The 108,322-nt window shown below is 39.6% G+C and overlaps 5 protein-coding genes across 6 annotated transcripts; 2 read left to right on the forward strand and 3 right to left on the reverse strand.

Moving 5' to 3' along the window:
* Positions 1 to 2,384: 2,384 nt before the first annotated feature.
* Positions 2,385 to 26,461, reverse strand: LOC141901746 (sorting nexin-32-like). Its single transcript, XM_074789188.1, has 12 exons — positions 26,391 to 26,461; positions 25,308 to 25,475; positions 24,685 to 24,786; positions 23,863 to 23,993; positions 22,994 to 23,069; positions 22,631 to 22,714; positions 22,386 to 22,491; positions 21,235 to 21,362; positions 20,793 to 20,879; positions 20,608 to 20,697; positions 3,901 to 3,966; positions 2,385 to 3,343 (listed from the first exon to the last, which is right to left on the reverse strand). The coding sequence occupies exons 1-12, from the start codon at positions 26,433 to 26,435 to the stop codon at positions 3,209 to 3,211; spliced, it is 1,218 nt and encodes a 405-aa protein (XP_074645289.1). The 5' UTR covers positions 26,436 to 26,461; the 3' UTR covers positions 2,385 to 3,208.
* Positions 26,462 to 39,937: 13,476 nt separating this feature from the next.
* LOC141901203 (cytochrome P450 1A1-like) lies at positions 39,938 to 42,226 on the reverse strand. Its single transcript, XM_074788313.1, has one exon. It carries the CDS (start codon positions 42,214 to 42,216, stop codon positions 40,708 to 40,710), a length of 1,509 nt encoding a protein of 502 aa, XP_074644414.1. The 5' UTR covers positions 42,217 to 42,226; the 3' UTR covers positions 39,938 to 40,707.
* A 4,774-nt stretch (positions 42,227 to 47,000) lies between these two features.
* On the forward strand, positions 47,001 to 60,459 carry LOC141901204 (inositol-pentakisphosphate 2-kinase-like). 2 transcript variants are annotated; one of them, XM_074788314.1, is made up of 14 exons: positions 47,001 to 47,362; positions 47,538 to 48,118; positions 49,111 to 49,194; positions 49,891 to 49,989; positions 51,006 to 51,072; positions 54,454 to 54,569; positions 55,581 to 55,679; positions 55,825 to 55,883; positions 56,338 to 56,410; positions 56,989 to 57,101; positions 57,786 to 58,079; positions 58,773 to 58,848; positions 58,996 to 59,069; positions 59,352 to 60,459. In XM_074788314.1, the coding sequence occupies exons 2-14, from the start codon at positions 48,041 to 48,043 to the stop codon at positions 59,527 to 59,529; spliced, it is 1,410 nt and encodes a 469-aa protein (XP_074644415.1). In that variant the 5' UTR covers positions 47,001 to 47,362; positions 47,538 to 48,040; the 3' UTR covers positions 59,530 to 60,459. The 2 variants fall into 2 exon arrangements, with proteins under 2 accessions (XP_074644415.1, XP_074644416.1); XM_074788315.1 differs by having other exon boundaries at positions 47,002 to 47,107; positions 48,004 to 48,118.
* Positions 60,460 to 61,239: 780 nt separating this feature from the next.
* On the reverse strand, positions 61,240 to 68,029 carry LOC141902283 (lamina-associated polypeptide 2, isoforms beta/delta/epsilon/gamma-like). The gene is made up of 6 exons (XM_074789939.1): positions 67,658 to 68,029; positions 66,485 to 66,608; positions 65,000 to 65,143; positions 64,465 to 64,522; positions 64,274 to 64,381; positions 61,240 to 64,008 (listed from the first exon to the last, which is right to left on the reverse strand). Exons 1-6 carry the CDS (start codon positions 67,928 to 67,930, stop codon positions 63,762 to 63,764), a joined length of 954 nt encoding a protein of 317 aa, XP_074646040.1. The 5' UTR covers positions 67,931 to 68,029; the 3' UTR covers positions 61,240 to 63,761.
* Positions 68,030 to 68,384: 355 nt separating this feature from the next.
* On the forward strand, positions 68,385 to 98,016 carry LOC141901977 (DNA-(apurinic or apyrimidinic site) endonuclease 2-like). The gene is made up of 5 exons (XM_074789587.1): positions 68,385 to 68,514; positions 72,320 to 72,593; positions 78,489 to 78,632; positions 91,016 to 91,088; positions 92,384 to 98,016. Exons 1-5 carry the CDS (start codon positions 68,400 to 68,402, stop codon positions 93,689 to 93,691), a joined length of 1,914 nt encoding a protein of 637 aa, XP_074645688.1. The 5' UTR covers positions 68,385 to 68,399; the 3' UTR covers positions 93,692 to 98,016.
* Positions 98,017 to 108,322: the final 10,306 nt, after the last annotated feature.

Raw genomic sequence — 108,322 nt, forward strand, 5'->3', positions numbered from 1 at the left:
ACTGGTATCTCATCAATCACGGGTTCATGTGTTTGAATCCTGGTGGTAGCAGTCAGTCAGTCTTTCACTGGTATCTCATCAATCCAGGATTCATGTGTTTGAATCCTGGTGGTAGCAGTCAGTCAGTCAGTCTTTCACTGGTCTCTCATCAATCACGGGTTCATGTGTTTGAATCCTGGCGGTAGTAGGTCAGTTCTTCACTGGTCAGTGGTTACAGTCAGTCAGTCTTTCACTGGTATCTCATCAATCCAGGATTCATGTGTTTGAATCCTGGTGGTAGCAGTCAGTCAGTCAGTCTTTCACTGGTATCTCATCAATCACGGGTTCATGTGTTTGAATCCTGGTGGTAGCAGTCAGTCAGTCTTTCACTGGTATCTCATCAATCACGGGTTCATGTGTTTGAATCCTGGTGGTAGCAGTCAGTCAGTCTTTCACTGGTATCTCATCAATCCAGGATTCATGTGTTTGAATCCTGGTGGTAGCAGTCAGTCTTTCACTGGTATCTCATCAATCAAGGGTTCATGTTTGAATCCTGATCGTAGCGATCAGTTTTTCACTGGTCTGTGTTAGCAGTGAGTCGGTCTTTTATGGCCTCTCCATCAATCCAGGGTTCATGTGTTTGAATCCTGGTGGTAGCAGTCAGTCAGTCTTTCACTGGTCTCTATCAATCCAGGATTCATGTGTTTGAATCCTGGCGGTAGCAGTCAGTCAGTCAGTCTTTAACTGGTCTCTCATCAATCAAGGGTTCGAATCCTGGTGGTAGAGTTTCGTTCAAATGTTACAAGGGCTAATCCTCAAGCGTTATAAGAAAAGAACAGATAACGTATTTGGTGAAAATATTGAAAATCCGTACGAATTTTTGTTTTATTCATATTTTGATCATTGATTGGCATTTTGACAACAAACTGAACTCACACATATACCAGAGGAATGTACGAATAACATAATAATAATAATCATAATAATAATAATAATAATGTAAATAATAAGAATTTTATGTATATATATACATATACACGGGTGGGGTCTATATTGACTGAGACTAAATCATAAAATAGAATTAACTCTTTAAAAATGTTAGAATCGCTGAGAATTCTCCACGCAAAATTTTTGATCGCAAAAGTTTTTGATCGACAATCAACTCAACTGACTGACTTTAATCAAACAGTGAAACTTCATTTCATAACAAACTCTGTTGGTAGGAAATTCTGACCCAAAATTCTGTACTACCGAGGTATGTACATACAGTGGAAACTCCGTAGAAAAAATAATTCATCAGATTAGACAAAACTAGAATTTTGAGTCCCAAGTTTGGGACAATTCGAGTGAACTATCGGTTTTAACCAACAGATTTTCTGGTCTCATGAAGTTCTCGGCTTCCACCGTTTGCAAATTCCGACGCAACTTTGATCCAGGAGTTCAACTCTTTCATGAAACTGGACCCGCAGTATTAGCCTGACCGAATGAACGAGCATCTCACAATTTATCAATTGATTCGAGCAGGACAAAAAAAAAATATGTTCGCGAAGTACAAACAAATATATCACAATTTAATAAAGCATTTACGATTATGACGAAATTACGATTTTTAAGTACACAACAAAAAACGCAAGAAGATCTCAACACTCAAAATTTCTACTTTATGTAGACTAATAATAATACAGCAACGGATATTGATATAATATAACGTAGAGGATTATTGATTTCTTCCTTAATCTATCGTTTAATAAACCGACGTAGGTCAACCTCGCGACTGCCAACGACTCTCTGCGACGAGACGACCGATCTGCCATTCTACTTTCCGCGGCCGCTAGTCGCCTAGCTACGAAATAGAAAAGTCGCCCATTCTGCACCACGCATGCGACAGACAAGAGACTGGTCGTCACTGACCATCGTATCACAGACAACCTATGCAGCCATTTGTGACAACACACAGATCGGGGTCACAAACAAGCAGTCACAATTTGACCTACTCCCGCCTTTTATTAACTAATATTGAGTATTATAGTATTTTTCATCAAACTTGTTTCTCCAATTACAGGCAGATGTAATACATGCGATACATGCACATGTGCATTATATGTCAACATATACATATACATATACATATACATATACATATACATATACATATACATATACATATACATATACATATACATATACATATATATATATATATATATATATATATATATATATATCTACATTATTATTCCATAGAGAATATATATCCATGATTAAAGCACCACCAGTGGCAATCACGGGATTATATTAAAATCACAATGATATGTCATTGCCCGATTACGATTTGATTACACAATTGATTATATTCCACTACAAAAACAAAATCAAAATATATAATTCATGAAATTAAATTTTCATTTTCATATTTGCCACATTTTCCGCAATCACAATTCATTCCTATGTTTGTTTTTTCTCTTTTCAAGTCGGTTTCATAGACAGAAAGCACTTTATACGTTCCTTAGAACTTTAATACCTGGGGCTGGTTTCATCGTCTGGTATTTCCTTTAACTCGGGGGTAACTTAATTGAAAATGAATTGAGTCAGCCCGCAGGTTAAAGGTATTACCGGTCTGTAAAACTGGCCCCTGGTCTATGAAAATGGGGCTGCAGGTTAAGGATTCATCCCTAGGTTTATCGTTAATACCTGGGGCCGGTTTTATAGACTGGTATTACCTTTAACCCGGGGGCTAACTCAATTGATTACCAATTGAATTAGCCCGCGGGTTAAAGGTAATACCAGTCTTAAAAAACCGTGCCCTTGACTATAAAACTGGGGCTGCAGGTTAATGATTCATCCACAGGTTTAATTTTAATACCAGGGTCCAGTTCCACAGTTGGGAGTTTTGACTCAGAGTTAACTCATTGAAAATGAACTAACTTTAACTCAGAGTTAACTCTAACTCACAACTGTGGAACTGGGTCCCGGACTATAAAACTGGGGCTGCAGGTGGTTAAGGATTCATCCCTAGGTTTAATCTTAATACCTGGACTATAAAACCGGGGCTATAAAACTGGCCCCTGGTCTATGAAACCGGGGCTGCAGGTTAAGGATTCATCCCTAGGTTTAACTCTTTATACCTATGAATCACCCCTAGGGCCGGGCAATCACCTATGAAACCGACGAAAATAAATGCTTCAAATACAGAAGTTGATTATGTCTATGTCGCGTTGCCGTATAATATTCACAACTGTTTGATTGCGGTGAGCGTTTTCGCCAGTAACGCATAGGTGTCTCTAGCGGTCTTGATTTTTGCGTCTGCGTATTGCACAATACCGTCCTGTAAGGCGAACAAGCGCTGTTGATGAAACGCCTTTAACTGAAAGAAAAGATAATAATCGTAAATTTTACACCTCGCGGAACGTCTCCCTAGAGACTAATAGCAAAACGCAGTCTTTGACTTTCAACACCTTTCAATATCCAAATTTTCATAGCTACACTATTAAAATGAGCTAAATGATACCAAATTCCCTACGCTACCATAAGTTGATTCTGTTCAACGCATGACAAATGCAATAACCATAGGATAGAATAAGAAACTAATTAAAGGAACCACATTTCCATAGCTTTTCGATAGCTTCAGACACAAAACCTACATAATTTCCGAGCCTTGAAAAAATAGTTCCTAATTTCAATAACTTTTCCAGGATTATCAGCACTAGGACAAACCCTGCAGAACGTAGTCACTCTTGATTTCTTATCTAAACTATCTATACACATTTTTTTTTCGATCTTTAAATTTGTATATAGTGGTTTTTAAATCTATCATCAATTCTCCAAGTTTGAGTATGGTTATCATACTACATTTGATGTCATTTTCTTCGTAATTTAGCCATTCATCATTTATTGCGGAAATGCGACAGTTTTCAATTATACCTCTGATCTTGCCCGGTCTGAACATTGTTCGTAAACCTTCTCGGCAATCTGTTTCGCTTCTTCAGCCTGAAAAATATAACAAACAAAAAACGTGAAACAAAGAAAAACTAGAAATGTGTATAAAGGACATCGCTACCTTCTGCGAAACTGATTAAATCGTCTTCACAGCAGTTCAGAGAAATAGTCTGCTGTATTTTACAAACTCTTACTCAGTATTTGACACCAACTCGAGGTCTCTGGTTCCATAGACAGTGCTTAGACTTAAGACCGGTCAAAAACAAACTTAGTTCTATAGCCGATCTAACAACTTAAGACCAGTCTTAAGATGTAAGACCACTTTTGGTCTTAGGTCTTGACTATGGAACTGGCCCCTGTATTTCTGAAACTCTTACTCAGTATTTGACACCAACTCTGAGTAGATTTTCACCAGTATCAACTTCACTGCATTTAGAGACTGTGTCTACTGTCTTTGACAAACTCTTACTCAGTATTTGACATCAACTCAGGGTAGAATTTTACCAGTCTCAACTTTAAGAGACAGTCTACTGGGTCAGGTTCCTTAGACAGTGTTTAGACTTAAGACCGGTCAAAGAAAAACTTAGTTCTATAGCCAATCTAACAACTTGAGACCAGTCTTAAGATGTAAGACCACTTTTGGTCTTAAGTCTTGACTATGGAACTGGCCCCTGTATTTCTGTTTGAAACTCTTACTCAGTATTTGACACCAACTCGGGGTAGAATTTCACCAGTCTCAACTTTACCACAGTAAGAGACTAAGAGTCAACTGTATTCCTACTGCATTTCTCAAACTTTTACTCAGTATTTGACTCAATGTAGAATTCTCAGTGTCTCCTGCATTTACGAAACCCTTATTTTGTATTCAATACTAACTCGCAGTAGAATTTACAACTCAATACTACCGCCAGTCATCTCTTATCTCTTTTACCCCGAATCAGCAGTATCTTAGCAATCAGAACTTCAGATATACCAATTCCTCAGATTCTTATTCAGTATTTCGTCTATTCGCTAAAAATGTACGCATCTTAAAACCGAAATGAAGACGGAGACAGATTGCGGAGATATCGCAACCAACACGAGCAGCGAGCGAGCGGGCGTCGTGTCTGATTAAACACTGGTTTAATAAACCGGCTGAGATCATCAGGCACCACCACGCACGCATACGACTGATTCAATAAATATTGACATTGTCTCTATCAACAATCGGGGATATGTTTTTCGACGCTGCGACAACTCCGCCGACCTTGAGAAGCTTGCTCGAGTTCGGAACGGCCAATGGTTGGTTAACCGGAAAACATACATATCATAACTAAAAGAAATGTACATCAACTATCAAACTTTGGATACCGCGATGACATTCTCATTTGGATGTTTTGTGTCTCGAAATGCAGAACCTAGTCAACGCAAACAGCGTACTGGACTAATACAACATTATCTACTCTGGAAATAATTCAGACACGCAGATAAAGACCAAGAACATACAATAAAAGGACAGTATATTGTAACCCCTTATAGCTATTTCCAAACCACGGGATGTATTGACTTAGGCAGACAACAAAAATTAACGCCAATCGCAGTTGCTTGCTGGTTCCAGGGACGGATCCAAGGAGGGCCGAAGTGACCTGCACCCCATTTTTGTCGAGATAACATTTTCACAACCTGACTTAAGAAAGTTACGCATACAGTGGAAAATCATCGCTGGTCATTTCGTTCTAGAATCGATCTAGTCTGGATGCTCTTTCAAAATGTTCTCGGGGAAGGACCCCCTGACGCAAGAGGCTTTACACCTATGGTGTTCGCAGTCATGTACCTTGTTGTACGTGTAAAAAACTAGGCCTCGGATGATTTGCCCCATCGCCCCTCCTATTCAAAATTCCTGCATCAGCTCCTGGGTTCAGCTTGGATGGAGCTAGCTTTAGGAAAACCCTGTTCTCTCAAACCCAATACGACCATCTCAGTAAACTGTCGGAGATCACAGATATAGATCGGAACCGATAGAATCCCGCTACTGAGCGCCGAGACGAGAAGTCTCAGATTGGTCTGATTTCCGATAACGTAGTCTTATACGCTGATAATCCCTGTTCGGACGAACGAAAAATTGATCGCCTAAAAAAACTGCTATCATCCGCATATTTTTCGACGTCGACACGATACATAATAACAGGGTTAGAATAACAGCTATCATTAGAGAATTTCGAAGAGTTTTTGACTAGCGCTCAATGAGAAAATATCAGAATTCTAAGAGAGGATAACATCGAGTTAAATTTTCTCATTGTTTGGATATTCTCCGCATAGAATCTTGTAAGGAGTACAGAAGGAATTTGAAAGGAGTGAAAACTGTGATGATGGAAGAAACGAACAAAACCAACAAATCATTAGATCATAAATTAAGGCGAAAATATCAAGAATAAATTTTTTATAAAAAAAAAAAAAACATGATAAAATCACAGATTGAGGACAAAAAATTATCTAATCAAACGTTTCTGGTGTAAATCTGATGAACAATCGCGAAAAAATGTTTCCTTGTAGCTTTTTTAGTAGTTTTTTATTTGATTTTCGAATACACACAAAATCGCGAAAAAATTCTAAGGATAAATTGACAAGAAAGCAACACGCGCAAAATATGAGATATTTTTCATGTCAAGAAATTCAGTATCAAGTAACAGATGCCGTGTACACACTTTAATATTGTCGACAGTCTCTTGATATTTCTACGCGCAAAACACACATGTCACCAATGAGCAATAGTGGTTTATATTTCATTTATACACTGACAACTACAGGAAATAGAAAATCTGAGAATCAGTAAGTAAACTTTCCAAGCCAGTGCCTGGTCTTAGCTCTTTTTCTTTTGGTTCTATGAAATCATCTCATTTTGGTTTTACAGCAAATCTAACAATTTAAGACAAATCTAAGCTCATTTTGGTTCTATTGCCAATTTAACAACTTAAGACCAGCCTAAGCTCATATTGGTTCTATAGCCAATCTAACAACTTAAGACCAGTCTAAGCTCATTTTGGTTCTATAACCAATCTTACAACTTAAACCCAGTCTAAGCTCATTCTGTTCTATAGCCAATCTAACAACTCAAGACCAGCCTTAACTCATACAGGTTCTAGTCAAATGAACATTAACATTTGATGGGCCCAAAACGATCTTAACAGCGCATTTGACTCAGTAGCATTGGGACTATAAATGTCGCAGTAAATCACTGGCAAATAGACCAACAGAATCTACACCAGTAAATTTCATCGACCCAGTACCGAGTAATATGGAGTCGATATTATCGAACTCCATGCATGCGTTTATCTAGAAATGACTTTAAGATTCGCGTCGTCGTGTAGCTAGATACCCGCTGTCTATTGTCAGGGTAAGATAATGACAGAACGCCGCGATGACCTCGGGAAACGACGAGATATCTTACTAGACGAATGGCAATAAATACCGTTAAATAGAGGCGGATTTAGGAAAAGATGAAGAGGCATTACTCAGATAAAACAGCCACGCCGGAGACTGTGAGTGGGGTTTCACAGGGTGGCCACTTTCCGCCAATTTACAAATTCTCCGAGATTTCCATGATTTTTCCATGTCATAACACAAAATTGCCAGAGTAAATCTGAGGAATTTCTAGGTTTGAAATTTCACAATTCATTCATTTTTTATGAATCATGTACTGATAAAGAAACGCATGGTCAATAGCATTATCTGCATTTCCTGAGTTTTCCATGTGTTGGCAAAATGTTTCAAATTCCGTGAAGTTTCCCCCATTCCTTTTAGATTTCTCAGATTTCCTGAGTTTTCCAGGTCAGTGACCAACCTGTTCCACCATCGGCGTTAGAAGATCTTCGAAGATATCGATGGGAAAAGATATGATTTTCGACCGTCATTTCATAGGTCTGTGCAGTTGCGACCAGGAAGGGAGGGCTCCCTGAAACCGCACCCTCGATGCGTGCCTGTATGGATAGATGTATGGATGAGACGCTGCGACTAACGACAAATGACACCGAAGTAAATGAACTTCTGTTCTACGAATTATCTGTCACTCCCTCAGCCGACGCGCCGACTAATAACAACAACGCCCCGGTAATTGTCACATTTCGTTTATTCTCTTCGTAAGATCGAGACATTCCATTATCAGCCGTGTCTGTCTGGGCAGTGCCTGGGACGAAGTAGATGGATGACCAGGGCACTAAGCCCATCGTATTCGGCAAGGAAAAAACTCGCATGGAAAAAATTTTTTTTCTCGATTTTTTCCGCCATGAAAAAACATTTTCGTCAAAACGGAAAACGATGAACAGAAAAACATTGTGTTGTCGAGTACCTTTGTTTAGCTGTGTTTGTGTTCTGTTTTTCGCAAAACGTCCACAGCTGAATAACCAATCAGAATCAGGGGCATCACTGTATTGCATGATACAAAGATGATGTGAATAACTGAATGAATTGTTGCACCATAGACCATGTTTTATCGTATGCCGGTAGAATTTTTACTCAAAAACGTTTCGTGAACATTTTTTTGACAAAGGTTTTGCTTAGCGAAAACCAAAGCTACTGATGAAGCATCGGTATGTCACGTAGCGAGTTTGTTCCGGTACGTTTCTTGTTTCGCAGTGCGGTAAAGCGGACGAATCGAATCATCCGAACGCGTAAAAACATAAACCTGTTTCATCCGTCGAGACTCTACCTGATATCCCTAATTGTGGTAGTTTTCATCCAAAATGAGAGTAATTTCACATCAAAAATAGTGGTTCAATTGAGAATGAACTAGAAATTATTCTGATTTTTAGAGTACTTGGGAAAAGTTGTGCTTTTTAAGAGTAGAAACAACTCTCAATTACTAGTTATAGTCAGGTCTGTATCATATTTCGAGGTTTTTCTTGTTGTGAGTGTGCTAAGCTTCAAATAGCCAGAATTCATCACTCAACTCATTGCTAGGCGGCTTGATGTGGCTAAAATCAACATTCGCCTCGATTCGCTGAAATCGCGGTCGAGATAAATCAGTGGATACGACAGAGGACCTTAACGCGTGTATTTACACAGTCCATCTGAACGAAATGATCATTCTCTACGCTCTCGCTTCGTGGATCAGTTATCTGCGAACGACGACGTAGCGCGTCGTCGATCTAACGCACCGCACAGTCGCGAGCCCCGATAATTACGACAGATAATAAAGGACCGCGATTAAATTCAATCATCTACAGCCAGTAACTGATATTATACTGACAGACGCTGATGAAGGTAATTACCGCGTATTGAAAATGACTTCCTTATATTCGAATCCAATTAAATATGACGTTGTCCCTGCCTTGTAATACCATCCTCCCTCTGCAGGGACTCGAACCTGATGGCATCGCTAAACTCAGCCACGGCACAAACCCCTGCATCAGTAGACCGGGTGCGCAGGTACATGCGCAGCTTTCCGAATGAAAACTGGCGGCACCAATCAGATTGCTCGTTGTATAATCGTTGAGGCAAATTTCAAGGAAGAACTATAAAACCCGGGCAAAAATAAAATGGGATTTCTGATTGGCTAAAAATCGCATCATCTGAACTGTGCATGTATCTGCGCACACGGTCGATTATGGCAGGGTTTCGTGCCGTGGCAATCTCGATGCCATCAGGTTCGAATCCCTGCCGGGGGAGGATGTGTAATACCGAAGCCACTGATCCTGCCCTACACATGTTAACCCCCTAGCAACACCCATATATCGCCGGTCTTTCATTATCAATTTCAGTACGGATCAAATTATTCCCTGTGAATTTATTTTCACCATTTTCATTATAAGTTTACTTCTTTACTATAAAGTACAATGCAAAAATACAGTCAACGCTATAGCATAGAAGGACAAGTTAGAGGAAGCACTTCTACATCGTAAAACGTTGGAAAGAAAAAGGACAAAAAGGACTGATGGCCTGGATCAGGTTCGGGTTCAATACTATCAGGTTCAATAGGTGCCTCACCTCGCTTGCCACAGCATTGCTTTGGTATCATTTCAGTAACGAGTGAGTGATATACGCGTGAACACGCTCTCTCTAACGGGATACCGGCAACACCAGATGGCGCAACAAATCACTGGGTTACTCGTAGTGAAAATCAGTTTCTTTTTCAATGAAATTTGAACATTATTTTTAGGCTTCCGAAATCCGGAAATTATCAAACGAGTCATCGGATAGATTTCCTTTCTCACTCAGTGTGTGGTATTGATTTCACTGAAAATCGATTTACTGATCAGAAAATTTGACTCAAAGTTTATTGAAATGTAGAAGAAATTAAAAGCCCGGTAACCCGGTGCCACTAGCGAACCTGGCGGATTATCGCTGAATCCTCGCTTCCCTCAGTAGCCCTCGGTATCCCATCAGACACAGGCCAAATTTGACTTAGGTCTGGTTCGGACCATTGTGACCTGGGCCAAATCTTCTCTAGTGCGATCGTGACGTGAAGGGATCGAAACGCGCTCAGCCCGGTCTTATCTCGATTGTCGCGGAACACGGAGCTGTCTCAACGAGTTTGACGAATAGCGAACGCGACTAGAAGAAAAGAGAATATGGATTCCGAAGAGATACGAATGATGGCAGACGGCGTTTGTCTTCGTCGATGTCAAGATGAATGTAAAATCGAGTGGATTTTTCGTTACCGCGCATTTCACCGTTAGACAACTGCCTCGCTCGCCGCCAATTCAAATTCGACAGTAACCAAATACTTAAACGTGACAAGCAACGTAGATGTAGTTGACATCGGAATTCGCAATAAAAAATAAGTTTGACATAACTAGTTGAAAGCTCATTACAACAAACTTCAGGAGACCAGAAAATCTGTTCGTTATAACTGATAGTTCACTGTTATATCCAATATGAAATTACAAGAGAACCTCGTTACAAAGAACTTCAGGAGAACAGAAAATCTGTTCGTTATAACTGATAGTTCACTGTTATATCCAGTATGAAATTACAGTAGAACCTCGTTACAACGAACTTCAGGAGACCAGAAAATCTGTTCGTTATGACCGATAGTTGACTGTTATATCCAGAAAGAAATTACAGCGGAACCTCGTTACAACGAACTTCAGGAGACCAGAAAATCTGTTCGTTATTACTGATAGTTCACTGTTATATCCAGTATGAAATAACAGTGGAACCTCGTTACAACGAACTTCAGGAGACCAGAAAATCTGTTCGTTATAACTGATAGTTCACTGTTATATCCAATATGAAATTACAAGAGAACCTCCTTACAAAGAACTTCAGGAGAACAGAAATCTGTTCGTTATAACCGATAGTATACCGAATATAGAGGGCGAACACGTCGCGATTTGATAAAACGTGTTTACATCAAATATTAATGATACACAACGCACGGCGCGACCAATCAATACGACTCTACCTGGCATTAAATAATAGTTTACTGTCGGTAGATTGAGACCTAACGACGAAGCCCGCAGCGAGCTGGTGAAAGAGCGAGAGCGAGAGAAGACAGTTCTCGCTTAGTTTCTACGGTAACAGTGACAATAATAATTGCGGAATCGCGACTAGGGCGTAGTATTTAGCGTTGCGGCTACGGAGACGTTGGAACTCGCCGAGTGAACGCAGCTTGAAGCGTTCACACATACACACATGATTCATTCCAGCGAGCAGACGTCAGTCGCACTACTAGAGATTTCGGCCGCGCGTACGTTCGGTATCGAAGCGAATGTATCTAGATACCGATGATAGTGCGTAAACAGTCATTAGTGGCGTGTATCCGGATAAACCATTCTCACGAAGGTAATTGATATGTAATATTCCGATAATTGAATTAGTAAATAATACGTGGTAATTTCGAGGTGAATTCTTGCTGTAGATGGAAAATGATGAATTATTCAGAGGTTTTTTTTCTATACATGTATCACTAAAATTCCTTGTTTGAAATTTCCCTTGAATTCAATCACGAGACTCAGCGGTGACTGTTTCTTTTCACTCTCCGAGCCAGTCTGACGATCTTGGCCCTATTTTCTGAAAAACTTGACTTTCATTTTCAACGATTTTCGAACATCCTCCATTTTCATGCAAAAGGTTCTATCCTAAATCGGCCGAGTTTGAATTGTTGTCCTCGCAGAGTAATCAACAGCAAAATTTTTTGTTTAACCCTTTCCGTGCTGACTAATTAATACCCTATAGTGCTGGAGATAATTTGAAAATTTTTGAAAGTTCCACCCTAGTGTGTTGAATAACGGGAATACCACTAAAGTGCGTTGTGTATCGTTAGTTACTAATATTTCACTATGTTTGACATGTGCTGCCATCTTTCAATAGAAATAATTACTAATTACTAATTACACCAATACACCGCAGTACGGTGTACTAGCAAAATCTATCACTGATTAATACACCGCACTGCGGTGTAGACGCACTGAAAGGGTTAACATTATCATTGCATTAGAGCTTTTCACGATTCTGCGACTTGTCGAAAGTTCAGCAGTGGTCTTGGTCATAACCCATAATAGCACTCAGTCAGTACGTGTCCATTACTCCTCAGAAAATTCAAGGGAAAATCCACATTTCAGTTACGGAGTAGCTAATTTGAGCCACCAAAATCATGACCTGCCCCACCCCCCCGAAATTCACCGGTGAATTTACTTGGTGAGTGTTCGAATCTGTCATGTCCATATCTCCAAATAATCGAAAATTTCAAATAGGAAGATGTTGATTTCAGTACAGAATTTTGACATCTTGGGTGGTGTCTAGTTTACCCTAAGCTAATGGGTTCTAACCCCACTGTAAGTGCTAATAGGCAAGGCAGATGCAGGCAGTTTGAGGGGTAATAGGCAAGGCAGATGCGGGCAGTTTGAATGCTAAAATCGATAAATTTCGGCTTGAATTTTCAATCGAAAAATTTGCGTCGTGATAAAAAGCAGTTTTTTTTTCGATAATCCGGCCGTTGAAATAAAGATACTGATCACAGCGCTCCGAACTCTCGAAGATATCGAAAATATTCTCGCGCCGAGACACGACGACATCAATCATTCAGAAATGATGAGACCCGAGGCTCGTTCGCCGCACACAGATTAACTATGAATATTTAAAAGCGAAATGTTGTCTAACGTTTCACCGATGATGACGACGACGAGAAGGAAGAGGAGGAGATCAATGTGCGCTTAAATCCCATCTATAAATACTAGGAGAACGGATGGAATCATCTCTACTGAACGTGAGATATCGTTATCCAGGGTCTCCGCCTCCCGTCTAACGTTCTCACCCACATTGCTCCCGCGCAGAGAATAGAACCTGATGGCATCATGAGACTATGATAGAGTCTCATTAGGAGTCTCATAATGTCATCAGGTTCAAACCCCTACGAGGGAGGAACATGGCAGAGTCTCATGATGCCATCAAGTTCAAACCCCTGCAAGAGAGGAACGTGACTGAGTCTCACAATGCCATCAGATTCAAATCCCTGCAAGAGAGGAACATGGCTGAGTCTCATGATGCCATCAAGTTCAAACCCCTGCAAGAGAGGAACATGGCAGAGTCTCGTGATGCCATCAAGTTCAAACCCCTGCAAGAGAGGAACGTGACTGAGTCTCACGATGCCATTAGATTCAAATCCCTGCAAGGGAGGAACATGGCAGAGTCTCATGATGCCATCAAGTTCAACCCCCTGCAAGGGAGATCCCATGGCAGAGTCTCATGATGCCATCAGGTTCAACCCCCTGCAAGGGAGATCCCATGGCAGAGTCCCATGATGCCATCAGGTTCAAATCCCTGCAAGGGAGGAACATGGCAGAGTCTCATGATGCCATCAGATTCAAATCCCTGCAAGGGAGATCCCATGGCAGAGTCTCGTGATGCCATCAGATTTGAATCCCCGCTAGGGAGGAACGTGGAAGTCTCAAAATGGGATCAGGTTCGTGAATAACAGCCAGGAGAAGATAGGTACAGAGTGAAACACAGGGAGGGCGATGTTAAAAATTGAGGAGGTAGAGTCAGCATTTTGCACACAAGTTTCGGACAAACACTCGTCGTCTGAAAGGCCCTAATAGTATCTCGGGAGGTAATTCTTCACTTCGCGAAATCTACCCAACATGAACCGAATTAGCGAATAGATTGAATAATGTTCACGGTTTAACTCGGTTGTCGATGCTGAATCGAGCAGCCGGGTTTTACGAGACCCCCCCGCGGGAATCGACTGCCGGATTAACGGAGTTAAGAGTTTCGATGATATTGAGTTAACTTCGTCGTTCGATCGTCTGTCGTTGTTGATTGTCGACTGTCGCACGAACTCGAGATTATCTGTTAGAGAAAGTGAATTCAAATTCGATTAACCCTTTCAGTGCTGACTAATCAATACCATATAGTGATGGAGATAATTTTAAAATTTTGAAAAATTTCACCCTAGTGTGTTGAATAACGGGAATAAACTTTAGTGCGTCTACACCGCGGTGCGGTGCATCGTTAGTTACTAATATTTCACTATGTTTGACAAGTGCTGCCATCTTTCAAGAGAGATAATTACTGATTACTTATTACATCAATACACCACAGTGCGGTGTACTGGCAAAATCCATCACCGATTCATACACCGCGCCGCGGTGTAGACGCACTGAAAGGGTTAAGAGTAGTGTTCCCAGTTCCCAGATCACTTACTGCATACAGCCCAGGGCCGTACATAGTGGGGGCGGTCGCCCTGAAATTTTGGAAAAGTGCCTTTTTTGCAAATATTACTGTCATATCCAATACAAATTTAATGTAGAATCCTTCACTTCGGTATGACAAGCATTTTATTATAGGCCTAACAGAGTTTTTGTTCGGGCCACTAACAAGAATCGTTATTGGTCTTTATTACTTTAAGTAACTGCCATTTTTCGGGTTTCACTGCCCCCAGCATTTAAATGCTAGGTGCAGCCCTACAGCCACTTTTGGATCTGTATTGGGATGGATATTTCCATCAGACCATCATTTTACCGTGTCACAGTACGCGAGGCTTTGAGCAGCGAAAGTAAGCACTTTTTTAGAGTAAAAGCACTTTTTTAAGGTACGTTAAAGTGCCACTTTTCTGACCACATTCTTGGAGAACTCCTCATAACTGCAACGGGCCAACAGCGACCAGTAGAATCACTACTGTTCGCAGCGCCCCCCCCTGGGGCAAGCGCACAGCCATAATTGGTTCTCGGTGAACCCGAACCAACACTCAGGGGACCAGCCATAATAAACAGCTGATTCTTAACAAAGCTTTTAACAGTGTAATCTAAACATTGATTAGTGCTATTTTTACATTATTACATCCCCAGCTCCCCCTCAACTGCCCCCCCCCCTCCGGTCGGATCTATAAATTCAATCATATTCCTCCCAGCCGTATCATCGTAATATTCAATATCATAAGCCTCGAATATCTCCAAAATTAGAAAGACCGATATCATCACCGGCGGTTTATATCATCACTATTCTATAAATACCGTCGTTGTCGTACCGCGAGTGAGTGAGTGGCTCTCTCACTGGTTTCTATTTACGGTAACTCACAAGTGGCTATTTCTGGCTAATGACGTTAATGCAATTAATTGATTTTAATTAAAACGCCCATACGCGCACGCATACGCAGCAGTATCGAATACTGGAGCTGTCAAAAACAGCGTCGGGGCAGTCACTGATGGGGCAGCCATTCTAGGAGGGTTCATATCGTCAGTTTAAAACTAAAATACAAAATCAAAACAAAACAAATCAAAACAAATCAGATCAAACCTTCCAAGCAGATAAATAACAGGGACAATCCCCATTTTAGATTTAAGAAGAAAAAAACAAAATACAACCACAACCACAAGCGAGATTGTGCAATAGTCACGTTCATAATGTGTCAGCCTAATTAGAACATTCTAAAGCTAAGTCTGTTTCAATTTCGAAAGGACCGAGAGTTCACGCTAGCGAAGAGTCTGTTCGAAATTCAGTCAGTCCCATTTTAGAATGGACCATTTCTATATGTGCGTGAATAGAAACTATGATTCTATTTCCGATCAATCGCAGTCGTGCGTCTAGCCGGACCAGCGATAACAGCTTAATATAAAAACATGCGCGGACACGCAGCATTTACTCAGTCCATTTCGGTGCGTTCCAGGTACAAACAAGAACGGCCTAATTAACGGTGGCGTGAATGCTTACGACATCGATGATTAGTAAATGGAAAATGCTTACAAATGAAGCTTACGTAGAACTTACATTAGGCTCGAGTTATTCAGTTTTATTGATGTTTAATCGTACTGCTGAACTCAATGGAGTGGAGCTGGTTATATCGCGGGGTGATGGGGCAAAATGAGAACGTAGGTCACGTAGGTCCATTAAAAACATGTGTTTTTATATCGATCGGCAGTTCCTCGTCCCCGTTATCTCGCACGCCGATCAAACTGTATTAGTCATCATCGGTGAGTAAATATAGTGGGTACCTCACATCACCTCGTCAAAACGCTGAAACGGGAGAGGCAGTGTTCACGACAACTAAGAGGGGCGACCACCCCTTTCATTTTTACGTCCACCCCTCGGAAAGTCAGCCACCCCATATGAAATATCTGGTGCCTCCACCAGAGTGGATGTCAATATTCTATCAACTCTGATAATTGCTTTGAAATATATTGAACGAATGTTAAAAATAGAAGATGTACTGTACTTTTGGGGGGGATTGAAAGCCTTGCTACTTCAGCAGCTACGATGTCATTACTTAACAAAATTCCAACATATATGGAGAAAACTGAGGGGGAGTGAGAGGAGCTAAATTTTCCTGGTCTCGGCTGATTGGGTACCAGCCGGGCGACTCTTGATTCTCATTTCGGGATATTCTAGCATTGGGATAAATATGCAAAAATTATGGTGGAGTAAGACTTCTGTTAAATTGAATCCATTCGAGTTGAATTATCACGACACAAGGAAGGATACACAGCTTGCATGCATGAAAGATACCTTTAAGTTGATTCAGTGATAATTGAAATTCAGAAGATTATTGAACCATGCAACTACTTTTAATCAACCTGGGGAATCCTTATTGCTGCAGTAGTTGATGTCCTACTACACAGCAGCGACACCCATTGGATCCTCACTTGCCACAATCGTATATTGATACAGGAGATGATGTCCTACTGCACAGCAGCGACACCTAGTGCATCCACGCTTGCCACAATCGTATATTGCTGCAGTAGTTAATGTCCTATTGCACACTAGTGACACCTGATGGAACCTCTATTGCCACAGTAGTTAATATCCTACTGAACCCTAGCGACACCTCATGGAACCTCTATTGCCACAGTAGTTGATATCCTATTGAACACTAGCGACACCTGTTGGATCCTATATTGACTTAATGATCAACTTTCTGCTTTATTTTCAGACCGACTAAGACTGCCTGTCGGAGGATAAACAACAAAATGCCTTCACCGAATTCGAATAAAAACGCAACAACAATGACCACACTCGCCGCTGTCGTCAACGACGACGTGCAGGCACGACCGAAAATTCTACCGAATATGATGCTCGGAATACGAGTCGACCATCTATCGTACATATTGTTGGGCGTCGCCGTGGTAGCGCCGTTGATCTTCATCGCGTTGGTCGTCGTGAGCATGCGCTGCTACAAGAGGCGCAAACGTAAAAAACTCGACGACTACCGGCGAAGCTACGAGCAGACGCGGTCGGCAGACGACCCGCACGGCAGACGACAAGCGAACCCCGCGAGCAGACGCTGGAATAAACACGACACGGTCGTCTACGGAAATCCGGTTCTAGTTTCGAACGAAGAATTCGAACGAAATGACGCGGAGCTTAAAGACGGCAGCACCGTCATAGCAAACACGGCTGCAACCGAGGACGAGGAGGCCGGACGACAAAAAGATCATCAGCGTCCTCATCATCCGGAAACTAGAGGACAAATTTACAGCAAAACGAACCCGAACGTTTATTTCACGGTAACGAACATACCCGATATTCCTGTGACGTCGAATCCCGATTCGAAACGCGATTTTTCGTCCGACGCAAAATATCCGCCGTCGCCGTCGGGAAATTCGGACGTTAACGGGAACGATATCGATTCCTCGCGGACACCGGCGGTCGTCTCGTTCGGTGGCTCGCTTCCTCGTAACGTCGACGGTCGACGTCCGCGAATCGGCGACAACGTCGACGCGGAAATATTCCTATGCGTTCCGATGACGTCCGTCCCGCTGCATCGAAACGCGACGCTCGATCGCGGCGTCGTCGCCGACTTCAACAACGCGTTAAACGACGATAATTTGAGTTTTAACGACTATCTGAGCGGGAACGAGGAACGCGAACGCCTCGTCGCGACGAACAACAACGACGACGAATCGACGCCGAGAAACAATCCGTCGCCGCCGTCCGACGATAAACGAACGACCGAATCGAAAACACCGATTTCGTGGCTTTACGGTTCGTTTTTGAACAAAAGTTTTTCGTAAACGGAGCATTTAAAACGAAGTGACGATCAATGAATGACACGTTGAGAAGATCGCAGTTCGACGGACGAAGAAATCTTGCTCAAAAATACGAGACGAATGAACTTGTATAAGACTGCAGTCTTGTCAGATTAGCCATAGACCCCAGGCACGGTTCTAGGGGGTCTTTTACAGGTCTTCTGGAATACTCTCAGAATTTTTAAGTTCCCTCAAAAAATCTTGCTTGCTAGCAAAACAATTTCATGACTCAGAATACAGGAAATGGCTTCAAATTAATGCTGGAATCTCAAAATTTTTCGGGGGGGGGGGGGGGGGGGGGCCTCAGACCCCCCGAAGGGCTTTGCGCTCGGTGTGTTATCAGTATGTTGCCTTTTTCTTTTAGGTGTACCCCTAGATTTCTGAGAAGACCCTCAGATTTAACCCCTAGATCCACGCCTGGACCCGATCCTAGCATGAGGGGGGAGGGGGGAAATTGAGGGGGTGTATTTATCGAACATTCGTGACCGTATATACGTGTTATTTCTAATATCTGTTACCTTTATCCGTTTGTCAATAAAAACCAATACAGTAATAATAAACAAAAAACTAGCTTCACCGGGACTCTAGTTTTTAAGTAACGTTATTCATTAATTTATATACGACGATCGAAGGCATATTCAGCTCTAAACAACCATAGAAGCGAACGTTTTCGGGATCATATCCCCTCATCAGGTGAAATACAAGTGAAACAAATGATTAAACTACAGGTTTATATACAACATAAGTTACAAAATTACAAGTGCTAAATTCTAAGCTAATTACAAACCAAGTATTAATTACAAACTAATTATTTGAATACATTTAGGATAAAGGATGAGCCGTTTTGGAATAATTGTTGATTTAAAGAGGGTCGTTGCGCTTTAATAAACAGGGCCGAAAACGTTCGTGTTAATAAACTGTATTTACTCATTAGAAAATGAGGTTTTTAATGTTATCGCTTCTATGGTTATTCGGATATTTGAACTCTCTTCCTAAGATATATATTCAGCTCTCCCCGATGTGAATGATTTTCAGCGAACATCCCTCACAAAGCATCGCGAGAAGAAACGTTAGAGATATTTCGGATAGGCCTATATGAAACCGAACCCACGGTCAAAAGAAAAACAGAGAGTATAACATAGGGCCAGCATGTATCATTTAACTGATATTGTGGGTGAAATGCTCGCGTCAATCATGAGGGTTTGACGTATGTCCAAATGTGGTCTTAAATCTTAAGACTGGTGTGATGTTATTAGGATCGCGATAGATTGAGATCCTCGGTTCTTGACTGTTCTAAGATCTACGCGTTAACCGCAAAACTGGCCTCCCGAGTATTCATTTGAACAATGGGTTATCAAATCACAGTTAGTTATATAGCAAGTAAATATTCTAGTTTTCTGTCTTATGATTGCGGCTCCGGTTTCATAGAAGGACACAAGAGACAAAATTGAAAAAGCGTGATATATTTCTGTTGAAGGACGGGAGCGCGCCGAGTGTCCTTGATGGTTCGTTAGCTCTTCCCACACTCATCGCAGGAGACACTCGCCGACTCCTACCCGTAATTCCGGATCTGATTCTGATTACGGTTCGATGACGTCAACGTCTCCGCACGGGGGAGTGATCGCTTTAATAACAACTAGGTAATTACCGCACCGATGCTAATTAGCTAATAACGAGATAATTAACTACTGCCGATGAAAGCATCGGTCTTCTATTTCAGTCATTATTTCGTAAAATACCCAGCATCCTCCCTCGAACTGGATCACATCATTAGACTCTGCCACAGCACTAAACCAACCCCTGGCCGAATAAGCATGTACTTACGCATTACAGGGACAACACTTTCCAACCATTTAAAAATACCCTTTTTTTCATGCGATGAATCAGAGTTCCATGGGTGGATCAGAGAAATTTCCGAATACTTAGATACATCACTTTGAATAAGATAAAAAGTTTTAGAGGCTAAATCTTAAGAATTTAAGGGGGCATCTGAGCCAAAGGGTAGAATTCAGAATTCAAGGGTTTTTGTGGGACCATTCAAAGGTAATGCCACACGCTATAGAGGCGGCCATTGCTTATAAATGGGTTTTTATACAGCGCAATTATGTCATCGTAGACATTCTCAAGGGTTGAATCGAAATCCACGATTTTGAAGGCACAGTATCAAAATTACGTAAAACTAACAGACGCAAAACATACACCAATCAGCCATCTATCTGTCGAATAAGGAACTACAGAGAAATTCACTACTTACTGCGGCACGTTTTTGTGGCTTTGCCTTTTCACAAGCTTTTATCGCGTCTTCATATTCGGTCATTAAACACAAGCGTTTGAATTGCATCTCCTGAAATACGAATTCAACAACGAAATAAACGCTTGCTGTCGACAATTCATTAGAGAATGACACCCCGTTGTAATAGCAAAACAATTCATCTCTACCTTTTCCGAATCCAAATATCTCGCGTACAAGTCCAACTGAAAACCGAGCGTATTGTCCTCGTTGATATAGTCGACTTCTAAACCTTGCTGTAACGTATCGAAAATACATGTAAATGTAAATTTGTAGTCGTGGGTACTTGACTCGCAACCAACAGTCGGTGGGTTCAAACCCCAGTGTACCCGCGTGCTATATATTTCAGTGTTCTCCAACTTACTAACTTAATAATTAAACACCGCAACCCTTCAGTACGTCTACACCGCATGATGGTGTATAAATTGTTTTATGTAACTAGTAATGAGATAATGGCAGTAAAACATAAGGAAATATTAGTAACTAATGATACACCGCACCGCAGTGTAGATGCGCTATAGCGATATGACGGCGATACAAAACACGCTGGGCTGGAACTTTTTGAAATCATTATCAATGGTTAACACTGACCTTCATGTCTTCGTAGGCCTCGCCGAGTTTAGCGCAAAGCTTATTGATGAACGCAGAATTCTCGTCGGCATAAGAAGATGCTCCTAGACTCATAGCAGTCGCTAGGTGTGAATAGGCTATCGATAATCCTGCGAAAACAACAAAAATATCGAATGTCAGAAAACAATCATTTAAACATCGCGAGCCATTGAACCGGGATGTGGCCTGTCAGTGAAATATATTTTCAGCAGTCTCAACGCTACCGAGTTCCCTGATTCTCAACTCAGTGAAATATTTACGGCAGTCCCAATGCTACCGAGTTCCCTGATTCTCAACTCAGTGAAATATTTACAGCAGTCTCAACGCTACCGAGTTCCCTGATTCTCAACTCAGTGAAATATTTACGGCAGTCCCAATGCTACCAAGTTTCATGATTCTCAACTCAGTGAAATATTCACGGCAGTCCCAATGCTACCGAGTTTCATGATTCTCAACTCAGTGAAATATTTACAGCAGTCCCAATGCTACCGAGTTTCATGATTCTCAACTCAGTGAAATATTTACGGCAGTCCCAATGCTACCGAGTTCCCTGATTCTCAACTCAGTGAAATATTTACGGCAGTCCCAATGCTACCAAGTTTCATGATTCTCAACTCAGTGAAATATTCACGGCAGTCCCAATGCTACCGAGTTTCATGATTCTCAACTCAGTGAAATATTTACAGCAGTCCCAATGCTACCGAGTTTCATGATTCTCAACTCAGTGAAATATTTACGGCAGTCCCAATGCTACCGAGTTCCCTGATTCTCAACTCAGTGAAATATTTACGGCAGTCCCAATGCTACCAAGTTTCATGATTCTCAACTCAGTGAAATATTTACAGCAGTCTCAACGCTACCGAGTTCCCTGATTCTCAACTCAGTGAAATATTTACGGCAGTCCCAATGCTACCAAGTTTCATGATTCTCAACTCAGTGAAATATTTACAGCAGTCCCAATGCGACTGTGTTAGTTAAGTTGGGTCAAATTTAAATTGAGCGGTACTTGTTTCTAAAATCCAGGATCGAGTTCCATAGCTGTGAGTTACCAGAAGATTTAAGGTTAGTCTATTTTTTCAATGAGTTTTCTCATTTAATAGAACCACGGAACTTGGTCCAGATATTACACTTACTTAACGTTGCATAGACATTTTTATTGAAGTTTCTTGAGGCCTCGTGTAAGTATTGCGAGTAAGTAGCTAACCAATCACGCTCTTTCTGGAAGTAATCGTCGATATCCTGAAAAAAAAAACCCGAAAAAATATTCTTTAAATTTCCAAGGGCAATGATTTAAACCTCTTAAAACCTTTTAAGTCGAATGTGAATTTCAAAACCGTAGGAACTGGCTTTCAAAGAGCATGTTTCTTCTAATTCTTACCTTACGGGAGAATTTTCGCGCTTGATCAATTGACGAAGTCAACCGACCAAATATACCCTTCTTAACTTTAGCCGTATTCAATGACTGAAAACATATCAACAGTTGGTAGCTCATTATTAAACTTTCAGCGCATCTACACCTCAAAGCGGTGTATAAATCGATGAGCAACTTTGCTTTTACACCGCACCACAGTGTATTGATATAGAATTCGTTTTTATTTCTAATGAATGCCTGCTGTTATAAAATGCACTGGGTAGGTATTTTCTGAATTGAATTGCTTATTATCATTCAAAATGGTGTATGGAAAATTAAACCATTACTGTAGATAACGATCTTTACAGGTGGAACAATTGAATACGGTACCTCTGTACAAGTGAGGAAGTCGTCTAAAGTTTTATCTTTCCCAAATGCCCAATGCGTTATGACTAACTTCAAATATCTAAAAAAGAAAAACTCAATTTTGAACATCGGACAAATATCAGGCACCGCTTTGACTTACTCTGATTTTATTTTTGCCCAAATAATTGATGAATTATTATAAATTAAGGAATTCTAATTCATGACAAAACGATGTAGACTAAAACCGGAGACTAAAACCAGACAGAGGTGAATTCGCAAGGTTGATGTCAGGACCACATTCTGCAGGGGAGGTAAAATTCTTCTAAAATATCAAATATTACAATAAGGACATCCTATGTTGGAATCTTTGATTAAAATTAATTGCGCAACTGTGGAACCGCGTGCTGAAAGCCTGACAGCGAGTTCAATTCAAAAGCCATTTTGAAAGATATGAGAAAATGTGATGAAATTCATCTATCAAAAGTACTGGTAACAGGGTGGCTTCTTTCTGCTCAAAATTCCCTGATTTTTCAATGTTATAACACAAAATTCCCCGACTGAATAAGAGAAATTTCTTGGCGCAAAATGTTATAATCTAATCACTTTTCATATCATATCTAAATTCCAGGTTTTCTGCAAAATGTATCAAACTTCCTAAATTTTCCATAGTATTTCTTAAACATTTTTCTGGTTAGCTCGGTTTTCCGGGTCAGTGGTCACCATGCGGTAAGCAATTATCATCGCTTTCAATATTTCAACTAAAAAGCAAGCACTAATCAGGGCTTATCCAAAATTCTTCGAAAAGCAAGCGCCTTTTCAGACTTTCCGTCAGACTCATTACGAACCCTTCGAAAAAGCGACCAAATCTTCGACTCCAGAAAAATGACTCTTACTTTTCTAAATTTCGACAATCTTTCATGTAGTCGTCGGCTTTAACGAGACGACTCGTCGTACCGAGTTGTTCGCGCGATTGACGCTCAGCAGTTTTAGGTTCGACGATCGGTTTCGGAGGCAAAGGCGGCGCCTACGCGGAAAAAATACAACGACAAAACATAAACAAATTTCTTTTTTTTTCGAGAGAAAATCGATATAATTGACTCAAAACGAGAATAAGTTCGAGTATTCCCAAATAGATGATCCCAGGACCGGTTTCCGCAGTCAAGATTTAAGATAAAATCCTGGGGCCGGTTTTACAGACTGGTATTACCTTTAACCAGGGGGCTAAACTTGATTCATTATTTACATAGTAAAACACCCCCACACTCTCAATATCGCCACACTCTATACTGCCACACTCTCTATACCACCACACTCTCTATACCACCACACTCTCTATACCGCCACACTCTCTATACCACCACACTCTCTATACCACCACACTCTCTATATCGCCACACTCTCTATACCACTCTATACCGCCACTCTCTATACCACCACATTCTCTATACCACCACACTCTATATACCGCCATAATCTCTATACCACTCTATACCGCCACACTCTATACCCCCATACTCTCTATACCGCCACACTCTCTATACCGCCACACTCTACCCCCATACTCCCTTTACCGCCACACTCCCTATACCGCCAAAATCGTTCTGCTCCGAAGTAGGTGGTATATCGGGGGTTGACTTTATATCAATAAAAGATTAAAAACCCTTCGAGGTTTTATACTTTTTCAGGAGACAGGGTCCATTTCGGCGACTACTCACTATTATTCCATACGTATTGTTGTGTGTTAATATACAGTGACTCAACCATTCGAAATCTTCATATTGTCGAATAACGTCGTATTTCTGACCACCTCCACTTGTCTGAAAAAAAAGAAGACATCAATCTTTAGTTACCAGCAATATCATTCGTTCATATCACGTTTGGAGCCTGTAATTCATAGGAATCGAGAGCCATTTTGTGAAACTGGATAAGGATTTGGTAGGGTTTACTGACCAAGCTCAGGATATAAGAGTATACTATAGTAGTATGAGAGACCCAGAATCTAGGATCGGGGTCAGTTTTGGGTAAATATCTGGGTATACTAAGGATTGGAACAACTAAGGATTGGAACAGTAAGATAGACCCAGAAATGGGTACCGGTAGTCTAGGATTCTAAGGGGTCAGTTTAGGGTAAATTTCAGGGTGTACTAATGATTGGAATCCCGTGCACCAAAATTCAAAACATATTTCCTAGCAAATAGAAAGAAAAGAAAGAGAGAGATTGAGAAAAGATAAGGAGAGAAATGAAAGAAAAGAGAACAAGAAGAGAAGAAAATGGGCGAGAAGGAAAGAAAACATAGAAAGCGAGAAGAATAAGAAGAAAGAAAGAAACGATTCATACCCGGTTACAGGTCACGCTGTATTTGACGACGTCGCCATCTTTTGTCGCGTCGCAGACGCAAACGTTCGTGAACGCCGGCTCGAACGGTTCAACAATCGGCGACGAGGAAAACGGCGACGGATTCGACGCGACGACATTCCCGTTATCCTTTACGTCATCCTTCTCATCCTACACGACAAAAACAAATTAAAATATAACAAGGTAGATTAAAGGTTTTTTTTTTCAGCTGCATTACAGTGAATAAACTAACGCCGATGAATTGTAAACAACAAAAAGAAAGTGAAAAATCAATGTTTATTTGTAAAGAACGTAAAAATCATACTTTACAAACTGATGCCCAATAATCTGGTAGATCTACTGAGTAATAAGGAAATAATGGAACAAAATATCTAACAGAGGGGCTCGACGTGAGTGGACATGACAGTAGATTTAAGCCTAAAGGACCATCTTTGATCTACCGCATATAAAACAAAAATTAGGACCGGTCTTGATTTATAGTCTTACAGCTTTTGTGCTTAACCCTGTCAGTTTGCCTACACCGCAGAGCGATGTATTATTTAATCAGTGATGGACTTTTCTAGTACATTGCATCACGGTATATTGATGTTATATGTATTTAGTTATCTCTATTGAAAGATGGCAGCACCTGTCAAACATTGTAAAATATTAGAAACTAATGATACACCGCACTGCAGTGTAGATGCAATACAGCGGTTTGCCTGCTATTCAACACCACCAGCAGACCGAGGCCGGGGATTGAATTTTCAAAAATTTCAGATAATCTCCAGCAGGCACGTTAGCTTTGGGGTAATCAATTATTAGAAGCTAGCACTGTAAGGGTTAATTCACGACTGCACAACTGGCGTCTGTCCCAATACCAGATGACATTTGTCGACAAAAGCGCAGGGGAGAGCAGAGGAGAGGGTTAAAAATACATATTCTGGAACTGAAAAAGAACCTTTTTGTCACCGGTTAACAGCATTAATTCAATCAATCAACGATAATCAGTTAATCAAAATGATCATCAGACCTAATTAAGAAGAGTTTAAACCAACGAACAAATGATAAAAGGGATCTAATTACCGGTTTTTTTAATTCGGAGGGGGCCGTGTTTTCTGTGTCAGACATACTTCCGCGTTCAGTGCTCCACACTGCCCTGATGTCGCGCGCTACAGAATCAGAATTCACCTGTGGCAAAGGATGATGGTATCTAGAACGGACCCGACGCAGGGTGCCTCCGAGATTATGGTTATTTTAGATGCCGACCATTGCAGGGCTCATGAGTTGCACAGTCGTAACTTAAGTCCAAAGGTATAGTGTTAAATATTTCAACTGGGTAGGTCTAGGTATTTGAATTGGTTAATTTTCCTCAGCTTGAAAGACATTAATTACTAAATAGGATTATTTGCAGCGGCGGGCCATTATAAAAAATAAACCTCAATGAAGCCGGTCACACATGAGCAAGAGGACGATGGCCTCGGGCCCTCGGGTTGGGTTTGTGAAATATGGTAGCAAAAACTTTCTTCTACTGCAAGTTAATTAGTACATTGAAAAAGAAAATGGAAAATGGAAAAGACTCATCACCCGCTGCCGGCGTCAGGTTCAACACACTGAGTCCAGTCTCGCGGGAGGACGACACACTCACTGAGCCGGGGAACGGCCCTATTAAAAAACGTCGCCGTAGTCACGCCAAACTCGACTGATCAGTAGGCCTGGTTCACGCGAGCTCTCAGTATACGGAGCGGCGCGAACCGGCCATTCTCCGGGACTGGTGAACCCATGCCCTCCGGATCCGCCCTGATTTGATACGATTTAATACGGTGCACTCACAATTTTTTTTCTCGAAAAACAGATGAAATGGTCAAAACTAAAAGAGAAACTGAACACTCATAGGAAATTTTAAAATTCGGGGGGCGCAGTATTTTCTTTCAGCCGTTTGGAACAAGTCGTCAAATTCGATCCTGTTGTGCAAATCTTATTTGATTAGAGTTACACGTGACTCAAATGAATGATCAGGAAAATCAAATCTGATGTGATACTAAGATAAATTCGCCTAAGTGTCGGGCATGCCTGTCGGCCCGGCTAAAAAATTGAAGATAGGGACCGGTAACCAGTCTCTGTCAGAAGCAGGTTTGCCAACCAATTTAGACATTTAATTAAATTGACAAAACAAAACATTGAAAAATATGGCCCTAGCAATGCCCCTAGCAACTGAACGCTACTCTATGACTGGATTCCTCAATCTTCAGATGTTTGGCGGTATCGGAGTCTGTGTTGGCGGCGTCCGGGTCTAAGTCACTGCTCCGTTTAAAAGGTTTATTTAATTCTGTGTTTATTATTTGATTGTAACCATTTAAATCGAACTCGGTTTCATGTTTTTGTCATTTCAGCAGGCTAATTAGGACCAGACGAACGATCAACTAACGCCCGAAGAGTGTAGCAGTATAAAAACCGACCGGAGCAGACCGGAACAGACTGAAAAAACCAGGCGGCGCTAAATTCGAGAAACGCGCTGTTGAGAATCAACTAATTTATTTTATATGGCCTTAAAGTTCCACGATATTGTTCAGCTGGCTACTGGCGTGTATTCAACCCGGCAGTAGAACCTTCTATAAGCTCTCAATTGAAATTGAATTCAACAATAGAGACACAATTGCGGTTTTTCAGAGTTGTTGATATTATTCTGACACGCGCTATTGAATACGTCACCGGCTGACCACGGTGTACACAAGCATAGGCCATTCACCTCGGCTAACTCACACTGTGAACATGCTACCGTGGATTCTCCTCCTGGCGATCTTCGCTGCGCTACCGCTCCCGCTCCTGCTTCCTGAGGAACGACGTCTTTATGTTTTATGTGTTACTGTTTATCTCCGTACTGTCCTGTACTGTTCCGTGTTAATTAATCCGTTCTTTTTTCTAGGTTCTTACCCGTTTTATTTTTCAGGGCCGATTTCTCTGTCGAATTTCAACGTTTGCTGGAACAAAACTAATGTCCGAAAGCATCGGCTCTCCTTCGCCGGTCACGTGTCGAGGATGTCAGACAAAGTGTCGGTCAGGAAATGGCTGCCCTCTACTCGCCCTCATTCGGAACACGAAAACCAGGATGACGAGGCCTCACTGCCCCCACCTATCTACAAAGTGTGCTGAGTGATGTCAATGACCGGCATATCTGCGGGATTGCGCGGGATACAAATGGAGCGGTTATACTGGATTGTCACGCTACTAGCATTCATTGTGTCCTTGTGACCGCCCGGATGAGGGATGATTCTACTGTCACGCTCTTTGTTTCTGGTATTCTGAGTCGGCTGAGGGATGATTCTACTGTCACGCTCTTTGATTTCTAGTTTGAGTGCTAGTTTTCATTGTGTCCTTGTGATAACCCCGGTCAGTGGATGAAGTCTCTTGTCGGCTTGTGAGTGCTAGTTTCATTGTGTCCTTGTGACAACCTCGGTCAGTGGATGAAGTCTCTTGTCACGCTTTTGAGTGCTAGTTGAGATCCTGAATCTCAACCCGGTCAAGCTGGTTGTACTGCGCTATTTGTGTTTCGTGCAATTTTACAGGTTTGTCAGTTACTGACGTCGCCCAGTACATCTTGCAGTTAGATGGGGAATGTGAGGCGTTGTCATTCTGGTTTTCGCGTTCTGTGTGAGGGCGTGTAGAGGGCAGTATATTCCTGGCTGGCTCATTGTCTGGTGTTCTCGGCATGTGACCGGCGACGGAGAGCTGAAAAGCTTTCGAACATTAGTTTTGTTCCGTACCAAGTTTTCATCGCTCTTCTCTTTTTTTTAATTTCAGGACTCCCAAGAAGTTGAAGAAGATGCTGAAGGTGACTACAACGAAGACGATGCCAAAAAAGAACACTGAACTCAGCAATATTGAAAGTTAAGTTGATACACATGTAAATTACGATGCGTGATACGGAAAGGATTGTGTAACTACAGAATATCGTTCTTTTACTCATTTCAGGTTAATCCAGAAAGGCCCATCTAAAATCTGCCCACAAAAGACTCCACCTTGAAGTACCACCAAACACCGAAAGACCCGCCGCAACCGAACCTGGCAGTCTTGACCTCATCCTGTATGGCAACAGGAATACATACATACATAAAGCTAAGTCGATTTTTCATATCTGGGGTAGAATGCATAGGCACTGGAGAGGATAGAGTCGCTGATCAAGCTCACCATCTCCGCACTACTTTATTGAAGCTCTGTGGCCGGTAGTAAATTGAAATATAGCTAGGCAATGATTGCTTGAATATTTACAATATTGGACGAAATGAGTGAGGTCCTTTAAATATTCTTTGGTCTGATAATTAAAATGTAGATTGGTCAGTTATTGATTAAAAGATTTTGTAAGTACGTACAATTAAGGTAAATTCAATATCTTATGTGACATTTGAAATTATTCGAATGTACCGTAGATATTTCAGGCCTCATATGACTATTGTTTAACTGACAATCAAGATCTAGATAGGACAATTTTTACTAAAAGATATATCAATTAAACTTTATCGTTGGTTGATAGATATTTCTTTACAAATAATATATTGATAAATTTATTAAGATTGAGGCCATACTTTACAATATATACTGTGTGCTGCCTCACACAACAGTTATGAATTTCATAAGATAGTGTCTAGGGCTCTATCGAGGTCTGGTGTTATATGGGGAAAACTATGGACTACAGGTCTTTATGAAACAGTGATTTGGTCTCAACACTGATAAATCCAGAATAAACCAAAGCTTTAATTGATTTAATTCATTCCTGAAACACTGCGTCTTGTTTTGGCTGATGTATGATAATTGTTGTTTGACTGACAATAAGCATACAGCCAGGAAAAATGGCTTAGATATTCACAATTAAGATGAATTCAATATTTGATGTTAGATCAAAAACTTTTTATATCATAAATAGCCTATTTATTGAAATATAGCTGAAATATATAATATATTTGAGCACATCTATAAGTGAATCAGTCTCATTGACTGATCAGTTCTGTAACGCCAACTGCCGCGCTTACGACGACTACCCATGCTTTTCATTATTGGCAAAATTTACTCAAACCTAACTGATTCAATTAATATCTAAAAGCCATACTGTGTGTCAAGTGACGCATATTAGATATAGTTTAACTGAAAATTAGAATCTAAGATAAATTACTCATTAACGTATTACTTAGATCGATTAAGGTTAATTCAATTGTTATGTGAAATTATTTCTAATTCCATGGACATTTAAAATGTAGCTGATACATGTGTATCTGAGCACATTTATTTATCTGTATCTAAGTGAACCTATGGTGTCTTCACACAGCTGTATTAGTTTTGATACATATTGCCAAAATCATATTGCCAAAAACGCAGATTTACTTCCGATCGAATCTGTGCACAAATACATTCCTGGATTTGGAAGGGGGAATATTTCAATTTCACTGTTTATATCAGATTGAAAGCCTTATTGTGACAGGATATCCTAAACTTAGGTCTTATTCCTCTTGCTAATAGCTCTCTTTTACTAACCCCTCTGCTTCAAACTATTTTCTAGCATCATGACTCGCACCGCACCAGGGAGGTCCGGTCATAACAAGGTCTTTTGGTCCTTATACACAGTGAACTATATAATAGCCATTCGGCTAAGGGAATTTCTAATTTACCACTAAAAATATGCTTTTTTATCTTTAATTTCTGATGAATTCAAATAGTGACGAATTCACCACAACTGAAATTCTACTCATGTAGATTTTCAGGCTCCATATAAATATTGTTCAACTGACTATTAAAATATAGCTAGTATGATTACTAATTAATGGTTCGCTTAGATACCTAGAATTTAATTAAAATTAATTCAATGTAATGAATATAAGTGAAACTTATTCAAAATTGCACAGTGGATGAGACGACTGTATCGCGCAATGTCATCTGCGTCTAACTGGGCCACATGTGTATGTGGGATCTGTTGAATCAGTTAGGTTTTGGGGGATTCTGGGTTAGTTAAGCTAGGTATCAAAAGCTCTGATGCAAAATTAGCAGTTCAAATAGTGATTAATTCAAATTCGTACCGGATCTGAAATTCTTCTCGTGTAGAAATTTCAAGCCCCATATAAAATATTGTCCGAGACAATTTCAATTATAGCTAGGGCATTATCAATTAACTTATAGATTAGGTATCTAATTCAGCATCTTCATATAAGGTAAAAGTGCTCAAATCTAAACCATAGGGGTTGATAAGTATAATTCAATATTGGTTGATATATAAAGAATACTGGGTATGTTTTAACTCTGTCTCTTGTGCGTGGGATTTATTGAATCTTTAAGGCTTTGCAGAAATCTGGATTTGTCGAGTTGTGGGAATGATTCAAGGTTTCTTAAATCTGTAGAACCATGTTACTTATAGGATCAGTGTGCTCGATGCTGGCAGCGCACTCACTCTTCAGTTAGTTATATTATCATAATTACAAAATCATTGTATATATTAGGAGCAATATTTAGAATTAATGAAATGGATTAGAATACCATTCACTGGGTACAGATGTCGCCATCTGTGGGTAGAAAACATCTCTTAAGTTTATTAACTGACGATGAAGTAAATTTGATAATACGAACATGGTTTAGCTGACAATCGAAATATATATAGGCCAATATTACTAGCAGGTTTGCACTGTATGATGGGCCTGGGTTTCAATAAAAGACACATCAAGAAGATAGAAGAGAAAACAGTTCAAAAACGATTTGATAAGATTGATTATGCGTTACTAAATTTGTTGTAACTCTGGTATTCCTAGAGATGACTATAGATGCTTTAGTTGAATTGTTGTTAAACTATAATAATCAACCATTGCTTAGATATTTAGAATATAGATGAATTACTATATGAGTTGAATTTTATAAATATCATTTAAGACTATTATTAAAATCTACGTATCGATCCACATTGCAGATCTTATATATGAATTGACATGATAATTATGATCAGTGATATTCGAAAGGATTTTCTGCTCAAAAGGTTCTGCTCTTTTCTTCAGCTTGCCGTTTCAGACTGATTGGAAGATAGTTTGAATGAACCGGAATCGAATTTCCCAATTATTTACTTCGATTTCAGACATACTCGAGAAAAACTACAATAAACTTTAAAAAATTTGACAAATTTAAACGGTGAAAATGACAAAAAGATTAACGTTAGACAAAATTCTCCCACCTTGTAAACTTTCGGACTAGTTTCATGAAAATAAGACCAAATATTGTAAAATATAGTTATTTCCAAAATCTCGATGTATCAAATTAGGCAGAAAAAAATAGATAAAATTATTCAACCTTGTAAACTTTCGGACTAGTTACATGAAAAAAAGACCAAATATTGTAAAATATAGTTATTTCCAAAATTTCCATGTATTAAATTAGGCAGAAAAAAATAGATAAAATTATTCAACCTTGTAAACTTTCGGACTAGTTACATAAAAACAAGACCAAATATTGTAAAATATAGTTATTTCCTAAATCTCGATGTATTAAATTAGGCAGAAAAAAAATAGATAAAATTATTCAACCTTGTAAACTTTCGGACTAGTTACATAAAAACAAGACCAAATATTGTAAAATATAGTTATTTCCAAAATCTCGATGTATTAAATTAGGCAGAAAAAAAATAGATAAAATTATTCAACCTTGTAAATTTTCGGACTAGTTACATGAAAAAAAGACAAAATATTGTAAAATATAGTTATTTCCAAAGTCTCCATGTATTAAATTAGGCAGAAAAAAAAATAGATAAAATTATTCAACCTTGTAAACTTTCGGACTAGTTACATAAAAACAAGACCAAATATTGTAAAATATAGTTATTTCCAAAATCTCCATGTATTAAAATAGGCAGAAAAAAATAGATAAAATTATTCAACCTTGTAAACTTTCGGACTAGTTACATGAAAAAGACCAAATATTGTAAAATATAGTTATTTCCAAAATCTCCATGTATTAAATTAGGCAGAAAAAAAAATAGATAAAATTATTCAACCTTGTAAACTTTCGGACTAGTTACATAAAAACAAGACCAAATATTGTAAAATATAGTTATTTCCAAAATCTCGATGTATTAAATATGGCAGAAAAAAAATAGATAAAATTATTCAACCTTGTAAACTTTCGGACTAGTTACATGAAAAAAAGACAAAATATTGTAAAATATAGTTATTTCCAAAGTCTCCATGTATTAAATTAGGCAGAAAAAAAAATAGATAAAATTATTCAACCTTGTAAACTTTCGGACTAGTTACATAAAAACAAGACCAAATATTGTAAAATATAGTTATTTCCAAAATCTCCATGTATTAAAATAGGCAGAAAAAAAATAGATAAAATTATTCAACCTTGTAAACTTTCGGACTAGTTACATGAAAAAAAGACCAAATATTGTAAAATATAGTTATTTCCAAAATCTCCATGTATTAAATTAGGCAGAAAAAAATAGATAAAATTATTCAACCTTGTAAACTTTCGGACTAGTTACATAAAAACAAGACCAAATATTGTAAAATATAGTTATTTCCAAAATCTCGATGTATTAAATTAGGCAGAAAAAAAAATAGATAAAATTATTCAACCTTGTAAACTTTCGGACTAGTTACATGAAAAAAGACAAAATATTGTAAAATATAGTTATTTTCAAAGTCTCCATGTATTAAATTAGGCAGAAAAAAGTTAACCCCAATCAGTCACTTAATATGTGCTTCGACTATTTAAACGGTGAAAACGACCAAAAAAATTGAAGTTAGACAAAATTATTAAACGTTGTAAACTTTCGGACTAGTTACATAAAAATAGACCAAATATTGTAAAATTATCTTCAAACTTGTAATATAGTTATTTCCAAAATCAGAATTAGGCAGAATAAAAGATTGTTTGAATGAACCGGAACCGAATTACCAATTATGTTCTTGGACTTAAAAAAAACGACCGCCGATCACGCAACTATATCTGTACTTCGATTTCCGATTTTGAAAAAAACGCCGTTTTGCTCCCGGCAGGTGTGGTAGGTTTGTAAGGGACACCTACTCAAACGAGAGCTTGAGGTCAACAAATCATCAGAAATCTGCCGATTAGAGAACAGCGCACAGAAGGGGCCGATTCGAATGAAACTCAAGAACCAACCAACTTAGGAGATCCGATAATGAACACAGCAATGATGGAAGGTACAACTTGAATTGAACTCATCAACTACCACGGAAGAGTCCAATGAATTTAACTCATGAACCAACTAAGACAATCCTTGCCGATACTCGGCAATCTTGAAAGGTAAGTTGATTCACATGGAAATTATTATGATTAATGTTATATGAAATATTGTGTGAATACAGGATATTGTCTTTAACTCTTTTCAGCTGAATCACATCTATGAGAAAAAGCCCATACTAAGATCAACTAACCATCTAGAATCTACTGATTAATACAGTCAGCAGAATGAATCCAACTTGAATTTAACTGCTGAAGTCTAGATAGGAAATTCAGCCAGCATCGGTTTATCGCTCAATGATGGATTTCTTCTACAATTGGTGGAGCAGAGACATTGCGTCTCTCATTACAATTATTCAGGAGCAGCAGAGACAATGCGTATCTTATAAACACTTATTCAGGAGCAGCAGAGACATTGCGTATCTTATAAACACTTATTCAGGAGCAGCAACGACAGTAGAATATGTGAAGTATTGATTTATTTTACGTATCACCTTTTTACAAATCAGTCTGTGAAAAACATGAGTAACATGAGTTTACAAAATTCACTGTCTATTTGAAGGGGCGGAATAAACTAAAGAATAGTTGATTAGTTGTTGAAATGTTGATTATTAAAATTAGGTAATTTGGGCCTGAGAAGGAACTTTTCATGTTTGAATATTTCAATAAAATGGCATCCTCCTCATTCTTTATACTGATTAGGCAAACTGTTTAGATTTGTTAAACAGATGGGTCATTTAAGTCCTTAAAGTTCCTTCTTGGAGTCTCATAAAATTAACGCTCCATTAATTCATGGTATTGATCGCGTTCAGCGTCTCGGTTTGACTCGTAGGTCGGTTGAAATACACGTAAATTGAGATATAATATCGACAGGATAGTTCAGATAAGCTTCATACTTTAGTTAAACATAGCTTTGCTTAATTTGTAATAATCATATAGTTCATAGAATGAATAACTCTCTTAGTCTTTATTCGATTATTAATATTAGAAATAGTGATTCATTTTATATTTTATTGAGTGAAAATGATTTGCATAGCCTAAATGTTCAAAAGGGAGAGCGTAGTCAGTTAAACAGATGCAACTTTTAAACGCAATAAAGGATGTTGGAACGTTATTAGTTTGAACTCTTGAACTTGATTTTGATCGTTTTAATTTTGTTTGTTGCTGTTTTAACTTCTTTCATTGTCATCCATATCATAAGGATGAGTGGCTTTCATACTAATCGGAGTGTTTTATAATAAACTATTATTTAGGTGCAGCAGTGAATTTGTAGCACTTTTTTTAAGTGAGCCCATAATTTCACCGATAAAAAATTCCTGATGATGTAGATTGTAATAAATAGTACAAAATACATAGAACATAATTAAGAAAAATACATAAAAAAAACAATTAATAAAAAAATACATAACAAAAAAAACAAATTGAATTATAAGTAATACAAATAAACGAAACCAACAAACAATTAGTAAATACTCTATATAGGGCCTTCATCATCGGGCATTTTTTCTAATCAACTTAATCCAATTATTAAAGGTTCTTCTTTCATAGAACAACCTTCTCTGTGTTTCCCAACCTCTTGAGATCTTTTCTGTTGTTGTTTTAAGCATTCTATCGGCTCAGTAATAAACAAAACAAATAACCATAAACCTTAACTAAATCAAACACACTAAAAAATATCTGTTTCGATAGAATGCTCCTAATAACTGATGAAAGATCATGCGTCCATTTACCTATATATCACACCCTATCACTGCTGTAACTATTAATTGTTTTAGGGATAATATCTGGGAGATACATTTTATTCTTTTTTAGAAAGAATGTTAAACAGCTATAAACGTGATTAGTTATCGATAGTAGAATTATTGTCATGTTTTCCCTGAAATATCGTATTAAATGAGCGAACTGATAATGTTTGAAAATCTCAGGCTAAGTTAGAAAAACTCTAGTTATCTTGTAAAACTCTAGTTATCTTGGAAAATAATTTTAAAGAAAGTGAAAATAAAGATTGATTAGCTAATCTCATGCTTTCCAGAGTAAATCTTTAGGTTTTATCTCTGATTTTAATGCTTTTATGTTGCACTGTTTTTTTTCAAATGCAGTTCACCCATTGGTTAACGAAGAACTGATAATTCCTCGAATACGCAGCAAAGTTTGCAAAATTTCAGTTTTCTTGTAAAAATGATTTTAATGAAATGAAATAAGAGATTGATTATTTGAATGAATTTATGAATGGTTATTGAATGGTTATTATTTGAATGGTTTTATGTCCAGCTTTAAAATGTTTATATGCTGGAGATATGTTTTGCAGTTTTTGTATAAACAGAAATCTTTCTTACATTGTCATTTGCAGTATAGTTGATATGATAGAATGCTTCATATTTCATGAAATAATCAAGTGTCACTTATGCCCGGTGACATCATGAAATGTCAAATTAATAGTCTTAGACATTCAGACTAGTCCCAATTGTCGGTGTTTTATGGATCAAAGTTTACAAATCTTTGTGTAATTTTGTTATTTTCCTATTGATGGAAGTTTGAATAAAGTGGAAATTTGAATAAAAACCTTGAAATACCTTGCATGATATGCGATATTAAAAGCTAGTAATTTTATTATTGAATAAGCTAAGTCATTATTATAAGGCTAAAAATGATACCTTGTTTTTCCTGATCGGCTGGGTCATTTCATTAATCAATGAAATTTGTAATCGGTTAATTTCTATCTGCCGGGTCTGTTATGGTTAGCTTGATCATGATTTTAAAGCAATACCTTGGTAGATAGGTGGCCGGCCGGGTCAAATTTCAAAGAGTAAAACTGTAAATCAGATAGATTCATTAAATCTTACGCTTTCCAGAGTATTTGGCCAGGTTTATCTCTATCTTTATTAGTGCGGGGAGCCAAGGACTCGAGAGTCATGGTTGTGATCCATAGACGTTTCTGTTTTAGAGTCTATGGTTGGACCACGGATGTATAAACTCTAGTTTATAGTTTATACGTCCATGGTTGGACTGTTTTTGAAATACAGTCCACGTGTTTGAGGAGCTTACGTTATAATTCCTCGAGCACAAACCTGGCATTTTGTATAATTGTTGTATGAGAATAAATATGATTGAAATTCTTTATCTGTTTAGCTACTCTGAACTTTGTTAGTTCACCAGTCAGTGGTTTTTTGTTATCTTGCAATCCAGCTCTTTTTACAACCCAATATTCCCATCAACATTCCGGACATGCTCGGAGACGAGCATGTCCGGAAAACATGATAATCGAATATTGGCAATACAGCTTACCACTTCAACCCGGACACACTAACACTTGTTGACCGGTTAGAAGCGAGTGTTGAGCTGCCGAAGAGTAATTACGAAATTAGCAATCTTTTTGATTGTCACTATTGCCATCAGGGGCGGATCCAGACCGTATTGCCCAATACATTGTTTGTACGGTCTAAAATTTAAGTGCCCTTCGGCAATATTTTGTGACGGCATATATATTTCACCACCCGCTAATTTCAAATTTCCACTGATGATCGGTTTGATTTTTATATACAGAATCAGAGTCCTGAATAGTTAACTTTGCCTTTAAAAGTGGCACCCAGTATCCTTCTTTTGGTGTTAACATTACATGATTAATTACATGAGATTTGTGTTTCTCTTGTAAAAATCATTGTTTTTATTTTCTTCATGCTTTCGGTTAATGTAGCCGATGACCTCTGATCGTCTCTAAGGTTCGAACCCAGTAATTACTGATACTGGTTCAGAGGGGTCCTGATGCTGAATAGAGGATGTACGGGTTTGTACCGGGTTCAAACCCATGAGTGGTCCAAGTTGTCCTGATGCTGAATAAAGGATGCACGGGGATGTCCTGACCGTACGGTGCTGCCGCTATGCTCATCGTTAGCGGGGTTTTCATACACTAACTTAAGTCAACTCTGGCAATCGATGTGCTGTCCAGTTATACTCCGTGACCTTAGCTTGCCAGAGTTGACAAACGTTAGTGTATAAAAATCCCGCTAACGATGAGCATAGAGGCAGCACCGTACGGTACTCAGTTGATATCTTAACAAAAGCGTAATTACTGATAACTGATTCGGAGTGGTTCTGATGCTGAATAGAGGATGTACAGGGGTATCCCGGGTTCAAACCCATCAATTGCTGTGATTCAGAGTGGTCCTGATGGATAAAGGATGAACAGGGGTGTCCATGTACAGAACAGGATGTATTCTCACAGAATTTCAGATATCAATTTTCATTCTGCCACAACACTCATACCAGCATAGTAATCCTAAGAATCAGTATTGAACGTGCACGCCAAGGGGAAAAGATTTTTCCTTGTGGAAAAAAAAACGTTTTCGGTGAGTTTTGTTATACCGTTGATCATTTCATTTTTGTGGGCAGCAAAACGTTTTGTGATAAAAACGTGCGTTCTGTTTTGATGAAACAGAACATCTGTGTGTTGGCCTGGTAAAGGTGTAAACCATATCCTAATGGTTTTAATTTCCTGTTTCATTTCGTTTTATATATCATATTTCTGATTTTGATGCGGTAGTTGTGCTAGTCATGTTGTTATCAAACATCTCAGTCTGTACGCAGCATCTCTCTGATTATTCTGCTGCTAAATTTTGAATGAATTCTTTATGTGAATCGGGCATCAATTCAATTTAGACTCATAATCTTCTTGTTCCATTTTCTGAATCGCACTAAACTATGCTATACTCATTATCCATTGTATCAACTAGAAAAACATCGTTCTTCGTGAAATCAGCAATTCTACACAATATTGCATGACGTAAATATCCGAACGTCTGCCAACACTCTCTCTTCTGTAGTAAACCTAATTCAGCATCAGGGGCCGGTTGCATAGTTATGGCTTAGACTTAAGACCAGTCTAAGACCAACTTAGTTCTATAGCTAATCTAACAGCTTAAGACCAGTCTTTAGATTTAAGGTCACTTTTGGACTTAAGTCACGTCTGTGCAACTGGGCCCAGTATTTCAGAGTTTCGGTAGAGTTTGAAGCAATATCTGTTATATATAAATGTTCTGTTTTATAGTAGGATGCGATTCGAGTTATTTCTTCTCATAGCGAATATTTCTGCCTCAGCATTACGATTCCTCGACTTTCTGTTTTGTATTGTATCATATCACAACAAGACCATCCAAAATTACTTTCGACACGAACAGTCACAATAGGAGTTAACTATAATTGACCTGTATCAGATTCGAACCAAAAACGGTGGTTTCTTGATTGTCGGAGTACACAATAATGACTCACATTGTCGGACAAGCTATTCGAAATCCGAAATAGAATCTGTGTTGCCAATTTGAATCTTTTATTTAACCTCACCGAATTTCCTGAATCCACACAAGATCGAACAAACCATACTTAAAATAAGATTAGATAAATGAATCTTTATTGTCAATCATAGGTCATCGTTAAAATCAATATTGACTGAAATTGATCCAAGAGTTAATTTTCTTGATTTAATGTCCTACAAGTCTTCAGTTATCCAAAGGGTTCAACTTCGCGAATTCGGATGAATTGCTGAATTAGACTGGCTACCGGTCTAGAATATATAAATGGGACAGGCAACCAGTCTATTGCTGAATGATAATAATGTCTTGTCAATGACTGTTTAATAAGAAATAAAACTCTGATGATAATTACAATACTGTTGTTAGATAAAATATCATTCTCGATGCCATAAAAACCGTTACAAATAATGTTTATATACATTGATACCTAGCATGCGTTTGGTCCTTTTTGGATGTGCACTATGCATCAATATTTGCGTTTCAAAATAACAATCACAATCGTGATTTGAGCCCTTAATTTTTAATCAAATATATTCTTTAACTCTTATTCTAGATAAGTTTTAATGATTATCTTGAGAGGATGTGCACTACATCATCAATCTATCGGGGCTAGACTGGTTGGCGGTCAAATCGATTCGATTACCAGGTATCGATATATTCAAATCCACAATACACTACACTACAATACACTTTATACATGCATTATAATAATTTATTCATTGACGACAACATTAAGCGCGACATTTGAGGCGTCAATCCACCTTGTGTAGTTTCCTTGCTATTTCTATCGTACAGGGATTTTATATGATCTTTACCACGCGCGAACTCAAGAGTGTTTCATTAAAGAAAGAGTCAGTCGATCAATATTATTTTCTGTGTTTAGCGATGATATCGAATATCTGTGGACAGTCGGTCAGACCGTGTATCGGAGTCATGTCATACTCGACATCTGGAACCGGTAAAATCTCAAACTTCTGAAGAATCGACGCTAAAAATACGAACAGTTCAAACTTCGCCAGATTTTCACCCGGGCATTTCCTGGGCCCGGCGCTGAACGGCAGAATCAAATTCCGCTTACTACGATCGATTTGTCCGTCTGCTGTGAGAAATCGTTCAGGGCGGAAAACGTGCGGATCTTCCCAAACATTCTCATCCTGAGCGAGTGAGTAGAGGTTCAGTAAGACGACCGTTCCTTCGGGAACGTCGAATCCACCGATTTTGGAATCTCTGACGGCTGCGTGTGGCAGAGCCAGCGTCCCCGGGGTTCGTATACGCATCACTTCAGTAATCGTAGCTTCTAAAAACGGTAATTTCGATTTATCGGAAATTCGCGGTAATCGCGAATCGCCGACAATATCGGATATTTCGTCGTAGATTTTCTGCTGCACATCCGGGTGTTTTATCATGTAGAGCATCGTCCAGAGACTTACCGTGGAAGTCGTCTCGAAACCAGCCGTCAAAAACTCATAACACGTATAACCGAGTCTGGTCTTATCTATACCGCTTAACTTATCGTAATCCAACGCTAGGTAGCTATCCAGAATATCTCGAGTATGATTGGCCGAGAATGTCTCTTCGTGATTGGCTAGGATCTCTTTGCTGATTTCGTCCGCGAACGACATCGCTTCACGGATGGCGTTGGTTTTCCAAGGCATGAAATATCGTAACCACGGCATCACGTCGACGGGATTCCCCGCGCTGGCGAACTCGAAGAATTCCCTCGCCCCGTCCATGATCCGATTGAAGACTTCGTCCCCGTTCAAATCGTGCCCGCGCCCGTAACACAGCTGATAGGTCACGCTACCCGTCGTCATGATCATCAACGTCTTCGGGCTGAACGGGCGTTCGTCGTGCCGCGAAATAGCGTTAACCAATCTCTCGGCTTCGTCCGTTAACAAATCGTCGAAATCTTCGTCGTTTTCGTTGACGAATCGATGCAGAGATTTCACCGCGACGTTCTTCATCTGACGCCACGATTCGTCATATCGACCAACTGACAATCCATCGTCGCGCAGCGTGAATAGATAAAACCTCGGTCGCCCGGCGAAATCGTCGCCACCGAGCCTGGCGTTAGTTACCTCGCGGATTGATTCATCACCGTTGACGACAATCGTCGGGAAACTGCCCAGACGGATGCGGAAGACGTCTCCGTATTTCGCGCGCATTTTCATGAACGTGAGATGTGGGTTTTCCCCGAGCGCGAGTACGTGCCCGATGATCGGTAAGCCCCACGGCCCGGGCGGGAGATACCAGCGGAAATATTCGTTATAAGTCCACCAGAGAATGTACGAACCGAAGAACAACAGGAATACATTGATAAACTGTAAATAATCCCAATCAGAGAATAACGACATAACAGCGACAGCGACAGACATTTTGTTATGTTATAAAACTCATTATCAAACTATCACTTTAAAACTTCCTGCTCATTGACTCGTGACCTAGTTGTTCGAATACGGGTTTGATTGTGAATCCAAGGTCGAGTCGATGTTTTTTATTCATAGAAATCAATAACGGCCCCGGATGTTTAAACAAAAGCTTCTCTAAACCAATATATTCTACACAAGCAACACTATAGAACCTGGGCAGGGTGTTTAGAATATTTCTAAATATTCTGTTTTGTACAGTTTAGACACGTTTATACTGTTTTAGACAAGTTTCACCTTTCCATTCGTTCCATTTGTACAGCACTGGATAATCAGTTTAGAATTCCAAAAACTGCTTTTCGAAATCTGTCATTTCGGTCAATTTTAGATTGAGCAAATTTGTTCTTTGAAAGATGTTGGCAATTAGTGAGTGCTTTATAAAGGATGGCAAATTTGTTCTTTATTAATTGCGGATATTCTACATTTCTGCAAGTTTTAGACAAGCTTTTAATATTTTTCAACTTGCCCTCCATTTAAATGGACAGCACTGAATAATGGGTTGAGAATGTCAAAAGCTGCTTTTCTGAATTTGTCATTTGCCACGCAATACACAATAAAATTAACTGACGAATCGGTGATAGAAAATCCCAACGCTATCAGGTTTATAGTGTTCACATTTGGGATATATCCCATCCTCATGAAACGGTCGATAAAACCAAAACCTTCACATATAATAAATAGCGTAACTACGGATACGACCATCCTTAAAACCCTCATTTCTCTTCTAGATGAATCGTCAGTGACACCGAGCTCTGAACGCCGAGCAACCCGACGGTAAAATGTCGCCAAAATAAGAATAACATTGATAACCACTAAAATGCAAATTGGTATCATAATAGTAAGATACACGAAAAGATAGATCCCAGAAATATCGAAACGCCATCCATATTGGTTAAACCACTTTGGGTAGTGATAAAAGCTAACACCTATCGTTACATATGGCCAATGAGCAGGACAATTCAAAAATCCAAGACGATGTTCGGGTATGAATTGAATAAAATCACCACAAAAACTTAACATCGAAATAAACACCATCGCCCATAGTGATATTATCTTCTTCGGAAATCTACGAGATTTGATTACGAACAATACGACGATTAACCGCTCTAGACTGAGCAGTACAGTGCACCAGTTACTCGTCATCTGAAACATGTAGAAAAACGGCAAAGTGAGATAAAAATCCAACCAAAATTCCATTCGTTCCAGCGAAACACAATGTCGCCCAAAACGGCGTAAACGTACGCAGTTCTCAGCGGATACAGAATGAATGTAGCGATCATAAATAAAATATCGTTTATAGCGAAAATTTTGACGAGAAAATAAATATCGGATTTAAGCTGTTTCAGAACCATTAACGTGAATGCGTTTAATATCATACCCAGCACAGACGCCGGTAGATACCAGCCTAAATACATAAATACACCGTATTTGTTGATCCATCTGATAGGTAAGGTTTGATATTTCTGACACTTGTTTAGTTTAAGCGTTGTCAATGTGGTAAGTAGTTGTGCTAGTAATGTTGTTATCAAACATCTCATAAACTGTAAGCCGCAATTTCACTGATTATTCTATGCCGCTAAATTTTGAATAAATTCTTTCAGTGAAACCTTCAGTGAATCGGGCATCAATTTAATTTAGACTCATAATCTCCTTGTCTCCATTTTCTGAATCGCACTAAACTATGCTATACTCATTAGCCATTGTATCAACTAGAAAAACGTCGTTCTTCATGAAATCAGCAATTTTACACAATATTGCATGGCGTAAATATCTGAACGTCTGCCAACACTCTCTCTTCTGTGTAGTAAACCTAATTGAATCAGTATTTCAGAGTTTCAGTTAAGTTTGAAGCAATATCTGCTATATATAAATGTACTGTATTACAGTATAGGATGTAATTCGAGTTAGTTCTTTTCGTCGCATACATTTGTACACCCCAGCATTACGATTGCACGACTTTCTGTTGTAAATCCCATCCTCGGCTAAAAATTTAGGTTCGATTCCTCGAGCTAAATTCTCTGTTCGTGAATTAGAAGCAATACAAGAATATTCTGAAATTGAAAATTAATCACTAACCAATCAGTGGCAAGTGCAAAACAGTTGGATTATTTACTTATTACGCTATATTTTATTTCTAACCGCAGAATTGTATCTGGAGCCTTGAAAAGGTCTATTCATTTGTTTCAAACACTAGACAATTAGCGTTGTTCTAATCCATTGATAAATCCTCCGATATCGAATCAACAATTTTCTTCGTCTCCGATTCAACGAACGAACCGATATCACCGATTACGGGACGATTCGGTTTGGTTCGACGATCATCGCCACCACCATCACCACCGCCGGGTTTCTTCCAGTCGTCGGCGACGAACGGGGGCTGCGGAGGAACCGGTGGTATGAATCCGGGTAGTTGATACGGAGGCATGCCTTCGACGATCTGATTTCGAATTTGTTCGATCATTGCGTTGATCGAACGCTGTTGATATTGCGCCGCGGCGTCGCGGTAGTATCTCTCCCACTCATTGCCTCTAGGTTGATTTCCCCCTAGCCCCGATCTAGTCGGCATCGCGGGTGGCTTTGGGATTTGTAAAATTTCGTGTTGATGATGAGAGTCCCTGCCCGAATTTTCCGATTCGGGATTTCTTGGACGAGGCGTCAACGGGCCTCCAAAATCGAATGAATATTGATAAGCCCACGAGTTACTCTTCCCCTCGACTCCATGGGCACCGGTAGTGACGGGTAGATTTGGAGGGATTAATGGTCCTCCGAAACTATTTTGAGTTGTCCAAGATTTTCCCTTGACCTCCCAATCTGTGGGTGGTTTTCCAAGAGGTTGTTTCTGCGGTGTCACGTCTCCCAGCTCGACCGGGGTTCCTAGATTCTCCGATGCCGTCGGTTCTCGAGTCAGAGGTTCATCCGCGACTTGAGGTTCCGGACGATCGAGCGATTTACCGATCGTATCTCGATCTGTGCTCGCTAGATTCAGCAGTTCAGCGTCATCATCCGATTGGGCGAAACCGGGCGGATTTTCGATCACGAATTGCGACGAGTATTGAAAGTTGTCGGACCACGAGGCGCTTTTATCGATTTCTCCGGATGGAATAGATTCGCTAGGCGACGAAAGCGGCTTCGGAGGCTGCGGCGGCAATTCGAACGGCTCGAGGTCCGGTCCATCGTCCGTTTCCCCGGGTACATTTTTGCATAGGTAATACGATATAATTAATAGGGCAGCGATTAGAATCAGGATCACGGCACAATAACGTTTATTCGACATCACACGAACATGAACTGGTGTCTGATGGCGAGAGTCTCTTTTTAACAGCGATTCCGCGTTCATATTTTTCCTGTGTTAACAAAATGATGCATTTATCAATTTGATTTTCGTTTTCGGACAAGGTGATAATGATTATGATAATAGTTGGGACATAATTATAATAATGATGATAATTCAGCCTAAAATTCGTATGAAATATAGGCTTTACAGCATATATAGAAAGGGAACAGAGGAAGCTGGTTTAAACCGTTGACGAAAAAATGTGTTTTGAGCTTAGACTTAAAACATCGATTGAAGTATTTGATTGGACTAGGAAACATATTCCAGAATACTGGGGCAGAATAGACTAGATAAATGCGGGGATAACTAGAGTGTTCTCTGTTTTTTATTTTGATATTTTGAATAATAAACTGTGTTTTTGAATTTGCAGGGTATAGGCTGGGCTTTAATCATATAATCTATTCTCCAAGTTTTTTTTTAAAGTATGGCTATTTCTACCAAATATAGAAATATTATCAATATTTGAGTTTTGAAAAGTCTCACCCAGAAATCGATGTATGAATAGCGATGCCCCCAGAATTTCAACTTACACTATGAGGATGATGCTTGTAGTTTAATTACCAGAGTGATTTTCTTTTCCTGCTGTATTCGTCGGACATTTGCGCAGTTCATAGACTGACTACACAAAGGTGTTGCGTATAGGTTTATCATACAAAGATCTGAACGCGCTTTGAGACAATAAAAAAACACAGGTATCAGCTGCCGACGACTTGATTGCGTGGTGTCCGGACATTAGCTACAGGTGTTGTTGAAATCTGCCCGAGGTATAGATGAGGTGCAGCCTATTGAAGTCTGGGCGAGAGAAAAAAGTCTAAATTTCATTCTATGCTATACGTGTCATGAACTCCCCAGTCTCCAGGCCTATTTTGTATTTTCAGTCAAGAGACCTTGTCTACTAATAAATATGCTCCGTTGGAATTTTTACCGTTGTTGCCGTCGTTTTTTTTTCTTTGTCGTATGATACACATCTAAACAGTCGTTTCATCACCAATGGTTCCCAGTCGAAAGGTGTAGAAGTTTCTTTGCCTAAATACCAGCGGGCCCGGCCGCCGGGTTCGCCTCGACCGGACAGAATTTTGACTGGTTGTGTATATGACAGCCCGCAGCTTAAAACTGATTTCAAAAGAGTGTTTTTTATGTTCATACTGGATACCGCCGGGGAGAGACTGAAGTGTTAGTTATTGCATAGGTTTTGAGCCAGAGCATCCTCGCTTGCCAGGGGTCCGGTATCGCTCCCGAACACGCTTCCACCAACGGGGGAACGGTTTTAGAGTTCGAATCCCTTGATTATGACGGTTGAATACGGTGCCAGGTGGTCCGCCCGATCAACGGGCGTTTCGGTAACTTTTTCATGCGATACTTAGTACGACTTATATATTTATTACAGCTTAAATAAACAAGTTTGTTGAAAAAAGTAAAATTCTACATTATTTCTTCTTCCGTTTACTGCCAGCATCAACATGTTGATGAATATTACAGTTTTCGGTTGTGCGCAGAGGAATAAATATAAGTATCAGGGAGAAATTTAAAAAGATATTTTAAAGCTTGCAAGGCTGCCGACTGACACCGAATTACGGTCAAAACTCCTCCAGTCAAAACGTCCTCCACTCCAGCGCAAGCGGTCAAAACGTCCTTGTCTGTATTAGGGGCCTATGTCCTCTCCACACTCAACAGCTCAATCAACAGTAGTGGGGAGAGGGCAGCACCTCACGATAGTCACCCTTAGGAACCTTGATGTTTTAAAAAATCTGACCGGTAAAAGTGCAGATCCGCACCTCTCCGTGTAAACGGTTCAATCAATTACATTAAATATCATTGTTTCAGATTCAAAATGTCATCAGCAATTCAGTACATTGCCATTGGTTAATTTTAGATCTTCACTAGAAAGATTTTAGCCTGGATTCTGTCATTCAGTAGATTGCGTCAATGACGAGAGGTGCAAATCTGCACTTTTACCAATCTGAACCTTTTTAGATGTATTTAGACCCCTCCTCCGAAAGTGTGTAATTAGTATGTTGTAAATAATGTTTGTCTTATGTTTTAAATACTTTTATTTTCTGTTTTCGTAAATATTGATCGACTGCCTCATGCCTCATATACGCCATCTTTACATTAAAGGTATTATTTAGCTTATAACTCGGATTTAAAAGTAATAATAACTATATGCATTGACAGAATTTATTGTGTGATAAAGTTATTCCGGCTTGAGTGAGGATGTTTTGACTGACGAAAGTGAGGACCGGTATGCGAGGATATTTTGGCATGAGGACGTTTTGACCCGACACCCTGACACCAGGTCTGCAGGGAGTTATTCCACTCTCGGATAGTGCGAGGGAACGACTGCTTCCTGGTTTCTGTGCGCTGGTATTTTCTGACGATTTTATGTGTTTTAAACTCATTACTCTAGCTAGAGCCGGGAGTCGTATGGTTTGACGAAGAATGGACGATAGTTTGTGGTGTGGTGAGATCTGTTATCGAGCCGAAGGTGGAAAAGGTCTCGTCGTGTCGGTTAAACAGGTGAAAAAAGGCTGCTAATTAATCTATTATTCTTCCAGATAGCCACACTTTAGCCTATAATGGCTATATCCATGAAAAAATTGCTCCAATCTTACTAAAAGCTTGTTGGAATTGGAAGGGTTCAAATAACAAAATGATTTTAAAATTTTTGTATTATGTTCTGTGGTTTTTGAGATAATGCAAATTAAAGTTTGAAAATTTGAGCAATGTGTCATGTTTCACACAAAAACTGGGATTTATGAAGGCAATGTTTCATATTAACAAACTTCAATATCTCCTGAACTATGAGAGATAGATTTAGATTTTAAAGAGCATTACACTTGTAGCACTTTGAGATAAAGTTGAAAGACCCACAATTTTGCTATGTTTTCCATGGAAAACAGCTGAAAAATGGTAAAATAATTAAATATCAATGTTAGGCTAGGTCAAAAGTGATGATGTTTGAAGGTGATAGAATAACTAGTTATCATATTTTTATGTTTGCCCTAAGTTTATCTAAGAAAATCTATTATCATGTAGATTGTTATTATTATTTGTCTCCATGGTAATATCCAGAAAAATTGTGAAATTTTGAGAAATAAGATATGATTTCAACAAGTTTAATTATATTTTTCATTCATAACATTAGTTATAGAATTGGATCAAGCATTTGAAATAAAGGCCTGTCTGTCAGGATTATGCATGAATGGCCTATATTGCAAATTGATTCAAATATTTAGCAATAATAAATATTATTATTTGTTATAATATTTAAAAAGAGAATAGCAGAAAATCAGGCTTGGCCTAACTCAAAATGTCTAGAATTTGAAATATATTCCTAATTATCAATCAGTTTAGAAAAAGGCAATAATAATGATAATACGAATGATAATAGCTTAATAATAATCCATTTGTTTGGTTTTAAGCTTAATAATTTCAACAATTATATATATTGAATTTAAAGTTGCTGCTCCCGGAAAATCCGACTCAATCTTCAATTTATTTTGTTTCAGGAATCGAGAAAAATAAGCGAAAAAACTCACCAGAGATTCGTTTACCGGTTCCTTAAACGAACTGTCAACACCGAAACTAACAAGGTGAAATCATAAAACTTAATTGAATGTGGCTTTAGCAATTAGGCTAATCAGTTGATATCAATTGCCGCAATCGAAAGATCAATTGATAATCAATTAACCCTTTCAGTGCCGACTAATTGATGCTCTTTTGCGCTGGAGATAATTTGATAATTTTGAAAAATTCCTCCCTAGTTTGTTGAATAACGGGAAAACCACTATAGTGTCTACACCGTGGCGCGGTGTATCATTAGTTACTGATATTTCACTATGTTTAAAAGGTGCTGCCATTCTTTCAAGAGATAAAAACTAATTACATCAAATACACCGCGGTGCAGTGTACTAGCAAAATCCATCACCGATTTATACACCGCAGTGCAGTGTAGATGCACTGAAAGGGTTAATGATATCAGAACATCGATTAACTATAATTGCCTCATTAATGAACAGTAACTATTTAAATGAATGATTGATTTTATATTCCGGATGAACACCTGAATCTTATTTGACTCTGAGTTTAAGTTTTAAATACTTTTGACTAAAATCTGTGGAAGCTGGATCCTAATTTCCTCACGACAATGATATCGTTTTCAAATGAGGAAGCATTTGAAGCATTATGTTTTCCTTTTTCGACTCAAATGCGGTCCATCATCGATTCATACACTGCAGTGCGGTGTAGACGCAAGTGAAAGTGTTGAGCATTGGTTTTTCTTTTTTCAGGATGGAATTCAAAACGGTTTCGATGAAATGGTGAAATGCGTCGATTACATTAGAAACGTAATGATGCCATTGATTGATAAACGATACATACGAATGCCGGTAAGTTCGCTCTAGTGTTGTAACAGTTGGTAGGCCCTACAATCCGTCCGGATTTTCAGACGGGGTGCTCGGCTGTGCCCAGTTTCACAAAAGGGATTAAGGCCTAAATCAATTTTAAGTAAACTGAATTAACGAAGATATTGAATCGATTTAAATCTTTTTGTGAAACTGGGCCCAGAGCATTCCACTTAATTCCTAAAGTATGTTCCATTGGTAACTCGCTAAAATCTAAGTCTAACGACGGATTAGCACGCTCCGTGAGTGAGTTTGCTACAAAGGTACAAAAATACAACATTTAGACAACAACGTTCAAAAAAAGGCCAAACTTTAGTTTGAAATTCAGCAAATCTAAATTGATATAAATACTTACAATAACTGTGCCGTACAAGGGGTATATAGAACCAGACTGACGCCTAGTCAAGAATTCACAGGTTTAAACACAGTGCTGGTCATAAACGCGAAAAATGTTTAAGTTCGCTTAACAAATAACAATTGCAGGATTTAATACGCTTCGAATACAGTACGATCTCACTACAGAGCGTTGAATACATAATACATAATACAAATAGCTTAAGATATACAATAAATCGACATTTCTATATGAAATACACTAGTTTCCAACAAGCTAAGCTTATCATTGATATAGAAAATGCCGGGGAGGCACTTACCTGGAAACACTGGAAAACTGAGGGAAATCAGGGAAAACTCAAGGGATTTGACAAGTTTTACCGAAAACTCAGGCAATTCATATAATGTTATTGACCAAGTGTTTCTTTATCAATACGTGAATTGCTAAAAAAAATGAATGAATCGTAAAATTTTAAACCTAGAAATTTCTCTGATTCACTCTGGGGAATTTTGTGCTATCACATAGAAAAACCAGGAGATTTGTAAATTGGTGGAAAGTGGCCTCCCTGTGTACTGACTTTTGACTGTAAGAAGTGTCGATTAACGGCTCTTTTACACCGAGTTCGTGTGTCTGGAATCTGCCATGAAATGCTGATTTTTACTTTCAGAAAGTAATCAGGGTAGAAGAGGATTTCATAAACTTAGTCAATAAAACGGTCCATGACGTAAGACCAGGTACGAAATGGAAGGCTTTTTCAACCAGTTTTAACTCGAGCCAGGTTGATTTGGCAAATGTCAATGAACTCATCTACAATCATGACCAGGCATTGATTGAAGATTGTTGGGCAGTTATCTGCCAGGGGCGTTATTGTCATAGGATTGAATAACTTAACAATTAAGTAAACTCCTCAGTTCTGGCTGAAACTTGTCCATACCACCAGTTATGGTGTCTCGATATTTTAGAAATGTCGAAATCTAATTCTCAAAATCAAATTATTCGAACCAGTTTTTAGCCTACTTGGGACTTTGAGCAGGCTTTGCATTCACTTTTCGCTGGTCGATCGTCCACATAGCTTCTCTTACAGGGGTTTCTGAAAAGATCGATAATTTTCTGAATATCCTGAGTGGTTCTAGAACAAAATCACCGGCATTTATTTGTCACTGTATTTGTAACTTTGTTAAGCCAGGTTGTGAAAATGTTGTCTTGACGAAAAAGGGGACCTGGATGCTTTGGCCCCCCTTGGATCTGCCCCTGGCTGTATTTGTTATTATCTATATCTTTTCGTCCCATTTCCAAGGTTCATTGATATCGCTCTTTTTAAATCGTAAGAATAGTGTATTTTTTACCTTACAAAAGTGCTTACTTTTACTATCAAAAAGTGCTCAGAAAGTGCTTACTTTTGCTTCAGCTTTACTACTATGAAACCTGCCTTTCATCCGCATTCATCGATCCCGGCTTGCTGGGTCCATTGCGTCATAATTTGAAAATGCATACATGCCATATCGTGTATCGTCCATGTTATTGATACGATGAAAAATAAAATTTGTACATTCATTTTCAGGTGATTGTCAAAATATCCTATAGAGTCTAATGCATCTATTCTAAAAGTGTGTGTTACATGAACAAGAATCTAATTTTCATGGTGTTCCTCACTCTAATGACTTGAGGGATTTTTTAATTCATTAATGTCGGCACTGAATACATTTCTACAATCCTTTTCAAAGTGAAATCAGAATAAAGATTTTCACGCGCTAGCTCTATTCAGATTTGATTATGACTTGCGTAGCCTATAGAAAATGTACCGAAATAAATTCTACAGAAATTAAACGAGACCAAATTGACGGTTTTTAGAATGCCTGACAATAATCAATCTAACACAATTCACGAGTGTTTCAGTGAACGCTACTGGCAAGCTGCTGAGCACCGATTGAATATCCGAGCGATTGCAGGTACGGTTGTTTGCGCGACTGGTTTGGTCTGCAACTGTTTGAGTTTCATTATCTTGAGACGCATGTACTCGAGTATGGTCGCTACATACTACCTGCTCAGCATACTCGCTGTCGTCGATTCCTTATTTCTCATCCTCAGCTTTTGCTTTTACAACCTCACCGATTTTATCGGACTTTGGGAATTCGGCTTCGTAGACTATCACCATTTGCGCGTACATTTTCTAGCCCCCTATCCGAGATATTACGTGACGGTTTTCAATTTGATCGTTAAGATGTATCGAAACTGGCTGATAGCTATGATCAGTATCGAGCGTTGGTTGCAACTGTCGTTCCCGCTGAAATCCCGAGTTTTCATTACTCAAAAAAGATGTACGTTCTCTGTCGTGGGTCTGTTTATATTCTGTTTTTTGACACACGTCTATCGTTGGCGGTTTAACACTTTGAAAGCTGTATTCAACGATTGTCCGTCGTTTAATCGTATGATGCTAATGCAGGACGTTCATCCCGATGGAAAGTTGGCCGGTCGTCTGTCGAACATCGTATTCGTCGTAGCGATGCCGTTCGTGTTACTCTCGATTACGAATATCGCGTTGATCAGAATCGTAATCGGAGCGACATCGCGACGTAAAAAGATTTCCCAGTCGTCGTCGGTCGGCGCTGGTGACATACAGGCTACGACGTTAGCCCTGTCCTCGGTTATCGTCTATCTTGTTTGCGAAAGTCCGATGATGGTCGACCGAATACTGAATCTGATGGGCATTCGTATGTATTTGAGCGTTTTAAAAACCTTTTTATCGCAAGTCGATTCTTGCGTAAATTTCTTCCTGTACTGTCTGTCGAGTGTCAAGTTTAGACATATCGTACGCAATACATTTTGCAACCAATGTCGCTAAACAGCTTTTGAAAAATAAAATTTAGTCTTGTAACTGTGTAGTCATTAAAATACAATAAAAACACTGTAAGCAATTGGGATATTGGTCTTTTGCATGGGCAGATCCAACCTACCACTACTACCGCTTGGAGCAGTACTCACGTTTATAGAAGTGCCCTTCTATTTTACAAGTTGTGGTAGAAGTAATTCAAAATTTCCAATTGGAATAATCAAAAATGGGTGAACTTCCAAATTTTTAATGAATGATTTTTCTTTGACATGTCAAAGTGTCATATTTTGTGGATGCAGAGAAGGACTTGATGCCCCAAATGGACTCAGATTGCATCTCGAAGCCCTAAAATTCAAAATTTTCTATGGCATAGGTGCCCTTCCACAGCTGAGCGGTACTCAAAAACCTAGGTTAGATCCGCCCCTGTTTTGTGTATAGTATTTACAGTTAAAACCGTAAATACTGGTATGAAATGATTTTTGCTGGAGATTTCTCATAAATTGGATTCATAAGAGTCTAGAAGTTCTAGAAGGAGAGCTAATAGAAATTTCTACTAAAGATGTGAATCTATATTTAGGACTCGAAAATGTTAACAACTCCACTCTGTTGTTAAATATGGATTGGAAGATCAGTCCACAGAGGAACGCAATTGCCTACAGTTGAACATTTAAAAGATGTATAAACTTATCGGATGAGTGGAGGAGCAACATCATCCTCCCGGCAAATATAAGAAAACGTTTGAATTACTATGGCCACATACTCCCTCGGGACACTGGCCATCTTTGTGTCATGGTAGATGTGGAAAAATCTTTTGAAAAATATGTCAAAAGGTTTTTACTCAGTCTTGATATTTGACAATTGAAAACATTGAATTGCCCGGAAGTTGAATATCGATTTATATGCAATTTTTTTATTCATATTTGTACCGTATTGCGTATTTTGTAACCGCAATCAATTGTTAGATTTGTAGCTCATGACATGTTTTTGGTATTTGTTCACCAGGGGGCGTTGAATTGTGGAATAGTAATGTATTTCCATGTGTGCATGTACTGGTTGGTACCTATGCATATCTTGTAACGAAGATCAATTTTGAAAATTTCAATCTCATGACAAGCTCTGCATATGTGATGAGTTCATTGACTACTCTATCAATTCACCAGGGGGCGTTGAATATTGAAATTGTCAGATTGTCGAGCATTTCCCCGAGTGGGCATCGCGTCCCCAGTCCCCTAGTGTCATCGGTTGGAAATTTTTTTTAGATTTTCATCCATTGTTTCTGTTATAGATTATCGAATGAACACCGAAGTCGATCCTCAGTGTAATTACGCGTTCTGTTTAGAAGACGCAACAGACGTTCCGAGCGCGATCAGATCGTGTCCTACAATCGCCATTGAAATCAAGGTATCGAACACAGGCTGAACCGCATGTTTATCGATTATGGCTAAAAAAAATTGATACCTTGTTTCTCCGCTCTGCTGAGCTTAAATGTTGACCCGGCCGGCCGCCTATCTACCCTATACATTACTTTTTTTTAAATCGTGATCAATTTTACCATAACTCACCCGGCCGCTATAGAAATGAACTGTTTACAAATTTTATCATTTTTTACAAAAATGACCCGGCCGCTGCGGAGAAACAAGGTATCATTTTTGTTTAGCCTATTTATCTACAACTCCTTCATTGCTCTAGTCTAAACGGAAACTCCTTTGATTTGAGCAAAATACCTGAAACTCATTTAGAATTCAATCGCTCTTGAGAAATAGGCGATTATGATTTTTCTGTCTAGTTTGTAGTGGTACAGAAAACTAGGATTTTTTTAAAACCTAGTAGGTGGTTTTCAAATTAGAAACCAAGTTTAAGTAGTTTCAAGGATAAATTTGCTTAATAAACCACTGAATTAACAGTTTACCTAGATTAACAGTACCGATTCATGGGAGGAGTCTACTGTGACTAGGATATAAAAGTGATGCAGAAGTTTCCTTGAAATATAAAATTTTCACCCTAAAAACTTGTTGGCCGATCTGTAGGGACCTTGATGGAAAATGGCCTTGAATTGATTATCATTAAACTCTGTAAAAAAATAACATTGACAAGAATATTTTGAATATAAGATGTGGACCTCTTTTACAAAACTCTGAAATAAACCCATTTTAGCCAGGTTTAAGTTTCTCAGAATTGTTGTCTTGAATTGATTTAATTTCTTATCAATTATTATTCATGTTTGAACATATGCAAAACTGTTGCGAAAACTGAATCAAAAACTCAAAACGCAATCATTCAAAAAATTATATGAATATTTGGTTCTAGAAAGAGCTCAGCCTATCTACAGCATATGAACTAAAACTGTTCTTACTTACTAATCTTTTATGATTCTTTTTTGGATTACGCATCTTAAATTCAATTTATTTTCAGCCAAAAACCGGATTTCTGCCTCTGAAATCAGCCCACATCCGTGACGAACATCAAATACGAAGACAGATTTGTAAATTTCAAATTGAACAGCGGGATAAGGTACTCGTCGCTACGATTATTAATTTTCATCTTTTTCTAACCGATTTTCTCTAAAATGGAGTCGTTGAAATATGCTGAAATCTTACCATTTCTTATTTCTATTTTACTCGATTCTGCGAACAAAATCTTCGTTCCGTTTTTTCAGGTGAAGAAACGTCGTTGGAAAACGATAAGTAACTATTGCCCGATTGATCTGTTCTCCGGGTAAGTTTGATATTTCAGCCGCACTTCGTACAGTACATGCACAATCCATGGTCAGACCCCGTGATCAACGTTTTGAAGAACAGAATCAACTATCGAAGAAAAACTGCGTGAGGATTTTGACGTTTCATCCCGAATGCTATGAGCTATTTTTAAGAACTGTCATTTTATTCTTTCAGGCTGGACCATGCACCCCTCAGACATTCAATACTTTATCAGTATCAAATTCTTCCGATTTGTTTATCATTTTTACATTCTTGAATATGGCTCATAGCATTTCAGTTGAAACGTCAAAATCCTCCTACAGTTTTTCTTTGATTTTGGATTTTATTCCAAACTGATGAATTAGACACGTCAACCAATTCTCGGCATAAGATCATCAAAGTGATCAGATTTTCCACTCTTATCTATCGTATGATATACCATTAACTGATCTTGCACTGTTGATCGTTTTCAGAGATGTCTCCAGGATGACGTCGGCCATGAGGGAACTCGTTAAATGCCCGCAAAATAATCTACGCTTATTTTGGGTGAGTGTTACTATGATCTGTGGCTCGTACAGATAAGTGAAATCGGGGTATTTCGGATTATGAATCAGAATTGTGGTGTCTTGTTGTTCTTGCTGACGACTAAAGTGGCACAAGGAACCTCTTGTGTAGAAAAGGCCATCAATGAGAATGTCTTAAACCTTAGTCAGGGAAATTTTGGTCAAGGATATCAGTGAATTTTGGATACCCTAATCTTTAAGAAAGCTGATAATCACTTCATGATTTAAACGTATTCATAAATAATTTTTTCATACGAAGGGTCAGGTAAGTTTTTAGTTAGTTACCTTATCGTTGGTGGTAAGCTTTTTATAATCGGATGGGCTTGTGGTTTGTGAAAATATCCAATCGTGAAACTAAACCACAGTCAGGTTACTGACTAGTAAGTTTTCAGACCTACAGCTATCAGGACCCAGTTCTGAGTTTTTTTTTTGTTTGATCTTCGATTGTGATATTTGTTAATTTGCAAGGATACAACTCAATAGATAAAAACCAGTCACAACTGTGAAACTGGCCTTAAGTTATCCGAAATCAACATCCATACAATCAATTTCTCATTTCAGTCGGAGAAAGTGATATTTTCTCAGGAAGATTTTGGTGATTTGGCCGATATATTGAAACGATATTATTGGAATGAATGCGTCTCTAGTTCGGACGACGCAAATGGCTTAATTTGGTAAGTTAAAATTGATCGAAACTGTATGACCTGTAAAAATGGTTCGGATTTGTTCCGAATGATCTAATCATGTCATGTTTCGAGGATTCAGTTGCAGTCACGACTTCAGTCCGAGTCTTATATAGCAGACTCTTTACTCAGTTCTTAAATCGGTGAATTTTACCTTATTTAGTTGGATACATTTGTGTTAGATTTTCCTCAAATGGTTTGCTTTGAATCCCTTAATTTAACATCGGTCATATTAGGAGCATTATTGCGCAATTCTCCATTCGAAATAGGACATGAAAGATGGTCCCGACGACTCCTTGATTCCTTAAAAACTCCTTCTAAACTGAAAATGCTTTTAAAGGTGTTTGAAATGCCTTCAATTTCGAGAAATAGGCAATAAGAAATGTTTGTAGTTGGACAGTAGACTACGCCTAAATCAGTTGGGACCAGGATATTTTCTTGACCAAGTAGAACCTGAGTTTAGGTAGTGTATAGGATAAAAATTTGTTTATGAAACGACTGAATTAATGGTTTACCGAGACAAACAATACTGATTTAGGAGGAGTCTACAGTAATTGGGATATGGATGCGATGCAGACGCCTCCTCAAATTTTGAAAATTCCTCAGACTCCTCAATTCAAGAATTACTGATTTAGGCACCCGGAATAAGCCGCATGTGTTTTTCTCTCGCCACAGGTCGGTGGATGATTTAATCCACGTCACAATACAAGCTTTATTAATGGACGTTTCCGTCTCGGAAGAGAGAAAAAACTCGCAAATTGTATTACCAGAACAGAAGTGCCTCGCGAGTAAATGGATTAAAACTGACCCCGCCGTCGGTGACAGCAGCTCGAGTCGTCTGCCATCCGGCTGCGTACTGTCCGATATACTACACGCTCAGATGTTCGATGATTTAGATATCGAAGGTATTTTCCCGTTATATCAAAATCTCATCGAGAAACCGCAACAAGGAGAAGAACGATCGCGCCTGTGAGTATCTCCGTTCATTGTTATACGAGTTATCTCAACGTTCCAGTGCTATGCCACTTACCGAATCGAGATATCTCGATAGTTCGCGAGATATATCTAATATCAAATCAGTCACCAGTATCGGAAATTTCTTAACAACTCATTCTAACAACAAGACTATTCTCAAGATTTAAATCCACTTCTGCTTTACGGAATTCATGACTGTCCAACTAGGCCCAGGGCTATCTTTGAGTCAGGGTCCCTATGCTTCTTCATTCCTTGAAAACTCCTTTGATTTGAACAAAATGCCCGAAACTCCTTCAATTTGGAGAAATAGGCAATTAGAAAGTTAGTAGCTTGTAGTTAGTTGTACAATAGACTACCCCTAAATCGACACAGTTGGGACCTGGATTTTCTTAACCCAATTAGGCGGTTACCGAATTCTAAACAGAGTTTAGTATTGTTATTCTAATCAGAGTTTAGTTAGTGTAAAAGATGAAGATTTGCTTACAAAACCACTGAATCAATGGTTAACTAAGATAAACAGTACCGATTCAGGAGGAGTCTACTGTAATTTGGATATGAAAGTGATGCAGTGCCCTGGAACTACGAGATATCTCATATTTACAGCGTGGTTTGAAGTTGCTCATAGTTTAACGATACGTAGCCGGTGAGAATTTGATATGATAATCTATCGATAATTCTGCATTCTAGAGAGGACTGGAAACTGGATGGACCGTATCCGGAAAACTGGTTGAATAACACGTCGGATGAGTACGCTGTGAGGAAGGTAAGAAGAATGACTCGTGAATTCTTCGAAATGAACAATGAATAGACCTTTAGATCTAACTTCAACCGACAGCATGCTAGCTTGCATGAATGCGGTTCTCTATCGAACATAAGTTTCATCGCTGAATGTTGCTATTTCTCGTTGAAGGCAAAAGAATATCTAGCTAGCGCTACCGCGAAGGACTGTTCTGTGATGATAGCTGTCAGACCGAAGTTCAACGGGTGCGTTTTTTGTTTCATATCGTCTTTAGAAAACAACGTTTAAATTGTTTTTACGGCATGGGGTCATTCATTTATTACGGACACATTAGGGTAGAGGGAGGGGTCAGTGCAATTGCGTCCTGTAATGGTTAATGTATATGAAAAAATGGCCGATTTTGCGTAAATAGGGGGGGTTGAAAAGTTCAAAATTTATGCGTACGTAATAAATGAATGATCTCCATCAGTACTCCAGTCTATCAGTCACCGAGACCGGTTCTAATTTGATCGTGTGTTTTGTTTTAGGGAAACCGCCGATGTTGAAAGCGGAGTATTTGAAGTGCGCGATACGAAAGGAACGGCGTTCCTGGCGCGAGTATCGATTATCGATCTCGACATCAAACCGACGTTGAAAATACCGGGACATTTAAAACTCGTTACGAACTCGACGAAAAACTTCAACCTCGACTCTAGTCATCGGTGATTATTTTAAGGAAGTTCGGTCAACTTTCGGTTATCCATCCAGAACTGCACCATCAAATGCGGGGCAAGAGTTCGGGAAAAGGTGTATGATTTTTCAATAGATTTTGAAAAAAAAACCCCACAGATTTTCAGGTTCCAGATGTCACCCGAGACCAAAAAGTGTTCGTAAATCATAGAACTGGCCTCAAATTTTTTTGTTTGGATTTATTTAGAACTAAACTGAGCTTAAGTCTTAAGTTGTTAGATTGTCTATAGAACCACACTGAGCTAAGACTGGTCTTAAGTTGTTAGATTGTCTATAGAACCACACTGAGTTAAGACTGGTCTTAAAATGTTAGATTGGTTATATAGAACCAAAATGAGCTGAGACCGGTCTTAAGTTGTTAGATCGGTTATGCAACCAGAATGGGCTTAGACGGTTCCGAAGTTGGATTGGCTTTAGAACTATATAAAATGAGCTTAAACTGGTCTTAACAAGTTGCTATGAACATGGGAAACAAATTCAAATGGGACCATGGAATATCGTTGCATGGATGGGTCTATCTGAAAGTTGACCGTAGTCTCTTTATATCTTTCAATTTGGACATTTCATCTCCTTGCCAACATATTTTTTCTTTTTGATATGAGCATATGACATATGAGCATTTTCAGAAGGTTTTGTGCTATACCTATCTATGACTGCAAATTTTATTTTATCTTTATCTATAGTATAGTAGATAGATGATTTCGAACAGCTAACGGTATGTTACGCGAATAACCCTTTTGGGTCTTGCACGATAGTTAAAAATTTTAAAATCAAATAGTTAAAATGATGATATATTTTATTAGCGCGACACGATTATGTTATATTGTTTAGTGTATTGTGAAACAATGTTGTTTTTAGTAAAATGCTTAGAATTTTATAAATCAAGAATGTTAACATTATTTTCAATTCAATAAAATCTTCTAAACGCAACTGAATTTGCGCTTATTTACTATGTCGTTCTGATGCCCATAAAGCCTTTCGAACATCCTGAGGTTTGCTTGTCATATGGCAGAATATCCAAGATTATGGCCTCATGAGGCAAAAATGATGAAAAACCCTCGCCTGAACATGTGCACTGAGTTACTAGTCGGGTATCAGTTTGCGGCCTGAACCTCTTCTGATATTTGAAACATGATAACTATTCTTCAAATTTTTGATCATCCATATTTAATTGAGATTGCACTCCAAACATATGTGTCGAGTTACTAGTGTAAGCAGGTATTAGTAAATAGTTGCACCTCTTCAGATACTTGATCACCATTCAAATTTTGAAGAACTACAAACATCAGGCATTAGACATTTAATCAGCGCTTCGGAAAACTAATCGTCCACACTTCACATGCGTTCAGTACTTCACCAGACATTTTTAATTGAAAATGAACTAGAAATGCCAGATATTAGACATTTTATCAGCACACTTTAAAAAAATAACCATCCACGCTTCACTTCTTTTCAGAACATTACCAGAGACATTGTTAATTAAAAATGAAGAACAGATACCAGACTTGCAACATTTTTTTTTCCCCATCTTCACAAATGTGTTCAGGATTTTGTCCGAGACATTTTAAATTGAGAATTATCTAACCAGTGGATGTATCGACGTTTGCCTTAGAATCGTAGCAAACCTCACCTCACAGAATTCCCAGTTCCTGGGGAATCTACCACCAAATAGAGCAGGTACAACAAAGCTCTTTTTAAATGACAAAATACAAACTTTATTCGACGCACATTTTGTAAACGGTTCACACAAAGGGAGAAAAAACGAACATGAATTTTCGAAGAAGAAGAAATGCAGCAAACTCTATGAAAGGGAGCACACGTGGAACATGCATCGGTATCATAATAAAAACTCCAGATATGAAAATAGAGGAACAGCTGATGGCAGAATGTTTAATCAGTTTGTTAAGTACTGCCTACAATAGCGTTTAAAACAACGACAATTGAAACCCGAAACCTTTGTTAAGTGGTCGAGTCGGATTACGACTGAAACTCGACTCCCAACTCGGGTAAATGACTCCCAACTAGGGTAAATGACTCCCAACTGGGATCATCAGCCGTGTGGCGGAGAGTTTTATATCGGTGGTTTAAACCAAGAAGTGAACGACCTGATCCAGTTCACGACTATCGGTTTAGTTTTTGATTCTAGAGTTAAAATTCATTCATCTCCCAGGCAGGCAATGCACTCTTAAAGCAGCAGTTTTTCAAAACTTTCCGGGGTTGAGCAGCGTGCCTGTTCATGGGTCTTTGTGACCCCCCTTTTTGGAGTTTCCTTGATCCACACGGGTCCGCAATGTTTTCTTCTATTTATTCAATGCGTATATATATTTTCACCGAAACCGTAGAACTGGATCCCGACGGTTTAAACCATCAGCGGTAACCTAAACGACCGGAAAAAAACTAGACTCCGGAGTGAACTATCTAACCACCGTCTGGTTACCGACTAGGCTAACATTTCCCGATGTTCAACTAACTTTACTCTTTGAGATAAAATGAACACATTTAAATCATTCCTCATCATTTTAGGAGCATTTTCATCGTTTTTTTTCGTGTGGGTGAATTTTTTTTCTCAAGTGTATCAAAATAATGGCTTTTAAAGAATACCGGTACTCAAAACCATCAAATTGAAAATATTGGAAATGAATAAGTAGCACATGATGATTTTAAGGATGAACACTTATTAGCACACTTCACATGATAACTCATTTCAAACTCAAACAACTCCGAAATCCAATTCAATAATGTTACAACTGTTTAAGATTAACATGTGCATTAATATATAATACCAATCATTGAAAGAGGTACATTTCTGAAACATGTATACATAATAAGTAAAGGGTACCAGAGCCTCGAAAAGGAAATTAACATATATACTCTATATATTCTTACAAAACATTCCTACAAAGAGTTTCTCAAATATTACGAAGACCCCTAGGCCAAGTTGTACAGTCATGAAAAGTCTAACAACGGTTTTACAACTCGTCAAAAAGAAGTTAGATCGGTTATAGAACCAAAGTGATCTTTGACTGATCTTACGGCAAGATGTTAGATTGCCCATAGAACCAAAATGAGTTTAGACTGATCTTAAGTAGTGTAATTGGTTACAGAACCAAAATGGGCTTTAGACCGGTCTGAAGTTGTTAGATCGGCTATAGAAGTAAAATCAGTTTATTGGTCTTAATTTACTCTAAAATCTCAAATTGTCAGATTGGCCTCGACTGCGCAAATGGCCCACCACCAGATATTTGGACAGTTATGAAACATTCATTGGTAAATAACAGCAGTAAAATGATTAATGCATAGATTCAAATTCAGGAAGGTTTGGGATGAAATATGATATGATTTACAGTAGATTCAGTGCCGCCCCGCGAAACAACCATTCTCAATAATTATAAGAACCGCGTCTGAACGAAATCCATCAGCATTCGACCTGAGTACAAATCAACTCGTTTCACCTAATCGCAGTAATTCCAATGGAGTCCGCAGTTTTGACTTTACAAAAGTTAAAAAATCAATTCATTACTAGTTCTTTAACTCTTCGAGTTGGAACGAACCCGCGAGTCAAACGTTTACGTAAAGTGAACCCAGCTCCACAGTTGTGAGTTAAATTTGACTCGAGTTCATTCTTAAAGTTTTATCCCAACAGCCACGAATATCAGCTTGGAACCGTACAAGTGGACTTAGTTCCGCAGTTTTAAGTTAATGCCGACTTATAAAAAAAGTTAAAATACGTTCATTCCTAATCTTCAATCCTAGTCAACTTCCAACTGTATAACTGGATCCAGTTCCGCGCTAACATTAAAGATACCTTTTTAGAGTTAAAAAAGTTCTTATCCAATGACAAAACCCTTAAATCAATCAAAGGCTGTCGCGGAACAGGACCCAGTTCATTTGCGCGATTACATTTCCAACCCTTTCTAAGTTAAGCCTTCATCATTTAAAGCTAACTCGCAGAACTAGGGTCCAGTTCCACAACATTGCGAGCTAAAGAGTTAAATTCCGTTCATTTTCAATGATTCAACTCTTTAGAGTCGATCGAAACTAACTGATAGAATTGTGTCCAGTTCTGCAATCGCGAATTAGAGTTAACTCGAAATTAAATTCGCTCCATTTTCGACGATTAAACTCCCGAGTCAAATCTAAACTCTCACAACTGTTGAATTGGGTCCCGATTGTAACTGGGTGTTACTCAGTATCAGAGAGTAAACGATTTAACCGTCGAGGCTGTGTCTACTGGTCGACGCCGGTTCCATGTTCGTGATGATCAAAAATACGATAACGGCGACGATTAATAGTAGAACGACTTGTAACCAGATCGCGATTCCTCTTCGCGCCGGAGTCGCCGCCTCAGCAGACGCGGCCGTCCTCGTCGTCGCCGATGAACTTGTTGCCGTCGCGGTCGTTTCCGATCTAAAAACCTGTTTTCGCGTAGTTTGCTCGGAATCGGCGGCGGTGCGACTGAAACGCGAAAAATAACGAGATTTTGAAAACGCCGTATTTATACATGTTTTACTGCGGTAGTTTCTTGAATAAAAAACAACTGTAAACTCTGCCTCACTCGGTTTACTTAATCGTTAACTGCTCTAGTTGATATCATTTTCAGGGTGGCCACATGTGAACAAATTAGGGATTGCCCTAGGGAAAATCTTAACCCGACCAAATTCAGGATTCCCGGGGGGAGGGGGGGAGTTGGGGTAGATGTCGCTTAATTTATTCTACATACCTCTCAGCCTGCAATGAAACCACTTTTCGTCGCGTCACCTGAGCCTGTTGCGTAATCGCGGCAATCGGCTCCCGATCAACGGTAGTCACTTGTTCACGAGTAATCGAACTGCAAGAAAAACCCGTACGAATTCACATCTTCAGAAATTAACGTTGCGCTTATGATCAGAAAGTTCGAACTGTATTCAGTACCTTTGTTGAGTTTTTATAATCGGAGGGCTTTCTTCTTCTTGAACTTCCATTTCTAAATCTACAATTAAGAAAACAGGATAAGCTCATTGGTCTACCGGTATATGAATGCCATTTTGGTCTCTAGTCAGAGTCCGAAATGTTGTGTATTTTGGTTTCAATCTTAATAGATAAAATTCGATTCTAATCTTTTAAATATCTGTATAAAGTGGGTTTTACACTTATTAACTTTAGACTAGACTAATACCATTTTGGTTCTTCAGCCCATCTAACAGTTTATGACCAGCCTTATATGAATGCCATTTTGGTCTCTAGTGAGTAGTCAGAGTCCGAAATGTTGCGTATTTTCAATTTAATTCTTGATAAATAAAATTCGATTTTAATCTTTTTAATTTATGTATTAAGTGGGTTTTAAACTTATCAACTTATGATCAGACTAATCTCATTTTGGTTCTTTAGCCCATCTAACAGATTATGACTCCGCGGCTCCTTACAAGAAATAAGCCCAGTTCGAAGAGTTAAACCATGTTTTTCTAACCTTCATCGTCCTCGTCGCTGAACTCTTCTGATCCGTTCAAATCGTGATTCTCTGAAGAACCGTTCATTTCAGTCGGTTCTTCTGTATTCATCTCCGCGGCTAACATCTGTTGGAGTTTTTTCTGATAAACCCTCCGCGTCGAGTCTGATATGAATAATCACAACAGGTCAGAATTTTTTTTTACATATTTTACACATATTTTACTTCTAATACTCAATTCATCAATTAATCGTTCTCAAATCAAACTTAACCATTTAACTTATTTCAAACTTGTGTGTTCATGAAACCGTCCACGGTTTGGGCTTATCCCCAAGCAAACCGCAAACCTGCCCCTTGAATAGCTCCATGAACGTGTCTATTTGGATTAATCGGAGCCACCCCATCGATCAAATACAAAAAACCAAAACATTGCTTCGTGCTATGATTGATTATAAAGATAATTGAACTACAAATGATTTTAATCTTCTACGATGAACTCGGTCTGAAGAATATTCACATCGATACAAACTGTGACCGAGTGAAGACTTTCAAACCCGCTTACCGATTTCCGTCCATTTTCAAATATCCTGGGTTTCCCCCCGATTATTCCATGTGATTACTTATGGACTTAATTCCCTAAGTGAATCAGAGAAATGTCTAGGTTCTAAAATGTTAGGAATCAATCATTTTTCATTAAATCACAAACTGATAAAGAAATACGTGGTCAATAGCATTATCCGAATTCCCAGGAGTTTCCGGGGGTTTTTGTCGGCAACAGCCGCAGTATTCTTTGAAGTAGTCTTTGAACCGCAGCTGTCAAGATGATGGATCTATGTAATTACCTGACCACATGTACTCTTTTTAGTGTAGTTTATATTATGGGAAAATAAAGTTAGTTGTCTTCATCCTCCCTCTGCAGGGACTCGAACCTGATGGCATCGCTACACTCAGCCACGGCACGAACCCCTGCATCAGTAGACCGGGTGCGCAGGTACATGCGCAGCTTTCCGAACGAAAACTGGCGGCACCAATCAGATTGCTCGTTGTATAATCGTTGAGGCAAATTTCAAGGAAGAACTATAAATGGGAAAACCCGGGCTAAAATAAAACGGGATTTCTGATTGGCTAAAAATCACATCATCTGAACTGCGCATGTATCTGCACACACGGTCGATTATGGCAGGGTTTCGTGCCGTGGCAATCTCGATGCCATCAGGTTCGAATCCCTGCCGGGGGAGGATGGTTGTCTTATGATGCTGATACAGTAAAGATGTGTTCTCCCGGATAACACTCTTCTTCTCTTACGGACCCGGTTCTCATAATTGGCAGTGCAGCCCACAGTTTTTGGTTAAATTTGTCAAAACCCCCAATTCTTTTCCGCTAGATTTTTTTGATTAACCGAGTTTTCCAGGTCAGTGACCACCTTATCTTAGTTTCGCTTAAAACATGGCTTACGGATGCTTCTTCCGAGTGACTCAACTCAAATAGCACCGGCGCAATACTCACCGAGAATTGGTCCGACTTCCATCCCTAAAGACTGCAACGCTTCGAATAGTTCCTCATCCGTCAAATCGGTCACATCTTTCACCGGTGCGTGCTGCATTGTCGTCGATTGTGTTACTGGTTTCTTCTGCGAGATGAACAACAAGTTATCAAGTCCTACAGCTAGATAATGCACTCGGCCTTACTCTGACTAAACAAGTAAAGCAAGGTCAGGTATTATTGTCACGGTTTATCAACCGAAAAGACACCCATGACTTGAGTGTCGATAGCTGCGCCTAATACTTCTTTGAAGCGGTCGGTTTCACAATAAAGTACACAATGGGACTGTGGTAGAGTCAGAAGTCTCACATATAGTTAGTAACTGGACTGTGATATAGTTAGTAACTGGACTGTGGTCTAGTCAGTAACTGGACTGTGGTCTAGTCAGTAACTGGACACGATATAGTTAGTAACTGGACTGTGGTCTAGTCAGTAACTGGACTGTGGTCTAGTCAGTAACTGGACTGTGGTCTAGTCAGTAACTGGACTGTGCGATATGGCCATTAATTGAACTGCTGTTTAGTCAGCTGTGCTAGTGTCAGAAACCTCACTGCAGTTTGGTTAGTAACCCCAGACTGGAATTGCAGGGTTGCAGTTTAGTCAGTAACTGGATTGCGGTTTAGTCAGTCCCTGCATTGCTGTTTAGTCAGTCACTGCATTGCGGTTTAGACAGTAACTGGATTGCGGTTTAGTCAGTAACTGGATTGCAGTTTAGTCAGTAACTGGATTGCGGTTTGGTCAGTGACTGGAATGGTTATGTCAGTAACTGGATTGCTGTTTAGTCATTGACTGGAATGGTTATGTCAGTAACTGGATTGTGGTTTAGTCACTAACTCAACTGGATTGCAGGTTCGGTAATTAGACTGCTGTCTATTTAGTAACTGGACTGCAATTTTGGCAGTGACTGGATTGCGGTCCGGTAACTGGACTACCGTAGTGTTTATTCAGAAGTTACCAGACTACGGTTTAGTCAATAGCCGGGCAGGATTGCAGTTTCAGATTACTGGACTGTGCGCTTTAGAAAATAACAACTGAAACATGTGGAATGAGCTTTTTGAGTTGATTGAAATCATTGACAACCAACCTTGCCAAAGTCAAATCCCATCCCTCAACCCAAATTTAACTGCAACGCATTACCTTGCGTTTCTGATGAGACACATCAGTTAGGCCCAACTCCTCTTCGTCGCTGGAAAAGCTCTCGAATCTACTGATGAATTTCAGCTGCTTTTCTGGCTCAGTTGGTTTTTTCTCGTCAAGCGCGAAATCATCGAGCAGAAATTGGTTTTTATACATTTGCACGTAGACATCCTTTTTTGCATCGGACGGTGGGGGTTCGAACCCGCGGTCGACGAATTCGGCTTTGATCTGGGCTTTAGTCAGATTGTTCGGGTCGCTAACTAAAGTTGACATCTTGATTTTCGATTTAATTTCGTGTCGAGAATGTGTTTTTGTTTCAATTTTTTTCTAGTCAGCGTGGGGAATCCCAGGTTAGTTCATCAGCGCGGGGAAAACCAGGTCAATTCAATTCAATTCAATACAAACACCGTGGCCCAGATTAAACTCGAGGGATTCAGACGCCGTATCGAGTCCAAAATTGAAAATACAAAATTCGAAATGGATTTGAACCGTGATGTCACCATTTAAAATAAGTGATTCACCAGTACACCCGCTGTATCCGTCAAATAGCTATCTAAAGAAATGATCTGCAGTTTACACCAGCAATGACGCCGGACGGAATCACTCCAGTTTCATAAATAAAGAATTGAATTGAATTGACGAGTACAGCCATCTCGAGAATAATCTAGATTCTCGATGATGGATTTTTGATGGATTAATGATGGATTGACTGATTGACTGGCGCTGATAGAATTCAATCAGAATGCGGATTGTAACGTGGAATATAAACGGTATTCGGGCGACCCGTGAACCGATTGAAAACATTCTTAACTCGTTTAAAGCTGACATCATCTGCATTCAAGAAACTAAAGTTACCAGTAAGTTGTCATTCTCTTCTCTTCACGCACGCTCACCACACTACACACACACACTGTGACACAGCTCGCTTCAGCTGAAGTTTTTTTTTGTGGGGGATTTTTGAAATTTGATTAATTGGTAGGATTCAAGAATAGGGGACTAGTGGTTAGGTTTAGGGTTAGGTTTAGGGTTAGAGTTGGGTTTAGTTCCCTAATCTTCATTAATTACTATTTATATAACTATCATTATATATCATCATTATCAATTACTATTATTATTACTTATTTAATTACTATCACTACATATATATTGCTATAGTCCCCTATTCTTAAATCGCACCGATTAATTGTAATTCGTGATAAGAGAGTGTGTCCAGTGTTAGCTTTAAGCCGGGCGTATGTTGGCCCTGCCACTTGTAGCAATGTATCTATCTGCAACTACAACCAACCAGAAGATGTCCTGAACTGTGAACACACTGTAGTGTAGTAGTAGTGTTGGGCGCCCAACAGTGTTTCAGGACATTTAATAAACCCCGGCCATCATTAAATGCCATTCTTCAATGTATTGTTCTGTCAATTTATTGCATGTCTTATCCTATGTATGAATGTTAGATACGGCGCAAAAATATATAAGTTCAATTTCAAGTTCCCATTACCAGCATCTGATCTGGTCGCAACCGCCGGCTTGTCCAGCAGCGCCAGTTTCGGTGAGTCGCACATGTTTGACTTTCTAGGATACAACGCGACTAAGTCTCCCAGTCGCAATGGACCTACCAAATGTGACTGACGAAGACTAGCCGATCACCGACACTGACAATCGGCATCCTAACTGACCTCTGCCTGAGGTGACGATTGCATGTGACCACAGGACGACCTTCCACCTGCTTTAGTTGCTTTATTAACCCTTGATTAATGATTTACGATGGAACTAGTGCAAGGGTCTCAGCTGTTCTTTAATTCTTGATAAGCCCCTTGCCTCTTTAGAAAGGCCCTCTAGCAGCCTGGGCACAGGTTGTTCACCCACTTAGTCACGAGTCTTGGCCCATCAAATCCTAGAACTGAAATGGGCCCAATCTTACAGGTAGGCCTACAACCAGTGGTATTGTGCAGTCTGACAGTTTGGCCAATGGCCTAGAAAACCTGGAAAACTCAGGGAATTTGTTTTGGAATGATTTTGTAATTTTCGGTTTCATTGTTATCACCGGTAGGCCTACGTATTGTCAATTCAAACCCGACCGATTAAAGATTAAACTCTTTTATGAAACTGTATCCAGTTAACTGTCACGCTCCCAATGCCTCCTTGATTCATTAAAACCTCCTTCAAAACGACTTTTAATTGTTCTTGAAACTCCTTTTATTTGAGCGAAATGCCCAAAACACCTTCAAGAATCCTTTGATTTTGAGAAATAGGTTTTTCAGGATTTTTTGTGTAGTTTGTAGTTGTGCAGTATCAGTAAACTACAACTAAATCAGTACCTGGGACCTGTAATTTCGTTGCCCAATTCGGCGGTTACTAAGTTTGAATCTGGGTTACGGAAAGTGAAGTAAAGTAATGTAAATTAGTAAAGGATAAGAATTAGTTAATAAAACCACTCAATTAATGGTTTACTGAGAGATAAACAGTACCGATTTAGGAGGAATCGATATAAATTGTGATTTGAAAGTGATGCAGACATTTCCTCGAAATTTGATATTTTCTGCTTTAAAGCTCATTATATATCCACGAATAACCGATCCATAGGCAGCCTGCTAGTTAGGCCTATCAGTGTAAAAAGTTCGTCTCAATTACACGATGAATAATGTATATGCGCTACAGTCATTGTGACGAACGAGTCTGTGCTGTTTCAATAGTTTAATCGATATTGTATTCCAATGATAGCTATGCACTTGTGTTAATGAAATTCACCTGCCCGCTCCAGACCGGCGGCAGGGGTCTGTGCAGTGCGCAATCACAATATCTTTCTCAACCTCGAAAATTGAATAGCGATAACTTTCACGTCTTCCGGAAAACCGAACGCTCAAATCTGGAGATTTGCGATGACTTAAGGAGGGGGGGGGGTGCGCATGCTCCCAGTGAATTCACGGGATCCTCCCCTAGATGATCTGATGCCTGGTACTGAAAACATTTTGAAGATTTAGAACGATAACCACACTCAAACGTGGTGAACGGATAATAAGATAAAAACCCACTATTTACAGATTAAAAGAATTTAAAAACCAGAATTTATTTATTCAGTCTAAAATATATAGAATACACGACGTTTCGATCTCACCCTAGAGATCATCGTCAGGTGTGAGATATAGACTAAAAACAGGGGTATATATACAGAGGAGAACAGGTTAATTGAGTAAATTGGTGAGTGAGTAAATAATTAGTGTTTGGCAATTTAAATCACCAGGGGCTGGTTTAAAGTTTGTTGTTAACTTAACCCTCAGGGGTTAGCTCAATTGAAAAAGAATTGAGTTAACCTTTTCAGCGCTGACTTAATAATACCCTATAGTGCTGAAGATAATTTGAAAATTTTGAATGATTCCACCCTAGTGTGTTGAATAACGGGAATACCACTATAGTGGAGCGGTGTATTGTTAGTTACTAGTATTTCACTTTGTTTGACAGGTGCTGCCATCTTTCAATAGAGATAAAAACTAATAACTAATTTCATCAATACACCGCAGTGCGGTGTACTAACAAAATCCATCACCGATTTATACACCGCACTGCGGTGTAGACGCACTGAAAGGGTTTTAAAGTGAATACTAGTCTATAAAACCGGGCCCAGGATATTTCGCCCGCGCTCTAGGTGTTTTTGATACTGGCGTACTTGTTGTGGCGGCCCACTTTCAGTACATCTACACCGCAGTATAGATAAGATATAAGATTTTAACGTGACAATCGACACGTCGATTCCGTCACTTTGTTGCACGGTCGCTATAGCGATTGATGATGATAGTTTTCCCGCCGCAGGAGGTTGGTCTTGTTATTATATTTCTGTTAGACTACTGCATTTAATTTTACCGTATAATCTTCTTTTTTAACACGGTCCCTACAACTCATTGATTCGTTAAAAACTCTTTCAAAACTGAAAATACTTTTAAAGGGTGCTTGAAACCCATTTGATTGGATCGATAAAATGCCCAAAACTCTTCAGTCTTCAGTCTTGAGAATTAGATAGGCAATTAGAGATGTTTGTAGTGCAGTAGATTACCCCTACATCGATGTAGTTTGGATCGGGATAATTTTTTTTTACCCAATGGGATACTGGCAACACCAGATGGCGCAACAAGTGAAGATCAGTAGTGAAAACCAGTTCATTTTCAATCATTTTCAATGAAATTTGAACATTATTTTCAGGCTTCTGAATCTGGAAATTATCAAACGAATCATCGAATCGAAATAGCATTTCCTTTTTCACTCAGCGTGTGGTATTGATTTCACTGAAAATTGATTTACTCGTCAGGAAAGTTGACTCGGAAGTTTATTGAAATGTAGAAGAAATTAAAAGCGCGGTAACCCAGTGCCACTAGCGAACCTGGCGGATTATCGCTGAATCCTCCCTTCCCTCAATAGCCTTGCCTTGCCTTGACAATAAAGTTGAATTGAATTTTTCTTGAAGTTTAATAAAGTTGAATTGAATTTTTCTTGAAGTTTAATAAAGTTGAATTGAATTGAATTTTTCTTGAAGTTTAAAAAAGTTGAATTGAATTGAATTTTTCTTGAAGTTTAATAAAGTTGAATTGAATTTTTCTTGAAGTTTAATAAAAATGAATTGAATTGAATTTTTCTTGAAGTTTAATAAAATTGAATTGAATTGTTGTCTGATTTCAGGGGATCAGCTCGACGAAGCGATCGCGATCGTCGACGGTTACAACAGTTACTTCAGTTTCTCGCGCGTTCGAAGCGGCTACTCGGGCGTCGCCACCTATTGTCGTAACGTGACGGCGTCGCCGACTCACGCCGAGGAGGGTCTCACCGGTCGCCTCGCGAGGCGCGCCGACGAGCGACTCGTCGGCGCGTACGGAAATCTCGACGCTTTCTCCGACGACGAATTGGATAGTTTGGACGCGGAGGGTCGCGCCGTTTTAACGCAGCACAAAATCAAGTAGGTTTCGTTCGTTTCTATCCGACTTCAGATATCTCTGTATTTGCTGAATTTTTAAAAGGGCTGCATTCATTGTTTAGTTTATGACATGATGGCTGCTGAAGTAGCAAGGTTTTTTAATCCCCCCGGGGCCCGGTTTTATAGACTGGTATTACCTTTAACCAGAGGGTTAACTCGATTGAAAATGAATTGAGTGAACCCCCGGGTTAAAGGTAATACCAGTCTATAAAACCGAGCCCTGGAAAATACAGAAAATTAAGCTAGTTTTGGTGTAATTTCTATTTTTCACATTAGCTCAATATATTTCATAGCATTTCGGCATTGATTGACTATTGGCATTGATTCTGGTAAGGGCAGAAGATGTTTTATAAGGGGCGGTTGATATTCAGGTGTTTGTTTTTTTCAAGAAAGGAATGTAAGGAAAAAGGGAAAAAAAGTGAAAAGTTGAAAATGAAACTTGAAAAGAAACTTGATTGCATCTACAGACCACACTCCCCCAAGTCGGTGAAAAAAGTGAACGGCTAAAAACTTGAAAACAAGCCATTAACATTGAAGAACAGTTAACAAGCTGTTAACATCGAAAAACAGTTAACAAGCTGTTAACATCGAAAAACAGTTAACAAGCTGTTAACATCGAAAAACAGTTAACAAGCTGTTAACATCGAAAAACAGTTAACAAGTCATTAACATCGTAAAGCAGTTAACAAACCGTTAACATCAAAAATTGGACCTCATTCAACGATTGGACTGAGCTTGATAGCCGGTGCAATGATGTACCGGTTCGCGTTTTAATCACGTTTAGATTCTTTCCGAAACGATGCTGTTCTTTAAGGTAAAAGAAACGTATTTAACCGGGGCCCGCGCACTAGCTTCACAGCCACAACTAAGCCACGGCAATTTATCAGCGGATTTCGACGCCGAAAACTTTCCCGCGCCATTTTGCTTTTTGGCGACTAGAATATCAAATGTGTAAGATATCAGCGTCTAAAACACTAGGGCCAGTTTTATAGACTGGTATTACCTTTTACCCGGGGCCAACTCGATTTATTATCAATTGAATTAGCCCGCGGGTTAAAGGTAATACCAGTCTATAAAACCAAGCTGAGGGCCCAGTTTCATGAGAAAGAAAATTTTTGGTGTAATTGCCATTGGTAACTACACGTTTTCAATGAGGACAACAATTCAAATTTAACCGTCTTAAGCTTAAACTATTACCGGCCCCTGGGCTGGGTTTCATAGATGTGGAAGAAAAATAGTCCCTGGGAATATTTTGAAGTTCGTCAGTTACAACCATGGTTTCTCATTGCGACTATGGTGGTTGTCACCCAGATTGAGGATTTACCCCGCAGGGATAACTTCGATACTCAGTCCATGAAACCGGGCCCTGGAAGTTTCACCCGTACGCCGGCGATTGTGACGCGCGCTCGGTTGTGGCGGCATTTACGCTAATGTGCGATTCTCGTACCAACTATGTCAAATTAATTCTGAGCTATAGGTCTAGACCGATATTCAATCCTCGACATTTAGTATAAAATATCAATTATTTAGGATATCAATATTTTACAAGTTGAAAGTATTAATATAATGATAGTAATTATAACAATAACTTTTTTTTATACCGCTGTCGACTGCGTTTTAGAGCGGTTTACATGAAATATATCATATACAAATCTTATATAATAATACCGAACATTCGCACCGACTGCTGCGTCGTTACTGCACGTATCGCCCTGGAAATTTTCCTGATTTGACGTGGGCACGGGTGATCACACTACATAAAAGGCCACTTTAAAATGCTTTAAAGTACTGAGTACGCCTGATGATGGCTAACAGTTGTTAGCCATCATCAGGCGTGTATTCATCATCCTGAAAAAAGATTGCGTAAATACCAGACTTGAAACTCCAAATTGTACCCTAGTTTTGTCATTATTCCAGCTGTTGGTCCTTAATGGCCCATAAATTAAAATCATATTTATTTCGGAATATCTTAAGTAATATTGTGAACTTGATGAATGTTCGGTATTAAAATGGCTCGCGTTAATTCTTTAAACTTGTAAAATATTGATATTTGAGGATTGAAACTTAAGTTGATTTATACTCGATTTCCAAAGCTGTCAACCTGATATTAAACAACAGACAGTATATAACTGATAGATTTCTAGGGGTAGATCATTGTTCTGAAGCTGATAACAAACTCATCAGGTAAGTGCGTAAACTACGGGTGACGAGGTAAGAAAACTTTTCGATCAAATCAAAGTTCTACGATAAGAGGAAAAGAATAGAAGCGGACGATTTTACGATTTCAAATTTGCGTCATTTCGATAGCCATTTTCGACATAAATGATGTAAAAACTGATCATTGTACGTAAAACTGACTAGACAACCGATGAAATGTGATGATAACTTGTTGGTCGATTTAAAACCTCCATTGTTATTCATGCATTGTTATCGCATTGTTTTTCGAACTAGATTTTACCATTTATTGCGGGACTTCGACGTACGAAACAAAATGCGCATCTATTTTGAATAACTGAAAGATTAAATCAACAATATTATTGTAGGCCTAACTGTTACAGTGATTCGGTAGTTGTTTAACTGAATCTAATAAACATTTCGAATTCGCTTTCAGAATGTTTACTAAAACCCTGTTCATCACGTTGGCCTTGTTAATGGTCGTTGGAGCTGTCGCGGCTACTGAAGGTACGTTATGAGGTTTTTGCTACAGCGAGTTTTTTATTTCAAGTATTCATTTTAGTATATACAGCCTAAACCGATAAACCGCCATGCCATAATAATAATAATAATAATAATAATAATAACACTTATTTCTTTACCGCTCTCCACTACGTCTTATAGCGGTTTACATAAAGTATACACATCATATTACATTTCAATAAAAGGTTGTTTGAAAAGGTAGGTTTTCACACCAGATTTAAATTCATCGATATCTGTGCAACTGCGTTAATAAGAGAGCAGATTGTTCCGTAAAATCGGAGCAGCCGAAGCAAAAGCTCTTTCACCGTAAAGAATTGTATTAAAAGGTACATGAGACAGAATAACTTGATTTGTAGATCTAAGACATCGACTAAGTCTATGAAGAGACAGCATTTCTTGAATATACCGCCACCCCCGCCTACTTAGTACCCTCAGTAGCTCAGTGAGATGAGGCGTGATGCTGTTGCAGCCACTATCATTGCTGAGTGACAATGGGTTCGGGTCCCGCTGGCTGCTTACCGTGTGCGGGGCAACGCTTCAAAGGCCGCGGTCCTGTTGTGAGGTTAAATGAATAATCCAATAGGGTTAGTCTCAGGAAAACAAGATCCCAGTAAAGTAAAACCTAAACAAACAAAAACAAACAAAGGTCAAACATACTCTATATACCACCGAAATCGTTCTGCACCAGGGAGGGGGGGGGGGTTGACTGTAATTATATCTACTAAAACTCATTGTGCTGCCATCTTTTTAAAACATATCAAGTCATATCTTTTTTAACTCGTAATGTAATCTTTTCTCGATATTTGTGTATATTTTGTCTATTTTTGTCTCGTACTATACCTACCACTTCGTTGACGCATTGCCATAATGTTTTATCGTAAAATTTTGATAGCGTCAATTTAAGATTGAATGGAATTATCTATTTACAGAAATTCGGGTCGCAAAGAGATACACGAGGTGTGTTTGTCGTGGCAAACCTGGCAAGTATCACTGGGCGAGTTCGTCTAATGGCCATTGTTGTAGAGGTCCCTACGGAACCAGATGTTGTCCTAATTAAGATTTTCGTTCTTTCGCTGATTCCTAAAGGAATTGATATCTAAAGGGATTGATATTCCAGTCGAATAAAACCAACAGATACAAAATAGTCTACGACCGGTTTTCTGTTCACTTTTTTGTCGACTCTGGGCGTATGACGGCCTGTAGATGCAATCAAGTTTTTTTCAGATAATAATGATAATGATAATAATATTATAATGATAGATTTGTATAGCGTCTGTTTCATTGAAACAATTTTCACCAGCGCTTTTATGATAGTGATACTAAATTAGAGTTCATCGGATGGCTGGCTATTAAATCTACGTCAAGATCGAGGGTCTCGCAAAGGATGAATTATGATTAATTGTTGATTCAAGTAACTCTATATATATATAATCATGCAGTAAGTGATTGTCATGTAATAAATCGGCGATATTCTGTTGCGAAACCGATATTCACGCTGCTATCATCGTCAGTTTTTAAATAATAGCGCATGCGCATTGATGGCGAATACAGCGCAAAGTACGCTCTAAGTTCCCCCCCCCCCCCGCACACCGACGAGCGTACTTTGCAATGTGGCGAAATATATCAAAACACGTTAGATATTTGGCGAACAGCTTAAACAGCTAAATACACCGGAAAAATCACTTGCACACGAGAGCGACTGCATTGTTCGGGCCTCGATGTTCGCGATGACTTTTTATCGTTGACAATTTGAGCAGCCGAGTGACATTTCTACACAAAAATAAAAATGAAATACGTCGGGCATTATTACATGAATAAGTCTTTGTTAATGTTGAGGCTAGACTCGTTGGCCGCGGCATTTTCAGAAAAAAAAACGAGTATGCGAAAGAATGGTATTTTACTTTGCATGACTTCGCGTTAGACGCACCGACCACACAACTATGGAACTGGATCCAGAGTCAATTCAAACCCACACAACTGTGGAACTGGATGCAGAGTCAATTCAAACCCACGCAACCGTGGAACTGGATCCAGAGTCAATTCAAACCCACGCAACCGCGGAACTGGATCCAGAGTCAATTCAAACCCGCACAACTGCGGAACTGGATCCAGAGTCAAATTAAACTCATACAACTGTGGAATTTGATCCAGAGTCAAATTAAACTCACACAACTGTGGAATTGGATCGAAAGTTAAATTAAACAAAAGTGCAAAAGTTTTTTTAACTGAAGTCCCAGCGGGCTATTGCGTTCCTGTTACCGTTGAATTGTCGTCCCTCGTCCGCGCTTCATCAGAATAAAGAAGACGTTTTGGGCAAGAAAATGAACCGAGTTCACGCGGAAATCAGTCGGGAGATGCGCTTCTTCGAGTTTCCACATTATTTGCCAATATCGTTCGGGATGGGTATTTTTTTCTTCGCGTCCTTGAAGGGACCGATCTTATTTGATCCGTACCGGGTTCTATTGCTGATACGGTGAGATCTGTGTGGGTGAAATAAAAAGGTGATATCGGGTGATTTTGTCGCTGTTACGTGGCACCTCAGCAGGTGTGGCTTACATCAAACTGATAAAACCAACCATTTTAAGAAGTAACGAGAAGCACTCTTAGTGTATGTTTCGCAGATGGAATTTTTAGTCATCGTTAGATTGGCTATCCGGATAAAAAGGTCTTGAGTTGTGATTTAAGTAAGCTGGAACTGGTTTTGAATTGTTAGATAGTTCATAGAACTCAAAATAAGCTCAGACTGGTTTTCAAGTTGTTAGAACCTAAGTGAGCTTATGTATTAAGTTGTTAGATAGGCTTTAGAACCAGAATGAGCTTAGACTGGTATTCAGTTGTTTGATAACCGAATTGGGCTTTGACTGGTTTTTAGTTGTTAGATTGGCTATAGAACCAAAATGAGCTAAGACTAGTATTAAGTTGATAGATTAATTATAAAACCAAAATGAACATAGACTTTATCTTTATTTAGTAGATAGATTGGATATGGAATGAAAGTGAGCTTAGACTGGTCTTAAGTTGTTATATTGGCTATAGAACCGAACTGAGCTAAGACTCGTCTTAAATTGAGACCTTATTAGAAACGTTTTTCTTTCATAGTTGAGTTTTCTACTTAAATATCACACATAAGCTTGGATTTTACATTTTGGATTGAACAGTCTTTTGATCGATTTTATTCAGAGTTGGTGACAATGTTGAAGACGTCGTCGTCATTAACGTATACTGTCCTCGCGCCGACCCGGAACGTGAAAATCGTCTACACTTCAAACTACAATTCTACAAACTTCTAGAAATCCGCGTCGCTGCTCTACAATCCGCGGGAAGGTGAGTTAAACCTTTCAGTGCTCATCTTAATTAATAGATACCTGAACATCCTTCTTTAGCACTACTGACTGTCCTATCCAAACATATCTGTCAGATATTCAAATTTATCATATCCGGGAGGTGGTGCACTAGCAAAATCTTAAACTGTGAAACTGGGTTCAGTGTTTTTCAAAAGGCCTTAAAATTTATTCAGTGCAGTGCCTAAATCTTAGTCGCTTCAGCACTATGGCTGACCAATTTGGAATGGACCAAGTCAATACTGTGTTTTGACACATGTTTTTACTTCAGCAGTTGCTTTTATTCACAAACAGGGAAATCGGCCATTCTTAAGTATCGAACGGACATTTTGGCTGGTCTAAATTGTTCATTTTGGTTGGAGCGGACTAATTTAGAACAAATTTTTTCTCTAGTCTTGAATTGGACCAGACTGAATTTACAAGGTTCTCAATAGCATAGCGTGAACGCGGCTATGCGTGTCCTTCATTCAGGGCTGATTTGTTTTTTTTGCTCTTTAGTATTTTCTGACATTAAGTACGTTCAATGATACAGGTATATATCAACTACCTATTGTATTCGCCGATGAGTATCGTGATACTTACACATCAATACAATGGGTTCAGTCGTAAGCGTATGTATTCTCCGTTTACAACAGGGTTGAGGGTTTTGTTTTTTCACCATAGTGAATTTGCGTTTACCATTGAAACCCAAGAGTCATCGCATATTACAAACTATCGGTTAAAACAAACAGATTTTCTGGTCTACTGAAATTTTATGCGCTCGCAACCTTTCCCCCTTACACCAACCCCCTTTCCAATTATAGCCTCCCGCTGAGTCTCGGGGCAACCTTTTCCCCTTACACCATGCCCCTTTCCAATTACAGCCTCCCCCTGAGTCTAAGGGCAACCTTTTCCCCTGACACCATCCCCCTTTCCAATTACAGCCTCCTGCTGAGTCTCGGGGCAACCTTTTCCCCTTACACCATTCCCCTTTCCAATTACTGCCTATGGCTGAGTCTCGGGGCAACCTTTTCCCCTTACACCTCCCCCTTTCCAATAACAGCCTTTTGCTGAGTCTCCGGGCAACCTTTTCCCCTTACAACATCCCCCTTTCCAATTACAGCCTCCCGCTTTATCTAAACCACCAACCATTGATAGATATATAACATATTATTGATATAAATGGTTGATAGTCTGTATGATATTATCAAGATTAAAAAAGAAGTAAATGTACTTCATCTGTTTTCAATGTCATGTTGTGATAAGATAAGTCCGGGTGAACGAACCGTCGAGTATGTCGAATGTTTTCTCCTTATCTGCGCGACACACATCTTCAAACAACGAATCGAAACTCGTTAGTGAGTTTCTAGACTGTAGACTGTAGCGAATTCGCTATTTCTGAAAGGTCTTGAATAGAAATTGGTGTTTTTCTTAATCTTGAATTACAATGGGAATTGTCCCCTAGATCGATTGATTGATTATTCATTTGTTTATTGATTTGATTTGATTTTATTTGATATGATCAAAATCAGGGGGTTTTGATTTTGAGATCAGATAACTGACGAATCTTCCAACCAGCCTGAACCTGCAAGCAACTAAACTGATTGGGGTTGATTTCTGTGGCAACGTTTGTGGAAATTACTGCAATAAAAGATCATATTTATTTACTGGGTTGGACCTAGGCTTTTTTCAAAGGGGACACAGAGTCATAGCCAGTGCTGTGCGAGCTCGTAGATGGGTGGGACATTATTCTAGTGACTTTTCAGGACATTTGATCCCATTGTCTGCATCATGGCAACTTTTAAAACTATAGATGTATTCATAAAACGTATCTTAATAGAATTAAGCCAGAAAAAAAGGGCACCCGGAAAATTTCAGGTGGGGGTGTGCAGCTACGTCATCCTCTCCGGATCCGCCCCTGTTTCGATCGTGGAGATTAACATAATTTTTTTAACGGGAATTTTCGAAAATTCGGCGTCTGGTTTTTTAAATCCGTCTGACTCCGTACGCGGTGAAGTATGTAAATACGCGCGAAAGCGCGCCTGCGCAACATGGCACTGTTTACTTTAGGGAATGAATTTTGCGCCGACAGACAGCAGCGTCGATGCGATATTATTGAGCCGTTAAATAGCTGACGGCTTTTTAAAAATCTTGGCTCATTTTCGCAATTCAACGCGATATGTCATATATCGATTAGCGATAACGATAGCGTTATCGCGATATTTGCAATTAGAAAAAAAAACAAGGAACATATGATATGATTTTTTTTGCATAAAAGATTGCTACAGAGTTTAATAAAATAAATACACTATTCAAGCAAGATACTGTAGGCCTATATACCAATAAATTATGCGAAGAATGAATTACTTTACATTAGTTATTGTCAGTCACCTGCGAGGTGGATTCAGGGACCATTGTTGCGGGTAGCACTACTTATAAAAAGGGCATAATCCACGACAAGTGTGTCACTTCCGGAACCAGTTGCAATTCATGCGCAATAAGTTGGCTCGGGCCTGGTCCGAGATTTTTGGTTAGGCCAAACAGACGAGGGCCTATTTGACACAGGTGCAAACAGTCTTCCAGGTCGAAAATGCGATCATGTGATCGCGGCTTATTTAGTTAGGGTATAGTTAGTGTAAATGTTTATGAACCTACATGATTCCTTCGCTCTAGTCAATCAGAGCCAGCATCAAACCGCAATTTTGGCGAACGGGCCTTTAAGGTTGCTGCTACTAGTCTTCGGTACGCAATTCCTGATCAAGTTAAATCTAGTCTTACGCTCGAATCTTTTTGAATCAGATCTTAAACATATCTTCTTAACTCTTTCAGTGCGGTGTACAAATCAGTGATAGATTTTGCTAGTACACCGCACTGTGGTGTATTGATGTAATTAGTAATTAGTAATTATCTCTCTTGAAAGATGGCAGCACCTGTCAAACATAGTGAAATATTAGTAACCAACGATACACCGCACCGCAGTGTAGACGCACTATAGCGGTATTCCCGTTATTCAACACACTAGGGCGGAATTATTAAAAATTTTCAAATTATCTCCAGCACTATAGGGTATTAATTAGTCAGCACTGAAAGGGTTAAACGCGTCTATTTCCCGCGATCTCATTATGAATTGTGTCTTTTTTAAAACCGTTCCAATATTCGTGTATCGTCTCGATTGCGTTGTGAAAATTGAAAATAAAGCGCAGCGGATTATTACGTAGTAGGCACACGCGCTATAAAAGACAATAGATTAATATTATCATTATAATTTTTATTATTATTATTATTATTATTGCGGGCCTTTCGTCGCATTTGAAATGAAACCTCGAAATGCTCTCTTACAATTCTTCGTTGAGTGTGTGGGGTTATTTTTCAATTGCGCGTTGATTATAATTGATATATGGTGTCTGTATGCTTCCATCGATATTCGAGTACCACGCAGTACATAAGTTTTTTTTTTTTATAGTTTAAATGTTGACAGCCCCGCTGTCATATACGCGTTACATTATTTTTTTTCATAGCCGCTATGATATGATATGACATGATTATTATTTACATAAAAGATAGCTACACAGTTTACTTAAGGGTGCATGATGAAGTCTCCTGTGGACGTAATATTGTTTAATGATAATTCACGATTTAACGATTATTTATTTTACACGGGCATTTTTTGCCGGGAACAACCGTCCCGAGGGTGCCAAATGGGCCGAATTTGGCCCGACCAAAAACGTGGGACCAAGTTTTTAGCACGGGTCAAATAATTGCGTGTGAATTGCAACCGGTTCCTGAAGCGACTCACTTCACTTTGTTTAGTATCGAGTGAGTGGTTTACGTGTGAACGCGCGCTATCTAATTAGCCACGGGCCAAATTTGTCTCAGGGCCTGGTCCGGGCCAAATCGTCTCTGCGCGATCGCGGCTTATGTTTAATTTAATACTGCCCTAAGATTAATCAGCTTGATATCGATATGTACAGTACATTATCCTGTACATTGCTTATTTAGGATCATTCATTTATTATGTACGCATAAAATTTGAAATTTTCAACCCCCCCTCCCCCTCTGTACGCATAATCGGCCATTTTATCATATACATTAAGCATTACAGTACGCAATTGCACTGACCCCTCCCCCTCCCTTAATGCGTACATAATAAATGAACGACCCCTTTTTCAAAATTACGATCAGGCTAACCATAACAAGACCCGGCAGCTATATTTTTAAATTTCGTAAATAGAATCTACAATTGATTGAGTCAAAGGATCAGATTACATATTGTGTATTATATTATATATTTCATATACGTAGATTAAACTTGATTCAATCACAAGCAAAGTTGCGCAGTATTTCCTGTAATTCTACGTGCGTAATATCTGTCCGGGGGTTGTTCGGATAATGGCAGAGAATCTAAATCTCTTAAAGCGTCTACTTCATCGAAATGAACTGATTACGAATTTTATCGCATTTCAACAAAAGCGGCCCGGCCGATCGGGAGAAATGCGGTATCGTTTTTTTTTAGGCCGATGAATTTTTCCGAATTCGAGATCGTGGCGTCGGGTATAGCTGGATAGCGTCTAGTCGTAATGAGTTATCGCGAGAGCCCTTTTAGTTACTGTAGGATATCTGTTCAGCTGATTGGAATTCACACTGTTTGTGACGTTCGATAGTAGTTCACTGCAGTTCACTGTGTTTGGTCATTCACCTTAGCTGAACGATGTCAAGGTCGTATTCGCGCAATAACAACATGGCTCTCTCTCTCTCTCTCTCACTCTGTCGAGGCAGAGCGTACCGTGCGAGTGTTCTACTTCGAATTTAAACTTTTTCGGTATCAGTTTGAAAACAGCGGCTGATCTAGGGTCTGATTCAGCGAGGGGCGCACCCACAATATTGGGCGGGTGCATCAAAGTATTAATAGGTCACCCCCGAGAAAGCTCATCGGAAAACATTTTCGAATGTAAAAAAAATGAACGAGCTCGTGGATTTAAGGTTTTTTTTACCCGTATCAGTTTGATATTTTTCATTTTCCCATAATATTCCAGGGCCAGTTTACATCTTGGGGGGGGGGGGGTTGTGGTGTGTGCCCTCGGCAACCTCTACTCTGATCCGCCCTGCGAAAATCAACTTAACTGAATTGGGATACGAAGTGATGTGTATATATATATATTATTTATATATATATATATATATATATATATATATATATATATATATATACACGACTGATCTGTAGCGATCCTGTCTGTAGTATGACGAATTTTTTAAATCGCACGCACCTGGACCCGTGTGGAACCTCATTACGGTCGTACTATTGACGAATGAATATTTTTTTTAATTTTTTTTATATTTAATTTTATTTGCCGTAAAAGCTGAACGGCCGGTTGTAGAAAGCGCGGTAACAAACTAGATCACATCCCTGGAGTCGAGTGGAGGACTGATCGGTTCAGAAAATAGAATATTTGAAATAACAGGATATAGAAACATAATATTGAAATCTCCAAGCTCCGCTTTAATAGATGTTAAGACATCTCCTGGCCGAGGAGTATTCAAAACATTAAATTTTCCTTTTACAACATTTGCTTTAAGCATTGTGCCATGACGTGTAAATCCTTGTCCTTTTCTCATCATTGAAATAACGCGGCCATGATCTCGAATTTAGATGATTTGTTTTCAACTTCTATCTTACAACTCCGACTAGAAAACTGTGCGCTTAACAATATTTTCGTTTATATTCAATGGAATGAGTACTGCTGTATGAATACTGCTGACATGTTTGTGACACTAACACGTTTCTAATTACCTAATCCAATTAGTACAAGCAACTCATCGATGTTGATGCGCTTTTTAACATATCGATATCAGCCGATTAATCTAGGAGAGAGAATTAGATTTATTATTATTAAACAATATTACCTCGATAAGATCGTTATTATTGTACGCTCTGATAAAAATCTAAATTAAAACTAAGAATCGAACTGCATGATAACTGCCTTTATCGTTAGTTGTTTGAGGTATCTAAGTTTTGGATACGTACATGTACATAAGATATCGAAAAAAAAATATTAATAATTTGCACTTTTTGAACTTTTCGTACGTCGATAAATGAAACCTTTTTCCTAAAAAGAGAAACTGGCAGCCGTTTCTGACGCAGCCGTTGACTTGAGAAATTGAGGTTGGAAAAAAATTCGATGCCGTTCCCAGGGTGCCGTTTCAGACAAAGATTGATTACCTCGGTACGTAGGTACGCTTGACGGTAACTCATGGCAACGGTCTCAATTTGAACGAATCATATTTGATCTCTCCTCAATTATCATCGCAAGTCGCTGCCTTCTGGGAACGAATGATTTCGTATGGATAGAGACTTTTTTTTAAATGTTAGATTAACCCCGGTACGTAAAACCGATTCGAACGACATTGTTATGATTTTGACTTTTCTGTTCGGGGAACCAAAAAGGTGCTTAGACTGGTCTTAAGTTGTTAGATTGGCTATAGAGCCAAAAAGGAGCGCAGACTGGTCTTAAGTTGTTAGATTTGCTATAGAACCAAAATGAGCTTAGACTGGTCTTAAGTTGTTAGATTTGCTATAGAATCAAAAATGAACTTAGACTGGTCTTAAGTTGTTAGATTTGCTATAGAACCAAAATGAGCTTAGACTGGTCTTAAGTTGTTAGATTTGCTATAGAACCAAAAAGGTGCTCAGACTGGTCTTAAGTTGTTAGATTGGCTATAGAACCAAAAAGGAGCTCAGACTGGTCTTAAGTTGTTAGATCGGCTATAGAACCAAAATGAGCTTAGACTGGTCTTAAGTTGTTAGATTTGCTATAGAACCAAAATGAGCTTAGACTGGTCTTAAGTTGTTAGATTTGCTATAGAACCAAAATGAGCTTAGACTGGTCTTAAGTTGTTAGATTTGCTATAGAACCGAAATGAGCTTAGACTGATCTTAAGTTGTTAGATTTGCTATAGAACCAAAAAGGTGCTCAGACTGGTCTTAAGTTGTTAGATTGGCTATAGAACCAAAAAGGAGCTCAGACTGGTCTTAAGTTGTTAGATCGGCTATAGAACCAAAATGAGCTTAGACTGGTCTTAAGTTGTTAGATTTGCTATAGAGCCAAAAAGGAGCTCAGACTGGTCTTAAGTTGTTAGATTGGCTATAGATCCAAAATGAGCTTAGACTGGTTAGAATGAGTTTAGACTGGTTTTAAGTTGTTGGATCGACTATAGAATCAAAATGAGTTTAGACTGGTCTTAAGTTCAAAAATGAGTTTAGACTGGTCTTAAATTGTAAGATCGGCTATAGGTAGAACTAAAATGAACCACCATAAACCTAGACCCACCCTGAGTTGAGAGATGAGGCTATCCATAAGCTGATTCCAAATTTGATTCAGCTATGATCTGGGACAATTTGCCCCTGTCCTACATCGCGTCCACGTGATCGCGATCATAAAACCAAAAAACGGCCTCGATTCGTCCTGTTTACAGTACAAGTTCAAGCACCTTTATCATATCGCTTACGGCGCTAGTGTCATGAGTAGGGCCCTGGTTTTCTAACAGAAGTCAACGATATGTAAATATTGAATCATTCCCTTTGAACAATTAAAATGTCTCATGATCGGTCGTTCGATAGACGATGTATCGTCATCGACACGGCCGCCTTACCCGCAGAAATCGGCGCAACGTCCGTGTAATTTCTTTTCTTTAAAAAAAACGTCAGGGAATTTTGTAAAAAGAAAATAATAGCTGAGAATCCGAGAAAAGTCGGGATAATTTGTTGAAATTGTTCGATCGCACGTAAAATCAAACAGTTTCCGTCTGTGTCTTACGTATTTGACTGCGTTAATTCATCGGTTTCTTAGCAGATCAAGTCAGGAAAAACAACGCGCATGTCAGGGAATTGTCGGGGGGGGGGGGAAAGAAAGTCGAATTAAAGTGGCCACCATGATCGCGTAAGATGAATATGTAGAAAATACCGCAATAAGTCCAAGAAATGGACGAAATGTTCAGCAGAAAGTGAATAATATATCTACAGCAATGTGTTTCACCTATCATCGGGAGTACTGGTATATACGGACACCTGTCACTGACATGCGAGATAACTTTTCATGATTTCAACTCGTGATCATCGTATCGAATTTTGCGTTGATCACGTCGAATTTTGACTTCGCTCGAATTTCGACATGAAATCTGTCGAAATCTGTCGAAATCGTGAAAAAATTATCTTACTATGTCATCGACGGGCTTCCGTAGATAAAAGTAACTGACGTATATACAAGAATCAAACAAAGGAACTTAAAAAAACCAGATGTGACGACTACTACTATTACACTCCCAGGAGCTCAAATACTACGTACAAAAATCAAATCAAAATGTCAGATTTCTAGTTCATTTTCGATTAAACTGCATTTAGACCGACACGACACGGTCAGAATTCTTTGGTGCCTTTTTATTTTTTTTCTCTGTATCATAATTTGTCGTTGTAACCACCTGCGATACACAATAGATATTTTTCCTAAATATGTAATCTATGTTTCTTGACTAAATGCCTCTCAGAGATGCTCAGAAAGCTCTAAAATCATAGTAAAATTTCAAAAATTTTGCTGATACGTCTTTCCGCCAAATTAAGAATATATGCCCTTTTTATTGGTCGACATGGTCACAACATGCCCCTGGATCCGCCCTTGAACTGCTAGTTTTGATGTCAAATTGTAGCGCTGCAAAGGTTGACACCACAACGGTGTTCGGGTCTTTAAAGTCACACTTGACGCAGGGAAACACAGAAACCGGGAATCGTGCGTGTTCAATCGTGGAAACATTGTTTCCCGTTTCTCGTAAACGCACGCGATACATGGAAGCGCATCGGTCAAGTTTCTGTGTCTCCCGGAGTCCCGGGTATCGTGTGATAAACGAGTGATTAAAACGTTGAAAGGAGAATGACTTATAGTACATAGATAAAAACCGACGCCTGAAAACTAGAACCAATCGAAAAAATCAAGTTGAAATTCAGCTGACGCGTGATTTTAAAATACGACCCAAAATCTGCCCTGCAGTCGTACGTTAGCACGGTTAGCGTTTATATCACGCGGCGGTGAATTTTGCGCCGGAAAAAAAATTCGGTCCCTCGAGCAATTAGAATATCGTTCAAAAAAAAACCCATTCTTTTTTAAATATGACGACGCGCCATAGATTTGCTCCGGCGTCATATGGAGCGTTTAATACGGCGTGTGCACTGGTTGTTTGTCTCACCGTTAGCTCCGGGGGCAGTGAACTCCGCCGCGCAAAATCAATACGCGCGGTTTCGAGTTCAACAGGCGCTGTGTGTGTGTGTGCGCGCGCGGCTGCGTAATAAATGTTATCGGAACACTCGCACTTTTATGGAAAAACGTTATTCTCACTCGGCGCTCGAGGTGGGCAGCAGTGCGGTACGCAGTACGGTGTACAGCAACCTCCGCGGCCGTCGTACCTTACATACTGAACTAAAACTATTCAAATACTATATATAGTCTTGACGTAAACGTTTAAGAGGATTTAATTAGATAGAAGTCGGGCGGTCGGTATATTATGATCAGTGCTCGGTAGGATCATCGCATTAGAAGCAGCAGGTACGTACGAATGATGAAACCGATATTGCGTACGTGTGTCTGTGGCGTTACTCAATTCGCTCTCGATAATTCGTATCTTAGTTATTGTAGGGTAGATTATAACGGTTGGAATAATGATATCGCCTCGAAGAACGTTGCGGAAGGCATCGATGTATATTTAAACTAGTTCATATGTCCTATAAACTAGTTTATACGTCCATGCAGAAGGTCGCTGACCGAGCGTCTGGTCATGTGAAAGACAGACTGAATTTAGTGTTTATACTACAGCGCTTTCTGTAGAGAGTACTGTACTATGACTTTGTATATAAATATGTATATTACATACCCGGGTAGATGAATAGTTCCTCAATTCCGTTCAGAAATTCATTTGACGAATATCACTCATATCCATATTAAATTTTCAGGGGGTCGGATACCCGCTGAAAATCGGAGTAATCCTTTTTTTGTTAACTCATTGTTTCTGTGAGGATGACCGAAATGGTAGGCACCGAAATGGTAGGCACTGAAACATAGGCCCTATGATTATAATCAAAAATACATAAATCCTCTTTATGTATTTTTGTTATAATTGATGCCTAGTTCATAGGACGGAGTCTCTTTTCTCTGATTCAAATATAAGTTAAAGAAGACTTTTTGACAATGATTCTATCCACAGCGTGAAATGGATATAAAAACGATGGTTTATTATTCGGCATGCACAGTTTCGTATTAAGCCCGATTTGAGGTACATTTTCAAAAAGATTAAGCGCAAAATCCCCCAAAAAATCGATCGCACAAAAAATGAACAGACATATTTAGGTTATAGTCGAAATGTGGAATCGATAATTTATTAGCTTCAGGGCTTCTCGTTATATACTAGTGTTGGATTGTCTGTATATATATATATATCGCTGGGTTTCAGGCGAACCGTCGAATATACACTTTTGTCGAAACTGGGAAAAATCGATTTTAAATTTTGAACTTTGTCGCTCTCGTTTTTCGATATCAGATTCATTCATCTCTGCTGCTAAAATACAGTAAGCTGATTTAGGTCCCTTAATAATTTGTTAAACAAGCGAATACTGTGTAAGAGGTATTGTAATGTATGATAGTATGAACGATCGCCTGATGCATTGTTCGCTATGTATTCATAGGGTCGATTACACCGATCGAACTTCTATCATTTTTCCCGATCGATTTTTGGTGTTGAATTCGTCGGCGATGAGAACGTTTCTATTATTAGTTACGGATTGTCGTTAGTTTTACTGAATATTCGAACTCGTCATAATTTTACTGAATTTTATTAAACAAATCATAATCGGGGTTGGCACTTAACAGGAAATCGGGAAAAAGTTCGCGAAATTTTTTTTCTTTAAAAACTTCTAGGAGTAGTCAGGGAATATTGCATACAACAAAAAAAAAAAATTATTTTGACACGGGCCAGATTTGGCTCGAGCCTGATCCACGCCAATTAGGCCGGGGGCAAATCGTCTCTGTGTGACTTATTGGACCTCACAGATTATCGTGCCTTGAGGAATCGATTTTTTTTCAATTCAAAATAACTTTATTTCACGTTAAGTGTAAAACGTAAAGCGTATCATTGGTTTATACAGTTATAATGATAATTAATAATAAAGATTTATTTAGCCTGAATACCATGTAAAGTAATATGCTCAACGGGCTTCACATAATGAAAATTAGACAGACATCAGCATTCGGTTAAAAGCAGTAAGAAATCAATATGTTTTAAGACAATTTCTTAAAAAAAAAAACACTAAGAGAATAACACCTCACGTAAGTAATAAAGTACAGGACAGAACAAAAATCATATTCTCGGATTTTTTTTTTCAAAGGAAATTATTTTTAACGAAATTGATAATCGAGAAAAATATATAGTAGACATTTGTATCGGTTTTTTTTTATTATCTTAAAGTAAGGATTGACCCTGTTATTTATTTCATTCATATAATATAAGAATATTAACGAAAAAAAATTGAGCCGCAATATCTAGACGCAGTGAATTCGTCATGACGACTGATGGTTTTTTTGCGAGTACTTATAGAATAGAATGAGGTTAAAATGATTATCAGAAGCTCTTGAAACGTCGGAAGTGTTTTCACCAAGAGAGAGAACATGTTCGGATATTCTCGTTGAATTGCATTGGGAGTTCCGTATAATGTATGTTCTTGACGAAACGCTGTTCCATTTAAAAGAACGCAATAATCGAATAGATTGGAAAATATCGAAACGAAACCTGTGCTTCTGGATCTAGAGTTGAATTGATTCCACACAACTGTGAATTCAGATCTGGAGTTAAATTTGACCAACGCACGCAACTGTGAAACTGGATCCAGAGTCAAATTAAACCCAAGCAACTGTGGAACTGGATCCAGAGTCAAATTAAACCCACTCAACTGCGGAACTGGATTCACAGTCAAATTTAACCCACACAACTGTGGAACTGGATTCACAGTCAAATTTAACCCACTCAACTGCGGAACTGGATTCACAGTCAAATTTAACCCACACAACTGTGGAACTGGATCCAGTCGAATCAAACCCAAACAACTGTGAATCTGGATCTAGAGTCAATTATAACCTACATACCGACCTGTGGAATTGGATCCAGAGACGAATTAAATTCACACAACTGTTGGACTGGATTAACAGTGAAATTAAACCCACACAACTGGATCCAGAGACAAACCCACACGACACAGTTGTAGAACTGGATCGAGAGTAAAATCAAACCCTCACGACTGTGGAACTGGATTCATTGAGTGATTCATTGAGTATTTTGACTGTTCTCTATTTTCAGACACGTGATTATATTGGGTGATTTGAACACATCGTTGCAGCCGATTGATCATTGTGATCCCGGAGAAGAGAAGGTGAGTTTATTACCTGATCTACTCGACCACTCATCAACATTGTCGTCTGACATCTCTTTAGGGCCTGCTAGAGTGAAACCTGTAGAAACCAGGCATGTTTTTTTTTCCCCGAATTTCATCAAACCTATCAAATTATCAGCCATGATATTTAGTCTGAACATTTAAAAATGACGCGGTATATGCCCACGCCCGTGGAGACCGTATGAACTTTGATAACGTGTACCCGCGGAACCCGCAGAGACCGGGGGCGATAGGAAACCAAATACAGGACTCGAAATTCCAATCTAGTCTTCAAGTCTAGTGCTCTACAGAACTGAGCCATTGCCATGACCCTACTGTCAAATTGTTATGATAGTCCATTATCAAAATAACTGTTTACTGATTGACTGAAATTTTGTTTGCCTCTATTTGCCCCCCCCCCTTAAATATTTTCACACCCTTTAAAGGCCTTGCAATAGTTTATACGATGACACTACACCAAATATCCACAGCGACAATAGCTGCTACAAGTTTTCTATTATCAAATAGAATGTCGAGTCTGCAGCACTCTGATACATGTTAATTTGCCACGATTCGCGCGATTCAAGGCTTTGAGATGGTGTTTCAGTCGTGACTGTGCGAGATTCAGGGCTATGAGGGGGTGGCTACAGTGCACGCGAGGGGCGGGAGGCGGTTGTGAGGGGTGCAATCAAAGCCAGGGGATGAAATGTTTAAACTTCAAACAATATCTTGCCTAAGAAATCTATCTGTAGGTAATTTCTTACCCTGAAGCCACAAAATACCGTTGACCTGCCATCCACAAAATACTGTACGTCTGGCAATAGTGAGGGGTCAATCAGGGTGGTAGATTAATACCTATCATATGAATATGTCATTTAGAGAAACCCATTTAAGCAACTGTTATTGATTTTTTCTTACGCTTCACGTTGAATCCTTTCCAGGGGCGGATCTAGCTTTTCGGAAAAAGGGCTGTGCACTACTTACTTAGGTCAGTCAGTGCTTGCACAACAGGGGTCTGGGGACGCTTCTGCGGAAGATGATTTTGAAAAATTAGATGCATTGATTAGGTGCATTCTGAGCACTTCGTGGTTGAAATTAGGAATGAAATATGTTCATAATTTCACTTTTTCTAAAAAAGAAAACTTAGGTAGAAAATTTCAAAGTCACTCGGCTGAAAATCCTGCTTGCGTCCATCTTTAGAGTTCAATTTTCTTAATGATATTCATCAAGTCTGAAATATTTTGAATTATTATGACAATATTTTCTAATTTCAAAAAACATTTCATCTTTTGTAGGATTTCCTGAGCAGCCCATCGCGGATCTGGTTAAACGACTTCCTGCGTCAACGTCCGCGCGTCGACGACAACACGTCGATCGTCGACACGTTCCGTTATTTCCATCCCGACCGGAAGAACGCGTTCACCTGCTGGTGTTCGATGACAAACGCTCGACTGACGAACTACGGAACGCGAATCGACTACGTGCTCGCCGACCGCGAATTGACGACGCGACACTTCGTCGACACGCGTCACCTCGTCGACGTTGCCGGTTCCGACCACTGCCCCGTGCAGTCGGACGTCGACGTCGTGTTACTACCGGCGACGAAGCTGCCGTCGCTGTGCGCGAAATTCTTGCCCGAATTCGCCGGCAAACAGAGGAAATTATCGGACTTTTTCGCGCCGAAATCGTCGGGCGGACGAAATCTGGCGTCGATGGGTAATCAGCAGACGACGCTCGATAATCAGAACAAGGGCGTCACGATGTCGGCGCCCCTGACGCTTAAACGCGCGGCCTCGGTACCCGTCGGCGCGCCGATACAACCGCCGGCTAAACGCTCGAAACTGGTCGATAAGGCTAAGTTGGCGGAAAGCTCGTCGTCGACCGGCGGTCAACAGGTCAATTTGTTCGCGTTGTTCAAAAAGAAAGGGATATCGCGCAATTTCGATTGTAGCAGAACTACTCAGGATGCGGCGACACCGGCCGACAAGTCGACGAGTCAATATCAGTCGACGTCGGCTCCATCGACTCCGGTCTCGTCGCACCGGGAGTCGACTCCGCCCGGTTCAGTCGAGAATAAACGATGCATCGGTCGAGACGACTGCTCGATTCCCGAGTCGTCACCGCTTCGCGAGAACAACGACAACATTCAGGTAACGTGCGTGATGGAGGCGATAATCGCGTCGGCGCTGGACGGCCGCGACGCGAAAACCGGCGTCCGTGCCGCCAACAGCATTCGACAATATCTACCCGAATCCGACCCGCTTTATCTCGCCGACCTGTCGTCGCTCGACGCCGGCAACGATCGTAAACAACCGTTGGATTTAACTACGGAATCGGCTTCGGACCGCGGCGCGGCCGCTGTCGCGTCCTCGTCGTCGACGCGGTCGCAAAACGCGTGGAAAGACGTTCTGAAAGGACCGCCGGCGCCGCCTATGTGTCGCGGGCACCGAGAACCGTGCGTGCTACGTACGGTGAAGAAGGATAATCTGAATAAAGGTCGTCAGTTTTGGGTGTGCCCGCGTCCGGAGGGACACGCCTCGAATAAAGAAGCGCGGTGCAATCACTTCGAGTGGATCGCGAAAAAAACGGCGAAAAAATCGTGAATCGTGAACTTTTTCCATATTTGCGTTTACTGTTTTTAATCTTTGTAATATCAGTATTGTGTCAGTCAGTGATCTCCATGAGAGAGGTTTTAGAGGGGCAACCACTCCTTTCACTTATACATCCACTCATCGAAAATCAACTCCCGTAGAAATATCTGCTGCCCCTCAAGCTTATACCATTATAAGCTAGTGGGCCATGAAAAATAGTGGATTGTGCCAAAATTACGCTTAATTTTCCGCATTTTTGTGCAGACAGAAAGCTTTGCTGCTTCAGCGTCCACAAGGTTATACACGTAAGAAAGAACGCAGCCCCTCTAAAATCCTGGCGTATGGAGAACACTATGTGTAAAAAGAGGAAATATGTAGAAAATGGCTTCAAAGTCCCCCTTGTGACAAAGACATTCCCCGGTATACATACTATACCCATTGATCGCTTGAAAACTTCTTTATATTAGAGAATCATTTTCAAGCACCTCGAATAGATTTGAGAAATTACTCCTTAGATTTTTGGAAAGTTTTGAAAATGTAAGTCAACTTATTTCTGTTTGAGTCAATTCCTGTTCAGCCATCATTGCTGAACAGAGTTATCTCATAGTTCCGGTTCAGCCATCATTGCTATACTACCAGTTATCTTGTAGTTCCAATTCAGCCATCATTGTCACTATGAGTTATCTCATAGTTCTGGTTCAGCCATCATTGTCACTACGAGTTATCTCATAGTTCCAGTTCAGCCATCATTGTCACTACGAGTTATCTCATAGTTCTGGTTCAGCCATCATTGTCACTATGAGTTATCTCATAGTTCTGGTTCAGCGTTCATTGCTACTATGAGTTATCTTATAGTTCCAGTTCAGCCATCATTGTCACTATGAGTTATCTCATAGTTCCAGTTCAGCCATCATTGTCACTATGAGTTATCTCATAGTTCCAGTTCAGCCATCATTGTCACTATGAGTTATCTCATAGTTCTGGTTCAGCCATCATTGTCACTATGAGTTATCTCATAGTTCTGGTTCAGCGTTCATTGCTACTATGAGTTATCTTATAGTTCCAGTTCAGCCATCATTGTCACTATGAGTTATCTCATAGTTCCAGTTCAGCCATCATTGTCACTATGAGTTATCTCGTAGTTCCAGTTCAGCCATCATTGTCACTACGAGTTATCTCATAGTTCCAGTTCAGCCATCATTGCCACTACGAGTTATCTCATAGTTCCAGTTCTGCCATCATTGTCACTATGAGTTATCTCGTAGTTCCAGTTCTGCCATCATTGTCACTATGAGTTATCTCGTAGTTCCAGTTCAGCCATCATTGCCAGTACAAGTTATCTCATAGTTTATTCTTCTCATTCGCTGTTTAATAGTTGCGCTCTAGCACACAGGAATAACACAGTTCCTGAGATTGGCTGGCAATGGGAACAAACTCCTACATCATTGTCAATGCTCATCGGTCAATAATTTTAAACAGGTCGACGACTACATTAACAGTTCTACTGGATGCACAGCTTTTGAACGGTTAAGTTTAAATCACCTTCAAGTTTTTCATGAACGTCTTGTTGATTGTTGTGCGTTATCTCGTAGTATCTTGTCCGAATACTCGATAGCATTAACCCCCCCCCCCCTCGTCAACCTGTTTGAATGTCGATATTTTCTGCTTTGACTCTTCAAGTTCTATAAACTCACAACCGAATAGTATGAAGTCTGATGTATTTTTGTTTCATTTAGAGGGTAAGGGAGCATTATTCAATGCATGCTCGTCCATTGGGAGGGTGGGCGGCCAACGATCGACCCCCTTTTCTATACGGATGCGTTGCATACAGGGTAGGGCAGTGAACCTACACTTGATTCGAATCGATTGGGACCATTGAAATTAATTTGCATTAGAAATTCATATTCTGCAATACATGCATTCAGAGGCAGACCATTTATATTTTCCAGGTTAAGCGAAATGCGGCAGAAATGCGAATCCCGCTGTGGCAAGCGAGGAAGTTGCTGGTAGATCCTCACTTGCCACCGGTGGAATCCTTAATGCATTGAAGTTTTTTTTAGGTTATCGTAGAATTCAAGCATTGAAAATTTGTTGGATAGATTAAAAGTTTCCACTCGTGGAGAATGAGAAAGTTAGTGAATAATCATGAATTCGCTGAATCGTTGAAGTCATCATTAGCATTCTCGATGTCTTAAATATAATAAAAACCACGATCACACAAGCGGTTTTGGCCCTTGTCAAATTTGGCTCGGAATAACTTTTCACACGTTTGCCCATGCCTGTTTGGCCCTGGCCAAATTTGGCTCGACCAAAAACGTCGGACCAAATTATTTTTGTGTGAATAGCATCTGGTTCCCGAAGTGACTGACTTCACTTTGTTGAGCATTGTTTTGTATCGAGTGAGTGGTTTAACTCTGCGCCTGTCAACTTAATAGCTTCGAAACGAGCCACTTCAAAACTATTTCGGGAAATTTGTGCTTCTCGGTCATTGACTTGCCAAACTTTTAGTTTACTTCTTTTTAACGTGTCTCTAGGTCGATGTGAAGGAACCATTTATACAGTTCCACTGTAATGTGGGTTTATTTTGACTCAGGATCCAGTTTCACAGATGTGTTTGTTTAATTTGATCAGATCATCAACTCTAGATTCTTTTAGAGTCCATGGTTTGATTTTACTTGTTCCACAGTTGTGTGGGTCTAATTTTCCTCTGGATCCAGTTCCACAGCTGTGTGCGTTTAATTTACCTCTGGATGCAGTTCCACGGTTGTGTGGGTTTAATTAAACTTTGGATTCAGTTCCACAGTTGTATGAGTTGAATTTGTTTGAGGTTGGTTTAACAAGGTTCAGTACAATCTGGATGTTCTACTCTTGCACCCATTGCGGCAATTCACGCTTTATTTCTGATTCGAGGACACGATTAAAACGCTCGAGTCAAACTGAACGAACAACTCTGGAACTGGGGACAAGACATTTTTACATTCTGGTCGTAGGCTCACTGATAAACGCACTCTTATTAAGCGTAAGCACAAATTTGACTCGCGGCTGGTCCGAACTAGTTTGACCGGGGTTTAATCATCTCTGTACGATAGCGGCGTTTGATGAGCTGCAGTGGGGGAGCATTGCCGGAATTTTTAAGGCTGTTTATTGCGCGCTTGTGGCATTTCTTGCGGTATGTCCTCCAATTTTGTACATGAACCGGCATTTACGGGGTAAGCATTTACGCTTGAGTTCAGACACACTTAGCTCAGGTCACAAAACCAATCAAAGACCAAGAGGTCAGACATTGAGCCTGGCGCCTTTGTATTTTGAAAAAAAGTTAGTTTATTTAGGCTTAAGAAAATATATACCTTGTTTCTCGTTCCGGCTGGGCTTAAAAGTTGACGGGGCTGGCCACCAATCTGCCCTGTAGACTACTTTTTAGAAATCACAATTATGCTAACCGTAACAGACCAGGCAGCTATCGAAATGAACTGATTACAAATTCTGTCGCGGTTCACAAAATGCCCCAGCCGATTAGGAGAAACAAGGTATCGTATTCTTACAGCCTTACGTGAAAAATAATTTCGATGTAAATAGAACAATTTAGTTTTCGTGATCCAGGGACGGTGATACTTCATCAGAGTTCTATCGTTGACTTACTTTGAAGTAGGTTTGAATTTGTGAATGAATCTGGAACGGAAAACAGCGGCCGCTGAGGATATCTTACGATTTCGATCAGGGAAATATATCAGGAATTTTTGGATTCCCGGATCTCTAAGAACCCAGTAAAATATGATTTGAAGATCATCTCAAACCCGAATCTATGGAGTCGAATTCCTTGTAAGGGGCTGTCCATAAAAGATGCCCACAGAAAATTGCAAAATGTTGACCCCTCCCTCATATCCACAGAAAGTCCACTGGTCCACTAATGTGGTATTGTTACCACCAGCCTATGACTGAGCCCCCCTCCCTTGCCCATCGGACAAAAAAGACATCAAAAACATCGGATAACCAGTCATGCAAAATAATGGACAACTTTTATGGACAGCTCCTAATAAAAAATGAACTTATTTTTACTGCAGAGTAGCTTTTTTGAACGTTTTTCGCAAATCTATTGTTCTTGTTAATAATAGTAATATTTATAGTATTTATGAATTAATCTCGTGCGAAAAGACGAAAAACGAAATTTGTTTCCAGCCCGCCTGGAATAAACGATCAGGATGAATGCGTAGACAACTCGGGTACAGAGGTACGTCGATAATGTTGGTGAATATGATAATGAATTGAAATACTACGAATCTAATGATATTTATATGAAAATTGTGCTCTTATACTTATACTATATCTGTGGATGTATTCTCCGTATAAATAGATTCTATTATCGAAACTGTTGTCATTGTTTCATTGAAAAGTTTCATCTGGATTGCATAGGAGGAGGGTTCACTGAACCAGTATAACCCGTAGTGAGGAGGGTTCACACACGAACCAGTATAACCCGTAGCCTGTAGGGTTCACACGAACCTGTATAACCCGTAGCCTGGAGGGTTCACACGTGAATCAGTATAACCCGTAGTGAGGAGGGTTCACACGTGAACCAGTATAACCCGTAGCCCGGAGGGTTCACACGAACCTGTATAACCCGTAGCCTGGGAGGGTTCACACGAACCTGTATAACCCGTAGTGAGGAGGGTTCACACGTGAATCAGTATAACCCGTAGCCCGGAGGGTTCACACGAACCAGTATAACTCGTAGCCTGGAGGGTTCACACGAACCAGTATAACTCGTAGCCTGGAGGGTTCACACGTGAATCAGTATAACCCGTAGCCTGGAGGGTTCACACGAACCAGCATAACCCGTAGCCTGGAGGGTTCACACGAACCAGTATAACTCGTAGCCTGGAGGGTTCACACGTGAATCAGTATAACCCGTAGCCTGGAGGGTTCACACGAACCAGCATAACCCGTAGCCTGGAGGGTTCACACGTGAATCAGTAAAACCCGTAGTGAGGAGGGTTCACACACGAACCTGTATAACTCGTAGCCTGGAGGGTTCACACACGAACCAGTATAACCCGTAGCCTGGAGAGTTCACACGAACCAGTATAACCCGTAGTGAGGAGGGTTCACACGTGAATCAGTAAAACCCGTAGTGAGGAGGGTTCACACGAACCTGTATAACCCGTAGCCTGTAGGGTTCACACGAACCTGTATAACCCATAGTGAGGAGGGTTCACACGTGAACCAGTATAACCCGTAGCCCGGAGGGTTCACACGAACCAGTATAACCCGTAGCCTGGAGAGTTCACACGAACCTGTATAACCCGTAGCCTGGAGGGTTCACACGTGAATCAGTATAACCCGTAGTGAGAAGGAACCTTAAAAGCTTTGCAAGGCCTTCTTTGTTGAATACGTGTAAGAAATGACCATCACTACAGAAAGGTGCAGATAAAAAGGGCACGACACTGAAATATGTGTCATCAATCCTGCGTGATATTGCCCTTTTGGATTTACCCTTAAAAGCATCTGGCTACGTGCCAAATGTTTGAGGCTAAAAATCATTGATACCTTTTTTCTCATCTCTGCATAGATGACCCGGTAAGTATCTAGCATTACTTTTCAAAAATTCACGATCGAGCTAAATAACATACCCAGCACTTATAGAAGTTAACTGATTGCAAATGTGATTGCACATTATCTCGTCCGAGGAGGAAGGTTGATGTGGAATGATCTGCTGGAACCTTGGACCCTTAGACAAATATTTAAGGGCGAAGATTTTGAGTCCATATCTGAACACAACAGTGGAAAACAACTCGGATACACTAGATTATCGTTTACTGCAAACATAGAATTTCATCTTGAATACGTAAATTCTAATTTCATACTGAATACTGAGGACTATCAGTTATAACGAACAGATTTTCTGGTCTCCAGGGGCCAGTTGCACAGTCGTGACTTAAGTCCACAAGTGGTCTTAAAACTTAAGACTGGTCTTAAGTTGTTAGATTGTCTATAGAACTAAGTTGGTCTTAGACTGGTCTTATGTCTAAGCTATGACTATGCAACCGGCCCCTGAAGTTCGTTTTAATGAGGTTCCACTGTAGTTTCATACTGGATATAACAGTGAACTATCAACAGATTTTCTGGTGTGTGACGTCAATAGTTTTAGTCGTGCCCAATCAATCCTTCATTGAAATATAGTAATCCATATACACGTTTAGTAATCTACCGGGTGCTATAGAAATTAAATCAGTGTTACATGCACTATTACTACTTCAATACAAAAAGTTCGTCGCCCCCTTTACATTCGATTGATCATAAATAACGTCGGGTCTTAGATTTGAACAAAAACAAAAGCTCTAATCCGTCATACGAAAAGCTGTATCAATACAATAAGATCTCAAGGGTTTATTATCAAACAAAACATTATATAGGTCAATATCCGCGCGTATAAACGCGTCTGTTCTAGACTGCCATGGAAAAAATGAAAAAATCTATCACCGGAAAAAAAAAACAACTACGTAACAACTATATGAACTGGCTTATACAGAACAATCATATATTTATTCATCGCACGTGCCACATACAACGCGCCTGAATACTCCAGACGTTCGTCTGAATAGAGATTTATTTATATTTTGTATAATATGTTACATTATTATTAAAGATTATCTCGATTACTCGGGACCCGTCAAACTCGGGAAAAACCGGGGCCGACAAAATCCGAGCGAGGCATTTTATTGTTTCGTCTACGCGAAACGATAAAAACGAAAACGATAACAATCGTCGACCATTTTCTTTCGGTGCGAATATCTTCTAGTTTGCAGAGAAGTTTGTATGGGAATCAATCCCGACTAATAAAAGAATCTTACTTGAAAGTTTACTGAAAATTACCGACAATATATATTGTATGGTGGCTGATAAGGGCCATAGCGTAAAATTCCTGGTATGTAAATGAGGGCGCCAGAACGCCAGAACGCCAAAACGAAAAAAAACGTCCAATTTTCTCTAAAAGTTCGTTTTGGCGCGCCAAAACAAAGAAAATTCCGTTTTGGCGCCCCCGCCAAAACGAACTTTCATTTTGGCGCCCCCGCCAAAACGAACTTTCGTTTTGGCGCCCCCGCCAAAACAACGAAAAACGTCCAATTTTCTCTAAAAGTTCGTTTTGGCGCGCCAAAACAAAGAAAATTCCGTTTTGGCGCCCCCGCCAAAACGAACTTTCATTTTGGCGCCCCCGCCAAAACGAACTTTCGTTTTGGCGCCCCCGCCAAAACAACGAAAAACGTCCAATTTTCTCTAAAAGTTCGTTTTGGCGCGCCAAAACAAAGAAAATTCCGTTTTGGCGCCCCCGCCAAAACGAACTTTCATTTTGGCGCCCCCGCCAAAACGAACTTTCGTTTTGGCGCCCCCGCCAAAACAACGAAAAACGTCGAAATTTCTCTAAAAGTTCGTTTTGGCGCGCCAAAACGGAGAATATTCCGTTTTGGCGCCCCCGCCAAAACGAACTTTCATTTTGGCGCCCCCGCCAAAACGAACTTTCGTTTTGGCGCCCCCGCCAAAACAACGAAAAACGTCGAAATTTCTCTGAAAGTTCGTTTTGGCGCGCCAAAACAAAGAAAAGTTCGTTTTGGCGCGGTTATTTCCGTTTTGGCGCCCCCGCCAAAACAAGCATTCAACCACTGTAAAATTATTTTTCAAATTGGCGCGTTGATCTTGTGTGTAATTTGCATAAATTTGCATAAATGAAAATATTTTACGTATATATAGAATTATTTTACGTGGTTTAAAGTTCGTATTGGCGGGGGCGCCAAAACGAAAGTTCGTTTTGGCGGGGGCGCCAAAACGGAATATTCGTTGTTTTGGCGCGCCAAAACGAACTTTCGTTTTGGCGCCCCCGCCAAAACAACGAAAAACGTCCAATTTTCTCTAAAAGTTCGTTTTGGCGCGCCAAAACAAAGAAAATTCCGTTTTGGCGCCCCCGCCAAAACGAACTTTCATTTTGGCGCCCCCGCCAAAACGAACTTTCGTTTTGGCGCCCCCGCCAAAACAACGAAAAACGTCCAATTTTCTCTAAAAGTTCGTTTTGGCGCGCCAAAACAAAGAAAATTCCGTTTTGGCGCCCCCGCCAAAACGAACTTTCATTTTGGCGCCCCCGCCAAAACGAACTTTCGTTTTGGCGCCCCCGCCAAAACAACGAAAAACGTCGAAATTTCTCTAAAAGTTCGTTTTGGCGCGCCAAAACGGAGAATATTCCGTTTTGGCGCCCCCGCCAAAACGAACTTTCATTTTGGCGCCCCCGCCAAAACGAACTTTCGTTTTGGCGCCCCCGCCAAAACAACGAAAAACGTCGAAATTTCTCTGAAAGTTCGTTTTGGCGCGCCAAAACAAAGAAAAGTTCGTTTTGGCGCGGTTATTTCCGTTTTGGCGCCCCCGCCAAAACAAGCATTCAACCACTGTAAAATTATTTTTCAAATTGGCGCGTTGATCTTGTGTGTAATTTGCATAAATTTGCATAAATGAAAATATTTTACGTATATATAGAATTATTTTACGTGGTTTAAAGTTCGTATTGGCGGGGGCGCCAAAACGAAAGTTCGTTTTGGCGGGGGCGCCAAAACGGAATATTCGTTGTTTTGGCGCGCCAAAACGAACTTTCAGAGAAAATTGGACGTTTTTCGTTGTTTTGGCGGGGGCGCCAAAACCAAAGTTCGTTTTGGCGGGGGCGCCAAAATGAAAGTTCGTTTTGGCGGGGGCGCCAAAACGGAATTTTCTTTGTTTTGGCGCGCCAAAACGAACTTTTAGAGAAAATTGGACGTTTTTCGTTGTTTTGGCGGGGGCGCCAAAACCAAAGTTCGTTTTGGCGGGGGCGCCAAAATGAAAGTTCGTTTTGGCGGGGGCGCCAAAACGGAATTTTCTTTGTTTTGGCGCGCCAAAACGAACTTTTAGAGAAAATTGGACGTTTTTCGTTGTTTTGGCGGGGGCGCCAAAACCAAAGTTCGTTTTGGCGGGGGCGCCAAAATGAAAGTTCGTTTTGGCGGGGGCGCCATAACGGAATTTTCTTTGTTTTGGCGCGCCAAAACGAACTTTTAGAGAAAATTGGACGTTTTTCGTTGTTTTGGCGGGGGCGCCAAAACCAAAGTTCGTTTTGGCGGGGGCGCCAAAATGAAAGTTCGTTTTGGCGGGGGCGCCAAAACGGAATTTTCTTTGTTTTGGCGCGCCAAAACGAACTTTTAGAGAAAATTGGACGTTTTTCGTTGTTTTGGCGGGGGCGCCAAAACGAAAGTTCGTTTTGGCGGGGGCGCCAAAATGAAAGTTCGTTTTGGCGGGGGCGCCAAAACGGAATATTCTCCGTTTTGGCGCGCCAAAACGAACTTTTAGAGAAAATTGGACGTTTTTCGTTGTTTTGGCGGGGGCGCCAAAACGAAAGTTCGTTTTGGCGGGGGCGCCAAAATGAAAGTTCGTTTTGGCGGGGGCGCCAAAACGGAATATTCTCCGTTTTGGCGCGCCAAAACGAACTTTTAGAGAAAATTGGACGTTTTTCGTTGTTTTGGCGGGGGCGCCAAAACCAAAGTTCGTTTTGGCGGGGGCGCCAAAATGAAAGTTCGTTTTGGCGGGGGCGCCAAAACGGAATTTTCTTTGTTTTGGCGCGCCAAAACGAACTTTTAGAGAAAATTGGACGTTTTTCGTTGTTTTGGCGGGGGCGCCAAAACCAAAGTTCGTTTTGGCGGGGGCGCCAAAATGAAAGTTCGTTTTGGCGGGGGCGCCAAAACGGAATTTTCTTTGTTTTGGCGCGCCAAAACGAACTTTTAGAGAAAATTGGACGTTTTTCGTTGTTTTGGCGGGGGCGCCAAAACCAAAGTTCGTTTTGGCGGGGGCGCCAAAATGAAAGTTCGTTTTGGCGGGGGCGCCAAAACGGAATTTTCTTTGTTTTGGCGCGCCAAAAAGAACTTTTAGAGAAAATTGGACGTTTTTCGTTGTTTTGGCGGGGGCGCCAAAACGAAAGTTCGTTTTGGCGGGGGCGCCAAAATGAAAGTTCGTTTTGGCGGGGGCGCCAAAACGGAATATTCTCCGTTTTGGCGCGCCAAAACGAACTTTTAGAGAAAATTGGACGTTTTTCGTTGTTTTGGCGGGGGCGCCAAAACGAAAGTTCGTTTTGGCGGGGGCGCCAAAATGAAAGTTCGTTTTGGCGGGGGCGCCAAAACGGAATATTCTCCGTTTTGGCGCGCCAAAACGAACTTTTAGAGAAAATTGGACGTTTTTCGTTGTTTTGGCGGGGGCGCCAAAACGAAAGTTCGTTTTGGCGGGGGCGCCAAAATGAAAGTTCGTTTTGGCGGGGGCGCCAAAACGGAATATTCTCCGTTTTGGCGCGCCAAAACGAACTTTTAGAGAAAATTGGACGTTTTTTTTCGTTATGGCGTTCTGGCGTTCTGGCGCCCTCATTTACATACCAGGAATTTTACGCTATGGCCCTTATCAGCCACCATAATATTGCTTTAAAAATTGGCAATAACTCGATATGAGAATAACATGGAAATTCAAACGGATCGCGGGACTGCCGGTGGTGCATGGCGTACCACTGTAAGCACCGCGATGACACTCAAATCTCGCTGGTAATCCGAAGATTGATGAATCAAATACTAGCAATTGTGTAGAGCACATCCACCACACACTATCCCACACATTGCCTTCAAAAAGAAAACTATATCTTGAAAGTTTATTGACGCCTTGAAAAATAACACATTCTTGCTTGATATCATCGAAGATAAAAACGATGGTATAATATGGAAGATATATAAACTTATTTAGACTTTGAATATTCGATAATTGACCGGCAACCAGTCTAGCGCCGATATATTGCTGACGTAGTGCACATCTTCTCAAAAATTATTATCAAAATTCATCAAATGTAAAATAAGAGTTGGGAACTATAGCTAGTCGGTTCGAAATCATAGTTCTTATATAAATGTTTGCTCGTCTATACTTAAGGAGTCTTCAAACCCGGCCACACGGAGACGAAATCGTACTTAACAACATAAGTTCCGTCACGAAACGAAGTTCTGTTCTCGAAGCGAAACGTACTTTGATGGCGCGTTGCTGTCCCGTTGTACTTTTCGTCATGCGTGTCAGTGACCGCGTAAACTTTGAATGATGTAGAGAAATAGAAAAACAAATCTCCCAGAAAAATATGCGGTGAAAAATTGAAATAAATAAATAAATAAATAAATAAATAAATAAATATATATATATATATATATATATATATATATATATATATATATATATATATATATATATATATATATATATATATATATATATATATATATATATATATATATATATATATATAAAATGCTTGTGCCCTTGGTAGCATGAAATCATATCATGTCAAGACATATTTTTATTGTCTGCTTGACATTTAAAAAGAACTGTAATATCTGCAATCTGATTCGTCTCCGTTTCATTTCTCACAAGTTTATGTAAATTGTTTTCATTCGCGTCTGTCCGGAGTGTGGCTCGTGTTACCTGTAGTATCAAAAATACGTATTTTTAGTAGTATCGATATACAAAACCTCCAACCTTGAGCTGTTTCTTTTTAAAGCCGTTTAAAAGCCAGATAGTCTCAAGTGATTCTGACTTTTAACCAATTGCTCGGAGGGATGAAGTTCTCTTGTGCGAAAGAGCTTTGCAAAACTCTTTTCCTCGATTAGTTGCTGTTAATAATTCAATTCAATTTAAAATACTTTATCGCTCTTTAATGTAGCGATACATTATTAGATTATGTACAATAAGAAAAGGATAAATTGAATTTTCTTTTAAAGAAAATAATCATACTGAATAGAACTATATCGTTGTATTATTCCACGTGGAACCTCGTTATAACGAACTTCAGAAGACCAAAATTTCGATTTGTTATAATACATAGCGTGGTCGAACTTTAGCATCCTCGCTTGCCAGGGGTCCGGTATCACTCCCGAACTCGCTTCCACCAGCCCCCTGGCCTCACGAAGCGTGATTTCATTACTGGCGCTGTTGCGCGTGACGTCATATATAGATTTGCGAAATACTTCCTTGTTCGGTAAAACGTTCGCTGATTGGTCAATTTAACGGGAAAACCAACAGAAGTCTACTGACGGTTTGTTACAAGCGCTGTGATTGGTACGACCGGATTCTGGTCGGCTAGTAACGACTCCAACGACTCGTGAGGTCAAGGGGTTTGGCGAACAGCTTTAGCGTAGTGGGTTCGAATCCCTTGACGGGTGAAGATGAACTTTAGGCGCATTTGTTTGAAATCGGTTTCTATAAAACTATTTATATCGGTTAATTGCGTCATAAACCGGTTTGCCGTAGAGTGAACAAATGCGACAGAACGAAGAAAAGTCGGAAATTTCCTTATTAGGCCATGTTGAAAAGTCGGTTTGATGTTGCAAACAGCTCGCAAAGCAGTTTAGTCGGTTTACGAGAACCGTTTAGGTTTACGCTGAACAAAGATGCCGGTTTTTCCAAACCGGTTTGTAAACCGGTTTGGAAACCGGTATGAGCAAAGACGATTTTCCTTCAAACCAAACAAATGCAGACCAATGCTCGGTCAGATAGAACGGCAACCAGTCTACCTGACTAACCTGGTTCTAACCGACTGTAGGCTTTCCGCTATAAAATTGATTAGATTTTTCTTTTCTTTTGAGATGAAATCCTATCTACTATCTAATAAACCCCATATGGTAGCTCAAAAGTTGGTAGAATGATAGGCGGATAAATACCATAGTAACAATGAGCTTTTACCCTGATGCCGAAACATACTTCTCGGCAGTAGGGCATACCCCATATTTATTTTTTCCAGTTCATTTGGATCCCCTATGACAAATCAATATCAGTTTTGGATATATTTTCACATTAACATGTTTTTTGGAAGGAGTCACATGACCCCCAAGCTGCTTCATTATTAGTTTAGAGTACCTAAATATTTTTAGAGAAACTTCATAATATACAAAAAGGGCATCCTTTAATGCCCAATATTCCATATATGACCCCAATTTGTTGATTAAAAACGTACAAGCTACGTTCTGGCTATGGGTCATTACGGCCCCTTGGGTTAAAGTGGTAAATTTGATTTTATGGAGCGCCACCTGGTGAGTTTTCTACTAACCGATAAGGCTCATATGTAAAATTGGGCTTTTTAGGTAGCACAAGTGCTCTTAAACACATCGAAGAACTCCGGAAACACACCATCAGCAGTTCTGAAATTGATGACCGGCTAAATAGGTGGGGTCATATATGACCCGCAGGGCGTCCCAGGGTTAATTGACACTACGTCAACTATCCACTGGTTAACTGTAACCAACTCAGTGTTGAGCACCTGCAGCCCTAGTTCTTCATTGCGAACCTGCGACAACCCTTTATATCATACGTATACCAATTGGGTTCCAACCTGTTACAACCCGGTTCATACTGGGATTAGTTTTATAGACTGGTATTAACTTTAATCCGGGGTGGGGGGCTAACTCTGAGTTAAAATTAATACCAGCATAAAGGCAGACCCAGATTTCTCAGGTTTATAAAGTTCTAAGGAATTACACTAGATGGCGTGCTAGTTTTAGAAACTCTGTCAACTAAACCATTTTGTCCAATTTACTTTGAGAATCGAGAAAAACGGTCGTTTCAATTTAAGTTCAGTAAATAACTACATTGCCTAATTAACTAATTTACGAGGCTGAAAAAATGATACCTTGTTTCTCCCGTTTGCTTAGATTTAAAGCAACCCGGCCGGCTGGCCGCCAATCTAACCGGTACATAGCATTTTTTCAAAAAAATCATGATAAATTTTACCATAACAAGACCCGGCAGCGTTAGAAATGAAATGGATTACAAATTCTATTCCGGATACGGACATCTCCAAATAGGCTGTATTCACGTACCTATGAGACCTGAACAATACCTTGTTTTTCGAAGATAGGTTTTTGATCGATTGTACATACAAAAATAATATACTACAGACTTCTCATCGAAATCCAGAAGAACAATATGAGCTTCTGAGCTTCATACGAGAATTCTTACCTCGATATATTCTGAGAATGCGCTCTGGGTAATTAGAACGTTATTCAAAACTGTATGGATTGGAATATTCACGCGATGAAATCATCACAATGATGATATCAGATTTCAGCTGGTGGGAGAGCGGAGCTGTGTTTGGGCGTGGACCCACGGGTCTTGTTACATCACCATCAGATGTTCAGCGTTACCCCTGAATGAACTCTTTTAAATTTCTGCTTTTTACCGGCATTTTTTGCAATCCTTTTAAACTTGGACACTTAGATATGCTGTTTAAGGCATCTCACCCATCCACGGTGTACAAAAATGCCATTGAATGCGTCACAGGACCTCCAAACCTTGGATCTGCACGTAAATGCGCTCCTCCCGTCTTCGACGCGGGATATAATGACAAAAACACGAAAATAAAAACTCAAATATCTAAAATAGCAGTGACGAGTAATTAAGAAACAGTTTTAGGTGCCGTGTCGGAGGCACTATAGCTATTGTCATTTTGTGTTTTTAGTAATCAGTTTGGCTTTATAGAGGTCCATATCGGACTGATCCTACAGTTGTATCGTTCATATTGAATTCCTGACTGTCGTAAACATTTTAGTCCATTCTCAAGTCTAATCTTTC

This window comes from Tubulanus polymorphus, chromosome 3 (genome assembly GCF_964204645.1).
Source record: "Tubulanus polymorphus chromosome 3, tnTubPoly1.2, whole genome shotgun sequence".
Lineage (NCBI taxonomy): Eukaryota > Metazoa > Nemertea > Palaeonemertea > Tubulaniformes > Tubulanidae > Tubulanus > Tubulanus polymorphus.

What these genes read in the sequence shown, in the direction of transcription:
- LOC141901746 (XM_074789188.1), bottom strand. Translation starts at nt 26,435, where the DNA reads ATGTCTGACACAGAAAACACGGCCCCCTCCGAATTAAAAAAACCG. An exon ending in ACAGCGTGACCTGTAACCGG is followed by an intron (nt 24,787 to 25,307) that starts GTATGAATCGTT and finishes CTTTTTTTTCAG; the next exon opens with ACAAGTGGAGGTGGTCAGAA. An exon ending in GATTGTCGAAATTTAGAAAA is followed by an intron (nt 23,070 to 23,862) that starts GTAAGAGTCATT and finishes TTTCTTTTTTAG; the next exon opens with ATATTTGAAGTTAGTCATAA.
- LOC141901203 (XM_074788313.1), bottom strand. Translation starts at nt 42,216, where the DNA reads ATGTCTGTCGCTGTCGCTGTTATGTCGTTATTCTCTGATTGGGATTAT.
- LOC141901204 (XM_074788314.1), top strand. Translation starts at nt 48,041, where the DNA reads ATGGACGATAGTTTGTGGTGTGGTGAGATCTGTTATCGAGCCGAAGGT. An exon ending in TCGTCGTGTCGGTTAAACAG is followed by an intron (nt 48,119 to 49,110) that starts GTGAAAAAAGGC and finishes ATTTTGTTTCAG; the next exon opens with GAATCGAGAAAAATAAGCGA. An exon ending in CCGATTGATCTGTTCTCCGG is followed by an intron (nt 55,884 to 56,337) that starts GTAAGTTTGATA and finishes GATCGTTTTCAG; the next exon opens with AGATGTCTCCAGGATGACGT.
- LOC141902283 (XM_074789939.1), bottom strand. Translation starts at nt 67,930, where the DNA reads ATGTCAACTTTAGTTAGCGACCCGAACAATCTGACTAAAGCCCAGATC. An exon ending in GGAAGTCGGACCAATTCTCG is followed by an intron (nt 65,144 to 66,484) that starts GTGAGTATTGCG and finishes TATTCATATCAG; the next exon opens with ACTCGACGCGGAGGGTTTAT. An exon ending in CAGCGACGAGGACGATGAAG is followed by an intron (nt 64,523 to 64,999) that starts GTTAGAAAAACA and finishes TCTTAATTGTAG; the next exon opens with ATTTAGAAATGGAAGTTCAA.
- LOC141901977 (XM_074789587.1), top strand. Translation starts at nt 68,400, where the DNA reads ATGCGGATTGTAACGTGGAATATAAACGGTATTCGGGCGACCCGTGAA. An exon ending in TTAACGCAGCACAAAATCAA is followed by an intron (nt 72,594 to 78,488) that starts GTAGGTTTCGTT and finishes GATTTTATTCAG; the next exon opens with AGTTGGTGACAATGTTGAAG. An exon ending in GCTCTACAATCCGCGGGAAG is followed by an intron (nt 78,633 to 91,015) that starts GTGAGTTAAACC and finishes CTCTATTTTCAG; the next exon opens with ACACGTGATTATATTGGGTG.